The sequence below is a fragment of the Aplidium turbinatum genome, chromosome 2 (genome assembly GCF_918807975.1).
Source record: "Aplidium turbinatum chromosome 2, kaAplTurb1.1, whole genome shotgun sequence".
Classification (NCBI taxonomy): domain Eukaryota; kingdom Metazoa; phylum Chordata; class Ascidiacea; order Aplousobranchia; family Polyclinidae; genus Aplidium; species Aplidium turbinatum.
In genome coordinates this window covers 20,194,450-20,311,189 of record NC_137473.1, presented here as the reverse complement: position 1 = coordinate 20,311,189, position 116,740 = coordinate 20,194,450, and the positions used below count along the sequence as shown (strand labels likewise).

The 116,740-nt window shown below is 39.1% G+C and overlaps 4 protein-coding genes across 5 annotated transcripts; 2 read left to right on the top strand and 2 right to left on the bottom strand.

Annotated features, from left to right (window-relative positions):
* Positions 1 to 28,062: 28,062 nt before the first annotated feature.
* LOC145764977 (piercer of microtubule wall 1 protein-like) lies at positions 28,063 to 35,478 on the top strand. The gene is made up of 2 exons (XM_082576695.1): positions 28,063 to 28,236; positions 34,433 to 35,478. Exons 1-2 carry the CDS (start codon positions 28,121 to 28,123, stop codon positions 34,692 to 34,694), a joined length of 378 nt encoding a protein of 125 aa, XP_082432821.1. The 5' UTR covers positions 28,063 to 28,120; the 3' UTR covers positions 34,695 to 35,478.
* A 766-nt stretch (positions 35,479 to 36,244) lies between these two features.
* LOC145765365 (uncharacterized) lies at positions 36,245 to 60,294 on the bottom strand. Of its 2 annotated transcripts, XM_082577174.1 has the most exons (7): positions 60,027 to 60,294; positions 50,903 to 51,021; positions 47,937 to 48,052; positions 39,202 to 39,284; positions 38,240 to 38,385; positions 37,744 to 37,975; positions 36,245 to 36,926 (listed from the first exon to the last, which is right to left on the bottom strand). In XM_082577174.1, exons 1-7 carry the CDS (start codon positions 60,245 to 60,247, stop codon positions 36,575 to 36,577), a joined length of 1,269 nt encoding a protein of 422 aa, XP_082433300.1. In that variant the 5' UTR covers positions 60,248 to 60,294; the 3' UTR covers positions 36,245 to 36,574. The 2 variants fall into 2 exon arrangements, with proteins under 2 accessions (XP_082433300.1, XP_082433301.1); XM_082577175.1 differs by lacking the exon at positions 50,903 to 51,021.
* A 3,851-nt stretch (positions 60,295 to 64,145) lies between these two features.
* Positions 64,146 to 81,681, top strand: LOC145788415 (uncharacterized). The gene is made up of 4 exons (XM_082600183.1): positions 64,146 to 65,349; positions 67,038 to 67,213; positions 69,060 to 69,910; positions 70,273 to 81,681. The coding sequence occupies exons 1-4, from the start codon at positions 64,146 to 64,148 to the stop codon at positions 81,656 to 81,658; spliced, it is 13,617 nt and encodes a 4,538-aa protein (XP_082456309.1). The 3' UTR covers positions 81,659 to 81,681.
* A 23,327-nt stretch (positions 81,682 to 105,008) lies between these two features.
* Positions 105,009 to 115,796, bottom strand: LOC145788414 (uncharacterized). The gene is made up of 7 exons (XM_082600182.1): positions 115,202 to 115,796; positions 114,389 to 114,468; positions 111,017 to 111,165; positions 110,025 to 110,154; positions 107,957 to 108,062; positions 106,596 to 106,764; positions 105,009 to 105,884 (listed from the first exon to the last, which is right to left on the bottom strand). The coding sequence occupies exons 1-7, from the start codon at positions 115,794 to 115,796 to the stop codon at positions 105,749 to 105,751; spliced, it is 1,365 nt and encodes a 454-aa protein (XP_082456308.1). The 3' UTR covers positions 105,009 to 105,748.
* Positions 115,797 to 116,740: the final 944 nt, after the last annotated feature.

Sequence of the window (116,740 nt, the reverse complement as noted above, 5' to 3'; positions counted from 1 at the left end):
CAAACATTCGCTAACGCGACTGAGACAAATTTGTTAGGACTTGTGCATCAAATAGTAATGGTAATCTTTACCGCTTCAGGGTTTACTAAATGTTTAGGCCAAGGCTATGAAAAAAAATTTTTTTTTTCAAGGTAGACCTACAATGAACTCAGGAGCTCCGGACACTTCCTGAGAGTGGGGGGGTAATTTAAGCAGGGGCGGAAACGATGTTTTGACATCGACAGGGGCTTATTGGATTATCACATATAGCCAGTGACGATCGGTGAGGGAAAGCAAGGAAAGCAGTGCTTACCTGAGCGAAAACTATGCAAAGTAGATTATAATGACTGAATTCTAGGTTTAACTTCTTATTATTTTTATCATGTCTATTTTAACTTGAAAATTACTGTATTCGTGACTAGAATTACTCGTAACGCTTGTGAGTAGTCTAAATCCTCACCAAACCGCATGTCTTGCCTATAAATGCCAATTAACGCAAACGCTTCTGTCAGAAACAATCACTGAGGCTCTAGGTAAGCAACTATCAAAGTTGCTTAACCAGATTCAAAAATGTCAAAAAACGCCTTCGTTTTATCCAATCATCACTCGTTTTGCAAAACGTCACCAGCTGCTTAGCCAATCAGATGTGTTATGGTGAGACCAGGTGAGTCTTGCTTTCCCAGTGACGTCAATGCATACATTCGCTAGAGCGGCTAGACTAACTCGTCAGAATGGTGCTCGTCACGGTACACAGCACAAGCATCATAATGCCGAAATAATTGTTGCTGTTTTTTGATGTCTCCTCGCCATGTACTGTACTTTAGCCTACTAACTTTCATAGTCATGCCTTTGCCCTTTTTACAGCGTTGATATAACGTTACTTCGCCAATGAACGTTCAGGTGCGGCTGCAATATTTAGTTTGTTAAGCTTCTATACTCAGGAGGCAAACTTATCCAGCTTTTTGTACAAATTGCTTGCGGTTGTAATGTTTAGACCTAAGTGTTAGTTTTTGTAGTGTAGGCCTAACTGAATATCTGAGAATGAATGAACATTCATGACGAATTAAATATTTAGACAACTATTATTCCATGTTTAACACTGGATTTTGGTCCTGCAACGTTAAAATTAAGATTGTTCATGACTTCTAAACATTAAATGGATGTATGATCACGACATAGGCGAAGCACAATTTGACAGATTTTTATGTTTGATTTGTTTTAAAAATGCTCTCAGAGCGCATCAAATTGGAAGTGTTTTTCAAAAATTTCTGGGGGAGGCCCCCCAGACCCCCCGCTGGAAGTGTTGCCTTCGGCAACACGCCTTCGGGCTTCGCCCGACGGTTACGCCCTTCGTGCCTAGGCCTACTACCTTGCTGCAGCATATTTACAAGTTGCTTTCCCAACGGTTTAAGCCACCGAACGTCACTGCATATAGCCTACTTCTTGAAGGTCGCTCCCCAGACCCCATTCGCATTACTGAAAGCTTTAATTTCTTATACAGCGTCTTAAGCTGAATGTTTCGCGCCGAAGGCGCAAAAGTTTTGCCTTTCAGCACGATATAAAATCGAAAAATTCTTTTAACGAATCTGAAATCACGAGCAAAAGCTTTTTAACATTTGCCACATTTTTTTGAGGTTTTGAGACAATTTTTGACTGGAAGAGGGGACATGCACAAAATCCCTTTCTGTATTCTTCCTTGGCTCAAGTCCTCCAAATTTTGCACTTCGAACGCTAAAAGGTTAGATTTAAAAGGCCAAAAGCGTTAAGGTCAAAGCTATAATCTATAACTTAATTTACAATTAGGGAACGTTCAAATATTACGTAACGCCTTCGAGGGGGAGGGGGGGGGTTTATGCAAAGCGTTACGTTAGCGTCACATCGGGGGGGAGGGGGTTCAAGCAAAACGTTACGTAACGCTTTCGAGTACGGAATGGTAGTTTTTTGTGCTGAATTCGTAGTGAAAAAGCGTTACATGGGGGAGGGGGGGATTGAAAAATGCGTTACGTTGGCGTTACATGGGGGAGGGGGGGGGTCAAAAATTCGGAAAAAAAGCGTTACGTAATATTTGAACGTTCCCTTACATGAATAGGCTACAGCACGACAACCTGTGCCATAACATCCACAGTGAAATGAAACGTTTCAGCATCTAGGGTCTAGGCCTACATTCAATTGCCGTCAAATGACACCGTCAACGTACAACACTGATAGCAACCAACTTTTGTTTTATTGAGCTCGTAAGAAAGTTGATCAATAGGCTGTAACAGTGGTCAAAGCAGGGGCGCCGGAACGGTTTTTGACTGGAGGGGCAGGATTATGAAAAAAGGGCACCTTTGTTGCTGAAAGGCCAATTTTTTTTTTAAGTTTTAAGATATGTTTTGTAATAATGCTAATCCATCAGCTCATCATCGAGCAATGATGCAAGTGTCCGATATACAAAGAACAATGGCACGGGAGAGCATCACGCTATGTTATGATGATGTAGGCTAATTACCTAGGCCAGTGGTTCCCAACGCATGGGTCGCGACTGATTATTTTTTTGGGTCGCTGGTTTTTCAGGCATATTGTAACTTATCTTGGGCGAAAAAATGACAATAAAAAAATTTAAAACGTGAAGAGATAGATCACAAAACTGGAAAATAGAAACACAAGTCATGAAGCGTTTCATGTCGAGACATCGGAAAGCTTTGTAGCATGTTCGTAGTGCAAGAACTTTTAACAATTTTCGTTTTTATTATTGTTGTTATTATTATTAAATGTAAACCCTCCATTAAATGTAAACCCAACAAAAATTTCAGTCTCAAACATAAATTAACTTTTCAAAATTACGGGATATACATTGCAACGTGCACTATATGCCACGAACACTACGTAGGACCTGGACAAACCATGACAAAGTTTTTCACACGTTGGGCCACACATAGCCTGGTGTGGTAAAACGCATCAAAGACAAAGCCCCAAGTGCTGTATGGACTCATTGCGTTCTCCACAGAGAGGCCCTTGCTGCGAAAAAGCTGTCTCAAGAGCTGCACGAAGTGTTGAATGATGTTGTGAAGTGTGTAAGCTTCATCAAAGCAAGGCCACTAAATCGGCGTTTGTTTTCGTCTTTGTGCACTGACATGGATTCTGATTAGCCTATCAAGCATTGCTGCTGCACGCGGAAGTGCGATTGCTGTCACGAGGTCCTGAAGCGAGTTTGTGATTTTGGGGAGGAGATTGCTATCTTCCTGAGGGCTGAGGCAACAGAACTGTGTGAGATTAGCCGAGAAGTTTTTGCAAGAAGATTTCAATGCAAAAGTTGCTTACCTTGCCGATATATTTGACTCTCTGAATTCTTTAAATTTATCTATGCAAGGCAATGGTTTTACGTTGATTGATCACGCCGCCAAAGTTTCTGCTTACCACAAAAAACTCATACTCTGGAAAAGTTATGTCACCAGAGATGAGTACGATATGTTTCCTCAGCTAACACAATATATTTGTGGCAAGGAAGTTGATATTACACAAACCATAATTGGACATCTGGAACAGTTTGTGCACTACTGCGGAGAATCTCCAACACCTAATGGTCAAAATGATGGGATAATTGATCCATTTGTTGGAAAAGATCTGCCTCAACTTCCCATCCATATTGCAGAACAGTTTATGGACATAACGATAGAAGCAATTTTGCGTCCTTCAAAGACAAATATCCCAAAGATTTTGCAAACATCCACTTTTGAGCTTCCATGTACAAAGTGTATCCCACAGTTTCAAAATTAGTGATTCAAAAACTGATTCCATTTGCAACAACTTTGCTTTGTGACACTGGTTTAGCGCCATGTGTGCATTGAAAACTAAACAGCGAAACCGGTTGGAAGTTGAAGCCGACTTGCGGCTATGCCTAACCAAAATAACGCTTCGATTTCAAAAACTTACTGACAGCAAGCGAGCACAGCTATATCTCATTAGTGTAGTGATTTGATAACATTATTATTTTTGGAAAAAGGAATACTTTTGTAGTGCTGTTTGTTTGCAATGCAATCTTATATGGCTTTTAAAATACTATGACAATTTGCTTGGGTCGCAAAATTTTTCCGAACTGAATTTTTTTTTAATGGGCCGCCTAATAAACGTGTTGGGAACCACTGACCTAGGCTACTGTGATACAGAATTTTGTGTCGTGAATAACTGAATATTATTTTAAGGTAGAAATGAAAGATCATAATTAGGCTAAAAGCTAATAGCTGAAATTGTTATATCGTATTGCAAAATGTACAGTAGCTTACATGACCTTAAAAGGGCACCATTGCCCCCCCTGCCCCCCATCCACAGAAAAATTGAGAGCAGGGGGGCTTCCGTCCCCCTGCCCCCCGCTTCCGGCACCCCTGGGTCAAGGCCTATGAGAGGGGGGTACGGAGGGTACGGCGTACCCTTGAGGGCCCAGGCCTGTGTTTGTTGGGGGGGTCCGAAATTGTGATTTTATAGTTTACGCGCAAAAATGTTTGGTTAAAACCATCCTAAACGACTAAATTCAAGCATAAAAGTTAATTCTTTAGCCTTGGGGGCCCGTAATGTAGCAAAAGGGCCCGAAAAAGTAATTGAGTGCATTGCGAGCAAATTAGGGGCCCAAAGTGGTGATTTAATGTTTTACGTGCAAAAATGTTCTGTCAAAAGCACCCCAAATTAAGTCATAAAAGTTTGGTTATTCTCCTGTCCGGGGGGGGGGGCATAATGTAGCAAAAGCAGGTTTGAGAAAAAGCCGGGTGTTTTTTTTGTGTTTTTAAAACTATTTGAAAAAGGTAGTTTCACGCTTATTTCACTTCAAAATGAATTTAGGAGTTGGAGCAGGAGCCGGAGTTAATAGGCCTACTTTCGGAGCAATGGCGGAGCCTGAGCAAAAAAAGACTTTGTTCACCTCTGCTAGACATGTGGTGAATGCAAAAGTTAATGACGAAAGGTTATTGGTCAGATGATTAATTTGGTTATGTTTTAACAAGCTTGTACCAGATATATATAACACTCAGTAACGTTAACGGATTTAACATGTTTTATTAAACACACAAACAAAACAAGAAAAAAACTACTAAATCCAACGTTTTTGACACCACTTAGTGTCCTCATCAGGAATAATTGTCGTCGTCATTCTCCGTTTGCATTGCATTTCCCAATACCGTGATGGCCTATGACACCCTTCCACATACGATGGTCCCTGCCAACTCTGGCAGGAAATCCTAGATAGGCCAGCCCAGACACGGGTCTTGCTACTGGAACCCAATGTCACCGCAGTTCATTGGGAGACAATCATCATAGATCCGCCGCCAATGTGTGAAACCAGGCTGGGGGCTTCCAATTAACTCTATCAAGCCTGCCCCGTTACCCGTGATATCATCGCCATTGGGATTTGTTTGGTCCAGGTCCAAATTGAGACAAAGGCCATTCGCTTGTATGGTTGTTTAAGGTGGTCGTGACTACGCGAAGGCGACGCACACACTCTTGGCCAGCTCCATGTCTACTGCGGTCCAATAAGATCGAAACGTGCAACTTCAGGGGAACTGGCTGCAACGGGCTGCCGCGTGCTCTGTTCATCGAGGCCCGCCTTACAGGATGCCTGCCCATCAGACACTGCCCTCTTTCGCCAAAAAATGCCGTTGGGGACTTTTACGTGTGTCTATTAGCCCCAGGAGTTGCTAGAAATGAGCCTAGTTTTTAGCCTGGGTTCACCTCTAGTCTACACCGCGTTGAGGCATCTCCATAGAGATGGGGGCTGAACAAAGTCAGCTCCCTAGACACTCCAATTTCGTAGAGGCTACATCTAGGTAGAGGTTACACACTCCTATCCAATTGTAGGCTACATCTAAGAGAAATAAATAAATGAATTTGAAAATTTTTCATTAAAGCTGTAGGCTACAAGCGACACATCTCAACAGCACCATTAACAACAATACTGACACACGGATTCAATGCAAGATAGGCCTACACAAATTGGCTTGGGACAGATCACATGATATGCACAAAACACTAAGTAATAGTTTTATTGCAGCCTGATACTATTATTGCGCACAGGTGTCCAATTCTGCAGTAAAATGTTGTATGGTGTGCAATACGCACATCAGGCGTTTTGCCCATGACAAAGGGGCCAGGAGTGAGAGGGGGGCCCAGAAGGACTCTTCGTACCCCCAGTGAAAATTTCTCTCAAAAGCCCTGGCAGTGGTCCCCAACCTGGGGTCCGTGAGAAAGCAAGTCGGCTGCAGTGGCCGAGTGGTTAGCGCGTTGGGCTCGCAGTCGAGAGCCTGCATGTTCGACTCCAGCCACCCGCACTTGCTATTGTTTCTCTGGGCAAGAAACTTTACGATAATTGCCTCTACCCAGTGATCGATTTCGAGTAATGAGTAGTACCAAAATTAAGTCATAGGCTAAGTAGAGTAGACAACCGGAAACAGACATTGCTGTCGGCTGCAGCGTGGGTCAGGTGTACGCGTGGGTCAGACAACGTGGGTCAGCGTGGGTCAGACAACCGGAAACAGACATTGCTGTCGGCTGCAGCGTGGGTCAGGTGTACGTTTTTTGTTTTTTCAATTCTACGTTTATATAATACATGTCATTAAAACCAAAATGTAACTATTGCATGAAAACAATCAGAAAAAATCAAAAATTTATTAAATGTGTAACTTGTCCCATTGAAGCTCATGTCTAATGTTGTAAAAAAAGTGTAAACTATCATGACATACAAAATTGGACATGTACCATGTGCAGTGATTGGATTCCTCCTTTTGTCCATCTATCCAACACTGAATTAATTACACTGGTTGGAAGCCACAGTGTATCAAATCTTACCTTCAAGCCTGACTATCTGAATGATATGTTTGCTAGCACATCTTGCACAAACAACAATGACATAGATGACCTTTATATGCCTAATATATCTGAAACATATGTAGATTCAACAACTGTCAATAAACTAAAAATGGACTGCTCACTAGGGCCAGTCTTCTCTTCATTATGTATCAATGCTCGGTCTATTGTTAATGTAAAAAATTTCACCAAACTTGAGGCCCTGCTGATGTCTAGGGGAAGGTCGGGGCCTATGATCCCCCTTTTTGATTTAGTCTCATAACTCTTTTATTTCTGAATATTTTTACCTCATATTTCATGTTAGCATAACTTGTGATATAACCTGTTGAATCACCAAAGAAAAAATTCATATCTTGTCAGATTTTTAATGTGGAGCAAAAAATGTAAATTTGTTGAAGTGGCTCATAGGATCCAACGCGTGGGGTCCTATGAGCCACCAGTACAATCAAAAGAATAAACGTATTTACATGAATACATCGATGAATACATTTACATGAATACACAACAACACATTTGCAAGATAATGGGACGGGATAAGTTGAAAATAGAGGCTTAAGTGATCATGAAACTGGAAGATTTCCATAATTTTTAAATAAAAAGATAGTAATTTCTAATAATCACATTAGGCCTACATTTTTTTATAAGTGACAGATCATATAGGCCTAGAAGGCTAGAAAATATGAAACAAGTTAAGCATGCCACAACCGTGCCATCATTTTTATGATCACAAGCTTACAAAATCGATCCATCGAATAGCCTATAGGCTACTAACAGGCTATTCACACAAGATCAAAAGCAGAAAAGTCAATCACAACTTTTCTAATTCCCTTCACTCTTTTTGTTGACCTAGTAGTGACGGGCGAAGAAAGAACTATGACCACAGTCTCTGCTATGACTACAGAGGAAACTGGAACAGCGATTTACCACGATGAGTTTTTTTAGCAGTTTTTCGAGGCATTATGGTCAGTTTTGTGAACTAATTTTTGAAATTGCTTATGTACAGATATAGCCTACATTTGTATCTTAAACTGTTAAACAAAAATTGAAAAGTACACATAAACAATTTACTATAATCTTAACTAGCTTAAATATAAAAAATAAATAAACAACTTTCTAACAATAAACTAATTGTGATCTGAATTTCAACCAAGTAAGATCCTATGAGCCGGCCTCATAGGATCAGCACACAAGGTGGCTCATAGGTGCCGACTCTCCATATTAACAAATTCACATGTATTGACTCTAAACTATTAACTTTAATACTGCACTTCTTTCATTATTCCTTTAAGAAGGACACTACTTGTCACCAAATTAAACCATTTGAATATCTGTTGAAAAACTAGGAAGTTATAGTAAAATTTCCGAACCCCTCAAAATTTACTTTTTCAACATAAAAATAAAGAAACCCTGCTTTCGCTTCGAATTCTCACAGGAGATTGTCCTGGCAATTGTGGGAAATGCATTCAAGCATGAAGAAAAGATCTCGACTGAAACGGAGTGGCAAAACTTTTTATATAAAAAAATAGAGGGGTGGATCATAGGACCCAATATGCTCATAGGCCCCGACCTTCCCCTATAAATATCAGTCCTGATTTAATTTCTGTAGTCGAAACATGGATTCAGCCTAATTCAAAAGGTCCTTACTTAAACCTACCGGGCTATACATTCATATCAAATGCTCGAATAAACAGTCGCGGTGGAGGAGTAGGAATATACTTAAAAAGTGATATTATGTATACCAAGCGTGATGACCTAACCATTATGAAAGAACAAGTATTTGAGTCTATTTTTATTGATATTTTTGTTGATGGTAAACAAGTGACCTGTAGTAGCATTTATCGAGCACCTACATTGGATGCTAAGTCAAATTTGGAATTTCTTGATCTGCTTAGTGAGTGCAATAATAACATAGGTACATCAAAACAATGCTACATAATGGGAGATTTTAATTATAATTTATTGGATTATGAAAACATCAATGTAGGCAATTTTACAGACATGATGTTCTCAAATTCTTTTTACCCACTGATTAATAAACCTACTAGAATAACTGACACCAGTGCAACAGTCCTAGATCAAATATGGTCCAATGTGCAAACAGGTAATGAAAGTCGGTGTGGAATTCTAATTAATGCAATCTCAGACCACTTCCCAGTTATGCATTGTACAAATATTGGAAAACCCTCAGTTACATGTCATCAATATACCAGATCATTTAATCTCTCAAACATACAAAATTTCTCAAATGCTCTGGAAAATATGGACATCACGTGTTGCCTAAATCAAACTGATGCTGATGAAGCTTATGAGTCATTCATAGGAGAATATACTAGTCAATTTAATAAGCATTTTCCTTTACAAAAAACACCTTTAAAAAAGAATAATTTTTGGTTTGATAGAGAACTACTACATCTATTACGAAGAAAAGAACGTTTGTTTAAAAAGTACATAGCAAATAAAACTATTCACTCCAAAAAGAACTACACTTCTGCAAGAAACTTATACTTCCATACAGTTCAACAAAAAAAGAAAGAATTTTATAAATCTAAATTTGAAAAGCAAAAGTTTAATATGAAAGCTACTTGGCAAACAATCAACAATCTATTAGGTAAATCCCAGTCTAAAACTAACCATGGCATCAAAATAAATGATAGTACAGTCATTGACAGATTAACTATTGCAAATCACTTCAATGATCACTTTTCCTGTGCTGCCCATTCCCTTACAAAAAAATTCCCAAATCAAATACAATATTTTCAACATATCTTGATTCTCCATGCTCTGAGACAATTTATATTTATCAAACTACTTTGAATGAAATTAACAATATTATTCATGCTATGCCAGCAAAAACTAGCAGTGGCATCGATGAAATACCATCCATAGTTGTAAAGTCAACCCCAAACAATATACTGCATGCTTTTACTCATATATTTAACTTATCTTTAAGGAGTGGAAAATTCATAAATTCATTTAAGTTGGGGAAGGTGATACCTATCTTTAAAAAGGGTAGCTGCAAAGATTCAAACAACTACAGACCAGTCAGCCTACTCCTGTTTTTTCAAAGATATTAGAAAGAATCATGTACAACAGATTATACTCGGTTTTAATTAGACATAAATTTTTCTATAACAATCAATTTGGTTTCAGAAAAAATCATTCCACAAGCCATGCTGCTTCAATGCTAATAGAAAGTATCACCAGTATACTCAATGACAACCATCTTGCATTAGGAATCTTTCTTGATTTATCTAAAGCATTTGACACCATTGACCATAAAATATTGCTAGCTAAATTATATCATTTCGGAATAAGAGGCGTGGCCTATGACTGGTTCTTGAGTTACCTGAGTAATAGAAAACAAAGAGTGGTTTACAATGGCACACTATCTTCTAATGTTAACAACATATCTTTGGGTGTCCCACAAGGGTCTATCTTAGGCCCTCTTCTATTCCTGATTTATGTAAATGACTTTTCTAACTGCCTTCAACACGGAACTGCAATTATGTTTGCAGATGACACCACCATTATATATAAAAATAAAACCGTTTCTACTGTATATAATATGGCAAATCAAGAGCTTGTATGCATAGATCAATGGCTATCAACAAATCGATTGTCTCTAAATGTCACCAAAACCAAACATATGTTATTTTCAAGTCAAGGAAGCAAGACACTATCATGCAACCCACCCTTAAATATTCGAAAAAACAACATAGAACAAGTTGCCTCAATAAAGTTTCTGGGAATAATTGTAAACGAGCATTTGTCATGGAAATCTCATATGGAAATTTTGCTTCAAAAAATAAGATCAACACTCTGCGTGACAAAAAAAATTAAGCCTTTCCTAAACAAACAAGCACTTCTCTCCATTTACCATTCTCTAGTTGAGAGTCAAATATTATATTGTATCTCAACATGGTGTCATGAAAACAAAACTTCATTGCAAAAGCTGCAACGTACATGCAATAACTTTCTTCGTATTGTATTTGACATTGACCGCAGAGAAAGCATAAAAGGTGTAATGGAACTCAATAATTTAAAATCAATTAACCACATGAAAAATACAGAGATTGCAACTTTCATGTTTAAATATTCAAAAAACCTACTTCCCACAACATTCAATGATATAATTATGTGTAAACAATCAAGTAGCCTAACAACAAGAAGTAATTCTCCTTATATTCCGATATATTGCAGAATTAACACTTGCAAACAATCAATACGGTACATGGGGCCAACAGTTTGGAACAAGCTTCCCCCTACTATAAGAAATGAATGTAAAACTGTAAAAGGCTTTAAATCAAAAATGAACAAACTAAATCTTCCTTGAAATAATCCTATCTAAGTATAACATACACCAAACTTACTAATATTTTTTTTTGCCCAGAAATGATAGGCCAATGTGTGTAGATTTATTAGCAAAATAGTAAGGTTGTAAGTACTCCTACTGGCCTTCTGGTTCTTGTGTTTTTTTTGTCCACAGAAGTTCTACAGTCTGCAGAAGTTTTTCCATCCTCTTCGACCAATCACCATCTTTCGATGAAGCGGTGGCCATGTGCTCCAACCAGTTGTTTTTTTTTTTGTTTTTGTTTTTTTATATCAATATCTTGGACTGGATCATCTTGCTATTGTCTGATTGTTTATCTATTTTTCTAACATGCTGAATTAAATTTTTTTTTTTTTTTTGTTCACTTTTGTTATGGTTTAAGGTGTAAAACATACGGTAACCCAAATTTATCATATTACTGTGACATGCCACTACTACATCCCAGCTGGCAATGCCTGTCGTTTTTCCATTAATTCAATGTTTGCTAACGTTGGATCAGTGTAGAGGTGACGAGTTTAGCTGACTGGGGTCTAAAATTATCGCTTTATCAACGCAACTTTTATCAAAGCACGCTTGATATCTTCAAGATATAACTTCCCTGGGTATAATTGAATTCCATCAAGATGATGATGTTGCTTTTGCTAGTTTGTTTTATTTGTTTTTGCCATTGTTTTCATGTCGTCAAGTCATAGCCTATCTATTTTGTAAGTCGTGCAAAGCCTATGGTGCGTTGCGCTTGAATAGGCTACGTTTACACAATTTAAAGAAAGTTATAAAACTCAATTTAGAGAAAGTTATAAAACTCAGTGACCAATGGAAAACTTTCATATGAAATATTCTCTTGACAAATTTAGTGCCAGTGCTCCTAGATGAGTGCTAAGAAGATATCAGCAAAGTAGCAGAGCTTGTGATGTCCCACAACATGTGTAGGGTTTTGCTCAATCTTTGATTTTGCTGCTCCGGCAGTGTTTGCCTGACTGCTTGAATGTGTTTGTATTTTTATGTCGTGTGGATAGGTCTGTGATGGTTGTAGAGTATTTGCAAATGTAGCTTTCATTGCCGTCAACTGAATAATAATAATAATAACATGTTTTATTTTGCGCCCATTGCGACAACATAGCCTACAGTAGCCTACACTGCGACCTACATACGTAACACAACAGACGACTGGAATCCCAAAATATACTTTATACGTTGGCTGTCATTTGTAACAGTCGAAAATTTCTGTAACAAGTGCTGAAGCTTTTTAATATGATGGATGAAACCCCTGTCATTACATTCGATTTACATTTTGCAGGTGGCAAATTTAAGTCAAGTTGTTGGCAAAAATGCAAGCGATTGTATCAGTGGACTTATTCCAACTATTATTATCGAACACAACACAGTTCAAGTCATGTCGAGAAAAAAGAAAGAAAAAAAAAACGTCGTGAAGTCTAAGCACTCGTTTGATTGTTTAAAAAAGAATCTGAAAAAGGTTGTTCTTGGTGAGTACGGATAAATGTTTCTACTACGACTAAATGATTATGTCATAACTATGCCATTTTGTTCTTTTGATTAATGTATGATGTAATTGTGAAGAGTATTGATCGAGTAATGTATGAAAATGTTTTAGTGGTGTACTCGCATTGATGTGAACAACGAACATGGTGGTTAGTAGGCTATGTTGGTATTTATATACTGATTTAACACTTCTTTTTTTACTTTCATGATTAGACATAGTGATGGCGCACGACAAAGCTGCTGCCGTGCAGCAAATTGATGAAGAGTTTCAGAGTGATTTCGAAATTGGAAGGACAGGCAAGGTGGCCGAAAACGGCAAAAACTAACTTTTGGTGAGCTTATTGTTATATGTTTGAAAGACAACAGCGAATGTGTTGCTTTAGTTGTTGAATAACTACTGTACACGCAATTAGAACGTATTGGAATTTGATTATCGCTCTGCGTGGCGCAGAATCAAATGATAAGTTTTTTGTCACGCATGTTGGAGCATAGGCGTAGCCGGGGGGGGGGGACGAAAGAGGCCTTGCCCCCCCCCAAATTTTCAAAGTTTAGATTCCAAAGTTGATCCGTTTGTTGAAAATATAATAAAATTTGTAGAAACTTACAAAGTTTTCCAAAAGATCTGGCTATTAACACCCCCAAGGACTTGTTTTAGACACACAGAAAGACACCAATAAATTTTGCAAATCGTAAATCGCACAAAATTTACGCGATTTACGTTTCTTTTAACTAATTTGTGGAAGCAATTTTAGAATGGCTTACTCTGTTGGGTTTTTGTGTAGTTATTGAGTTTTTGTGTAGCTGAGTTTTTGGTGTTCTCAAAGTTTAGCCGTAGTTTTTGCCTGTTCGTGTGTAAGAGCTACCTTCAATAAGTTAATAGCTTTTTATCTGCTAATAAATTTCATACAAATATTACCTTAAAAGTGTTTCCAGAAAGCGCTATAATCCATTATTTGAGTGTAATTTTGCAAAAATTTTTCGGGGGGGCATGCCCCGGACCCCCCTAGAAAACGCGTGCCTTTGGCACGCTCTAACCCCCCATCAGCTTTATTGCTTCTCTTGCTCAACCCACCAGGATACGCCAGTGCACATCACATGGCAATGGCTCAAATCAAACACTTTGTCGTTCTCTTCAATTCATCAAATATTTGCCCCCCCCCAAACTTTTTTCCTGGTTACGCCACTGCTTTGGAGAGAGGGATATTACATTGATTTTGCAGATTGTCAATTAACTTCGTATTATCCTGGACGACAACTGATCAAAATCCTACACTGTTGCCAAACAGCCCTCTTGAATTAAATATTTTTGTTTCATTCGCAGGAATTCACAATGATAAAGATACACAAGAAAAAGCTGCTGATGTGCAATGAATCTCCATCTATCAATACGATTTGATGTGGCTTGTTTCTAATAAATATGAAAATATACGAAGCTCGGCTCTTACTTTGCTTTGTCACAAAGGGAGTAGTGTTGCTTATAAATCCGTGTTGCTGCTGTTCTTTCGCCCAAGGATTAGCTAGGTTCAACAATAAACTTTTGGTGATGAGCGAGGTTTAGGTACAGAGACGTTTGGCAAATGTAGATGCCAATGCTGTTCAGATGTTTTATGCACCAGCTTACTTCGCATGGCCAACCTTGGTCAAAGCGTGGGCATCACAATCACAATAGTCAATAGGTCAGATGAAGCAGCATCATGGTGCATAAAAGTCAACCAGAATTTAGGCGCCAGATGAAGCAAAATGGTGCACAAGCCATATTGCCAACGTTGGCCATATACAGATGCCAACGTTGGCAAGATGAAGCAAAATGGTGCATAAAACATTTTGCCAACGTTGGCAAGATACAGAAGCCAACGCTGGCCAGATGCATCCAAATGGTGCATAAAACATTTTGGCAACGTTGGCAAGATGCAGAAGCCAATGTTGGCAAGATGCATAAGCCAACGGTGGCAAGATGCAGAAGCCAGCATGGGCAAGATGCAGACGCCAACGCTGGCCAGATGCATCCAAATGGTGCATAAAACATTTTGCCAACGTTGGCAAGATGCAGAAGCCAACATTGGCAAGATGCAGAAGCCAGCGTTGGCAAGATGCATAATCCAATGTTGGCAAGATGCAGAAGCCAACGGTGGCAAGATGCAGACGCCAACGCTGGCCAGATGCATCCAAATGGTGCATAAAACCTCTTGCCAACGTTGGCGTCTGCATCTTGCCAATGTTGCGGCCAACTTCTTGCCAATGTTGCCCCAACAATCAATGTTTACTGGGATGGCTTTGCCCATGGTAGGATTTCTTTGTGGGGTTTTCTTTGCCTGCCTTGCTCTTCTTTGCTATGAGCTAAACGCATCAAGACGTGTTCCCCTCACGACCATCAGCACTCTTGATAACGCACCATGGCCGATCTTCATAGCAACTGTCCATTCTTCTTCTTCAACAGATTGATCATGTTTGATCAGCTGTGATCTCCCTTATGAACTGCCTCCATTTTGTTCTGTCTTTTGTTTTTATTAGTGCTTCCGGCATGCTTTTGCCTAAATATATGTTGTTTGTTTGTTTTTTTTTTGTTTTTTTTGTAACATTTTCTTTTTTTTATTTTCCCTTTATATCTTAAATTTTTCTGAAGGTGTTGCGACCGTGCCAAACTTCTTTCAAATCAATGACTTACTTCGGTCTCAAGCACGTTTTAACGTTCGCGTTTTGTTGCTTCTACCCTTTTCTCGACCTTTGCTATGTTGACGTGTATTGTTTTGTTTTGATATGATGGTCAGAAATAAAAACAACTGAACTGAACTGAACTGGAAGGCGTACACCGATGCATAGCGCTCAAGTCCGCTTTCTCGCAATGCAGGATAAAGATAAAACAAACAAACAAACATTTAGAGGTCCGTGATTACCTTGATGAATTTTGAAAAAAAAAACGAAAAGCGATCGTTTTACTTTCATTTCTCTCTTTAAATGCAAATGTGTCAAGCTCAAGGCCGCGAGAATAAACTGTACCGGTATGCATTAAAATAAATCTATGCTGCTGCCTACAGTGTGTACATCAGTGGTTCCCAACCTGGGGTCCACGGACCCCTTGGGAGTCCGTGAGAAAGCATTTGGGGGTCCGTGATTACCTTGATGAATTTTGAAAAAAAAAAACGAAAAGCGATCTTTTTACTTTCATTTCTCTCATTAAATTTGCTTACGTTGAAAAAGTTTCGGCATGGCACTTTGGGTCACCTTAAAATTCAAATACTGCTGACATTTCTTAAACAATTCATTCATTTTCTTATTTGAGCAACTGTTTAACCTGATATTTGCCGCAGGAGTCATAGCGGCAATGCAATATGACACAGTAGGCTGCAGTATTTGAGTAGCATAATTATTACAATAGTTAATAGTACCGGTATGTTAATTGAGTTCAGGGATATCTAGAACAACGGGATTGCTGACTTTGCAAATTTCGATAAAGCGATGGACACTAGAAGGGTCAGCGCTGTTAACGCCCGAAAATGAAAAAGACGAAAGCGCGTGTCAATTACGCTGTTGAGAAGTCGCCTTTTCTAGATATCCCTGCTGTGAAGCTAAAATAAGGTCTTGAAAGTGGGCACTCCTAGGCATCTTCCCTAGCAACGCTCATAGCAACAACTAATGACTGTCCTTGTCTATAACTTAAGATCATCATTTTAAAGTAAACTTTTGCTGTTAGTCATCCAAGACTATTGAGTATTGAACACAGCTTTAGTTTTCATATTTAATTGATTATTGCATCACTTTTGGGCAAGTTTTAGTCATCAATAATAGGAAATAAAAAAAAAACATGAAAAGAAGTAAGAAAATTCAATTTCGTGGTATTGCTAAACAAAGAAAGTCGGATAAGGTTGGTTGTAAGTCTAACAATGGTGGTAGACTTGATGAACTGTTACTGTAACACAAGTGTAACTTTTCCTGTAACACCAGAAAGCCATCCAACAACAAAAGATCAAAGCCCTTTTTGCCAACCTTCTACTTCAGCAAAAAAAAATTAGGAAAACAAGACAGTGGCAAAATCTCTGCATATTCAGAAATCTGCCAAATACTCGACAAGTGTTGACTTGACAAATCAAGAAAAAGAAGCTTTGACACATCCAAGGCCAGGAGAAAAACATTAAAAGCACTTAAGAAAAAATTACAAACCCAAGCAGAGGCAAAAAAAGGGTCTACTAATGATAAAGGAGGCTTTAAGGTGTTGAAAATGTTTATTGTTGTTTTTGGTAAAATGTGATTTTTGACCAAGTACCAAATTTTAATCCCAAACATCTCTTTCATTTATTTGCCAATCGCTTTCAAATTATCAGTTGAAAGCGATTGGCATAATCATTATAACACTATCAGACAGAGTAAACATGCAAAGCCTCTGGTCAAAGAATTTTGGAAATTTTGTCCATGATGCTGTCGGCACCCATTTGTTTCATGTCCGAGGATCAAAAATTTTTGAAAAAATGCAACAATTCGAATGACTTTTTATTTTCTCAAAATATCTTCATTTCCTTCAATAGAGCTTCAGTCTTGATACTTATAAACATTCTGTTAAAATTTGATTCAAATCCAGTAAGTGGTATTAAAAATATTTGTATTTAAAATTTGTGTACTTTTCACCCTTGGTGGCGGTTTGGGGAAAAACGGCCACATTTTCAAATTTTTTTTGCATTTTTTAAATTATTTCATCTTCAAGCATCATTTTAAAAACAAGAAATGGGTTGTATGTTGAGAAATCCACATTTTAGTTTGTGCAGTAATGATGCAGTAACCCTCCTATTGTCCACTTCAAAACAAAGTCAGCAATCCCGTTGTTCTAGATATCCCTGATTGAGTTTCAGGCAGAATTTAGGTAGGGGTCCGCAGAATTAATAATTTGTCTAAAAGGGTTCGTGACAACAAAAAGGTTGGGAAATGGGAACCACTGGGCTATAGCCTATACGACAAAAAGATAAGGGCTTAACACCCCACCTTGTCTGACTCCGTTGGAAACAGCAAATTATTGGGACAGGTGACCTCCCCACCTCACTTGCATGGTTTGTTTACTATACCAGTATTTCAATAAACGAACAAAATACATAGGCACGTTACGTTGGATAAGCGTTTTAAACAATAAATGATGATTGGCTTTGTCGAAGGCTTTTGAAGCATCCAAAAAGACAGAATATGCAGGAGTGTCAAGACTGATATAAGAGGACACTGCTTGTTTTAATAAAAAAGCACTCATGTCAGTAGGCTACCATGACCAGACTTAAACCCAAATTGATTGTCACTGGTATTTAAAAAAGGCAATAGATAATTCAAAATAAAACGTTCAAGCAGTTTTGAGATTACTGTGGCTATAGCCACAGCTGTATAGCCTACAGCAATAGGTCTATAGGCTATAGTTAGCCTACCTGAAGATCCTGAATCTTGAATGTCGTCATTCAAATTCTTTACAATTGGGACTAAGACAGTGTCCATGCAAGAATTTGGTAGGCTACCGTGCCATGACTAAGACACATAGCCTAACATTAAAAAGTAGGCTACGCTAATATAAAAACAAATAAAATAATCAATCTCAGCATAAACAAGATGTTCAGCTGAAATTTTATCAGCACCAGCAGTGCGATTTAGCCTTATGGCAGTTTGACAAGCAAGAAGCAAGGGACCAATTGTGTCCATGTTGCAACGAAATATTGAAAGATTATAATGTTTATCTCTAGATGAAATATACGAGTCCCTGATAGCCTACGAGTTAACATTTTCGCGCCAGCAATGAAAAATAAAATTGAAATGTGTATCGAGGTTTTCTTTTCACTAAACAAGCTCGCTCCAACAAATCTGTTTTGTCGGCTGCATAGCCGAGTGGTGAGAGCCTTGGAACGGCAATCGTAAGGGCGCCGGTTCGACACCGCTCAAGAGCATGCGGATGTGTCTGTGGCAGGACACTTAAAGGCATGCCTGAAGGTGGACACGAAGATTGGCTTCCTTGCCTTCCCGTCCACTTAATCTAAATCTTCAACCACTGGGTGTAAGCCTGGATACGACAAACAAAACAGTGCATCCTACGGATCCGTAATTGGGCCTCTCTCTTGCACCAGCTTGCTGGGCGTGCAGTTGTTCTCTTGCGTTATATTGCCTTTTTCATTATTTTTCCAACTTATCTTTCACTTTTTACTTCGTTGAAACTCCAATATCTTCACTTTCTTTTTCTAGGTCTTCTACAATCCTCAGCGCAGTATATTTTCTACTCACAGGGATTAAGTAATTTCGAAGATTTATTTTTAATTTTTAAGATTTCAATAGGCTGCTATTAGATGCGAATATGTTACCAATGCAATACGCCTTTAATTAGCCAAACTACGTATAATATACTTGTTCACAGAACCTTATAACTCTCTGTTACTTTGTTGTGTAGATTTGTTTGACAAGAGTACTTCAACAATGAAGCTGTATGACTCTCCAGAAGTTTGGTTGGAAATTCATTTCAAAAAACTCCAAAGAAACTCCATCCCGCTCCGATACCGAAGTCACCCGCATGCCATCTAGACCATTTTCATATCATCTTCACTACATTTTTCATCATTCATGATCATCAGTTTAATATCATGCTCAAATAATAAGTTAATTAATCTAAATTCCTGTAGGCTACCCATCAGTTATCAATTCCTATTCAACATCACACCACCGTCGTTGCTGCGAACACTCCATTTCACTTAAAACGATGCACTGTACATAGTATTTTGTGTATGTAATATGTAAATAATATGTAATATGTTTAATATGTAATAATATGCCGTATATGTTCATTGTTTATTCTTAAATGCTCGTGTTGTTGATTTTTCTTTTTTATATTGGTTGTAAGGTTCAGCCGTCCCCGCATGGTTTCATCAACTGGCACACCTCCAGTTGCTTTAGGTATGTGGAGCCAACTGGTTCTTCCAACTAATTCATCTACTTTAAACTGTTAGGTTTGGTGTGCTTAATTTACTTTCGTGTACGTAACCTTTAATTTGCATCGCATGCACGTTTTAAACTTTTGTAGTTTTGCCACCTTTTCCTTTTGTTGGTTTTGTTCCCGTTCACTATTTGTAACTTTATCATTGCTGTTGTTTTCCGACAAAGAAAAATAAATTGAAATTGAAAAAAGTTTGAGAATTTCTTATCGAATCAATAAAATCCTTCACGATCATTTTCGCTTCGCTGATTGTTGTTATGGTAACAAACGCGACATTCATAATTCTCTAGATGAGTTCGTGGTGTAAAGTGTCTAGGCCTGCTCGCTTCTACCAGGTGCTTCACACCTTCGCGCTTCTGTCAATAATGAGCAATTGAAAAAAAAACAATTTAATAGGCTATGTGTTTTGATAAAAATGTTTTTTTGCCTGTTGCCATGACTTAAAATGATTGCGGCAGAAGTGACAATCTTTGAAATACTAAGGTTAAGTGCCGCAGTCTAAATTATTGGTTGATTTGTCACTCAACTGAAAATTGATTGATTGAATCTTTATCCTCGGACTGAGAAAGCTGTAACTTGAGCTTATTCTTGGCAGTTTGCATATTTGTAGAGGCGTGCATATCTGGACCTCTGACACAGATCGGTCATCGAGATTGACAAGAGTGAAATTTCTGATTGTTGTTAAAGTGTTGTCTATAAATTATTCCATCCACTTAAAATTGCTGAATGGAGAGTAGTCTTTGGAATGTGTTGCGCAAGCGCACAACCTTAAGAGTTAAAACCAGTGCCGCTTCATCTCAAAGTTTCTTCGTTCATGAAATCAGGTGCTGAACCAATGGGGTAGACATAGCCTACAATAGTAGCCTATAGTATGAAACACCAAAACCTGTGTACAATTTTTTTCAAAACTTTATAGCCAGTTTATCATTTAGGGAAAGTTCTGGAGGTTAATAGTTAACACACTGGAAACCTTTTCTGACAGGCTTGTGTATAATACATTTAATTCAACCAGAGTTTTGCATCAAATGATCAATATCATCAAAATCAAATCATCAAAGCTCTAATAAGTAGGCTATGTATTTGTCTTTATTATTTTGTTTCTATTAGGTAGGCTATAGTAGGCTATGTTTCCAAAATTTTTAACGTTACCTTCTATTTATACTGTTGTTGCCAATATCTAATACTGCAGTGTACTATTTATTGTTGTGATTGTGTAGCCTACTGTTATTACTGTACCAACAGTAAACACTAGTGTTCAATTATACTGTTAGCATTAGGCATTCCAGTAGTCACTGCCTAATTGATGCATACCAATATTGCTTTAGTACAATAACAAAAATTTTGGTATTGTGTGTGTCTTTTTACCTTATATAGCTGTTTACTTTTGCGTGTGTATCACTGTTGATACCTCTGTTAATCTTAATATTGTTATTATCCTTATTAATTGTTTACTGTACGTGATTGAAAGATGAATAAGCACTCTGCTTTACAACATCTCATATATTATTATTATTATATATATTCCATAAACAAACCATAAAGTTTGTTTATGGTTCAAAAGAGTTACCTCTCTACCCAAATTGTACTATATATATTCAGTCACCATCTCCACTTTAAAGTAGATTGTTCATCAACATCTGTTATTTCTTTCCATGAGTCACGGTTTTGAACTAGCTGGCCCAGTGTCGCCAAATTGAGTTCGGTCCATGCCTAGATTTTGTCATGCTATCGTATTGGTGGTCTGCCTCGTTTTCTCTTTTTCGCCTCGTTATTGACTACCTTCTATGCAGATTTTACTGACACCATATTTTGATCTTTTAATATGGAATAGTTTTAGAACTTTTGATTTTACTGTTGCTGCTATTAGGTCAACAGGTCTTCCATTTCATGTGGTTAAGTACCGTAAAACAGCACAACTTTTCCAAATATTTGTGAGTTAAAGTCTGACTACAATATGATCTTCATGTTATATTATTTATCTAAAAGATAATACGGTACTGTTAATTTATCATCCATTAGACAAACCCAATAAAACATGAAGACCATATTATACAGTATATAGACAGACTTCGACTATATAGACTGAGGAAGTGTCTGCAGCAATTTCTTCCTTGAAAAACCGTCGTGCTGCTGGCCCTGATAATGTCAACAACGAACTCTTCAAATTCTCCAAAGACATAACTTCCGATTTAATATCACAGACTATTAATGAATCTCTCAAACAACACAAACCAGTAGACACCATCGGCGAAGGCATACTAATTGCTATACCAAAACCCAAGAAACCAAAAGGACCACCAGCTAATCTTCGACCCATTGTGCTCCTCAATAGCATCAGAAAAATCCTCTCCATCATCATTTTGCATCGGATTAGAGACTAAATTGACAGCTTCACTGGACCCTTCCAAAGCGGTTTCAAACGTGGCAGAAGCTGTGCTGACATTGTCTGGGCACAACGTATGCTCGTTTGAGTGGTAATGGCCAGAAAATGGGACTTCCACAAAATGGGAATAGATATGTCCAAAGCCTTTGACACCATCAAACGCAAAAAAATCCTTCAAATTTTAGACCAAGCTGGCTGTGATAAAGATGAACTGCGACTAACCCGCACCCTGCTAGCTGGCACGAAACTGTATGTGCGCATTAACAACGAAATGTCCGCAAACTTTGAGACAACCATCGGTTCCCCTCAAGGAGACAGCCTCTCCCCAATACTCTTCACCTGCTACCTATCTGCAGCATTGAGCTCAGTGCGAGAGCAGTCCTCCAGACCAAACCCCCCTATATCTGACACATGCATGCCTTTGGAAATGGAGTATGCAGACGATGTTGAGTTTCTGGATGAGGAAAGACAGCCACTTGATATGCTACAATCTATTGCTACAAAGAACCTGAAAAACTACAATCTTTTCATGAATGAGACTAAAACTGAATTCACCCACATATTTCTTGCAGACACAAATGAAACTGATGCTGATAGCCTACCGATTCGAGGAAACGAAAAATGGCGTACACACAAACTTTTGGGATCTTCATTGTGCAGCACTGCCGATGTCAAATCTCGCTGCAATTTAGGCAATGTCGCTTTCAGATCACACTGGAAACTATGGAGCAAGAGATCGAGAATCCCATTACAGTTGCGACTAAGATTGTACAACGCGTACTGCATCCCAATTATGATCTACAACTGTAATAGCTGGTCTGTTACCAAAGCAAGTCTTGAAAGATTGGATGCCTGTCATCGAAGACATTTGCGTGTCATAACTGGTCATACTTGGCCAAACAGTCTTATCTCGAACAAAAACCTCTACAAAATATGCAACAGTGAACCATTGTCTTGCAAGATCTCCACCATGAGATGGAACATGTTTGGACACATTCTGAGACTTCACCAGGACTCACCTCCCCAGAAAGCCTTTGAATTTGCGATAATTGGCAGCAAAAAGTACCAAGGCCGAACCGGACGTCACCGTACCAACTTATTACAAGTGCTGAGATCTGACATCAGAAAAGCTGGCCTGGGATCCCTGCTCAGCACACCACATCTCCATCGATTGCAAAACATCGCAAAGGACAAAACAGAATGGAGATCCTATCAACCTTGTTGAAAGACTGCTCGAAGCCAGCGGATGCCAAACGATTTGGCTACACTGGCGGCGGAGACAGTTACAATAATATAGACAGACTTCAACTCACAAATATTGGGCGAAGTTGTGCTGTTTTATGGTAGCCTTTTGTTGGTCATGCTTCTTATGATGTGATTTTGGAAAGTGGTGAGTTTTTTCATTGTTGTAGACATCTGGTTTACGCATTCTAGACAGTACAGCACGTCTTATAAAACGTAAGTAGAAAAAATATTTGATTGGGAGGCTATTGGAGGTTAATATCTTTTTATTCCTTTCAAATTCTGCCCAGCCTAAACCAATTCGGTGTTGTACTGCAGTTTCTCCATCATTGGTCAAGGATAGTTTGTGGTCAAGATATATGAATTCTGATACTTGTTGTATCATATTTGTTTTTCGTATACAGTGAGATTAAGTAAGTTGTCAATTGTATGGGTTGTCACACGTTTTGTCTTGGACACATATTATATATTTTTAAAGGCAGAATTTAGCAGCATTTTTTGACAGTAAGGTGTTCCTGTATTTTCTGTTCAGAGTTGGTGATGATGGGATGGCAATGTCGTCTGCAATCTGCATAGCTTAGGTTGGATAATACGTGACTGCCAATTGTGAATCCACTTGTACATATATCTTATGTTTTTGAGACTATTGCAGCAGCTACAATGCAAAAGAGAATAGTGGACAGAATTTTAAGGATATTGATTGATCTGTTTGTTTTGATAATTGCTTTTGAGTTGTCGTAGGTTACTTTTAAAGCCATATATACTCTCACTTACTATTTACAACTTTTTCCACTAAACTAAACAAATCTGGATTCAAAGTTGCAGAAAAGAGCATTATTATATTTAAGAGAAGGTTGTGCTAGAGTTCATCGATATTAAATCAAAATGAATCCACTAAACCTATTTTTTGATAGAATTGTCCTATTTTTAACATAAAATAAAAGCAATTCTATATCCACTTAGTTGATTGAATTTATCATCTGGTTGGTTGCGGCCCTGACTTAGGCCAAACTACCGTATTGAATATGGTATGAAGCTGGAAGCATGGACATCAGAAACAAGCTTTATCTTTAGGCTACATTTGTGCTACCATTATTATACATACAGCTTTTAAACAAGTGCAACATTCTCCAGTAACATTGTTGTGAGAATGAATCTTTTTAATAGAATGTAGTAATTGTTGGCTGTAGTACAGTGTACAATGTACATATAGTAGAATTTGACTAATACATGTTTGTTGAATTGGTCAAATTACTCCATTTGTCAGACTTTTGTAAATTGATCACAATCTTTTGTGTACATTTCAGTTTGTCTGATACGATGCCCTTAACATTTTTTTTAATTGCCCACATTGAAGCTCAACACACCTTAACAAAAATTGCTCTTTTTACATTGTTTTTCAATGACCATATGGATATTGAAACAATGTAAACATGACAATTTTTTCTAAGCTGGTCAAGATTTGGTATACTAACAAATATTTCTGCGGGTAAGCTCATCAACATGTAAATCAAGTTTTTTGAAGAAGTTTACTAATAAATAGTTGCTGACATCCCTCTTCTTATAAATTTGGTTGATACACCACAGAGCTGGGGGCACACAAGAAGATGGTCTGTTATTTGGGGTTTGGTGCCACAGATACACGTAACTGAGCCCATGTTGTAGCCCCACTTTACCATTGCAGATTTAGTATGGCCAACACCGGTTCGGAGTCGATTGAAGGTTGTCCACTTTGCCCAGGGTGTGTTTGCTCCTGGGGGAAGGGATTTTGATGGTGGAACCTTCAGTTCCACGTATGATGGGTCATTTTCAAATTGCTGTTTCCATTGCGTAAGCCTTGTTTCTTTTTTTGGTGACATTAGTGGCTGAGCATGTGTTAGGAAGCCTTTTCTTGATTTTAACCTGGTCTGTGCAGCAGTTTGTCCATAGAGAGGATGTCTTTCATCCAGGGATATCTAGAACAACGGGATTGCTGACTCTGTTTTGAAGTGGACAATAGGAGGGTTACTGCATCATTACTGCACAAACTAAAATGTGGATTTCTCAACATACAACCCATTTCTTGTTTTTAAAATGATGCTTGAAGATGAAATAATTTAAAAAATGCAAAAAAAATTTGAAAATGTGGCCGTTTTTCCCCAAACCGCCACCAAGGGTGAAAAGTACACAAATTTTAAATACAAATATTTTTAATACCACTTACTGGATTTGAATCAAATTTTAACAGAATGTTTATAAGTATCAAGACTGAAGCTCTATTGAAGGAAATGAAGATATTTTGAGAAAATAAAAAGTCATTCGAATTGTTGCATTTTTTCAAAAATTTTTGATCCTCGGACATGAAACAAATGGGTGCCGACAGCATCATGGACAAAATTTCCAAAATTCTTTGACCAGAGGCTTTGCATGTTTACTCTGTCTGATAGTGTTATAATGATTATGCCAATCGCTTTCAACTGATAATTTGAAAGCGATTGGCAAATAAATGAGAGATGTTTGGGATTAAAATTTGGTACTTGGTCAAAAATCACATTTTACCAAAAACAACAATAAACATTTTCAACACCTTAAAGCCTCCTTTATCATTAGTAGACCCTTTTTTTGCCTCTGCTTGGGTTTGTAATTTTTTCTTAAGTGCTTTTAATGTTTTTCTCCTGGCCTTGGATGTGTCAAAGCTTCTTTTTCTTGATTTGTCGAGTCAACACTTGTCGAGTATTTGGCAGATTTCTGAATATGCAGAGATTTTGCCACTGTCTTGTTTTCCTAATTTTTTTTTGCTGAAGTAGAAGGTTGGCAAAAAGGGCTTTGATCTTTTGTTGTTGGATGGCTTTCTGGTGTTACAGGAAAAGTTACACTTGTGTTACAGTAACAGTTCATCAAGTCTACCACCATTGTTAGACTTACAACCAACTTTATCCGACTTTCTTTGTTTAGCAATACCACGAAATTGAATTTTCTTACTTCTTTTCATGTTTTTTTTTTATTTCCTATTATTGATGACTAAAACTTGCCCAAAAGTGATGCAATAATCAATTAAATATGAAAACTAAAGCTGTGTTCAATACTCAATAGTCTTGGATGACTAACAGCAAAAGTTTACTTTAAAATGATGATCTTAAGTTATAGACAAGGACAGTCATTAGTTGTTGCTATGAGCGTTGCTAGGGAAGATGCCTAGGAGTGCCCACTTTCAAGACCTTATTTTAGCTTCACAGCAGGGATATCTAGAAAAGGCGACTTCTCAACAGCGTAATTGACACGCGCTTTCGTCTTTTTCATTTTCGGGCGTTAACAGCGCTGACCCTTCTAGTGTCCATCGCTTTATCGAAATTTGCAAAGTCAGCAATCCCGTTGTTCTAGATATCCCTGCTTTCATCACATGTTTGGTTTAGCTTTTCAGCTTCACTGTTAACATATCTTGTAATGTGTGGTGGTACAATACCAGCAAGTAGGTAAAGTTTGCTGGTATTTGTAAGGTTCAGACATCCAGTAATAAGGCGACATGAATGGTTGAGTGCAGAGTTGAGTTTCATTGAGTGATAGGACCTGTTCCAAACAGGGCATACATATTCTGCCGTGGAGTAGAACGGAGCCAATGCGGTCATTCTGAGGGTTTGTGGGTTAGTGCCCCACCCAGAGTTGGTAAGATATTGTTTTTAGTGTTAGCCTTTGTGTTTGCAATGTGCTTTTTGTAGCAATGTCCGGTTAGGGGTTAGGGAAATGTTCCAGGTCTGTTTCTAATCTGATCAGTCTGTTTAATAAGTCAGTCAGTCTAATAAGTCTGTTTCTAATCTAATCAGGATGTTTTGAGGGTCCTTGCAGCTTCTCTGTTTTTAAGGTGAAAACAACATACTTGTGTCTTTGAAGGGTTGGCTTTGAGGTGATTGTTTGTATAGTATTAATTGTGTGAGCAATATTGAGCTCCTTGAGGGACTTTGTGAGGTATTCTTCTACAATCTACAGCAACAAATGTTTTTTCTTGTGATGTTATGCAAAGATATAATCGTATATATATCGCTTAGTGTGTTGATGTATCGGCTGATCATTGGTATATACGTTATAAAGTAACGGTGCTAGAACACTTCCTTGAGGAAATCTACTTTTATGTAAATGATGCCAGCGACTTGTTTTAGAATTCAAAACAACTTGAAATCATCTATTGTGAAGTTAACGTTGCTGTTAGCTTTGTTACAGCAGCATCTTTGGACAGCCGCAAGATCTTCTTTAGCAAGAAACGATGGTTAACTGAATCATAGGCTGAAGTTAGATCAACAAAAGCAGCACCAGTAATCATCCCTTACATCAGTTAACTTGGTAGTCTGTTCCTAGTTAAAAGTTTAAATTAATAAAGATTGTTTGAATTAATCGTAAAATTGATAAACAAGTCGTTTTACCAAACTACAGCCCGCGGGCCGGAACCGCGAACTGATTTCATCCGGCCCGCCACGTGATGCGGAAATAACAGCTGCACTACAACTGTTGAGGAAAAAAGTTACCAAACTTTTGTAAAGGACTGACGTTGCTGTTGAGCTACACGCAACTGCTAATGATTTTTCCATATTGTTTCTTCTTATGACATCACAAACTTTGTTGTTCAAAACACCAATGTTTCATCAGTGCGATATCTCTGTTTAGGCAAATCATACCAGCCCGACTTGACATCATAAGCAGAAGGATTTGGACAATTCAAGTCAATGGAGATTCTAAATAGTTGTATATCTTTTCTCAATTTGCATCCAGCCCGCAGCTGTTAATCTCGCAGCGATCCGGCCCTCAGAGAAAAAAGTTTGGTGACCCCTGATTTAGATTGAGAATGAATACTTTGTAGAGTAAACACTTGAACACATTTCTGCAAAATAATCAAAAATATATTTTTAGCAGCTTTCTAACCAAGTTAAGATAAGTTGTAAATAGCATGGAGAAAGCCACTGAGAGCTCTCAAGCTCAGCCATCAAAGACATCAGATCATTACAAAACCGATGCAGACTTACCAGGAAGATTTGAACATCCTGAATGGGTGAAAGGATATCAGTAAGTTTGCTTTTTAATGACACCATTTAAAAGAATAAAACCAGTAAAGTTCAATCCTGATATACTTTTTTGTTGAAGCTTTTGCCTAAACGTTATTTGATCTTGTTGAAATAGAAAGTGTTTTTATTATTTTAAAATGATGAAAACAGTGACCACATGGCTTGATACATCCGACATAACAGAGCAAGGCAATCACATTGTGGTGACCGAGTTGCCCAATGTCCATATCAAGCACAGCAAAAAACACCAGAATCATGGCATATGAGAAGGAAATTATGACTAGAAAACAGTGAACACCGACTCACCGGACAATCTGCCTTGGCAAACATTGGGTTTCAAGTACATTCCGTTGACCAAGATCTCAAATACATTCTAGGCATCGGCCACTAGGCAACAAACTGAAACGACTAGCTGTCAGCGTAGATATCTTACATATAGATATGCAACTCAGTGGTGCGTAACGATGTTTGAAGGCTAACAGCGTAGCTATGGCTGTATGCATTGACTTCAAACTTGGCACAGCAAAACAACTTTGTTTTTAATATATTTTTTTGGATTTTGTTTAAATAAAACTTTTTTCGTTTTCAAGTTGACGTATGGATTGCTTGTGATGACGTCACATTCTCGTTCCGCATGGACTGCTTTATGGAGATTCTGGCGATTGAAAACAAATCACAGTCACAGAGGGTACCTCTAAATACCCATTGTCAGGCATTGTCGTGCATTGTCAGGCATTGTCGGGTTTTTGGGGGGTTGTGGAGCATTTTCAGGGGTTGTCGAACATTTTCAGGGGTTTCAGGTATTGTAGAGTAGGCTAACTACTTTCAGGCATTGTTGGGAATTTCTAGGCATTGTGTAGGATTTCCAGGCATTGTCGATCATTATCAGTGGTTGACAGGCTTGTGAGGCATTGTCGAACATTTTCAGGCATTATCGAACATATTCAGGGGTTGTCGAGCATTTTCAGGGGTTGTCAGGCATTGTAGAGTAGCTACTTTCAGGCATTGTTGGGAATTTCCAGGCATTGTCTAGGATTTCCAGGCATTGTCGACCAATATCAGTGTTTGACAGGTTTGGTAGTCATTATGGAACATTTTCAGGCATTGTCGAACATTTTCAGGGATTGTCGAGCATTTTCAGGGGTTGTCAGGCATTGTAGAATAGCTACTTTCAGGCATTGTTGGGAATTTCTAGGCATTATCTAGAATTTCCAGGCATTGTCGATCAATATCAGTGTTTGACAGGTTTGGTAGTCATTATGGAACATTTTCAGGGATTGTCGAGCATTTTCAGGGGTTGTCAGGCATTGTAGAGTAGCTACTTTCAGGCATTGTTGGGAATTTCCAGGCATTGTCTAGGATTTCCAGGCATTGTTGATCATTATTAGTGGTTGACGGGTTTGTCAGGCATTGTCGAACATTTTCAGGGGTTGTCTAGCATCGACAATGCCTGGAAATCCTAGACAATGCCTTGAAATTACCGACAATGCCTGACAACCCCTGAAAATGCTCGACAACCCCTGAAAATGTTCGACAATCCCTGAAAATGTTCGACAATCCCTGAAAATGTTCCATAATGACTACCAAACCTGCCAACCACTGATATTGATCGACAATGCCTGGAAATCCTAGACAATGCCTGGAAATTCCCAACAATGCCTGAAAATAGCTACTCTACAATGCCTGACAACCCTTGAAAATCCTCGACAACCCCTGAAAATGTTTGGCAATGCCTGAAAATGTTCGATAATGCCTAACAACCCCGTCAACCACTGATAATGATCGACAATGCCTGGAAATCCTAGACAATGCCTGAAAGTAGCTACTCTACAATGCCTGACAACCCCTGAAAATGTTTGAAAATTTCCGACAATGCCTAACAAGTCTGTCAACCATTGATAAGTAGGTAAAGACCTTTGTTGGAGCTGTAGTTCCAGGACAAGCTGAAGTTTTATTCAATTAATCTACTGAGTGTTACCAAAATGAAAGTTACTGCTGGCTACCGAAAGCTGTGCTATAGCATTTGGTAGCCTAGTTATGGTGTGTACCAAACATTAAAATTGTCTTGGTTTGGCGGTTGGATCCGTGATGCTAATGAAGCTGTCTCAGCAGGGGGGATGATGCCCCCAGCCCTCAAATTTTCTCTGGATGGGGGCAATGGTGCCCTTTTAAGGTCATGTAAGCTACTGCAAATTTTGCAATATAGGCTAACATCATCATCATATCATCATAATCCATCGTCGGTTTGTTCCCCACTAGTGGGGGTGGCCGATTGTTTCCGCGCAGCAATTGTCTTAATCCCTTTTCTCCATTTCACCCTGTCCCTTGCATCTTCCTCCTTCAGTCCGACTTTTTTAAACTCATCCTTCACTTGTTGTTTCCACGTTCTTCTTGGACGACCGCGTTTCCTCTTCCCATCTACCTTTAGATCTAGTGCCTTTCTAAGAAAACTTCCTTCCTCCCTCCTTATCACATGTCCATACCATCTTACTCCATTTGCCCTTGCCAGTTGGTCTATGGTCTCTCTCATCTCTAGCATATCCAACAATTCTTCAGTCCTTTTTTCCCTTCTCGTTTTCACCCCACACATTGCTCTCACCATTGACCTTTCCGTTCTTCTCAGCTTCTGCTATTCGCTTTTAGCCAAATTATAGGGCCTATAGCCTACAGTAGGCTCACACAAATTATCCCGTGGACACATTTTATACTTTGCAGCAGATTGTGATGCTATGAATGTGAAATTTACCTTTCGTTTCTTGTTCAAGCTATTGCAATTATTCATCTGTCTCACATTTCGACTTTCATGGCTAATAGCGGGAAAACGAACGAGTTGCCCAGCATTATCGCTATATCTCATCCTAAAACTCTCGTCCTAAAATTGTTCCGGCGCCCCTCTATCTCAGGTTTGTAAACTGCCTACAACAAGCTTTAATGAGTCACTGGAAATAAGCTTAAATGATAGTTCCAACGATCATGAAACAGAAGTTGCATAACCCACGTGAAGAAAGATTATTGTCTTGATTTTTCATAGTAGGCTATTCTGTGAAAACTTGAAATATACGCCAAACAAAATATTCCAAAGGAGCTCAAAAGCCACCACTCGCCAAGCCCAAACCGTACAATAATAGCCTATACCATAGATACGCTAGCCAAGCTGGCAACCTTGATTGTTGATTGTGTCCATAAAGTCAGTCGAGGGTGACGCTAATTCCACGATTGCTGAGTTGCATATCTATATGTAAGATATCTATGCTGTCAGGGTTGTAGTGGTTAGCTGCCCGGATGGGCTGGTTATAAAAAAATGTTTTTTAAAAAGGACATCTAGTGTTGCCAGATGGGGTGTTCTGCTTTAATCTTAAAAAAACGTTACATTTGTTCAAGAAAAGAACTTGTGACAACATCTCTGACGACACAAAGCTTTTTCTCAAAAGGTTTATTTTCAACAACTATCAAATAAATACAGTACTGCAAAGTGTAGGTGTTTATCGAAGTTATTATGTTTTATAGCATTAATTTTGTTGCAACTATTGCTGGAGAAGAAAAAAGAGCAATGTACTGTAATTGTATAGGTTTGAATCAAATTCTGTTACATTTAACAAGCTTAGCAACCAGCAAGTTGCCTAGGTCCTAGGTGCATGATTTTTCACAAGAATGCACATCCCATAAATAACACCGGCCAACAAAAAAATTTTGGTACATAATGTGAGAGTCATTTTAGGGTATTTCATGGCCCCTGATTCCGAAAGTGCACTTACTTTTCTCGAATTGGCTCTAGTTTTCGAGATCTTCGAGATTGAAAATATTTTTGAAATTATTTAAAAGTTTTTAATTAGCAAATCACTGATTTTCATTTCTCTTTACCATCATGATATCTAATTACGTTCGTCTAGCTCACGGGTCGGCAACCTTTAGCATTGAAAGAGCCATTTGGTCTCGTCTCCATTAAACTAAAACCTGCTCGGAGCCGCACCATCTAACTGACTGTTTCACAGCAAAAACCTAACGCTTACAGGAAAGCCTTTTGTTCCGAGTTATTCGGCAGCACCCTGTAGAACTGATTTGTAGTTACCATTCCAACAGCTGTCAACTTTTAACATGACTGGGAAACACAATTAATCGGTTCATGGTCAGATATAAACAATAAACATACACATATTCTTTTAATGATTTATTTCACGCAGTTAATGTGATTTCTGCTCCAGAACTTCATTGCATAGCGCATCCGCGTGAGCCAGAGCGCAGAGATGAAAGAGCCGCATGCGGTTCCGGAGCCGCAGGTTGCCGACCGCTGGTCTAGCAAGTCTCTAGTTCAATTGGTTGCTATTTTAGCAAGTTCAAAGCGAAAGCAAGGGTTGAAATGAGCTGTGATTAATGAAAGCGAGGCATGAATATTCAATGAAAATGGTTGTGAATCAATACACCACAAGAAAAATAGCCTGAAAACCACATGTTTATGAATGTAGCTTTGTATTGAAAAGGTAAGCCTAGTGAAATTGCTACTTGTAGCAGTTGTAGGCCTACAAATGACATTTTAAAAGTCATTTTGAGGATAAGAAGTTGTAATGAAAAGTATATGAAAGATCATTGTAGATTGTAGAGTTACCGATATTGAATAGATTGTAATAGAAGTATTGCCAATTCTAAAGTAGCTGTTGCAAGTAATAATGTATAGTTGTATTGTATAGCCTACTGTATTATTTTAAAATCGACGAAGACGTTTGCTGTTCTGTATTTGATTTGTTTATGTGTTGGAAGTGGTGAACTACTCGTCAGAACAAGGATTTCATCTATCATCTCACAAGTAGAACTATCCGACCAGTTATCTGACTGTTTGATGTCCTAATAAACTGCGTCATAAATCTTTCCAAGGTCTCTTTACGTCTAAGAACTATGCAGAATTGTGACACAAGGGGACCGTGATCTTTCATTGGAAAGTTTCATCTTCCTGTGAGTGTGGTGTTGAGGTGCAGACTACATGCCATATTATCAGATGGTTATTTTGAAATTTATTGAAAAAAAAATGTTTAGGCCTATTCAGGCTCTATTAACCATTTTGAAAATGATCTGGTCTTTGAATATCTGTGGTTAAATTTGTTGTTTCGAAAGAAGAACCACCACTAAACATCTTCAAAGGCTGCAATAGATTACAGGAAAGTCAGAAAGTGAGTAGCTAGGACAAAATGTGATGAAGAGCCTTCTGTGAGTGATCTGTGCAACAACCCAAGGAACTGTACACCATCTTCAATGGTTGATCCTTGAGACAGTGTTGGGGTAGAGGGACTGATTGGATAAAACTGCTAAATCATCATCGATGACATTGCACAATTTCTGGCAATAGGCTAAAGCTAAGCCATGGAAGTACTGCAAACATTGTGTAAGGGCTACACTTTGCAAAGGTTTGTGCGGTGGATTCCGAGAAAGTTTACAGATGCGCACAAACAAGCTTTAAAGCTTGTTCAGATCCGTAAAGGCATGTTCTTTTGACTGGACAACAATCAACCACCTTCCATACTCACTCGATCTGGCACCATCTGACCATCATCTTTTTGAACCTTTATAGGAAGGACAGGCATAATAATGAAAAAAGTTAAGAAAGCTCTTATAAACTGATAAAAAGGGCAGCCTGATGAGTTCTATGAGGCTTGCACACACGCCCTTATTCAGAGATAGAAAGTCGATGTTAAGGAAGTTGAAAAGAAAAGTTGCATCAAAATCCTGAGTTCAAGGGATTTCGATATGTATATCATGTTTCTTTGCAACAAATAAAACCGCACGAAACATGAGCACATTAGTTTTTAACTGACCCTTGTATCTTCAGCTATTAAACATTCGATTTTAGCAAAACTGATATCGGCTTCTCCACTCCATTGGAAAGGCGTATCTCCAGTTCTCCACCTATAATTACTCGCATCTGCTCGATCACTGAAGCTATGTGCACATCTTGAAAATCCTTGATTTTCCCTCCCCGGGTTAAAACGAATTTAGAGATTGTCATGAAAATACGGCTCGCTACTAATTTGCAGCCTCTGTAAGTCTGCTCACAGTGGAAGAAAAACGATTATAACTTTGGACTTGGAACAACAACTGTTCCATAATCCGATTGTTTTTGTGGGATTTGCAGACACAGAAAGGCTTCTGCAATCTGAGGATAAACGTTGTTATATTAATTAATACATTTTTCAACCTTATTTTTACAGGTCCCATGAGCCTCACCCAATCTTCCGCACTTCTAACATGGTATATGGCTCTCGAGCTCCCTCTATCCATACCGTGCCCACGACATTTCAGCCGAGATCTCAAAAGTTTTCCGACCACCTGGGCCCTTGCGGAATGTACCGGAACAACTCCTTGAACACCAACACGGAGAAGAGCATTGTGACCGGACCAGACAATTCTGCGCTGACGAAGCTTGATCGCTTGAATTTCCATAACAGCTTCACTGTAAGCCCGAATGTTTAATACACAACTCGTCGGTAGCAGTTCCACTGAGCCCGAGATGCAATGTGCGTCTGGTTGACGTATTGATAACTTTTCGCTTCATATCATTCACGCTTTCTTTGATCTCTAACAATTAGAGTGAATATCTGCTTGAAAGAAGGTATCATTTGTTTGTAATTTGTAAAAATAAAATTTCTCATTACTGGAAGTAGCAAATCGCTTGATCTTGCTGACAATGACGTTGCCTACATGACATTCTGCATCGTTCTCCAGTCAAGACCACATTGTGAGGACATTTCCTAGCAACACAAGCCGATTATGATGCAATTTGATGTGTCGAACGTGTTTGGTTAACTTATTTTTAATTTTATATACAGTACAAAGAAAACATTTGTGTTGTTTTTACTCATAGGCCTACGTAATTTAACCTTGCACACCGCACTGGTGAAGACAACTGCATTGCCGTATGTATTCTTATTTTTGCCGACTTCAGCTTCAAGCGCGCTTTGCCTCTTGGTTTCAGAGTTCTATACTCATTGTATGCGGCTTCTTCGTCGTGATTATTGATATTAAAGCAACATTGTTATCAACCTAATTTGATGAGACGTGGTCAGTATGCGACTGGTATAAGCAACGTTTAAGTTTCTTTTTCGATTTCTTAAATTCGGCATCAAATATAGAAAGCAATGGGAAAATAGTATATTTTACAGTAGATTCCGCTTAAAAACTTTACACTTTAGTGCAGAAGTGTTTTAGTTTAATCACGGCCCACTGTAGATGTGGGCTTTGGTTTAATAAACCAGTGTCTTAAAAGTGAAAGCACCAAAAAGAGTGCAGCATGCATGTTAGAAATGTGACTTCTAAGCGCAATAAGTTAACATCGCTTCATTTGAGCCTCATGCTCCGCATAAAAAACGTTGGAAACATCGACGATTGTTTCGGCGTAAACAAAATTTGGCTTTTTATTATTATGTAATTCTCACATCAAACGCTGGATGTCACATTATTTAGTTTAAAGTAAAGCACATTTGAACCAAACGCTCAGATCATAGTATGAAGCTTAATTTAGTTATTGCAACCGTTGCTTTATGATATCCGTAGACAAATTTGCTTTGATATTCGGCTGGATAGACCAGTAATAGATTTATCAAGCGGTATCTTTTGCGTTCGGGTTGTTGAAGTACCGTAAAAGCTTTTGGTTTGAAGTTCAGGGATGACTTGGAAATGTTTAGTTTTATAAAAAAACACATTTGATCAAGCATTAACCGTCCACTCCAGCCTCTCTCAAAAAATTACTTTTTTGCAAAATTTGTATCAAGTTGTATTTTACTATTGCATAGGAGACATTTTGGTGGGACAAAACCGAATTTGGATGATGATGATTAGAATTGCTATCAGGAAACGATCCATACACTCTTTCTATCTGGTGTCGAACGCAGATAGGAGTGTAGCTGTAAGCTTGTGTATTTATCGACATAATTGGCTTCTTTGTCTTTCCGTCAACTCAGTTTATGTTTTCGACTAGGCATCAGTCTGCAAATGCAACAACAGAAGAGAAGGCCAAGTTAAGCGAGTTTGGTTTTTAATTTAAGAGCGGTTCCGTACCTTCAAAAAACTTCAATCACGTTTATTCTTCATTAAGCAGACACAACGAAAACACAAGTCATGACGAAATTAATAACTAACAATTGCTAGTGAACTTCCATGGCATCAAGTAGTTTGAAAAGTATTGCAGCTTAAAAGCTATAGTGGATCAAGATTTAAAAATTGTGGAAAACATCCACCGGCAACGAAAATTATTAAAAGCTGCATTTTTACCACATCAATCCTCTTCTCTGTGCTGGTATCAGCGATCTGTTACAAATGTTGTGATCAATTTGCTCAAGACTGTTTCTCCTGACTTAAATTCGCATGTCGTCATCGTCGCTGTCATTTGTGTTATCATCATTCTCACTATCTGCACTCTCATTGGTGTCACGGTCCACGTCATTATCGTCATTGTTGTCATCGTCGAGATCACTATCTGATTGTTTGAGCATTTCAAATTCATGAGCTTGTTTTTTTATGTCACCAGCGCAGTTTTGCGCGGTGACGTAACAAAGCATGACAAAGAGGAACGCGGTGATTTGTACGGCAGTTGATATCCCGATCCAATACAAGTGATCCATGAATGTAACTTTTTCAACATCGGATGAGGGGCGCACATGGAGGTTGAACGCCACACGTCGTTTCCTTTCTTCTACGCAAGCCAACCTGCCGATTCGAGAAAGTGAAATAATTGGATGGCGCAATAACATTGTATTAATATGCACGTTTCAATGATTTTTTATTCCTCAGCTTCGTTTCATGTCAGAACCAAAGTGAACAGAAAGACGAATTTGTATTGAAACAATTTAATGACAAGGCAGAAACAACTATCCATCAATTAGCCTATATGATAAATGCTTGTTTTTATATATCGCTGTATCCATCACAGAATACTTTGCTCCACAGCGCTTTACAAAGCAGATAGTGTCAGGAATATGTCATATATACAATATATGTCGTCATATAAAAGGTACACTTGGACTAAATGTTTCTCTACGGCTGTCTATGCCTGATTTAGGCAGTAAGAAAATTGAAAAAGGCCTATGCATGTGAAAAAATCTGGATAACTGACTAGCATTGCACCAAGACAGAAAACGCTATAAAACAAATCAGAGAAACAATTCCGAGGAGGCTACAAAAAAGTAAACAGATAAATCATATATCATTCTTCTACTTACGAGATGCAAATTGTAGAAAAGAAGGTGGTTTATCATTTACGTCAACTTTGCTTCAATGTAATATCCTAAAACTGTCAATCACAGGAACGCATAAAATTTCAAGTTAGGTTAATTTGGTTGCACGAGAAAAAAGTGTTCTAAGAGCTCTCATCTACAGTGGACCAGGCCTACCGTACTCCACCACTTGGTCCATTGCAAATAAGTAAAAGGGTTGAGATCATGCGGTTACATGTGACAGAAGCAACTTTGCTGGGGTTTGAATCAATATCAAAGTAACGGTGTTTTCACAAACCAGAGTCAATCACCTGATGACACCACCCTGTGGTAACTCGATATTGTGTACTAGAAGCTTGTTGTCCTCTCCTATGTACAGCGGTTGTGTCAATCGGTAGCCGTGGCTTACATCACTACGTAGCAAAGTGTGGCCATCGAGCTCCCAACGGATAGGAGAACGCACACTTATGTTTTGGTGACACGTCAGTGTTACGTCAGCTCCGTTTATGACGTCAAGACGTTGGGTGTTGACCAAAAGCGGTTCTGAAAATTGCACGTGGCAAGGTTGTTTTCAAAAAGTTCCAAGAACAACATCAACCAACCGAAAATCTAGTTCACTTTGCTCTATGTCATTTAGCTACTGTGGTGCAATTTACTTCGCTCAGTTTAATGATCTCTAATCTTAACGAGCTCAGTTTAACTATCTCAATTATCCTGTAGGCTAGGTACTTGTGAAACGTGAGCTTCGGTCGTCAAGCTACACGGAAATCTCATTGAATGTTAATGTTATTTCGTTATCATCTTTACCGTCTTCTTCAACGCACTGGTCATAACAAACGTCGACAACAATTTCCTCTCGTCTACTCCTCGCTATTGCCTTCAATGGGAAGGGAACCAACGGAGAACGGCACTGCACCCGGCCATCAGACCACGTCACGTAACAAAACCCAAACCTGATCAAATATTCGTCAAAAATTGGTTAATCAAATTGTTGTAATATTTAATAAGATTTTTATTTAAACCTTTCGTATAAATTGTAATTATTTGAAACGTTCTGTACTCAACAAGTCAAAGGTATTTTTATGTAATTCTTTTTAATAATGCATCTCTATAAGGTATGCGCGACAAAGAAAGTTTCTGCGACGTTCGAAAGGACGGCGGTTCGACACCGCTCCATAGCCAATGTGAGTATGTGACTATGTTTCGGCAAGACACTGACTTGTCAAAACAATATAGCAGACAGCTGACTCAATGAATAAGTTATTCGAGATACGTCCTTTCGTTACTTTCAGTTGACATTATTGTATTACATCTGAAATCGCAGTCCAATGAATATTGTCGTAATGGGAGCAAAATAAAACATGATTATTATTCTTATTGTATCTCCTACCGTGCATGGAATTTTACAGTGGCTGTTGACAAAAGGAAGAAGAAATACGTCTCAATATGTTATTCAACTTCAAGCAAGAATTCATAATTATTCTTGATTCCTGACGCACGATTGCGCTGGACGGCCATGGGTTGTACTTGTACATGCAATGACAGTGAATGACATTCTAACCAAAGCACCATTGCTCTGACAGTGGAGAATAAGTGACCGACACTATGACTCTTTTCACAAAGTTTACTCAAATAGAATGCTGGAATTATTTAAAAAATGAACTTCATTTTGCAAGGGTTAATTAAAGTTTAGTTTCTGACCAGTTTCATATTTAGGTCTGAACTTCTTGATTCAACATCAGGTTACTCGGTTCCATCTGTTCACTCACTTTCTTCTTTCTCCTCTGCCAGAGCAACCATCACATTCCGTCCACTCCATCCATTCCAGACCGACTTGGTACTCGCTAACCACCTGCGTAACTCAAAGGTTTGTTCAATGACGCTTCAACGTTGTGACAAGATAAATATTTCATTCACACGACTCCATTACTACAAGCAACTTCCTCAAAAAGTGATCGGAGTTTCTGAGTGAAGCATTATATTTGGTTTCTGTGAACACAGGAGGCGAAATTTAACAGAAGATCAGCATAATGAGATGAAGAGGGAGTTATTCGCTGGTGATCGATCCAGTGAAACAGATGCGAAACTTTTGAAATGTGTTGACCAACAAATCTTAATCTAACGATAGCCGCAGTCGAAGACATCATTATTGGTTAACATCAAGATTTCTGTATTCTGAACTGTTCTCACTTTTTACTTACCCGTTGTAGTCCAGTCGTTGAAGCGAAAAAAAGGGCCGAATCTTGACTTAATTGGTGTAAAGCTGAAACTTTGCACATTGTTTTTGTTGATTATGTACATTGACCAAAAAAAAATCCCCGTGAAAATCTTTTGGTGAAAAAAAGTTATCCGCCTTTTTTGAAAATCCGCCATTTTTTTTTCTCAAATTGGAGGATAAACAAAATTTGAATATTTTTTCGAAGTATCGTCATACTATGGCTTCTTTAAAATATGATATTATCATTGTCACAATTAATAAGCAAGTAGGTACTCAATAACATTTATATTTGACTTTAAACGAAGTGACATTAACAAAATATTATATAATAGCCTGCCGGTACGATAATGTATAATTGTTCCAAAAACGATTATTTTGTTCACTTACAGTCAGGTAAATATATGGTTTGACCCCAAAAAATTGCTACAAAAGGTTTTCCAAAGTTTTTTTCTAGTATATTTCATCAAGAATAATATATTAAAAATCTAGGAGCATCAGAGCACCGGAAAGTTGTCATTTTCAAGATGGCCGCCAAAACAGTATAATGACAATAATTCACTTAATATTCATGCTAGAGCTCTAGTTCTGGCGTCTATCCCTAGGTTTAAGGTTTTGAATTCAATTCAATAAGACAATTCAAAGGTAAGGAATTCAATAAGACAATTCAAAATGAAATTAACTAATTAGTTTAATGGAAAGACTTATATGAAACAAAACCAATAGTGAAACACTGGCAGTACAAGAATCGCAGACCACTTATTAAGTTATTTACATTCAGTTGCTTAATAAGTCCTGGTCATCATCTTCATCCAGTAATGACTCATTGTACGTATTGTCACAGGCATCAAGTTGCACTGTCTACATGCTGAGGTACAGGGTAGATTATTCTGCCTACAGCTACACCTAGCAGTGCTACAGGCAGTTGCAGTGGATAATCTATAAGAGGGAATCTGGGGCCGCATTCATGTCCGACTCTGTTGTCACAAACTGACTGCCTTTCAGTTTCCAACCCCATCCGTAAGTTTCCATATCACTCTTCTGTCGTAGCCATACCATTATTTGGTAATAAACCCTTAGACGGTGAAATTTTGTCGATGACTCAGCAGGTGGTAGGCGTTCTGGTGTCACAAATGATTGGGAAGAGACTACTTTTTTTCTTAGTACTCTGTAGTGCTGACGAGAGGGAATCCGTCCGCGTGCCCCCAAAAATCACAGCCATCGCTTGACAATCTTTGTTCACAATGGATGCTGCTGCCTGCTTTGGAAGAAGGAAGTAATTGGCACAGTCTTTCAGAGTAGCATCCCCCTTTACCAGCTTGTGAAACACAGATTTTCTTACCCACACCAAAGATTCTTGATGTTGTGTCACATCCAGTGTAGGCATATAGAAAAAGTAATTGGGAACATAATTCTTCACCCATCACCATTTTTGATACACTTTGTCAGCATTTTCCTTGTCGAAACGGAAATATAGATCTTTGTTTGCTTGTTGCGCATAATGAAGAAGCAGGACCAACAGAACTGTGTCTTCTCCAATCAACGTTGTCGAGTGTGACACTGCATTAAGAACAGTAGCCTTCACAATCGGCACATCAGCATCCCCTGGGGCATTGATCACTTTGCAGCCTTTAGACTACCCCGAAATGTTTTACTGATCAAGTCGATCATTTTTTCGTTTGTTTATGTTCATGCACATTAACGTCATCCTCGGCCACACCATTCACAATATTGCTCAGGGTTTGATCCTAAGAAAAAGGTAGGCTACATAACCAGCCAGTGATGTCTTCTGCGCTTCATTGGCAAAGCGGAGTTGCATGATTTCAATCCTAGTCTTCTTTGTGATGTTGAGTTGTGATATGTTGTGCCTTGGAATCACACGGTTTGCTTTCTGACCCAGTGTCAAGGCAGCAATCATTCCCATCCCGTGGAAAGTCCCCTTCCCATCCAGGGTGATAATATTATGATCAACATTATCAGCTGCAAATAACATTGTACTTTCGAGTAGGTCTATGTTCTCTTGAACAATGGATTCTGACGCTACACAATCAGCTGCATTCTTTTCAAACCTCAAAACTTCTGCGTAAGAAGAACAATATCCCATACTGTGTAAACTGTAAAGTATCAACAAGAAATCTCGACCTGTACAAATGATGTCCTTGAACAGCAAGACCAATTTGCAATGGTGCAATCACCGCTCGTGGTCTGACAACTTGGCCAATAGGCCTACTTGCAACATTTTGCTTTGTGTCTTTTCCTACTAATAAGGAACTCAACAGTGTTCGTAAAGTTTCAGGCAAGTGGGCTACATTAGAGCAGGACCGAGATTGAGTGTCGGTTGCGTAGCCGAGTGGTGAAAACGTCTGCGCGACGTTCGAAAGGACGTGGGTTCGACACTGCTCCAGAGCACGCGGCTGTGTCTCGGCACAGACACTTAGGCCTAATGGCAAGCTAAAATAAGGGGAGCAGCTGACTCGAAGACTAGGCCTATATGTCACTTCGCTGCTTCCTGTCGTCTGTTGTAGGCTATCGCATCTGTGATCGCAGTGTTACTGTATGTTATTGTTATGTATCGCAATGGGGGCAAATAAAACACGATTATTATTATTATTATTGAGTGCGTCTGTGCTTGGATAATGATCATTAACAGATGGAGCACCATTTTTGATGAGCTTTGCCGCAGTTTTAATTATTTCTCTCCTTTGTGACTCTTCATCATCCTCATGCCTTGTTTTTAGGAAATGAGATCGGAAGATTTCGGATGTCTTCTCTCTCATAGTGACAATGCAATGAAGGCCCTGACCTTCATTTACATAAATAGATTCACCGCACTATTTCTATAATTGGGTCTTCAGATATTTTGATCCATAAGGAAGGCAATCATCATTTGCTAAAAACTCCTTCATTTTAGATTGAAGGAGTTTTTACAACATTACATTACAACAACAGTGTTAGTACAACAACAACAGTGTTACAACAACATTACAACAAAGTTACGTAGCAATACTGGGCCGGAATGTGTAAGCCACGTTGGTATGGATTTTCCTGAGCAAGAGCGTCTGTTAAATTGAAAGAATAATTCGTGTGGAGTCGCGTTAGTCGAGGTATTTAAAAGAGAGCGGGTAGCGTGAGGCGCATCTGGGAGCATTGCTTCCCAACAAGAGATAGGAAGGTCGTGAAGTGCTTGGAGTTATGCTTGGGTTAGTCGTGAAGTCTAGACGTTTTAATAATCAAGACCAAGAGTTCATAAATAAAGAAATTACTCGTCTTTGTACTGAAGGTATAATTCAACCAAGCATTTCCCCCTGGCGTGCACAAATAGTAGTTGTAAAAGATGTGGAAAATGATAAACGCCGTTTATGTGTTGACTATTCGCAAACTATCAACCTGTTTACGGAGCTCGATGCTTACCCTTTACCTAAAATCGATACTTTAATTAACGAAATGGCAAATTATCACGTATTTTCTACATTTGATCTCCGTAGCGCCTACCACCAAGTCCCAATTGCTACAAAAGATTACATTTTTACGGCATTTGAAGCATGTGGTAAATTGTGGGAGTTCACCAGAATCCCCTTCGGAGTAACCAATGGGGTACCGGGCTTTCAGAGAGAAATGGATAAGCTGGTCCAAGAAGAAGGTCTGGTCGATACATTCCCATACTTGGACAATATCACTGTTGCTGGTCGTGATCAGATAGAGCACGACAACAATGTCAAGCGTCTACTCCAAGCACTCACACTCCGGAATTGGACTCTAAACGAAAAGAAAACTATTTCATCGGTCCGTAGAGTTAATATTCTCGGTTATTTAGTAGGGAATGGTATAATAAAACCTGATCCAGAACGATTGCGACCCCTAAAAGAACTTCCACCCCCTGGAAATGCGAAGTCGTTAAAGAGGGTCCTAGGGTTATTTGCTTACTATGCTAAATGGATATACCAATTTTCTGATAAAATCTCCCGTTTGAAACAAGTGAAGTCGTTCCCGTTAAATGATATCGAGTTAGAAGATTTCGAGGATCTGAAGAGAGGCATCGAAAGAGCTTCCCTGCGTTCCACAGATGAAAATCTACCGTTCGTTGTGGAATGCGATGCGTCTGAGGTCGCAGTCTCAGCAACCTTAAATCAGGCCGGTCGACCTGTAGCGTTTATGTCTAGATCATTTCAAGGAGGTGAATTACATTATCCGGCTGTGGAGAAGGAGGCTACTGCCATTGTGGAAGCGGTGCGAAAATGGATTCTTTTTCTTTCCCGCCAACAATTCACTTTGGTTACTGATCAGAGGTCCGTAGCGTTCATGCTAGACAACCGTAAACGAACAAAGATTAAAAACAATAAAATCCAGTGCTGGCGGCTCGAATTATCGTCGTATAGTTACGCAATCAAATACAGGCCGGGGAAAAATAACGTCGCCCCTGATTCATTGACTCGGGCTTTCTGGACTTCGATATCGGCAGAGCTTGACCTCGCGAGCATACACTCAGCTCTCTGCCATCCCGGAGTGACACGATTGCTGCACTTCGTGCGTTCTAAAAACTTACCCTACTCTACAGAAGATGTTCGCAAAGTTTGTTCTGCGTGTCGGACATGCTCGGAGCTTAAACCATCATTTTACAAACCTGAAGAGAGCCAACTCATCAAAGCGACCCGTCCCCTAGACAGGATCAGTATTGACTTCAAAGGCCCCTTACCGTCTACGTCGAACAATAAATACTTGCTTGTTATAATTGACGAATATTCCAGATTTCCCTTCGCCTTTCCATGTCGCGATATGCATGCTTCCACTGTCATAAGTTGATTAAATTGTGATGAAACTTTACTTTATTGAAAGCTTTAATCAACTTAGAAGTAGAGCATCTAAAAACACAAAGAGTTACTGAAAATAAAACACATAACTGAGAATAGAATTAGGCATCTGACTGGCAACTAACACTTGTACAACTGATCGGGTTTGTAACGAACTGATTAGTCAACGCACAAGCAACACAGGCACAATACAGAGTAAGTGAAATAAACGTGTCAATCAACGAATACAAAATTGAACTCAGGCAAGTTTTAAGGCAATTCACAACAACCTTCATTTACATAAATAGATTCACCGCACTATTTCTATAATTGGGTCTTCAGATATTTTGATCCATAAGGAAGGCAATCATCATTTGCTAAAAACTCCTTCATTTTAGATCTGAGGTCTGATATCGTTAACTGTTCTTCATTATTCTGTTCAACATGGGAACACATCTTTAGAGATGCCTGGTCCTGTTCCTCATCCTTCGGTCGCCCAAATTTTCGACGTTTTGCCTCAGGTACTCCGCTGCATTGCAAGGGTACGTTAAATTCATATATAAAAGTAACACTACAAAAATGATGATATAAACAGTCTGCAGCATGCAAATCGCTACCGTAGTATTCAATACGACCTTTCACGGCGCATGACCAATCGTCAGAACGTCTCTCACAACACTCTAATATAGTCCTTGCAAAAACATCTGTTTTAACAAAACTAAAGCCAGGTCTATCCGTGAGAACTCGAGTCCCACAACACAAACAATGAGTCTTACTGTGAAAATTGCCATCAAGAATTCGAACACTTCGTTTCCTCGTGACGCAGGACCCACTTTCCTCTCTGTTCTTCTTAAGCTGTACATCGATTGGCTTAGTAGGCCTATAACGTTTACGACAGTCTATGTGTACTTTTCGACCAGCTGTCGCAACAGTGTTGTTCCTTCTATTAGTATTGGCAGCATTAATCCCATCAGCACCCTTTTGACGCAGTATACTGGAGGCTTCAGAAGCTTGAATTTTCTTGTCACAGATCGTAATTTCTTTGCAGGCATTTTCCCTGAACTCTTTTTCCGTGTATCCGTAAACTTCCTCCGGCAATCACGGCGGACCACAACTTTGCAAATGTGAAATACTTGCAGTATGAAATTTACTTTTAAATGAGCACCAACACTAACAATAATTTGACAAAAATTGAATAATTCAGTATTTGGACATCCGCCATTTTGAGAAAAATGGCGGAATTTCGAAAAAAGCGGATAACTTTTTTTCACCAAAAAATTTTCACGGGGATTTTTTTTTGGTCATTGTACACAATGAAAAGAACCAATGTACAAAATTTCAGCTTTACACCAATTACGTCAAGGTAAAACCCTTCAACGACTAGACTATTGTATTAGTTGAGATATAAGCAGTGTCATTTAACCAGGGCTGTGGAGTCGTAGGGATTTTGGCGCGTCCGGAGTCGGCCAGTTAGCCTATGAACCGAGGAGTCGGAGTCGTATATTTTTCGCCCGATTCCATAGCCCTGTAAAGACTGCGTGGAGTCGGATTCGTGGAGTGCAAAGGATGTTGGCGTGTCCGGGGTCGGCAAGTAGTAAACCGAGGAGTCGGAGTCGTATATTTTTCGCCCGACTCCACAACCCTGCATTTAACATGATGGCGGCGAAAAGTTAGCATTAAACAAGTAAAACGAAATTAGTCTCTTTTTTTTATTCTGCGTCATGTGTTGGCAGAAAATCTGTTAACGTTTCAACCAGTTTACGCAATTTACAGCAATTTTTCTTTCAATCGGAAAATGCTCATCTATTCTCATTTTCTCAATCAATCCCCCTCCCCGTTGGTTCAGAAGCTAATGATTTGATTTAAATAAAATTCGTTCATTTAATGCATTGTAGTTGAGCGATGAAAACTGAAACCTTTTTTTTTCAGATCACAAATTGCATTTCTTTCAAGTTATTTTTAAGACAGACGTGACGATATTTTCTACCCACAGACCCTGTAGGCCAGGGGTGTCCAAAGTCCGGCCCGCGCATGTTGTTGCACAATGTGTTATTGTTTGGCCCGCAGACACATAGAAATCATACCAATTCAAGTTGCATTTAGAAGAAAAGTAATTAAGATAGCATTTTCTTAGACAAGAAGCCCGGACAAGAGAAAACTAAAAGCATTATTGCGTCTACAATTGCGAAATCAATTATTTTTCTTTAGAGTATAGTAGGCTTAATGAGTGATACCGTGATACAGTTGAGCATTTATTCATTTCTTTGCTAGCGACTTTAACGACCGCTTTTCGTTTTTTTTTTTTTTCGCAATTGAAAAAGACAGTCAGATACTGCTATTCCCTGTCTGCGTAAACCCTGATGAAGCTCCAGCTCACGTGCAGCTATTTGAGCTTCACTGCAATGCTGAATGCCGAAGTAGTCAGTGCAATATTTTTCCTCGTACTTTTTTACCAGTAGCTGAATAAAAAAAATTAGAAATTTAAACGTTTTGCAAAGAAAACGTTGAGGATGTTTATCTGAGCAGATGTTCTCGGTCCATTTGAGATCAAAACTGAGCGACTCCCGCATACAATCAACCAATTCGATCAATCAATTGTTTATTTAAAACAAAAAAAAACACAAAGGTAACACAAAACAAAAATACATAACTTACAATGTTTAATTTTTTCTTGGTAGCGAGACAACGAAACGACCAGTAGCCTACGTATAGGCTACGGTCGGTCTAGGCTAGTAGTTATTTGCCACCATAGAAAGAATAATTTAAGTTACGGTATGAAGCTATTCAACACTACTGTACGTGATGTTTTACGCTTGTCTGCCACTAACCCCAAACCAGACTTGACCTGAGTATTGAAGTCAAGACGTCGGTTTTATCTTTCATACCAACTCAGCTGTGTTCTACAAAGTTTTTGAATGTTTCAATTTAGGCTATAATGGAAAAGCAGATACGCCTAACTTATATGGCCTGACTTATCACATTCCATGGTACGTAACTTATTACATAACAAAACACTTAAATCTGCATATTGCTTTGCTGTATAAAAACGGCATTGAATAACACAATATTACTATATAATGCACTTTTCTTCACACAAAATAAAATTGTAAGTTATTGTTGGCCCGCGGGCACTTCTGCATTGTCAAATTTGGCCCGCCTGGGGAAAACGTTGGACACCCCTGCTGTAGGCCACTGGTCTAACAATCTTGCATGCCTCCGAGCTTGTTAGATGCAGAATAAGTGGTCCGCATCACGCGTTCTGTCGATTAAATTTATTTTAGCCTTTTATGATTGTTTTAAAACTTTGTCATGGCACTGTCAGGAACAGCACTGGCGATCTGCATTAAAAGTCCTGCTTTGGCGATGGGACAACGAACGTAACATGCTTTCAAGTTCCATCTAGAAACTTGTTTGCTTGGAAACTAGTAAATGTTAGCCTACTGTATTATTATGATTTTAGACGTCCTAACAGAAAGAAGGGTTAATTACATATGCTCTTAACTGCATCTTCCCATGGCGTTTGGCCTTTAGCCTTCATGACATAGTCCATGCGGCTTGGATGATGGATTCCCACACTGAAGCTGCATACTCGCTTGTTGATGATGCAATCGTAACGACCTGCGTAACAGCACAAGTCGATAAATGTTTGATAGTTATTTATTTTCTTGAAAGTTTATCAGAACTTTATGTTACAAAACATAGTAGCAAAAACCAAGAAAGTAGAAACGCTTCTTCAACAGACTTAACCACAAGCTTCAAAAGCCGCTCACATCCAATAATAATAAAACAACTAATTAAACATTTTGGATGCAAATATAAGAACGGAATAACTGCTTGAAATTCGTCTAAATAACTTACAAGCATTTTGAATGTTGACATAATTTGTATCATTTTTAAAACTTACATTTATAGCACTGAAGATGAACACAGCTTAGTATTCGAAACGTTTGCTAAACATGAGTTTAATACTAATAATACCCTTTGGGCTCTATTTTTTATTAGATTATCATCAATTTCATATCAAAGCATATTCGTGGACAGAATTTACATTGCTCTTGTGCCCAAAGCTAGCAATCATTGTTGTAATGTTTTTTGTTATGAAGTTTGTAGCAATGTGACATAATAAACTTATTTCGTCAACTGGTGTACAGTAGGCTATAATTGCAAAAGTAGTGTTGGCTTCAATGATTTTTGCTTGATGAAAACGCTCCAGTGACGCAGCAAAGTATGGAACTTGTACAGAAAAGTTGTTTTATAATTTTGCTAGGAAAATGCCAGCCGGACAGATCATATTCGACTTTTGTAAAGCTCTCTTGCCATACTAGCGTTCTGGATTCCTCAATGACAGCCTATTCAAATAGAGTCGGTCTCACTCTAGTCTACACTGCAGTATAGCCTACTGCCGTATAATTTTGATTCTTTCCCTTTTTAGTTATTTGCTGTATTTTGACATCAAAATACTCTCATTCGAGAGAAGTTGTCCACAGCCACAGTTGTCGAGAGAAGTTGTCCTCAGACCATACTGTAAATAATCTACAACGTTAGTGTAAAACAAACAAATCTTGGCCTTGTGATTACAATTATTTCAAAAAAGTGAAAAATGCGTGGGAATCAAGGTATGGGACATTTTACCACCAAACATGAAACATAACGTGGAAAAAGGCTACAAACCATTCAGCAAAACCTGCAAAAAGCACTTAATTCTTCAATAAGCAAGAGGTGTAGAAGCAGGGCCGTGTGAGCACCATCTTTTCCCCCCAAAAAATCCACCGTGGGCCCCTATGTTTAGTGATGGCTCTTAAAAATAGGACGAGATAGCGTTAGATTATGGCCGCAAACTCTTTCAGTGTAGGGGGAAAAATTCACATTTATAATTCCAGCAAACCGTAAAAAATCTTACAAGTGGATTTCAATAATTTATTTCTTGAAAGTTTTTATAGCCCGATAAGGGCCGGCATGGCAGCTTTTCAGCAGGCTAACACTTCATCTATCTGAGGTGTCCTCAACTTGCTTTACTTTATGGAGTTTCACGGTAGGCTACATTTCACTGGTTTAACCTATCTCCATTAATACCGAAATTTATCAATTTAATTTTTAATCAACTAGGCTACCGGTATTTGAGTGAGCAGTGTTTACTTCGGAATATTAGGTCTATAATTATTTCGTTAGTTTCTGTGGGATACAAAAAACGTTTTACTCTTTTAATTCACTTTCTGAAACTATGCATGCCCAACATTGCTAGTTAGGTAAATAAAATGTGATCGAGCAAGCAAAGCGAGTAAGAAAATTTTGCAAAATTGGAAATAAAATTACATATCAAATGTTTAAAATTACAAGCCGAAACGCTGCACGAACTAAATACGCGTGGGCCCCAAGGTAGGCCCTCAGCCCACCTTGGGGGTTGGAAAGCAGTAAATACGGCTTTGCATGATTTAAGCTATTGATTATCGAACTTTTGTAGCAGATTTTTTCTTTTTTAAGCATTCAAAAAACATGAAGCAGAATAAAATCTGTGGGTCCCTAAACAGTCGTGGGCTCCTCGGCCGAGGGCGGCTAACACGGCCCTGAGTAGAAGCGACAACCACTATCTGGTTTTATCTCCAATGTCATTATTATTTATTTTTTGCACTACTTGCGTACGTATTCGTTGTTTTTTCTTTTTTTTTCTTTTCACTTCTTTCGTTTTTCTTCTTCATTGTGTTAATTTCCATTTTAAAAACTCAATAGGCCTACTTGCTTTCGTACATCTGTTTGAATGAGAGGGTACAAGCTCGACGATCTCCTATATGCCTTCATAGGGCTACGGTCTTTCGCACTATCTCATTGGATGCACACTGTATGCTTTTTTATTTTATGTACGTTTTTTCGCATCAAAACAAAAATAGATGACCATCCATCCAATGAAGCTTACATGTTTGGTGGTCATAAACCAGATGTGGTTGTTGGTAATGCATTCTGTTTTGCAGTCTGTTTCTAAGAGTTACATTTTCCAGAAGGGGGCTGCTACTCATATTCGTGCGTGATTTAATGGAATTTACTACACCAATGCAGTGAATAAACGATTTAGACGTAGGCTGGTACTCACGTTTGAATTTAACCCATCGATCCCGGTGGCGTCCAACCATAACAATCAAATGTTTAGACTTTGTTAAAAAAAAAAGTGTAGTCCAACTAATACAGAATATTTAGCAGTGCAAATGCCAATAACGTGTTTCCTTTCGAGGTTTTGTTTAAAAAAAAATCTTCCACTTTTCCTAATGGGCCTATATCCTTTGCAGAATTGTTTTTCTGCAAAAAGTTTTACAAAACAAGAATTCATAACCCTAATACAGAATATTTTCATTTTCTTCACAAATATTCATTCATGTGCTGTACTTCCAAAGTTATGTACTTCCCAAAAATATTTGTTGCATAAGTGCAACATTTGCAACAACACTAGCCATTGTAACTGAGCTGGTATGACATCACCTGAATCTGATGTGACCAAAGGGTATATGAGAAGTTGTGAAGAATCCTTGCGCGCAATTACGTCAACACGAATGTAGGTGAGGTTGGCAGGATAGTAGACCCGTTTTGCTTTGTCAAATCTGTGGTAACAAGAAAATTCAAAATGCAAAAAGAAGACATTTGCGCATTCTTGAGTGTGCTCAAATAACACTTTATTTTCTTGAGAAAAGAGGACAAAAACCTACAAAAAAGGATATATGGAGTCATAGCCGTAGGAGAATAAAGCATTTTATTTTGGAGGGGCGAACAAAATTTGCCCAAATTTTGTGTTTACAAATATACTTTCAAAAATGCAACATCACAATCTCTGAGGTGGTGTAGCCTATATTAGAAAGCCATCAAGCTTATTTTTGTAAATGTGATTGTATGAGAGCCATATAATGCTTTAACACTTAATACAACCAACCTGTAGTGGCAGGTAATGAGTTGTAAAAGTAAGGCGATGTGTTTACTGAATATGAGAAAAACAGCTGGTATTCTGGGGGGGCTCCCTCAGAAAAATTTGAAAAAATGCATTGAACTTGGTACTTTCTGAGTGTATTGTCAGGTTTAAATTATAATAAAACTTTCTTTGAGCCAGATGGCGTCACGAAGAACCATATATGTTATATGGCTCGCTAGCCATGGGTCCCCGACCCCTGGTCTAATAACTCCACAGAAATCAACTTGGCAACTGTATAATTCTTACGAAATGTTATTCTCGGTTATATACCTCTGATTGCGAAATCTTTATTATGTGACGTATTTCTAGAAGGTTCTGCATTACGTGAAAATCTAGAAGTTTCTCCATCAAGATCGAACAATTTGCCAGGTGGTAGGTTGTAATAACGTCTCAAAGATGTTTACGGGTAATTGATATATAGTAATATAGAGGTCGAGATTGTGGTTAGAAGATTGTTAACTGAGAGTTAAATTGAAGTTGAAGTTATTGAATACGATTGGATGAGAATTGGTGCTATTACAAGTTGCGATCGAGATTAGAATTGTATGAAAAGCTGTGAGTGAAGTACATTAAAATCGATTGTAAGAGTTACCGGTTTTGGAATCTATTGCTATTCCCTATTACTTTGATTACATTTATCATCTCACTAGAAGGACTATTCGACCATTTAATTGACTGCTTTTTGTTGATATCTCATTAAACTACGTCATTAATCCTTTCCAAGTCGCTTTCCTGGTAAGAGATAGAAAGATTCGTGACATTGCTATTAGACAAAGGTTCTTAAAAAATGCATATTTTGATCTCATGTGCTTGTAACGCCTTGTAATGCTAAGTGACAAGGATGAAACTATCCATGGTAGTCTAGCAGTGAATAAAATGCATTAGTCTTGTGTTACTCTGCAACAGGCAGTTGGACGACCATATGACCATAAAATGCATACATGGTCATTTAGAGCTCTAAACTTACGGGTCTTCTTACGAGTCTTCTAAATTTCATTGATACCCCAAAGATCGACACATTCTTGTGCGAACATGTTTTAGGAAGCTTTTTCTTGATTTCAACCGGGTCTGTGCAGCAGTTTGTCCATAGAGAGGGTGTCTTTTGTCACATATTTTCTTTAGCCTTTAAGCTTTACTGTTAACATCTCTTGTAATGTCTGGTGGTGCAATACCCGCAAGCAGGTAAAGTTTGTTTGTATTTGTAGGGTTCAGACATTCAGTAATCAGGCGACAAGGATGATTGACTGCAGTGTTGAGTTTTGTTGAGTGACAAGAACTGTTCCAAACAGGGCAAGCATATTCTGCCTTAGAGTAGCACAGAGCCAATGCGGTTATTCTGAGGGTTTGTGGGTTAGTGCCCCACCCAGAGTTGGTAAGCTTTCTCGATATTGTTTCTGGTGTTATCAGGGGTAAAAGGATCATTTCTGCCTGATAAGGTTTTCAGACCCTTATAAGATCTCTGTTACTTGCACCACAACTTTCAAACTTGATATGGTAGTTATAAGCAAAGTTGTCAATTATTGCAAATCACCATTTTTAGAGAAATATTCTATAATAACTATAAATACACCTTTAATAACACCTTTATGAGGCAAAATATTAAGATTTTAGTGACCCACCTACTACCCATACATCAAGAAATGTTGTTTTTTATTGTTAAATTGTTTAATGTAGTTTATAATGAGCTACCATAGCAAATTTTAGTTTTCCACTACATTTACAATGGAAGTCATGGGGCCCTAAATATGGCGTGTACTGCTATACGCTACCTCTAAAAGTCAAAAACGAGGGTGGTACTCTACCTTTGAGATATTGATATAAAACTTGTGAGTCTTTTGCTTGGTAGCCTAATGCATAGTATGACAACTTTTCAGCAAAATCTGAGAAGTATTTTTTCGAAATATTTTCCTAATTTGCTGAACTTCATGTGGAATGACGTTATTTTTCTTCTTTTCAAGCCTGATGTGGACCTGGTAGAGTTCATCCAAATTTGGTAATGTTTCACACAATTGATTGTTTCTAAGGATGTTACAACTTTAATATACTACCATGACAATTTTTTTTCATGAGGGGGTTTGGTGCACTCTAGTAGGGGTGTTACGTCGTATTTGTCCGCCTCCTTCTTTTATGCGTCACCAGCTAAATTTGAATTCCTTAAGTGGCAACCCGTACTATCTTACCTCGAGGTGTGATGATTATTTTTGTTCACTGATTTTTGTGCAGTGCACGCAAAGATCAATTTATCGTTTACACTTTACAGCAACTAGTTAGGGACTGATACTCAATTTGAGGTAATAACGGTGCTGCTGTTTTTTTAGTTGAATCAGAATAAGTTTGTTACTGTGTTAACATATTCAGTTCAGTTGTTTTTATTTCTGACCATCATATCAAAAAGTCTGTGCGGTTATTCATCTGTCGTCCGCCTGTGTGTAATCACCACAGTTTACGGTAAGCTTAATATCCTACTACAACCTTTACTGACAGGCTATGTGAATTTAGTGCCGATGGCTTAGTGTACAGGTAATGAGAACCTCATCTTCTCATCCCCCGATGTATGGATCAAGTATGGGACTCACCCATTTGAATTTAATAGCCTACAATTTTACTGTTTATATGTTCAGTTTCGATCTACAGCGATTGAATTCAATTGTTGCGTTTCTCCCTGTGCTGTTTCCGTGAGCCACAAAATAGACGGTGAGAAAATAGGAATCCACTATAATTCGTGATCTGTAATTCCGCATTAGGCCTAATTCGTAAGTTCTGTGTGTTAATAGTTTGTTGTTGCTGTGTTGTCACATAAACTTTCTTCTTTCTCGTCGCTGTCGTCTCGTCGACAGTTCAATACAATTACTGTTACTTTGTGTGCGTGTTCGTACGTTGCACTGACGTCTGCTGGGCGCTTTGGTTTAACTTTCATTAAACGACAAAAAATATCACTAGTACCAGTGTTGCCAAGTCCTTTTTGGTTTTTACCGGAGTGGAGCTGCTGCACGCCCCGACAGCATGGCACAACTGGTGTTAGTTGACCTCGTAACGTTATCTCATAAAATAGGAATCTTTACGACACAGTTGATGTGCTGTCACTAAGACTTATTAAAACTAGTCAACACAGTTTGGTTGTAGGGTCAAGGCCTATGAGAGGGGGGTACGGAGGGTACGGCGTACCCTTGAGGGCCCAGGCCTGTGTTTGTTGGAGGGCGCCGAAACTGTGATTTTATAGTTTACGTGCAAAAATGTTTGGTTAAAAGTTTAAAACCATCCTAAACGACTAAATTCAAGCATAAAAGTTGTTATTCTTTAGCTCTGGGGGCCCGTAATGTAGCAAAAGGGCCCGAAAAGGTAATTGAGTGCATTGCGAGAAAATTAGGGGCCCAAAGTGGTGATTTAATGTTTTATGTGCAAAAATGTTCTGTCAAAAACACTCCAAATTAAGTCATAAAAGTTGGTTATTCTCCTGTCCGGGGGGGAGGCATAGTGAAGCAAAAGCAGGTTTGAGAAAAAGCCGGGTGTTTTTTTTGTGTTTTTAAAAACTACTTGAAAAAGGTAGTTCCACGCTTATTTCACTTCAAAATAAATTTAGGAGTTGGAGCAGGAGCCGGAGTCAATACTTTCGGCGCAATGGCGGAGCCTGAGCAAAAAAAGACTTTGTTCACCTCTGCTAGACATGTGGTGAATGCAAAAGTTAATGACGAAAGGTTATTGGTCAGATGATTAATTTGGTTATGTTTTAACAAGCTTGTACCAGATATATATAACACTCAGTAACGTTAACGGATTTAACATGTTTTATTAAACACACAAACAAAACAAGAAAAAAACTACTAAATCCAACGTTTTTGACACCACATAGTGTCCTCAACCGGAATAATTGTGGTCGTCATTCTCCGTTTGCATTACATGTCCCAATACCGTGATGGCCTATGACACCCTTCCACATACGATGGTCCCTGCCAACTCTGGCAGGAAATCCTAGATAGGCAAGCCCAGACACGGGTCTTGCTACCGGAACCCAATGTCACCGCAGTTCATTGGAAGACAATTATCATAGATCCGCCGCCAATGTGTGAAACCGGGCTGGGGGCTTCCAACTCTATCAAGCCTGCCCCGTTACCCGTGATATCATCGCCATTGGGATTTGTTTGGTCCAGGTCCAAATTGAGACAAAGGCCATTCGCTCGTATGGTTGTTTAAGGTGGTCGTGACTACGCGAGGGCTACGCACACACTCTTGACCAGCTCCATGTCTACTGCGGTCCAATTAGATCGAAACGTGCAGCTTCAGGGGAACTGGTTGCAACGGGCTGCCGCGTGCTCTGTTCATCGAGGCCCGCCTTACAGGATGCCTGCCCATCAGACACTGCCCTCTTCCGCCGAAAAGAGATTGCCGTTGGGGACATTTACGTGTGTCTATTAGCCTCAGGTGTTGCTAGAAATGAGCCTAGTTTTTAGCCTGGGTTCACCTCTAGTCTATACCGCGTTGAGGCATTTCCATAGAGATGGGGGCTGAACAAAGTCAGCTCCCTACACTCCGATTTCGTAGAGGCTACATCTAAGTAGAGGCTACACACTCCTATCCAATTGTAGGCTACATCTAAGAGAAATAAATAAATGAATTTGAAAATTTTTCATTAAAGCTGTGAAAGCGACACATCTCAACAGCACCATCAACAACAATACTGACACACGAATTCAATGCAAGATAGGCCTACACAAATTGGCTTGGGACAGATCACATGATATGCACAAAACACTAAATCTTCTTCGTCGTATGAGCTGTCTTCTTCCGGACTATATGTTTGGGCATGAGGTCATCAGCCACTCAACAGTCTCATCATCCAGGGCCTTCAGTCCAAGCGTTCCATGTGGTGGTTGATGGATTGGGCACTGGGCAGTCATGGACGACATGGTCTACTGTCTGGTCTGTGGCACCACACTCGCATCCCGGTGAGGGAGCCAGGCCCCATCTGCACATGTCTGAACGAAAGCGACCGACGTCGGTTCGTAGGCGGTTAAGCCGGACCCACGCAAGTCTTGCGAGGGACATTCCCGGAGGGTGGAGATCGACGTCGGGTAGGAAATCACGGAGTCGGGAGGTGTTGTTTTGCCACTCCGTGTTCCATGTGTAGTTCGTCCAGTGTGCCGCACTTATTCCAAGATCTTCAACGTTGTTCAGAAGCTGTCGTGCGGCGGGCGCAAATGGGCGTCTTGATTTCAGTCGCTGCTGTTCTCCATGTAGGCGCTGGAATGTACTGTGGAGGAGGTGGTCGGGGTCCAGTGCGCGACGAGTAAGGGAAATCATGGCTCCTTTACGGCAAAGCTCAGCAGGTTGGATGCCTGCAAGGATGGGAAGACATTCCGTTGGAGTGGGACGCAGGCATCCAGTCACAGTGCGTAGTGCGTCGTTGATGGCGGTGTCAATGTGGCGGGTGAGAGCTGCGGCACCACACTGGTGCGCAGTACTCAGCGATAGAATGGACGAGGGCCAAGGTAGCTGTGCGAAGGGTTTTCGCGTCAGCTCCCCAGCCGGAACCTGCCAGCCGCCTCAAAAGTGTAACGCGCGCAGATAGTTTTTTGCGCAGTGACTCCAGGTGTCGTCGGTACGTGAGTGACCTGTCCAGGGTTACGTCGAGGTAGGTGGGTTCGGCGCAGTATGGCAGGCGTTCATCATCGGTGATAATGTTGATCTCACGTTTTGCTTCCTTGTTGTTTAGATGGAAGGCCGCCGACACTGTCTTTGCCTTGCTGAGCTGTAGCTTTCATTTCTGGAGATATGTTGATATAGTTGACATGTCCTGGCTTAGGTTCCTCTCCATTGACTGCTAATCTCCGGCTGAATGTAGGAGAGCCAAGTCGTCTGCGTAAGCATACTTCCTGGAGATGGTGTCAGGCAGATCATAGATGTAAGTGTTAAAGAGGAGGGGGGCCAGGACAGAGCCCTGTGGGACGCCGTTCCTGAGTCGACGTAGTCTACTTCGTCGGCCGCTACCGGTGGAAAGGGTAAAGCTGCGGTTTTGCACAAGTTCCATAATCATATGGACCATGTGCCTGTCAGGAAGGAGACGGAGTAGTTTGCAGGTAAGGCCGCTGTGCCATACAGTGTCGTAGGCAGCCGTGAGATCGACAAACACGGCGCCAGCCTTCTTTTTTGCCGAGAAGCTATCCTCGATGTGTTGGGTCATCAGAGTGACCTGGTCTACGGTTGATCTTCCGTGGCGAAAGCCGGCTTGTTCCCGAGGGAGCTGAGGGTCTATTATCGGTTCGGCACGGGCGTAGATAAGTCTTTCGAGTATCTTGAAGGGGATACAGAGCAGAGAGATGGGACGGTAGCTCTTCGGATCCCCTGGGGGCTTCTTCGGCTTCGGGACTGCAACCACTAAGGATCTTCTCCAGATTCTTGGGATGCGCAGGTGACGCAAGCAGCAGGAAAGGAAGTCTTTTAACCAGGACCTCATAGTGGGGGCAGCTTGGAGTATTAGTTCCGGGCATAGGTGGTCAAGGCCCGGGGATTTGCCTGGCTTTAGGTGCTGGAGGGCGGAGGCAAATTCCTCTGAGGTAAACTCACCAGAGATGTTGCCCTCGACAGGTGTTGGGACCTTCCAGAGGTCCGTCATTTCCTTGAGGGCGGACTTGTCTGATTCACGGCCTCTCGTTCTGTGCACTCCATTTTTCACAAGTTGTGAGGCGATGGCATTTGCTGAAATGGGGCATTGGCGACGAGAGGCACGTGATCTGCCAGTGAGGTTGTTGAGTGTACTCCATGCTGTGCGGCTGGAGTGCGTGAAGTCGGTTGAGTCGATGGCTTCTGTCCAGCGCTCCTTCCTCTTTGAATCCAATCCCGCCAGCAGGGTTGTTGCTGAGTTGGAGGTGGCGGTGCTCTGGGGGGAACGGAGGAAGTCGCGGTAGAGCCTGTCGCACTCCACATCCCAGCAAGGTATGTAGCTTTTTCGTCGACCTCGCGGGATGGAGTCTTTTGCCGCAGATATGATTGCATCACAGAAGTTCTGGTAGGCTTCGTCCACTTTGATGGTGTGTGGGGATGGGAGGTACTGCGTAGCTTCGTTTGTGAGGAAGCTGTAGTATTCCCAATCGGCCTTTCTGAAGTTCCATCGCTTGACAGGCTTGCTCGGAACAGGTGTGGCGAGCAAGGGGGACGTGATAAGCGAGGGTCGATGTTGAGACCTTGGGAACTTCTCTAGCACACGTCTGTCCGGCTGGCGATCATCGGGGTCATCACTTGCGAAAGCCAGGTCTGGGTTCATGCCAGTGTTCCAACGACCGGAGAGGAAGCTCGCTGCGCCCTTAGGATCGTATAAGAGGGCGAGGTTGTTGTTGGTTGCCCAAGCGGCCAGACTTTCTCCGTCGTTGTTGATGGAGTTGTAGCCCCAGTCCGTGTGGTGGCAGTTAAAGTCGCCAGCGTAGAGGCTGGGGTGGGGGATCACTGGGATGGCTGTTGATGTTATCCGCGAAGGTGGGGGCTTGTAAACATTGACGATGTTGTAGCCTACTACATCTATACAAAGCCACTCGATCTCCGATTGAGCTTGGGATTGATCAACCAAGGACCAGCTCAGCCGGTCATGGACAAACGTGGCGAGGCCGTGCTTCCTGCTGCAGGTTGCGCCTGCGAGTGTGAAGTTGGTTAGTACCGATTTATCCACAGATGTGCAGTGGGTCTCCTGGAGGAGGATGATGAGGGCTTGATGCTTGGCCAGGTGCTTGGCCAGGTGCTCGATGATGCTGAGCTTGCTGGCCGTGATGCCCTCAGTGTTCAGCTGCAGTACGGAGGGTCGTCGGTACTTTTCGACAGTGCGAGCACTGCTGTGCCCTGAAAAGGGCACTCCCCTATCCACCCTGCGCTGAACAGTCTCGTTAGCTCTTGTTTGACAAGCTTCGTTTGACAAGCCTATTATAATACACTAGCACTATTATTGCGCAAAGATGTCCAATTCTGCAGTAAAATGTTGTATGGTATGCAATACGCACATCAGGCGTTTTGCCCATGACAAAGGGGGCCCGGAAAGACTCTTCGTACCCCTGGTGAAAATTTCTCTCAGAGGCCCTGTGTAGGGTATACGCTTTAAAAACAGATCTATGAAAATTTTATGGTAATGGAGCCATAAACTCAGAGAATTTGAACCTAGAGGATTGCTTTTATTTCATCAAGTTTCGAGATATGAAAACATAAATTCTAGTTATTTTTGCTAAAATTTGCATAGGCTGCGAATGCTAAACGAATCACACATGTAGTGACGTATCAAATAGTTATTGCTAGGGTAAAAAAGTAGCTATAATGAGCAGGGTCGTTGAGTGGATATTTTGGGCCTGGTACCAATCAGATCTTTGCGTCCCAAATCAAGACACTTTTAAAAAAAAGCGCACTATATCCACAAAATACGCAGTTCCTTCATTAAGTTTCCGGTCCCCTTGAAAAGGTTCCAGGGCCCAAAAATCATCCCGGATCCAAAACTACCTCCTGGACCCCCCAGTCAAGGCTACTGATAATGAGCCCACATATCAATCTTATCAAATTGCCATCAACCTTTAGAAAATCCTGTTTCGGCCTTGTCACTGACTGTACTTTCACATGTGACCAGCCTAACTTATATTTAGCTTCAAACAAAGGAGAAAATAACTTTTTACTTACCCTTCGAACTTCCATTTGACGCGGTTTCTCCTGTTGAAACTTTTTTCATAATCGCATGATAAAATCATGGATTGATCAACAAGGAAATCATGAAGCTCCAATTTCGTCAGGTCTTCGTTGTCGTTTCTCAGAAAAGCGCAAATCATACAAGCCTTGAAACAAAAAGCAACAATAGAAAAAATCCATGAAATGCAGCTGCCGCAGGAATTTAACTTATTCATCTGGTTTTAAATGAGATAAAGCAACACGTTTGAAAAGAAACTGACTTTTCAACTTTAAACAAAGTCAAAGATGTGTTGTGTTCTATAGTTTTAAAAAAGTATGTTCAAAACGATTGATACGTCATGTATCATATTGTGAATAATAGTCTTTTTTACTGCGACATAGTTGGATTGATACGTCATAGTATGTTAAAATAAAAGGAGTAAAAAAAGTAAAAAATCTCAGTATATTTTGTCGGCTGGATAAAGCGATTTATTTCGATTGCGAAAGACAAAAACTGATGAGCTGTTTCTTACTTAGTAATGTATATTTCATAGAGAGTTAGCTCAGAAAAACTCTTTTATTTTAAAAGTAAGGTAAAAAATCTTTCTTTTTTGTGTTTAATTTGACAAAAAAAGAAGACAGAATGTCGTGGAAATGTTGTTTTCCCACGTAAGTAAACTTTTATTGCTGCTCTCCTATGAGTTCAAACGTCATGCCCCAACAGCGTCGGTCACCTCTTTATAAATAAAATTTAAAAAATGAAATCCAAATTCCTTAACAAAATTTCATCGTTTATTTCAGTTTTTGTGTTTAGGAATTATAAATTTATGTTGCTTATTGTATCATACAAAAAAAAGATTAGCCTGATCGTAATTCTGGTGCACTTATGCAGTTGATTTTCCCATTACATCATGCTTAATCGTGATAAAAAAAAAGTATTAAAAGAAAAGTTTCGAAATAATTTGAAAACATTTGTTTCTTGAACTTAAAATGGGCCATTCTGCCTTTGACTGTGAGTGCAGACGTCCAGGGGCGCCGGAACGATTTTTGACTGGGGGGGGCAAGATTACAAAAAAGGGCACTTTTGTTTACTAAAAGGCCAATTTTTTTTCAAGTTTTAAGATAAGATATAGCGATAATGCTAATTTATCAGCTCACTATGTATTGAGTAATGATAGCCTACAAGTGTTCGGTATACAAAGAAGGGCATCATACTATGTTATTATGATGTAACCTACTGTCAAGCCTTAAAGCAGTCTGCGGCCATGGCCGCTAAGTAGTGCTTGAATGACCGCCGGTGCTACCTCCTCAATCGGCCAAGTTTGGACGCTGGTCTTTTCTTCTAGCCAATTATTTAATTTCGCAATAGAATGATTGTGGATTAACTGTCGAAAATATGTAGTATCAAAGAGTGACGCAAAATTAGGTCAGCGCATCATAATCGCCACTGTTGCATTGTGCGGGAATGTTTGTTATTGATGGAATATATCCATTATCTGCGATCACCATCGCTGTAAGTCTTGTTTGTAATTCCCGACGTTTATTTTAACAAAGTCTTAATCCAAAGTGCTAACTTACATCGGCTGGCAATATTGTCGTTTTTATGTCGATTCGATGTTGTCGGACATTGAATCGTTGTTAAAAAGGAGAACTAGGTTAGTTGACATCCGAGGGGAAAACATTTTTTGATCTTATTTTGCAAAAATCATGCTTCTTTCAGTAATATCCTTTACATCATTGAAATACTTATTTTATTACCTTGCCGTCATCGTCAACACATGTCGAACGTTGTTTTTCGTTGCTAAAAAGAATTCTAGGGGAGTGGCAAACTGCTTTAAAATCAGCCACATTAGAGACACTCGTGCGAGTGTCGTTAGATGGTCCCGCAGTACTGGATTACAATCCCAATAAAGCAGTTGTTGCGTGGTGCAACGATTCTATTGTAGGACGTCGCCCAGGCAGGGCCTCTGAGAGAAATTTTCACTAGGGGTACGAACAGTCACTCCGGGCCCCCCTCTCACTCCGGGCCCCCTTTGTCTTGGGCAAAACGCGTGATGTTTGCTTAGGGCTAGGCTATTGCACACCATACAACATTTTACTGAAGAATTGGACATCTGTGCACAATAATAGTATCAGGCTGCAATAAAATTATTATTATTTAATGTTTGGTGTTGTGCATATCATGTTATCTGTCCCCCGCCAATTTGTGCATCCTGCATTGAACTCGTGTGTCAGTTTTTATGGTGCTTTTGGGAGGTGTCGCTTGTACAGCTTTAATGTAAAATTTTTAAATTCATTTTTTTATTTCTCTTGGATGTAGCGTATAATTATTCCTGATGAGGAGTGAGGACACTATGTGGTGTCGAAAGCGTTGGATTTAGTAGTTTTTTCTTGTTTTCTTTTTTGTGTGTTTAATGTTAAATCCGTTAACGTTATTGAGTGTTATATGACTGTATCTGGTACAAGCCAAGCTCTCTACCAAGGCTCAAACATAACATCTTGTTAAAACATAATCAAATTAATCATCTAACCAATAACCTTTCTTCATTAACTTTTGCATTCACCACATTAGCAGCACTAGCAGAGGTGAACGACAGAAGCCACTTTTTTTTACTCCGGCTCCGGTCCTGCTCCGAAAGTATTCTCCGGCTCCTGCTCTAACTCCGAAATTCATTCTAAAGTGAAATAAGCGTGAAACTACCTTTTTCAAATAGGCCTAGTTTTTAAAAAACACAAAAAAATCCAAAAACACCCGGACAGGAGAATAACTAACTTTTATGCTTTAATTTAGGGTGCTTTTAACAAAACATTTTTGCACGTAAAGCATTAAATTACCACTTTGGGCTCCTAATTTGCTCGCAAAGCACTCGATTACCTTTCTAGGCCCGTTTGTTAAATTACGGGCCCCCAGAACTAAAGAATAACAACTTTTATGCTTGAAATTAGTCGTTTAGGATAGTTTTTACCAAACATTTTTGCGCATAAACTATAAAATCACAATTTCGGGCCCCCCAACAAACACATACCTGGGCCCTCAAGGGTACGCCGTACCCTCCGTACCCCCCTCTCATAGGCCTTGCGCCCAGGCCCAGACTTCAACAACGCTAAGTGATCATTTTAGCATTGTTGCAAGTTTAATTCTATTTACTTGTGCTATTATTTTTATTTTGTATTTTGATATCGTTATTTTTATTTTGTATTTTGGCCTCCAAGCACGCAGATTTGGCCGCCGAGAAGAAGCTCCCGGTAGGCCGCGATGGCTGCCGAAATAAAAACGAGTTTTAAGGCCTGTACTGTGTTGCAAAATTTTGTGCCGTAAATATTATTTTGAGGCAAAAATGAAAGATTATAATTACGCTAAAAGCGAATAGCTGAAATTGTTATATTGCAAAATATGCAGTAGCTTACATGACTTTAAAAGGGCACCATTGCCCCCCTTGCCCCTCCATCTGCAGAAAAATTGAGGGCAGGGGGGCATTCGCCCCCCCTGCCCCCCCGCTTCCGGCGCCCCTGCAGACGTCCATAAAGATCAGATTCAAGTGCAAAGCTATGTTGTTACACGTAACAAAACAAATTACAAATTAAGATTGGTCGAGTTAGCTTCCTAGGGATAAGTATCATTTTTTGCTAAATATATCTGTAAATTGAAATAAAACAACGATTACCGGTATTTTCTTTGATCTCAGCCAAGGCATATATTTTGCGTTTTATGAGATTGCGGTCAAATCACATAAAATTGTCCTGCTTCATCAGTCAGCAGCATAGTGACACACCATCTTCCACTAGTAAGACTAGTGATAAAATAAAGTTTGTTTGAGAAAATGATTGATTCCTACTTTCTACTTTCTCGTGGAGTAGAAAACTTAAGTCATTATATCATTAATGTTAGTGTAATCTTTTCAATTATAATTTACACTAGGTCTATTATTTCAACTGAAAAGAATTCTTTGTTTACTTCAATGAGCAGACAATTTAACTCTACCATGTGGAGGCGGCGGCGAGTATTTTGTTAGCCAAATCTATTCAATTAAAGCTGAGTGCCAAGTACAAATGAAATTTTGTCTTTGGTATATCCGAACAGGGTATCGAAGTTACATCTACAAAATCAAAAAGTAGATATTTTAGCCCTACAGAATGGACATGTTATTAGTTAGTTACCTACTTTTACAACCTGCAACTTATTACAGGAAGCAGAAAAAAAGGTATGGCGAAGACGATGAACCACTTTGTGATAACCCCTGTCTTCAAAAGGAAGCTTCGCAAGATCAAACAGGGCTGGTACCAAGTCCATCCCAGGGCGTTGACGATAAAAAAAAATGGAAGAGCACAGAACGTACAATCAGTCTTCTTCCACCTAAACCCAAACCAAGGTTTGATACAGTGAAGCAACCCCGTCGTGCATCCAGCGATTTACCACCCTCTTGGCCAGGAAAATGGAACAATTGGAACACTGATATTGTCAAGAGTGACCCAAGAACAGCAGCTTCGGAACGGCGTCCTTTAATGGCAGGTTATCCTCAAGAAGATTTTCCAGATCAAGCTTCCTCTTCACAACTTGTTCCTGAAAGAGTGACAATTGAAGAGTCAATTAAAAGTGACCGCTCAACCAAAGGCTCTCGCAGGCCACTATCGGCTGACAGTAAATCAGGAGGAACGACTTCTGGTCCGGAGAGGAATGGACATCCGGCATCTGCGGAAGGAAGATCCGGTCAAGGTCAGTACAAAGACCAAACATTTCAAAAACGAGTGTCTCGCACTCACTCGTCTGGAAAGAAAAAAAGGAAAGGTTCGATTACAAAGTACCTTCCGACCGTGAAGCAGAGAAAGATTCCTGCAAGGAGGAGTGATCAGTCTATCCAAGCACATCGTCGACAGATTGAAGAAAGTGTCTTGCACGAGATGGACGATATTCCATTAGAATCTAAGAAGGATAAATATGCCAAGAAGCGTTCTTTTGTCGTTCACGGGATGACCGTTGTGAAGACATCAGCAAACAAGATTGAAGTGAGCTTTGACAGCAATGATCAGCACATCAAGAAACATCCTGATCTTATTGATGATGTGATGCTCACGCTGGTGAGTGCGCGTGAACGCTTTTCCCTCGATGCAGACGACATTGGAGGAATCATAAAAAATCTGGAACCTCTTTATCGCCGACGCATCTTCATTCAGCAGTTGAAGTCGCGATGGTATTTAGTTCTTGGTTTTCTTCTTCTTCTCCTCGGAACAGGCGGTGGCCTTTTTTATTTTTTAGGGCAAACACCACCTGAAATTCCCCCACCAAAGTTTCGTCCTCCTCCAGCAATGGACGGAAGGTTAAAAGTCCTTAGTGCAGAAGGTAAGTTGTCAACCTCAATGACAAACACGTTATTGCTAATTCACCCACTGTGACACTATTATGTAACGTTACACATCTCAAAACTTAACAATGATGGCAAGATGCTGCTGATCATGGTGGCAAGTCATTTGAACAAAACATTGCTTGTGATTAGGTGAAAAAGGTTTGCAATTTCCTCGACACATCTTGTTGGATGAGTTGAATTTTTGGCACTGCTGTTTTAGTTCTTGTTTTGTCACAAACCGTTGGTAATAGTACTAAGCCAGTTTAAAAGCGGTGATGCCCCCGTTACCGAGAGTGGCGGAATCCATCTCTACGTCTTCGCAATCGCCTTCATACCCTGCCTGCATATCGATTTGTCTAAGCGCTAAAGCGTTCTCTTTTGTCCAGACAACCTTGCTGCTTGCCTCCTCATTGCCTTTTTCACGTCTTCTTGGGTCTTCCTTGTTTTCTATGACCCGCCACTCACAACTCCAGTGCTCTTTTCGAAACATTATCTTCATCCCCTCTCAAACATGCCCATACCACATCACTCCACTCGTTTTCGCCAACTTATCAGAATTCTCATTCAACCCAATCAAGTTCATAAGTTCCTCAGTATTCCTTTTGTCCATCAAATTTACATCGCACATTACCTTCACTATCGCTCTCTTAGTTCTTCTTAAAATCGCTAATTCGTTTTCCCGAAAGCACCATGTCTCACTTCCGTACAGCATTGCAGGTCTTAGGCAACTTCTTTGTCTCATTACAGGTCTTAGGCAACTTCTTCCGCAAATTCTTCCTTTCATTTTCAACGAAAATCTTCTACCACATAACAGTTTTCGACACCCCCTGAATTTTCCCCAACCAAATCTTACTTTTGCAGTCACTGCCGCTTTACAACCACCACTGGCATTCAACCTATCTCTTAGAATCTAGATAGCAAAATGCATTCACCGATTATACTTCTTCATTTAGCTTTTCAGCAGGACCAACCATTCCTTCTTCAATCTTCTTACATCTTTAACAATCAAAACAATATCCGGATCTGCAATTTGCATGTCACCCTCTTCATCTTTGCACATCTTTCATGTACCCACGAGTGGGCCACGACACTTATTTGTGATTTATTTAAGTCCAGGCCATTTAATGATCTGTTAAATTTAGTAATTTTGAATTATTTTTTCGAAATATCAAAGAGGCAAAATTGTACACATAGTTCAAGCCAGGGGGGCCGAAACGATTTTTGACTGGGGGGGGGGGGGGCAGGATTATGAAAAAAGGGCACTTTTGTGGCTGAATAGCCAATTTTTTTTAAGATTGAAGATAAGATATAGCGATAATATTCATCTATCAGCTTATTATCGAGTATTGATACAAGTGTCCGGTATACAAAGAACAATGGCACGGAAGGGCATCTTGCTGTGTTATAATGATGTAATCTACTGTGATACAGAATTTTGTGTCGTGAATATTATTTTGAGGCAAAACTGCAAGATTATAATTAAGCTAAAAGCGAATAGCAGAAATTGTTATATTGAAAAATGTGCAGTAGCTTAAATGACCTTAAAAGGGCACCATTGCCCCTCTGCCTCCATCCACAGAAAAATTAAGGGCAGGGGGCTATCGCCCCCCTGACCCCTCGCTTCCGGCACCCCTGGTTCAAGCCTAATATGTATTGCGTCCGGCATCTTTGTTTTCACCTGCAGGACTCAACATGGATTACTACGCACGAGAATGGGGATCGAATAATTCAATGCAATGGTCAAAGGAGGTTTTATCTCCATTGTTGAAATCTTTCTTTGAAAACACGAAACTCCCGATTCAAGACATCATTGTTGAGAATGTAACTTTTTCTGAAGAACAAGAAAAACAAAAGCGGCAGGTAGGCTAAGTCTTAATCCATCCTGATTTTGTATTTTGTATGCTGAAAAAAATGCATACACAGTTGCACGCTTCTGACCAAAATGCTCAGGAGCAAAGTTAGTGTTGACATTATTATTTTTTCTAGTATAGACGGCAAACAGCTCTTTACTTGAGTAGTTGACTACAACGAAACAATATTGCAAAAGCTAAGGGTAAACTTTTAAAGATTTAACAGAAGATATAATCTGAAAAAATATTTACGCCTACTGTTGAACAAATAAATAGGCTACTATTAATACTACAAAAGTGCTCAATGCCAAGCAAAAAAGCCAAGCAGAGCAAAGTAAATTAAATATAACTTAGTTATTAATTTCTAAAACCTCTACAGCCTGTTTTACCCTAAAATCATCAGAAGATCTTTAATCAAATAGAATCTGTTTGAAAAGATTCTATTCAAGGACCTTTTGATGATCCCCCTTTTAGGGTGAAAAAAGCTGTAGAGGTTTTTGAAAGTAATAACTACATTTGATCAGTGCCGGTCTTAGGGTATTTTGGGCCCTGTGCGGAATATGCTTTGCGGGCCTCAATGACAATGATCCAATTCAGTAGCGTAGCTAGGTATTTTGAAAAGGGAGGGGGGTGGTTTGACGGTCGGTGGGAGAAGCCTGACGGCGTGATCGCCGAAGGCGACACCCAGCGGCGGGGAGTCTGGGGGCCTCCCCCAGAAAATTTTGAAAAATTACTTTGAATTTGGGGCATTCTGAGAGCATGTTCAACAAAAATTTGGGTATAAATATTACTGTAAAATGGTGCTGTCCGGTGGCATAGCAAAAGGATGAGATCATGCTTTCTTTGGCATTTTTCGGAAATAAAGCTATGTCTCTATGTTGAGTCTGGATGCAACCTATTTCGTCCCCTGAAAAATTCGTACCCCGATTTCGTACCCTGAAATCGTGTAACAAAATCAAATCTCGACCTATTTCGTCCCCTGAAAAGATCGAGAGAAATTTTGAAATGTTTGCCGCAACTCCGATCAGCGACTTCGGCTCTGTTGTTTTTTTTTTCTCGATCTTTTCAGGGTACGAAATTTTCAGTTGACAAAATAGGCTGCACCCGTTGAGTCTCTATGTTTTCTTGTTGCTAATTCCTTTGTTGAATTCACTTGTGGAATTTTTCCATTGGAAACGACAAAATTACTGCATTTTCTGAGTAAATTGCGGGCCCCCTAATTTGCGGGCCCTGTGCGATCGCACGGTTTGCACACCCCAAAGACCGGCACTGCATTTGATGTAGGCCTACTGTTGTGTTTTTAGGTTGTGTACAGCCATGTATATACAATATGTAAAATATATGGAAACATTTTGCTTATCTTTCTATTTCAGGGACCTTTGTGGTATTGTATTTTGAAACGGCACTGTTAAAGCGCAGTTGAGAACTATTGAGCTAAAGCTTCAAATTGAACAAATAAAAATGTTTTAGAAGAATATTTTGTTTCCTTTTAAATGAAATTTTGCAGTAAAAAGTTTTATCTTCACTCGACTAAGCGAAAATTCATTTCGAAAATCCTAATTGCAAATGATTAATTATTAGACGCTGACGCAAAATAGAGTAGGGTATCGAGGTTCAGAATGAAATTTCCCTTACTATGTGTATGAATTTGCCACGTATCAGATATTTTAAGCAGTGAGATGGAAAGTGCTGTCAGTTTTCTTTGTAACCACATAGGCCCATCATCGAATTACAATCGCATTATTATTATTTCTGTTGGTATTTATTCCACACGAGTGAAAAACTGAATCTATTTGATCAGTATCGAAGTGGTGTATATTCATCAACTTTGTCAAAGCAATGTCCATTTTTTTAAGGTTGGAGGGAGATTTCGAAACACCCCAAAACCAGTCGTCATTTCGTATGTCATCCAACCAAGTGAAAACGAAACTGAATATTACGGCAGTGAACTTCAGATCAACGCTCTCGTGCGTTCATTGAGAAAAACCGTTTTTCAGAAAAAAAGTTGGAAGGTTGACCCAAAGATATTTTCTCTTCGCCAAGGAAACACCTCCGTTAATGCTTCCACTGCGCAACAATTCCTTGCTCGTGGTGTTCCTCCACTGGATCTCTTTTCAGAAGAAGAAGAAGCTCGCTCAGGGTTTTCGAAGAAAAGTAAAGATTTTGATTGCGTAGAACTTCTCGTTCCCAACAATGGTGTGATAGAACCTCTTCGTTGCATGGTGGATAAGCAACACAAACCGGGAATAATTTGTACTTTTTCTTGCAAGGAAAACACAATTTTACGTGGAACCAAGACGAGAGTTTGCCTCAACAATGGCGTTTGGACTGGAAGTGACGTGGACTGCGTTAAACCATGCCAGGTTGTTACAGATATTCCGAATGGAGTTATCATTCCGCCTAAGTGCACCGATCCTGTTTACAATAACACCATCCCTCCTGACACTCGATGCTTATACACTTGCAACACAAACTACGCTTTAGTGGGAGCACTGCAGCGAGTTTGTCAAACTGATGGGACTTGGAGCTCGAGTCTTCCGGTTTGCAAACGAGAGTGTCCAATGCTGACCCCTCCCGCCTTCGGTCAGATGTCACCACCGAGCTGCTTCAAAGAGCTTTCTAAAGAGGGTGACGTATGCACCTTTGCTTGTGATGACGCATTGGTTCTCCAAGGAGAAAGTGCGACCTCTTGCGATAGCGACGGAAGGTAAGAATTAATGTAATTAATTTGCCTAACAAGAATTGCATATCTCTTCGGCAGTGAAAAGAAAGCTTGGCTGCTCAGTAGCCTACATTTCGGTTATAGTTTATCGATAATGATCTGGAATGTTGCAAGCGTAAACTCTTAATAAAAAAATATTAACAGAATTAAATGAAATGAAAACCAGAAAATTTGATTTCGATGTGAGATAAAAGCAATATTTTATTAAACCTTGCACATCCGCAACACATTCAGATATTTTTTGGGCATTATTTAAAAAATTGGAGACCATAAATTCAATTTGTTTTAAAGTTTCTCAAACTTATATTTAGATATTAAGGAGTTTTTATGCGATCGATTCTTTTTAGGTGGACTGAAGACGTACCCGTCTGCAGAAGAAAATGCATTTCGTCGGAGCCAATCCCGAATTCAGATGTCCACCCGGATGTTTGTTCCCTCTCCGTGCTTTATGAAGGGATGAGCTGTACGTATACATGCCACGAAGGCTATCGATTAGTGGGTAACAGCGTACGTTTTTGTACCACTGATGAAAGTTGGTCAGCATCAGCACCTCAATGTCTTAGGACATGCCCTACAATTAAAGAAGTGCCTCAAGGAAGCATAACACCTATTTCATGTGCCACTTCTGGCGCTGTTGCTTGGGAAAAATGCACGTTTTCTTGCGACGCTGGTTATGTCATAGAAGGACATGTCAATCTAACCTGCATTGACAACGGCCAGTGGGATTATGATGCTCCTAAATGTTTAGCAGAATGTCCTGGGCTTGCAACACCTACAAATGGAGTGGTATCATGCTCAGGTAAAACCGAAGGTTCCTCTTGTGTGCTACATTGCCTTTCTGGATATCGGATTCGTGGTTCAAGCTTTGTAGTTTGTCAGACCGATGGATCCTGGACTGAACCACTAGGTACATGCATTGGCACATGCAAGAAAATAAAACCTCCACTTCATGGATCTGTGGTGCCTCCAGAATGCGCCCTGATTGACAAAGCAGTTAACGATACATGCATTTTTTCTTGTGATTATTCATATGAATTCAGCGGTTCTACCGAGCGTACTTGTCTTGTCAATGAGAGCTGGTCCGGTGTGCCAACGTCTTGCAACGTCAAAAGGCAGTATTTATTTGTTCTTGACGTAGACCTCGTTGATGTTTGCCTGACCTCACCAGGTGCCAATAGTATTTCACCAGTAAAAAAAAATTTTCAAACTTGCGAACAAGATCCTTTCAATTTGTGGTCTTTGCACAATGGCCGACTTCTCAGAAACTCAGGAAATGGAAAATGCATAGGTTTCGAAAAACCTGTTTCTATGGCAGAGCTGACATTTTTAGAATGTAATGACTCGGATAGCCGTCAAATTTTACATTGGCCAACCACTACTAAAGAAAATTACACCGTTAAAATGCGAGACTTTGAATTATACTTGTGGTACGGTTATGGTACAGCCCCACAAGTCATTTCTACCGATGAATATTCACCATTGACTGGCTGGTTACTTTACGACCCTGACAGAAAAGCAAAAACAACATTTTTTGGGGCTTCAAACAATGGAAGATGCCCAAAACTTTCTGATATTGCCAATGGAGGGTGGTTTCCTTTGCTCTGTGGTCAAGGACCAGTGTCATCAGATGTTCGTTGTACATTTGTATGCACACCAGGATATGACATAATAAAAGGTGAACCAGTCGCTACGTGTACTTCAGGGTTATGGGTAGGAAATGTAGCGCCCCTGTGTGTACGTTCATGTGTTGCTTTCAGTCCCTACATCACCAGACATGGACATGCAACCCCTGATTATTGCACAAACACTGCATATGTGAAGCGAGGGTCAACATGTACTTTTTCTTGTGAAAACTCGTATGAGCTTATCGGAGAAACGAATTCAGCTTGTCTTGTTGATGGCCAATGGAGTGCACCTCAGCCTCGTTGTCAAAAGCGTTGCGCTCCAATTGCAATACCTCCTTTTGGGAAAGTAGGCTCTACATTGTTGTGTCCTGAACCACTTGGACTGCATGAAGTTGGCAATGAGTGCGCTTTAGACTGTATTGAAGGTTATGTTGTGAATGGTTCAAGGTCAATCGTCTGCAATGATACAGGAGCATGGAATGACACTTCTTACGAATGCATAAGGTCATGTGTGGCCTCCACAGCCCCGCTTATGGGAACTGTTTCATGTAATGAATCATTGGATTCTTATCCTCATGGCTCCGAATGTACATTCGTATGTAACGGCACATATTCGATGTGGCCTCTCAACGCTAATAAAACCAAATGCTTAGATACTGGAACATGGGATATAAAACCACCAGAATGCCAAAAATTTTGTCCTTTTCTAGCTCCATTGGCAAATGGCGATATTTTTCCTAGTGCATGCCTGGGTCCTGATAATCTACACAATGGAATGAAGTGCACTTACGTTTGCGACTTACAATATACCTTGTCCGGTGTTAAAGATGTTGTCTGTCTTACATCAGCGAGTTGGAGCGCATCTCCTCCAACTTGTGAACCTGATTTACATTTCAACTTTGTCAATTTGGACAATTCAAATAATGAGAATTGTGTTGTCGTGAAACAGTATCCTCACCACAATATTCACATCGTTACAACAAAGCCACGGGGGACATGCCTCAATAATGACGCCAAGGATATGTGGTCATTTACTACCTACAATCAAATTCGTAGTGCGTCAACAGGTTGGTGCCTTGGAGTAGCCGAAAAAAAAGAAGCTGAGGTTGTTAAACTTTTGGATTGTGATGGAAGCGACGAAAAGCAGCGATGGGATTGTGTTTTTGAGCTGGGGGAAAATCGTGTCAAGTTGAAAAATACCGACTTTGTTCTTCGAAGTAAGGATTCATTTCTTTATATAACTCAAATTGAAAAACTTGGAAGTTGGCTAACTTTAGACCAGGCTACCACAGTAGGACGAGTTTGTGGCATGCAATTAAATCAGACTGGGACATGCTCTAAGATAACACTACCACCTGGAGGAACTGTTACACTGTCTTGCCACAACGCAGTACCAATTACATCTAAGTGTTCCATTACCTGTGATGCAGATTATGTATTGCAATCTGGTTCAACCACTGCAATAGCAGCTTGTAACCAATATGGAATATACAACACAACTGATATTTACTGTAGAAAACGTCAATGCAAAGGCTTAACAACACCAGTGAATGGGCAAGTCAACTCAGGTTTCTGTAATTCAAAAGTACAAGCATGGAGTAATTTAGCTTGTACGGTCACTTGCACAAGTTCTGCTTTCTTAAGTTTAAAACGCGGAGCATCTGGAACCTTATTCTGTCTTGGAAATGGAATGTGGAGCGAACCAGTTCCTTCATGTTTATCTTTTTGTCCTGCACTGACCAAACCTGGCAACGGCGATGTGAGTCCTGAAACTGATTGCACTACTACTGACTCATCCAAACATGGAGACATCTGTACATTTACTTGCAAAGTCCATTACAAGTTGATTGGCTCTTCATATTTACGATGTGCCAATGGAGTGTGGAACGGAACTGAGCCTTTGTGTCAAATGCTTTCTGGAAATTCGTTGTGCTCACGATTGCAAGCTCCAAACTTTGGTTACGTCACACCAACTCGATGTCTATCTGGATCTATTCCGGTGAACGTGACTTGCACTGCGAGTTGTTTGCCAGGATTTTCTGCTGTTCCTTTGAAACATGACAAGTCAATTTGTCAACCCGACGGTACATGGAGTTCTCCTTTGTCAATTTGCAAGAAAGTTTGCAATATTTTAATTGCACCACGCCATAGCGTTTTGCAACCAGCACATTGTACATCTGGGGTCATGACAGAAGGTCACTCTTGCCTTATAGTGTGTGCAAATGGGTATGCACTCACACGTGACACTGGATCACTAACTTGCCGCAACGATGGTCAATGGGACCTTCCAATGCCAAGATGCGAAGCAATACCTCAGTTTTCACTACGTGTTGCTAGTAGGTGCGCTAGTGCTACTAATGAGCCGGATAGCTGGGTTTTTTCAGCTCCTTGCTCTGTTACTGATAACAGACAAAAGTGGGAATGGCACGGCTTTGGAAAAATTAGAAATGTTGCAACTCAGACGTGCATGACACCAGCAAGTATTAATTCATATTCTTCTATCAAGCTGGCTAATTGCAACAGGATAAATGGTTCTTGGGAATGCCCATATGCACCCAGTCCTGCTAATTACATGACATTTGCTGACCGCTATATATTAGCCTATGCTACCCAACTAGCGTCAAACATCTTGTTCGTTATTGACACAAGCCATGAAGATGCGAATTGGAAGTCTCGGCGATCAACTAATGTGGTAGCTAGAAATACAACTGTTTCAGGGAGACCTTGTGCATACAGGAAAAGAGGCATTTGTCCTCCTTTGCCTGTGATTCCATACGGTTTCGTACAAGCAGGCTGTGCTGCTCCAGGCCTTTCTATTATAGCTGGTACAAAATGTGTATACTCTTGTCAAAGTAATTACGCGCTGGTCGGTATACGTGAGCGAACGTGTTTAAAGGAAGGACGTTGGAGTGATATGTCAGCAGTGAAATGCAAACGCAAATGTTCCGTTCTACCGATGCCTGCTTTTTCAAAAGTTTCTCCTAAAACCTGTGCTACGGATAGGTTGCATGAAGGTTCAACTTGTACGTTTAGTTGTGATCAAGGTTATAATTCGGCTGGTGCTGAGGTAAGAATTTGCAGACCCGATGGAATCTGGTCCAATGTACCTGTAATATGCCACAAAACATGTCAACCATTAGTTTTACCAAAATTATTAGCAATTGAGCCAAACGAATGTAGGACCAATCAAATGCTCATGGGAACTTTGTGCACTGCTCATTGTCCGAACGGATACGAGCTCTTTGGATCGACAGTTAGAACGTGCAAAAGTGATGGAAGTTGGAATGGGGACGTCGCAGAGTGCCTGAGGTCTTGTCCTCCTATTACTCCAATTTCAAATGGAAGAGTTATGCCATTAGATTGCATTGGCGGTGGAAAAAAATCTGGAGATACTTGTGTATTTTCTTGTGAGTCCATCTACAGTTTAAAAGGTGTTCGAATTCATACATGCTCTCCTGATGGGCTTTGGTCGGGGAAACGTCCCACATGCTTAAGAACGTGTCCGAGTTTGAATCCTCCGACAAATGGGTTTGTAAAGTGTGATAGAACAATTCCTCTTGTCGGTGATGTATGTGAATATTCTTGTCGTCCTGATTACGTAATAGCCGATACCTATTCGGACAAGAGAATTTGCATGAATACTAGCTTATGGTCAGGTGGTCCACCAGTTTGTGTACGTGAACATCAATTTCTACTTCTGCAAACATCTCCACCCAGCACAAAACACTGCTTACATGTGACTGATAAACAAACTATAAGTATGAGACAAGATCCATATTGTGACTTCTTTAATGGATTTGACCGTTGGGCATGGTACAAAAACGATTTAATTCGGCATTCGACAACTCGACGCTGCTTGGCAGGATTCAGGGTTGTGTCATCTGGTAGCTATCTGGTCTTGAAAGATTGCAATGCAAGTGATACAGAGCAGATATGGGAATGTGGCGATCCGAACCTTATTTGGTTTATACGCTTAACTCATTCACAAAAACTTCCGTTGTACTCTATTCTTGCCGCTGATAAAGTTTTACTCTTCACAAGCAACGGTTTAACATTCGTGCAGAGTTCAAATTTTGGTATTACGACTCACACTCAATGGCATGCAAAAACGTCTCTTGCAGACCGAATACCTGTATGTTCTGCTAAAAAAATTGATTCTTGCCCTGGACTCTACGTGGATGCGGGTACTTTAGTAACTCCGAGTGATTGCCGTACAAAACCAATGATTGTTGGCACAGAATGCCATTTTACATGCACTCCACAATTTAAATTAAACATTCAAATTACTTTTACTGAGTGCTTAAAGTCAGGCCACTGGTCTCACGAAGTTCCAAAATGTATTCCAGCTTGTAAATCATTTAAAATATATTCTCTTAGCACTCTTCAAATAAGTCCTCCTTCATGCGCAGGAACGCTGAAGCACGCAGAGGGTTTTGCTTGCAAATTTTCTTGTCCAATTAACTATCGACTAATTGGTAATAGCGTACTAACTTGCCAGCGTAACAGTGCTTGGAACTTCATGCAACCTTACTGCAAAGCCACTTGTCCGGCGGTCAACCACCTTATTCACGGTAGTGTGATTCCAGAAATATGCACAGACTCTGGCACAAGAGTATTGGAAGGTACAATTTGTAGATATCAGTGTTTGCAGACTGAACATATTCTTAGTGGAGTCAGTCAACGAGTTTGTACCACATTTGGCCGATGGAGTAACATCGAGCCGAGATGTATCAAGCCGTGCCCAATCCATTTACCACCGGAAGGTGGAACGGTGATTCCATTGAGGTGTGCCAGTCAAATGTCGGTAGCAGACACCGTTTGTGCTTTTAGATGTGGAAAGGGTCTGATTCAACTTGGTTCTTCTTTTCGAATATGTCTTGCAAATGGAACCTGGTCGGAAAAAAAGCCTCAGTGTCAATCAACATGCTCAGCTTTAAAACCAAGTGGATATTCTGTATTGAAACCAAGCAGTTGTGGCCTTGAAAATACTGCTCCGGGGCATAGTTGTCATTTAAATTGTAACCCTGGATTTGAAAAGAAAGGTAATGAAGTGGTCACCTGCAACGAAAACGGAACATGGTCGGGGAATCTTGGAGAGTGCATTCAAAGATGTCCAAAAGTTGAAAAACCCAAGAATGGACAAGCACTTCCTCAATCTTGCTTAGGTGGAGAATTATTTGAAGGGCATGAGTGCACATTCTCTTGCGAGAATGGATATCTTTTAAGAGGTTCAGACGTTCGCGCTTGTAAAGACGATGGAACTTGGAGTGGAAACGAAACTTTCTGTGATCGTGCATGTCCTCCGCTTGGAACAGGATTAAACATACATTACGAACCAATTAACTGCGAGATTTTGTATAACCTTGAAAGTTCAACATGCAGAGCGATGTGCGAAGAAGGAACTGTGACGAGGGATGGTTTGTACTCATCACTTGCAAGATGTCGTCCTGATGGCGATTGGGACTCAGTGATGATCGAAGCATGTCATCCTGCTTGTCCGACACCAATTGTTTTTAATGGAGAAATAATTTGTACCAATCCAGAAAATAATTTAGTGACTACAATTCACGCTTCTGGAGTGACTTGCGTCACCACGTGTGACGAGGACTATATTGTGACTAGTCCACCGATCTCAAAATGCGTGATTTCTGCTGCAAATGTGAATGAAGGTTATTGGTTCCCTTATCGAGCACAGTGCACATATGAACCAGATCCAATGATTATCATCAACAGGCTGAACTTCACATCCGTCTGTCTTGGAGTGAAATATGGTCGGGTCGTGTTAGTAGAATGGCCAAACTGTATAAATAAGACTTATCTTACCCATTGGGTCTGGCAAGGAAAGCATTTAATAAGAAACGCAGTCACAGGGCTTTGCATGAGTGTACCAAAAGCACTTCCGCATCGCTATGTTGCTACTTCAATATGTAATAGCACTAATCCACTCCAGCAATGGGACTGCAGTAGAGATGATCCATTTGGTGTTATTTTAAGAGGAACCGAATTAAGTATAAGCACAGCCATCAAAGAAATTGATGGAGTGGTGATAACAATTGGCACCAAGCTGAGCAGCAGATTGTACACATACAACCCATACTCGGAGAACGAGGTGGGGACCCTCTGTTCCAGGCGAAGATTTTCTACTTGCTCGCTTCCTGATCTTCCCCGAAGAGCACAGTTCTCCCCAAGTTGTCTTCAAAACCTTCCAACAGAATCAGGATCGCAATGCATAATTTTATGTTCTGGTACTCCTAACAACGTTCTTACTTGCCAAGAAGATGGAACATGGCTTCCAGGAATAAAATCCATTTGCCAAAAACCATGTTCACAATATCCTCAACTTCAAAATGACGCAATATTCTTGGAAGAAGAATGTTATACTGAAAGCGTCCCTCAAAAAACTGTTTGCAATTTAGGTTGTCCACAAGGTTACGTGCTGCTTGGAGAAGGAAAACAAACACAGTGTACCAACCAAGGTATATGGAAAAGACTGGAACCTTATGAGTGCAAAGTTGCGTGCACCAAAATTTCAGAATTAAAAAATGGAGTTGTAACTCCAAAAGAATGTATCACTGGTACGTGTTCTATAAGCTGTAATCCAGGTTATCGAATCGAAGGCCCTAAAACACGAACCTGTGAACCGAGCGGACTCTGGTCTGATAGGGAGTTTGAATGTGTTGCCGAGGTTCAGTTTTCAATCATAAGTACAACCAAGTACAAGCAACTTGCCCTCTGCCTTGAAGTGTCTGAAGACTTATTGGTTTATAAGCAAGCATGCGTGTTCAGTAGGAAGTCACAAAGATGGAGATGGAATTCTCATTACTCGATTGAAAACGTCGTAGCAGAAAAATGTTTAGCAATTAACTTTAATGCTGCATCTCGACCTCAGGCGATAATCAACCCCATATCTTCTAGTAGCAGTACTGTTAAAATCTACACTACACTGACAAATCAAACAGGGAACACAAAAACCATTTTACAAAATCCTGTTATTACACCTATTTTACAGTTTGATGATGGTCTTGGAACTAAAGCGATAATGAAAGATTGCAGCTCTACCGATCGCTCCCAAAGATGGACTTGTGGATCAGAAGAAGACCTATTTCTTCAGCTGGTTGACCAAAACATATTTTTAGACTCGGGGCCAATTTTTCGTGCAAACTTGGACGTCAATGTAGTCATAACTTCCAAGTCAGTAAAATGGGTTGGAGTTGTTTTTACTGAAGAGCGAAATGTTTGTGCGTTTAGATATACTGGTACCTGTTCGCAATTGGAAGACATATTTGGAGGCACTGTGTCTCCTCCTGTATGCAAATCTAGTTTTGTTGTGAGTGGCACGCGCTGCGTATACAGTTGTAATGGAGACTTTACACTTGAAGGAGATGAAATCACCACATGTACCAATAATGGTAAGTGGTCTAGACCTCCTCCATTCTGTCTTGGAATGGGCGTATGCCCTCCGTTAGTGCCGACGAGACATCTTCTTATTTCTCCGATTCTTTGCACAAAAACTGTTGTCGCTGAAGGTCACCTGTGTCACATGAGGTGCGATGAAAACACGGTGATTCATGGAAAACGATCACTACTGTGTGGTCCAGGAGGTATTTGGAACGGATCTCTTCCACAATGTGATTCAGTTTGCCCAGCATTGCATCCTCCAGATAATGGGTCCATAACTCCACGAGAATGTGAAAAGCCAAACGTCAAACCATCTGTGTTTTGCACCTCTTCTTGTAATATAAATTTTACTATGGTTGGAAAGCCGGAACGAAGGTGTTTGGAAGATGGCACTTGGGATGGTCAACAGTTACTTTGCAAACAGTTTTGTCCAGTTCTACCCTTACTTCCCGGAGGCAGTGTGTCACCAGGTGCTTGTCTAACCAACCAGAGTGCTCATGGTGTGGTTTGCATGATGATCTGTGCTTTCAAATCGTTTTTGTCTGGTCAGTCAAAGCTTGTTTGTAATGAAGGAAGTTGGACTTCTGATATGCCTACTTGCATACCAGATTGGTGTCCTCGACTTCAGTTTTCACCTCGTGAGACCAATGCTATAGTATACGATGGCCTAATCAATGGTGCAGTGGTTCAAAACTCAGTCCTGCGAATTCGTTGTCTTTCTGGTTACGCCACTCAATTTCCTCCAAATCGTGTTTGCTTGAAAAACCACGATTGGTCCTCAGGCAATGGCACGTGTGAACAAATACGATGCCCATTTCTCAACAGACTATACCACGGTGAAGTGACGCCACAAAATTGTACCAATCGTTATCCCGGTGCGCCGGTTGGTCTTGTGTGTTTTTTTAAATGTTCAGCAACATATGTATTAATTGGTCCATCATCAAAAGAGTGCCTGCTTGGAGGACAGTGGTCAGACTCAGCTAGAGTGGAATGTCAAGATACTCACCAACAAGCTTACACAATTATGTTTTCGATGGTGCTAACTAAACAACTAAGTGATGGTAGGTTGGAATCTAAATGTCTTCAGGTAAAACGCAACACGAAATCAACGTCTTTGGCGACATGTCGTAGAAACAACCCCTATCAGTCATGGCGCTGGTTTGGTAGCTCTAGAATCCAAAACCTTGCCAGTCAGCTGTGCTTAACCATGACAGGTGGTCGGAGCCTTATTCTGGATATTTGTACTTTGAACAAAACTTCTCAAGATGCCGCATGTGGTGACATCTCGTCAATAGCAGGACATCTCAGGTTGAAAGTTGGAGGCGTGTTAGTAGGTGAAGGAGTTGGAACAACTACCAGCCGAATTCAAGGCTTAAAGTGGAGTGCGTCATGGATTAGTTTTACATCGAGAGTACAAGTTATATCAAAAGTATCTGACAATGAGTATGTTCCGATTTGCACTTATATGTGTGGAGGAAACTTTACGGCCGCCAAAGGAGATTTCTCCTCTCCTAATTATCCCAACCCATATCCTAGCGACGTGGAATGTATTTGGATTATTCAAACAAATACTCCCAAACAAGAGGTGCAAATAGATTTTTCATATATTTCTCTTGAAGATGAAAACATAACCACAAGAAGACAGCAAGAATGTGCTCAGGATGTTCTTATCGTCTCAGAAGGGAAGGGAAATGATGGAAATGAGCTAGTAAAGCGATGCTCCGCTAATAATTCGTTACGTGTCATGTCATTATTTGGTCCCATACGTATAAAGTTTTTTTCTAATAACCATAACAAACCAGGTGGAAATGGGTTCAGTGCTCACTGGAGGTCTATTCCTTGGCCAAAACCCCGCGAAGAATGTGGAGATCCATACAACTCAAATCCTGTAAGCTTCAGTATTGATGACACTCCCAGTGCTGGGCTATGGCAAACCTTTGTCGTATATATGCAAAAGGACCTTTGCAATGCGTTTATCATTAGTGATTATTTCGTTCTCACCAATGCTCACTGTGTTGAAAGCTTTCACAACAAAACTGGAATCTTGGACAAACAAAAAATCTTTGTTTTGTATGGCTTCTCCAACCAAGATGAACTAATTCGCAGGTTTCAGAAGAAAGACTTTAACGATGTTCGTAAGATATGGCTTTACCCTAGTTACTTTGAAAGTTCTCTTAAAAATGACCTTGCGCTTATTATGACTCACTTTAAAATAAATAAAGAATGGAACGTCGGACCAATTTGCATGCCTGATATTAAGTTAGGAAATGTGGCTGTTCCAGGTCACTCTTATTGTTGGGCAGTACAGTGGATTCGAAGCGCGTTTAGCGAAATCAAAGCCGAATGGGATTTTACACGGTACAGTTACGTCAGGTTGCTTACTAATGCAAGGTGCTTTGCACTTCTGAGAAGACTTAAGCAGATAGAGGAGCTACACAATTTGATTTGTGCAGAAGAAGTTGAAGAAAAAGTTGCGGTTAAACTTGCTTTTCAGCCCAAACCACTCATTTCACGCATTGAGAATGACGAGGGTAGTTTACTCCAGTGCCAGTGGAATAGCAACTGGTACTTGACCGCCGTTCACAGCTTTACCCTTGAAACACAATCAAACAGACTGTTTGTTTTCACAAACTTAAAGAAATTCCAGCCATGGATTGACGATATCACGTTTAATGCTTTTTATTATCTTCGTGAGAATGCCATAATATAATAGTTATTAATAAAAGTACTGTATTTATTACAAACACAGGTGTCTGTCGCTGTGAATTCATTGCTACAATCGGTTGCCAAGAAACATCACAACATTTGTTAAAACAATTTTAACAATGACGCATTTGACTCACCATTATTTTTTTTATGCTCATTGAAAGCTGGATTGATTGATTTGATTGGGGAATTTTTATCCACGGACTGGCAGTTTCGCATACTTGTAAAGGCTTTGAACCACTGACGTATACCCGGTCGCCAAGTTTGACAGAGTGAAGTTACCGATTGTTGAAGCATAGACTGGTTGAAGTGATGTTGTCGATGAATTATTCCATCCACTAGGTGCCGCTGAATGGAGAGCTGTTCTTCAAAATGCGTTGCTCAAGCACACACCAGTGGAGAGTCGAACCAGTGCCGCTTGATTCTGCAGTTTATTCGTCTGTAAAGTTGTGCGACTTAGGCTACTACTTACTGTCTTCTAAGTCAGATGTACATGCCGGATTCACTTTCGTTTATCACGTTTCACTGCCGTTGTGAATATTTGCATGATGTTCGTCACAGGATAGGTCAATTCTGAAGTTAAGTTTAGGTGTTTGTAAAAGTTATTAGCCAGGAATTTTTGAAAACAAGGAGAAATATAGTTCATGATGCTGTGTCAAATAAAAAGATATCGTGATGCAGCTAGTTTGCACTTCAGCAGAAATGTTTTTTCTAAGAAATTTGCTTTTCTATGCATTTACAGTACTGTACCAATTAAAAACCGTATAATATTTTATTAGAAAGACAATAGTTCTCTCTAGTTTGGAGCTTATTACAATGATACTACAAACGCTGTTGTAATTTTGACACTAAAAGACCAACCCACAAATCGCTGTATTTCTAAAACAAAAAAGTGCTTTCAAAATGAATTAGCTTGCGTGAAATTTATGAAAGCAAATCGAGTTACTGTAAAAAAAATTACGTTTGCCTATAAAGAAGTTTCATTGAACATTGGCAACAACAAAGCATTTGGATATCAGCAGGAAGCGCTTCAATGGGATTTGTGTCTTTCCACCACTCAAATCGCGCACATTGCCTTCAATTTGTTCATTGCAAGACCTGTGTAGTAGGGTGGATCGTTTTTCAACTTTTTTTCTTAATCGCTTATTAATAGTGCGGAAAAGTTGTGCACTGACATTGTAAGCACAACACAAAAAAAAATTCAAAAATTTTGATTATCTTGGGTTGCCCCAAAGAAGTTGAAATATTGGAAAAAGTGGAAAATTTCCAAAAATTTTATTTCTTGTTTTAGTGTTTAAGAGCACGGAAAAGTTGTGCACTGACATTGTAAGCACAACACAAAAAAAAAAATTCAAAAATTTTAATATCTTGGGGTGCCCCAAAGAAGTTGAAATATTAGAAAAAGTGGAAAATTTCCAAAAATTTTATTTTTGCTTTAATTTTTAATCGCGTATTAAAAGCGCGGAAAAGTTGTGTGCACTGACATTGTAAGCACAACGCAAAAATAAATTTCCAAAAAAATTAATATCTTGGGGTGCCCCAACAAAGTTTAAAATTCAAAAAAGAATTGCAAATTTTTAAAAATGCCATTTTTACACATTTGTAACTGCACTGCCTCCCGCGAATCATTGTAAATTACGCAGAAAATCAATATTTACAAGTACAATTATGGTACAAGTACATGTAAGATACGCAAACCTTTTAAGAGCATAACCTAAAATCTTGTTTTGTATTGAGACGGAGCATGTCTTTGCTGGACTGTAGCCGACTTCTGATGAATCCAGCGCGGTTAGCGGCACCATCTGCAACAGAGGCCTCCGTGACAACCTTGACACCTCGCTCGACTGCTTGCGTGTGGCAGGGGAAATTGAGAGAATGTTGGCTTGTGTTGATGTTTTTGAACGACCACAGTTCTCTGTTGTCATTTTCATAGTTATTGGAGGTTCGGTTTTGTCGTTATCGGTTTGCCAGCACATCATATCAACATAACTGACAGCATTAAAATTGAATTTTGGCAGTTTGAAGCGCCGGATTTCAGTGTAAATGGGAGTTTCTCGTGCAAGCAATACACGGCATATTCCCAGCTTACGCACATGTGATTCTTTGTCAAACAGCATTGATAAAAGTCTGTTTTCGCTGTGGCCAAAAATCCATTTCCTTGAATAACAGGGTCGACAATGGCCTTTAGTTTATCTGACAGGTAGCAAGATTTGCTGATAGTTTGCCATAGATGAAAAGCACCGCTGATACAGAGTAGATTGCACTTTATTTCTAACCACATAGGAGCATATACCTTCATGACAAAGGTAGTCAGCGTTTTTAAATTATCAGAGTGTTCTGTGGTCCCTACATACAACCGCAGAATGCGATACCCCGCAGTTAGCCAGCGTGAGTGATTAAGCTTACCTGGACTTCTTGTGGCGAGTGAACTGGGAATTTCTCCTGTACAAACGCAATGACAAATGTCCCGGAGGTATCTTTGGTCTGTGCTTAAATCGGTCACACTCATATGAGGAAAATTACTTGGTATTGATTCAAATCGTCGGATAGGCATTTTATCGCATGTAAGTAAAGCCTTTCCAATCTGTCCGGAATACCCACGAGGACCAGTTGTACTGCCATCCAAAAACTCAAAAAGATCCCGCAGGGGTAATTCGTTTGCATGGAGTTGACATACCAACCATTGCAGCGGTTTTCGAAACTCTAATTCCAACAGACGGATAACACCGCCTGCATGACCCGTATTTACTACAGTACCATAACACCCCACGGCTGTTATTAAGCTGGTGTCTGTTCCTCTATCATGAACTGCTGATATTATGGAGTCGGCAATGCTTCTGGCTGTTCCCGCGGTTGGACTTACCTGGCCAAAATACTGAGATCCAGGTTCGGCGATAATAATACACACATGCTCTTCAACAGCAGATCTTCTATATGAGACACCCCATGATCGTCTACTTCAATCTTTAGTGTCTTGTCTTTTCTGCCATCAAAATACAAACCGTGTAAAACGTCCGACCTGGACTCTTGCAATTCTTCTCGATTTCTACTTCTTGATCTCCGAACTTTGTTTCTATCAATAATACCAGTTATATCAGCACTAACCATTACCATACCTACGTCGTGCAATGCATCAGACGCTACAGCGGCCGCTGCTCGATCAGAGATGGCATAGCGATCCCACATAAATGCCATCGAACGCATCGCCACAGGTCTGGTGGTCTAGTATGGTGGGACGAAATTAGAGTCATGGTCGTCGTCATAAGATCGATTTGCGATCCGTGTAGCTACAGTACATGAGAGAGATGCAGCTTGAAACCTGCAGTAGCTGCGTGAGAGAGATACAGCTTGAAACCTGCAGTAAGTCAAGTGTGTGCTGTGTTGCCTACATATAACACGCAAAAGGCCCGCACTAAAGGGAAGGAAGCAAACGTTGGTGAATGTTCATGTTATTAACCAGAATACAGACAACCATGACATCAGCAATGCGAAGTAAATATCGATTTTTGGAAATTTTCTGAAGCGGTTAAAAACTAAAAACAAGAAATAAAATTTTTGGAAACTTTCCACTTTTTCTAATATTTCAACTTCTTTGGGGTACCCCAAGATATCAAAATTTTTGAATTTTTTTTTTGTGTTGTGCTTACAATGTCAGTACACAACTTTTCCGCACTCTTAATAAGCGATTAAGAAAAAAAGTTGAAAAACGATCCACCCTACTGTGTAGTTTTTTTCAATTATTTTTTTTTTGGTGATCAAGAACACATGCTCCATATCTTCTTTCGAGATCCCTGAGTTTTGAAAAGTCGTGGACCGGGAAAGAAAAGGAAACTTGTTTGACGTGTCATCTAAACTAGAGCCTATCAAAGGTAAATAATTTAGATTAAAAAATTGGAAGTGCTGTATCACACTTTTTTCCAAACAAATAAACAAGAAAGACATTGGCTGTCCTGTTTAGTTTTCACAACTGCGATTTCTAACTGACTGCATGTGCATTGTGCAAACACCTATTCTGTATAAATTTCAGCAGTATGACGTAGCTTAGAAGTAACATAGCTGCATAAATGCAAGGAATATCACATATCAGCCACAAAACAAATAAAGACGTATCTCTAACTCAAACCAATCAAACCAGAACCCTCTTGAAAAACATCATCAAGCGACAAACAAGTTTTTTTTGGTCATGTCATGAGGAAGGAACAGTTAGAACACATTGCTTTTTGTGGAAAGATCAAAGGAAAACGAGCTCGTGGGAGACAGCACCTCACTTTTCTCTATAACCTCAAGGATCATCTTCCAACCGCAACAATGTTTAATACAGTTAAGTACTAGGACAATTGGAAAGAACTATGCATGAACGTCTAAGCCTGGAACAGGCATGATATACAAAGAATAAAAATAAAGTGGAAATACGGCGATAGATTCCAACCGGATGGCAGGAAGGCAGGAGCCGTTGGAATACAGTCACCAACGGCTCATTTCCGTTCCTTGTACTCGGTTTGGACAAATAAAGTGCAGTTGACACTGAATTCTTTATGATAGGCCAAAGTGACTTCAAGCACACATAGAAGTGACAATTAAATCAAATATAGTTATTAGTCCCTTAAAAATTCTTAACAGCCTGCTTCACCCTAAAAGTAGGATCATCAGAAGGTCCTTATACAATTTGTGCGACTTACTAAAGCGCCTAAAGCTAATCCATAAACCGTATCATTGATTTACCAATGTCTTGCAACAGTACGATTGACCTTGTGATCTACAGTAAGTCAGCGTGGTCCAACTACTTTTGACTTACGGGCCACTTTACAAAAACGTGACAACTTGTAGGCCATTTCCAATAAAATGATAGTGAGTGCGTAATCGAAATTGTTAAACAATAGCAAATAGAAATTTATTGCAAATATCTATCAGTGAGATGCCTGTGGTCGAGGTTTCTCTGATAACTTACTATCGTTTCTACATCAATTTGAATGTTAGTGGTAGCAAGTCGGAGACTATCTTCCAGTGTTTCGTCTGTCATTCAATTTCTGTTTTTAGACTTGACTTGCTTCATTCAAGAAAATGTACTCTCACACATGTATATGCTTCCAAACATTGAGTGCATTTTAATGCAAAATTTTTCAGTTTGGGAAATCTATCATTGCTGACTAATTTCCAGAAGCACTCTGAGGTTTCATTTTTCCTTGACAGCAAGAATTGGTTGCACTGAAGCTCGCAGAGTTCAAGCTGAAGTTTTGGTAGCTGTGTTTCCACATTAACATCCATAGGATTGTTATACAAATGGAGATTAGGTTTTAATCTGTCAAAATGTTTAAATCCATTCTCAAATTCACAAGATAAATCCTTAATATCTTTCACAAAACGGGAGCATTCCACTTCATAATCATTTACCACAAGTGCATGCAAAGAATCAAAGTGTGAAAGATCGTTATTTTTCAAGCATATAGCAAAAAGGCGCAGTTTCCTCTGGAAAGCTTCAATGTGTCCAACTAAATGTGAAATAGTTTGCTTTCGCCCCTGCAAATGTAGGTTTAACACATTCAAGTTGGTCACAGCGGAAAACCATAATATCTTCGTGGGAAAGTTGTAACATAAATTCCCGAATCCTTTCGTCTGTATGCGATGACATCGAAAAAATACTCTTCTAAAACGTTTTTCACGAATTGTATTTCAAGAAAAAATAGTCACAGGCTGTCGAAAAGGAGCGCAACGCGGTACGCACTCAAACTTGTCACCACAATACAAATTACTAGGATAAACACGGAAATTTCGTCTAGTTGGTAAGCACAAGCAAAACAGTTTTAATATTCGACCAACCTTTCCAACAACGATTCTAAAATGACAAATTGATTGCGATATTTCAAATGCACGTAACCAGCTTCAGTGACGTAATGGTGATAAACATTGTGAAGCAATTCCCACAGGTGTTCAAAAGGTTTGTGCAATGTTTTACAGGTGTTACGAAGAGATGTTGCAATCTCTGCTCATTTTTTAGTGATATTTCATGACGTAAGACCCCAGGTTAAGTAGACCTTAACGGTTTTATGTGACGTTTGATTTGGGAACGATTGTTCGTAACACAAGTGCATTGTCATGTCTGTAAGGAAAGCAAGATTTCACAGGAAGTTTTTGATGCATAACTGAGTTTGGTACATTTGTGTTTTACCCAATTGTTCTGTTTGAAGAAATGATAGTATTTCCTTCCGAAGACCAATGAAATGTTGCGGTACTTTTCCAGCACTAAGCCACCTGATATTTGTATAAAGTGGTAGGCTAAATCACTGAATTCTGCGTTTAACTCTTCTACTCTTCTAGAAACGTAATGAAACACCTGTGTCTGTGCGCCTTGTTGCCGCCTCTAACTAAATTTACTATGTCGACAACACTGTCTTCATGACATCACTCGTTTGTAACATTTTTCCACAGAGTGCTTCCTGGTGGATGATACAATGTAGTGTTACCGATATACTGTACAATCCACACCATTTTTCTTAAGCAAACCAACTAATCCTTTGTTATGACCAGTCATAGCTTTCGCGCCATCAGTTACGATGCATGAACATTTTTCAAACCCTCCATAACAATGAATAACAGACTCGAGGGCAGCATAAATATTTGAACCTTTTGTACCTTCATTCAAGGAACACATTTTGACCAGTTCTTCTTGCACAGTAAAATTTTTATCAACATAACGTACAAATATAAGAAGCTGACTTGTGTCACTTATATCCGTACTCTCATTCAATGCCAATGAAAAATATATGCAGCTTTCTATTACACTCTTAACTTCTTATTACACTCTTAATCTTATTTAAAGGAAACAAAAACGTCCGGAACACTAGGTACATATCAGCCTTTAAGAAGCCCAGTTGTACTGACGAGACCTGATAGGTTGAAACAGTAGGCTATAGGCCCTGCTGTCGACAGCTTTGAATTACATTTTTGAAACTTTTTACCCAAATGCTATACTTGTTCAAATTGAAATTACTTTCTGTAACATAAACCTACAAAATAAATCAATACTGTGAAAGCTCGCGGGCCTGTAGTTGGACCACACTGATCTAAGTTATGGTGGTGGTCAAACGACCACAATGGTTCCCTGAGACTTTTTGTAAAAGCACTATAAGGGTCTGTGGCGTACGCAGGAATTTTTCATTGGGGAGAGGGTGGTTTGAAAAAAATTCATGATAGCATTCTAATCGTAACCAAAATTCAGTTCACGGCTGAAACGAAAGTGGACCTATGAGTGGTCACTAAACGTATACTTGTCATTGTGCTGATGATCAGAGCTACTACAAGATGGTCGAGAAAGCTTGACGAACATTAGCGTACGTTTTTTGTTTGTTAAACATTTGTTGGTTGATGCAAATATGCAATGTAAATCGTGAATGCAATCTACTTTCGATTCAGAATTTGGCCAGTGTTTCCTGTGGATTATGAAGACGTTTTTCATTTGAGTTACGTTAAGATTGCATTTTATAGCAAAAAAGAATTTAAAATAGCCTACTCGTTGCAGTGCTTTGCTTTTACTTTGTGACAGAAAAAGGTCGGTTACAGATGATAAAAATCTCTACAAACCCTGCGTGATGAATTGCTATTTATTTATCAAACTAAACAAAATTTCGAAATAGGTTGTGTCTTGTTTCAAACACCCCTGAGTGAAAACAGTCAGTTTATCTTCAAATAAACACTTTTTACGCAATCTTACGCATTTTTGTCTTGACACTTTCTACCTTGTAGCCTACGATTCTAGTGCATTGGCATTTCATAGCCTACTTCTTTTCAGCGCATTACGAAACCAAATTGCTGAGATCTCGAAATCAAAGAAGATAAAAGAATGTTTTATCAAAATGAAGCAAAACATTGTTTCAAAACGTTTCAACGTAACATTAAAGTTGCTCATGCCAGAACCTAGGAAATGTCCAATCGAACGGTGGAAACTGTTGCCTATTGTAAAATAGGCTAGCCATCAGCGAAAAACAGACCGGTTATTCAAGCTGATGGTGAGCCTGGGTCCACATTAGTCTACAGCTTATAGTGTCAACCAGCTGTAGTACACAACAAAAGCAAGTAAAAAAAACTTAGAAATTTCGATGCCTTTGCTCATTTTTCCACTTTTTGTTTCGTCGCGGATAGTTCCTTGGCTATAATTGCTGTATGCTGTATCACATCACAAATACGTGTTTAAAAAAATTGATTTATATAAAAACTAAGAAAAATAGAGGATTACGCATTTAAATAAAGACGTAAAACAATACAACAAAATTTAAATATTAAGCTCAATGGGGAAGTTTTAACCCCCAAACCCCCTTTCCTTACGTACGCCACTGCTAGTGCTAAGAGTATAGTAATAGCAGAGCCAGGTAATACTTCTAAAGAAACAGAATTCAAGAATTTTTTTCTGCAGTTATTAAACTGCTCGGTTAATTTTTTTAAATATTGCTTTGAAAAGGCGCATAATGTGCCTAATATTTTTAAATTCTTTTATAATCAATACAATTTTGAAGATGAAAAAACATCCAATATTCAAATCGTCAAGTATGATGTGTGTACGATATTTCATCATTTCCAATTGAAGCAATCTTCTATGCTATGGTCTGCATTTTAATGAAATAACCAGTGCTGTATTCGTAAACAAAGCACAGGGTATACTGTCAGATTTGCCAAAATGATAAATAATACACAACTTGCAAAATACTAATCTTTATTCTACCGTAACATGAATTTTCAACATCAAAATTAGACGAGAGGTAGGCTACAAAACTGTTTATTTTTCTATGAATACATTCCAAACAACCTGCCGAGAGGAATCTACATCTTTATCCTCTTTACAAATTCGGGATCTTGAAATAGAATCCTTAGCTGATCGGTGGTTTAGCAACTAGGATCTTACATATTTTTTAGCGGTAAATTGAGCCACAGGTGGTCCATTGCAATTAATAAACATCAAACAGCTCACATTATCAATGAGAAAAGATGCTCTTAAACCTGTGATAATATTGTTCATTAAACTGAAACCACGTTCACATTCTGCTGTCGAACAAAGTAAAGTTGAAATAGCTGTCAAGAGAGGCTTCAAGTTATGGGGCACACATTCAATTAATCCTTGGATTGACTGTATTTCATCAATGTCAAAGCGTCTACAAATTCTTCTCAACTATGCTTCTCCATGACGCAAATTTCCTTCTATCATTTTTTTTCAGATTGCAAGTTAGCAATATCAACCAGTACCTGACCATTGTCCAGTAGCGTAGCCAGGAATTTTGAAAGGGGGGAGGGGTTTGACGAGCCAGCGGCGAGGGGTCTGGGGGACCTCCCCCAGAAAATTTTGAAAAATTACTTTGAATTTAGTGCATTCTGAGAGCATTTTCAACAAAAATGTGGGTATGAATATTCCTGTAAAATGGTGCTGTCCGGTGGCACAGCAAAAGGATAAGATCATGTTTTCTTCGGCATTTTTCGGAAATAAAGCTAAGTCTCTATGTTTTCTTGTTGCTAATTCCTGGCTGAGATGTTTGAATGTTTGGTATTTGCAAAACTCGCTCTTTTAATGCAGTTTTGTTTAAAATCAGCAATTTTTTTTAGACTGAAAGCATCATTCTCAATATCGTGACGTCACACGCGTGCCAAAGGGGGGGTTTGTAACCCCCAACCCCCCCCCTCTTGGCTACGCCACTGCCATTGTCAGTATCGGCATTAGCGCAAAGTCTCGTTTGCATTCTGCTAACAATGCTCTGAATGAATTGATTCTTGTTAATTGGCACCATTTTAGGATTCTGTATCAGAGGAATATTTCTGAACATTAAATTAACCTTTGCTGCTAAAGCCAACTGTGTTTTTTCTCCCGGACTTTCCTTGCACCTCTCAATAAATCGTATTGTCCTTTTTAAACCAGAGGGTGTACTATTATGTGCTCGAAAAAGCAGAGTATACTGCGTATACCGCCGTATACCCTCGAATACAGCAATGGAAATAACGTCGAATTACTGAAAACAAGGTACAGTATAACCAAATTGGTTTTGTCAAGACAAAACTAGTTTCACCCCCAATTGATTTTAAGCTTGATGATATCACTCAACACACCACTGCAACCTTGCTCTAGACTTGATTTAAAATATCTTTTGTTTGTTTTCAAACTGCGAAATCTTTCCTCCGAAATACCAGATAATTATTCAAATAACGTAAGTTGATTGCAACGCTTCATAAATTCACAACACACTGCACTAACGTCCGCTAAAATGAAGATAAATGCAACATTCTAGGGTTAATGGCTAAATCAACTCTTTGCATACCCGCGGGCTACTAGCACGGTTGAAGTATGCACAACGTTGACACAGCCAAGCAAACCTCCAAGCAACGAGAGATAAGACTTTTATCGCAGAATGGTTTGAACTAAAACATTTCACAACATTCATGCAACCGCAACAGATGTCAAGCGGAGAAAGTAGATATAAACAAAGATGATTCCAATTGCACATTGATTTATTCGAAACAAACGTTTTAAACTGGGAGTCCATGCATCGCTTACGGCTTATTGTGACCTATCGAGAGGTCTACAATATTTTTCCTTGGGAGAGACTCTCCTCCTTGAATCAACTCTACTTGTCCGTTGAGTGTTTTGTTTAAAACAGCCAAATATTTTTATCGGGTGAACTTTGTACAAAACCCCATTCAAGACTTTACTAAATTCAGTCACAATAAGGTTTGTAGCCTATCCAACAAAAGAGCAATTTTTTCGAGTACCGAGTAGGCCTACTGGTCCGTAGTATTTGAACGCTACATCTGCTTCTGTCTGTTACAGCTGAATATTAAATGCCTGAGCAATTTATGTGCTTTTTAAAACGATTTTTGGCCTCTTGGAGTATACAGAATTTAAGGAATTGACCTAATGCTCATTTGGTTACACAAGTTGAAAAACCCTGATTTAGATGATTCAACTGACCTTAATCGCTTTAGCTTTTACATGTTGTAATGGTCTTTTACCAATGTTGCTAACACACCTGCTGATGTCAAGTAGCCTACCTGCCGATTACCAAAAAAACTATTTTTTTGTTGTTTCTTACATCACCGAAGATATTGGCTAGGCAACTACTGTATTGTAGGTTAACTTCTTTCATCATTTGTGGCGTCATTGCACCGCAGTGATGTCACTTCTCTTATTAGATTCAAGTTTCGAAAACCGCAAAGTCGAAGGAATGTGGGCTTGGAAACCTCTGTCACGCCTCAACTTGTCAGCCTATGATTATTATCAAGTCGCTGCTATAGACAATTTGTAAATCGTAGGTTGTTCTGAGTCGACAGATTTGGGAAAGACAAAAGGCAGAAAATTTTCACAAGATTGTGAAAATTCTTTTTATGATTTGGTATTACGTCACATTGGCCACCAAAATCTATTTCACTCTGAAGCCAGATAAGACTGGGAGTTCACATGTTGAATTGATCAAAATACGATTTTAAAGCAATTTCATCTCTTTAAACGGTATTGCCTAATTCAAACTAGGTGACTGAGTTCTTGTGGTTTTCTTTATCTAGACCCGGCTTCTATACGAACGACAATTATTGCATGTTTATTGTTTACATTATAATGAGGAGCAGGCGCGAATCTATGGGGGGGCCCCAAGGGGCCCGGCCCCCCCCCCCGAAATTTTGTGAGAAATTGTTGAATGGTTTGATATGCTTCTAAACAGCTGATATTAGTCCCACAGCGGACTTAACTTATCCCGGGGTGGGGGGGGGGAATTATTTTTTGTTATTATTAAGGTTGAAATTATCCATCGATTATACATCAATAGCAACATTTGTTGGAGCTGGCTCAGCTGAAACCAACGCTGAGCCAAATGACGTCAGTTGAAACAATCTGAAACCTGAATTGTTTTATAGTTTTTAGTCTTCATCATAATTTCAATCAATTACCGTAGGGCGTAGGCCATATGTCTGCAAACATACAAATATCCAATTGGTCATGGACACTTCATACAGGGTTTTAAACCAGATTTCAAGTTTACTTTGCATGCTTAGCGATTTTTATTCCAGCAAAATTTATTGGTGAACATGGCTGTTTTAATGTCTATTTTATATCGTATATGTCGTAGTATCATTGTTCACAGTGGCGTAGCCAAGGGGGAGGGGGGGGGGGTTGGGGGTTACAACCCCCCTTTGGCACGCGTGTGACGTCACGATATTGAGAATGATGCTTTCAGTCTCTATGTCTCTAAAACAACGTTTGCCTAATTTTAAGCGAAACTGCATTAAAAGAGCGAGTTTTGCAAATACCAAACATTCAAACATCTCAGCCAGGAATTAGCAACAAGTAAACATAGAGACTTAGCTTTATTACCGAAAAAAATGCCGAAGAAAACATGATCTTATCGTTTTGCTGTGCCACCGGACAGCACCATTTTACTGGAATATTTATACCCACATTTTTGTTGAAAACGCTCTCAGAATGCACCAAACTCAAAGTAATTTTTCAAAATTTTCTGGGGGAGGCCCCCAGACCCCCCGCCGCTGGGTGTCGCCTTTAGCAAACACGCCGTCGGGCTTCGCCCGCAGGCCGTCAAAACCCCCCAAATTCCTGGCTACGCCACTGATTCATCTGTTTTATCTTTTTCTTTCTTTTCAATTCATTTTCAAATTTTCTGGCCCCCCCCAAAAAAAAACTCCTAGATCCGCGCCTGATGAGGAGCTTGTAATATTTTCATAGAACTTTGAGAAAGGTTTGTCTAAAATAAATTTAAAACCAACAATTCCCTTGTTTACCATTGCTATGAAGCGATTTTGATTACAAAAATTCGGACTTTTTTACCTTCAAACCTTATTCAAAGGAAGAGTCATCTGCAGCCGAAATGCTTTGCCTTTTAGTGTATATTTGATTATGTCACCAAGTCCTTAATAATTCAAGTTTTTTTCGACATACTGCCCAATGTCATTACTGGTGACGTCATAGGATAATTTTATACTACAGATTTCTGTTGAATTTTTTCCTGAATTTATTATTTACAAAACGCTACTTGAACTAAAAATGAGTGCAAATGCTCAAAATATTAATCAAGTAGGCTACGGTAGCCTAGTGTATCAGGTTTATTCGGTATTTGACAAGGAATGCGAAAGATACAAATCAAAGATGTACAATTTACTATGAAACATGTGCTCACTCGCCATATTATTGAAGACAATACTATTCAAATAGTTTTGCGTGCGTTTATAAGCCGTATTATACTGTAGACTAGGCCTACTGTTAGCTTACAATTCTGAGGATTAATTAAGTCATAAAATGTTAGAAACCGCTAGTGTAAACTTGGATACTAAATTCAAAAACCCATGTAGCCTAGTTCTTTGTTCTCTTCTTTGGAAGGATCTGATTTACAGGAGTATCATGCTCTATACAGGCCTTAAAGCTCGTATTTTTTTCCGGCAGCCATCGTGGCCTACCGGGAGCTCCTTCTCGGCGGCCACATCTGCGTGCTTGAAGGCCAAAATACAAATAACGATAGCACAAGTAAATAGCATTAAACTTGCTACAATGCTTAAATGATCACTTAGCGTTGTTGAAGTCTGGGCGACGTCCTACAATAGAATCGTTGTACCACGCAATAACTCCTTTATCGGGATTGTAATCCGCCTTTCATAAAATCTGACCATTTATACCGTTATGATGTCATCATTGAGGGTGTGAAGTCACTAACCCACAGCGGGAACATTTCTCAACTATGAAGACACGTGTTTTCCCCTCGGATTTCAACTAACCTAGTTCTCCTTTTTAACAACAATTCAATGTCCGACAACATTGCATCGACATAAAAACGACAATATAGCCAGCCGCTGCAAATTAGCACTTCAGATTAACACTTTGTTAAAATAAACATCGGGAATTACAAACAAGACTTAGTCAAACAGGCAAATGCGCAAAAGTTTTTTGAAAACTTTATTCTAGATCAGGGGTTCCCAACTAGTGGTACGCGAAGGTTTTTCAGGTGGTACGCGGATAGCTTCTATTTTTTTCACAAAAACGTGAATTAACAACTTTATATTTCGTTTATCTGATTTTGTTTACAAACAGTTTTTCCCGAAGCCTATTCTTATTGTTAGGTAACTATTCTTGTTTTTTCGTATCATTACGATCTTCAAAATACAGGTCATGTCAATTGTCAACAAGGAGCACAGTTGCTTTGAAAAGTGGTAGGCCTACAACGCTGTGGGACAGTGGGCGCTAATTATGTCAAATGATTGCTCTTGATAGATATCATCTACTGTTTTATAGCTTAAGCTAGAAATAGCGTTGAGTAATACTAGTTGTAAGCTAAAAATAGATCGGAATAAAATGTTCAATAACAGTTACAAGGAATGTTCTCCAATAAACTTCTGGCTCAGTATGGCCTTTTCATATTCAACGCTAGCTTCCCATGCAGTTCCACAGCTACTGATTATCCCTTCCACGTGGGAATGCGAGCAGGGATTTTCAGTCATGATCAACATCAAGTCAAAAAATCGAAACCGACTAGATGCGCCCGGAACTGACTTTCGATGCGCTGTTAGCAAATTTACACCGGGTATCGACCAATTGGTGGACAGTAAACAAAAACCTCATTAAATTTAGTTGTGATGCTTTAGTGTTAATTTAGTACGGTACGCCAATATTATTCTCCTGAATACAATATGATTCGATCAAATTAGTTGTTCTGCAAGAAGTGGTACGCTTGGCAGTATAAAGCGTCCAAGTGGTACGAGATCGTAGAAAGGTTGGGAACCCTTGTTCTAGATCATTTAACTAGCGGAAAATTCGTCTTGTTTTTGTTCAGTTATGTTCGTCTAGTACTGCTCTATAATCATGCAAAAAATCACAAACCTGCGACTTGTGGTTTCGCGTCACGGTAATTAACGCTATTACTCGCGCATTCCGCACAATTGATGAATGCGCGGGTACAGCTGGTGATCGCAGCTGGATATATTCCATGTATACAATAGCAAATGTTCCCGCACAATACAACAGTGGTGATTACAACGCGCTGACCTAATTCTGCGTCACTCTTTGATACTACAATATTTTCGACATTTAATCCACGCTACTACATATTTTCGACAGTTAATCTACGCTCATTCTATTGCAAAATTAAATAATTGGCTAGAACAAACCGGCGGCCAAACTTGGCCGATTGAAAAGGTAGCACCGGCAGTCATTCAAACACTACTTAGCGGCCATGGCCGCGATGGCCGCCGACTGCTTTAAGGCTTGCTATACAAGTGTATGCCAAGAAAGCAAATACATAATATCAAATTTATACAACATTGTAAAGTAAAGTAATGAGCGAATGCCTGCCGACCTAGAATTTGTACATTCAGAAATCTGCTTTGGTGCAACCAAATAATGCTAACAACTTAACAAAATACAACATAGACAACAATTTGGTAGAAGCTTTCTTATTCAATAAAAAATGGCAGGGTATGGTGAGACACACTACGGTGAATATAAAATACAAAATGAACTTTATATACCGCTAGAGAGCAAGAGCATCGAACATTAAAACGTCACAATGCAAAAAATGCATAGCCTACTTTCTTCACTGACATCGGATTGGGAAAAACAGAATTTTCACTCCTTCAGTGAAAAGAGCCACCGAGAAGTGGTAGCTACTCAATCAAAGTGCTCCTATAGCCTTTATGACAACTATGTGCCACCAGCCTTTATTCAACAATAGACACTGTTGCAAACTGTTTTGCTTACAAACATATAATGTTGAGCCAAAATGGGTCTAAGAGTACAAATGCGGCCACTGGTCACATTTGTAATTACCTTGTTTCCATATTTATGTGTTGCTCCAAAACACATTGTTTTGGCATTCCTGCAACGTTGTTTACTCAAAAATTTAAAGCAACATTTATGCGACATTGCAAGAACGTTCTTTACCATCCCCCTGGTTTTCTCGGTAGCTACTTTAACATAACAACTTTTGTAAGAGCCAGTGAAGCTTCGAAGTAATCAACCAATCAGGAGTACAGAAAAAAATAGCGCTTCGACCAATTAGAAGGAGGTAGAACAGAGAAAAACGAAAAATAATTCTGATAGAAAGTAAATTCAGAGAACGTTCCGCCGTAACCAGCATAGCATCTATAGAGGGTTAGGGCTCAGGAATACATTTCGATGACATGGGTTTGATTCCTATACACATACAGATCAACTTTTTTCAACTCTCTGGCTGAGTGCTATAGGAATGTCACAATTAAATGGTAGCCACTTCATGTTCTGATTGGTTGACGGCGTCATTACGTCTTATCGAGAATAGTCATGTTAAAGTGGCTACCGTTTATTTTAAGTATATGCCTGATGGCATTAGTTAAATTAAGGACAGCACATCGTTTGTTCACATACTGCAGAATGCATTAAACTGCAGCAGATGTGTAGTTAGCGTAATGTGACGCTCCTGCGACGTTTCCAGCGCTTCCAAGTTGCAGTTATGTTACACTCATAACGTGCCACCTCGGCCAGCAAATCATTTTTTACATTGATTCCACGTCTGTTGAATTTAAAATTGATGTTGGCTGACATAAACGTGCAGCACGTGCTGTATTATTTAAATTGAAGATCGGGTGGGTTCGTTGAATTCAAAATTTATGCTTTTATTGGTTTACCAAACAATTGCCAAAACTTTGGATTGTCAAAACTCAATCAATAAAACTTCGTTGTATTTCCCAATTGTCGCAGTTTATACTGTTTTGTGTTATCGCATTTCCTTTTCTGTATTCTTACTTCATGGAATGCAAACCACAATTTTAATAGACCAGAGTATATTTGTTTTCTATCCAATCACTTTTTCAACCCTTCCTTATGTTACTTTGTTGTTGCCAGGCTTGTTGAGAGGATAATTCGGACCCTGTGCCAATGATTTTCTGGCCTCAATATGCGGTGGTATATTTAAGTTTACGGGCTCATTGGAACAGTTGAGGGCCCCTAAAGTTATCTCTAGTCCAAAAGTGCCCCTGGACCTCCCTGTCAACGATACTGGTTGTCGCATTGCCTACTACATAAGGAATATCAGGCATTATAGTTCTTTGCTCTGTCATCTCATGTTCCGTGGGTAGGTGTTCAGTGTCAGGAGTGATTAGTGTGGCTAGTAATCACATTGCATATAATTACCAGACATGTTAACTATTTCCGATCACATGCAACATAGAAATACAATGTATCGATTGACAGAAGCGTGCCTACTCTCGAAGTCAATTCGACACCTATCGAAGATACACAATGGTTCTCAGCAACGCACAAAATAATCGATAGCATGCTTCAGATTGGCTTACTTGTGTCGCCATTCACTTAACAGTTTGGCACAATTCCAGATACGATAAAACAAACGTGTAGTAAAAATATTTTGAACGTCCTTGTTGCTATAACAAGAAGAAGCTTCCACTGGTCACAAAACATACCATTGTTTCGCTTGTGATAATGCAAAAAGAAAACCTTGAGCAGAGTCTGTTTCGTGAACTGAATGAAAATAAGAGTGTTTTGACAATTTTTTATAAATCCTGCTATTACTTCATATCCAAACTTATCTTGGTATTGTTTTCTTCAGGTTTTTAGTTTTGCTTCCCGCGGCAATTAAGTTTTTGGGTTTCAAACATGTCATGACCTCTTAATGACCGCGTTATTGTATGCGATTGTTAGGCTGAGTTGGTTTTAGTTGTGTCGAGCCAAGGGATTTGTGTGGTTGCCTTGGCAAGGAAGACCGACGCCCCGCGAGCTGCTAATGGTTGAGGGCGAGGGTCAACCTGACGGGCTTTCTTAGATCTCTTGCGACGAGTTGATCGCTTAGCAATAGACATCCGACCGATGACTATACAGGGCACCGGCTTGCAATCCGCGCATTGGAAAGTTTGTCTGCTAGAAACATAGATATCGCGTTGCGTGACCATGACTCAACGCAGAGATGCCAAAACAGTAAAGCTTCGCTTCAGTTTAGACCCCAGGAGGCAGCGTGAGCTCACTTCAAATGCTCTTTCATTGAGTTCAATCATTCCAGGCATTATGAACCGCTGACCTCTTGTCTTTCTTCGCCTAGGTTTCAGTTTGTCAAACTTCACCACTGTATTCACATAAGTTGATGATTTATTCGATTTCCAAAACAACCGATTAATGGATCGGTGTGAGAGTTGAGGTGAGAATAGATTCAATCATCTAGTGCTGAAGATATCAATAAAATAATTTATTAGGTCAAAATCGACAAATTGAAATTAAGGATATCAATAACTTCTCAAATATAACAACTTCCCCCAGAGCCACATCAGGAAAGAATGAATTTAAAAAAAATATGCGTTCTCTCGCGTGGCATGATAAAATCAATGGGAAAAGAAATGAAAGAAAATAAATAAGACCTGATGAAGCGTTTTAATCAAAGTCAAATCATAAACAAACAACACTGTTACCACTTTCAATGCCAACTATTTTGATTAATCGTAGGTGATTTCCCTCCGCCTAAAAAACAGACGATAGTGTTGTTAAATTATATCCGTTATATTTTCCGGCGTATCCAATTAAGTTGTTGGAAATAATTGTTTGTTTTACACTACAAAATGTTAAAAATAACTGCCCAGCAACTTTTATAAATATGCAACTTGCGGTGTACTGAAAAAAATCTTTGGTCGAAACCTATTTTGAATAGCCTAAAACGGTTTTTACCATATTAGGCCAACTTTTTTTTGTAATTTGCTTGTGACTAAACTTGGGCTAATCAAACTTTGGACCAATTCCAACTGAATACAACACAAGCTTACTTTTTGCGCCGTCATCAATAGACTAACGCAGGCGCAACGAAATTCTTGTTTCGAAATAGTGCGCTTGTAAGCTAAGCTACTAGATTTTTCAGCTCTCTTTGACTAATTCTATTTTTGCTTGACCTGTAACAAACTTAAGGCTAGTCGCATTTCACAGGTAAAATTTTTGGCATGTTTTATTTGACATATAAACTTGAAAATCTGCAGTTGTCACGAAATAATTCTTTCTTGGTGGTACAGGTTGTTGTCATCATCCACAGCAACGTCATTGATGTTGATGTCATTTTCATCAGAATCACAGTTTCTGAGGTGACTGAGATCGCAGTCGTTATTGCTGACATGAGTCTATATCAGCATTCAAAACAAACAGAGCTGCTTCGTTCAGGGGCGCCGGAACGATTTTTGACTGGGGACAGGATTATAAAAAAAAGGCACTTTTGTGGCTCAAAGGCCAATTTCTTTTATAGTTTTAAGATAACATAGGATTATGTTCATCAGCTCATTATCGAGTAATGATACAAGTGTCCGGTATACAAAGAACAATGGCACGGAAAGGCATCATACTATGTTATAATAATGTAACTTACTGTGATACAGAATTTTGTGACGTGAAAATTATTTTGAGACAAAAATGAAAGATTATAATTAGGCTAAAAGCGAATAGAAGAAATTGTTATATTGCAAAATGTGCAGTAGCTTACATGACCTCAAAAGAGCACCATTGTCTCCCCCTGCCCCCCGCTTCCGTCACCCCCGGCTTCGTTTGCATTCTTTTTTTTACATAAACTGTACCGGTAGTTTCTACATCTGTAAAATTGAACAAAATTTATCAAATTACAGTAAAACAAATTGATATCTCAACAACTCAACTAAGACACCGCGCTTTTACAGAAAACCTCTTAGAAATAAAGGATGTCTGATTCTTTCAGGAAAACAAATCTAAGGTATCTGACTGACCATCATACTGTATATTAGGCTATACCTAATTCTTCCAAGAAAACAATTCGGTTATCTAGCTCTGACCATAATCCATTACGCTATCTAATTATTCCAAACAAAGTATTAGATAGACTACCAGGCTTTAACCAGAAAACAAATTAGGCTACGGCTACTGGTTTCTCGTTCAGGATTACTACTCTGAAAACTCAGTCAAATGCTTATTGAAAATGGCGTTGCTGAATATGACGCAAAAAAGTTATAATTAAATTTTGACTGAAACAGTTATGACCAAATTCTAAACGCCAAAAAATAACGGTCGTTTTTGGTGCAGAAGAAAAACAATTAGGACCTAAAAATCGCAATATTCTCGTCCAAAAGAGCCATTGTGACATCATGGGCTATCAAAAAGGACAAGAGTTTTTCGGTTTTGGCACTGAAAGTGTTCTTTATATACGTTTATCACAACTTTGGTCATTTGCCTGACGATTCTGATATTTCTAAAATTACACTAAACTTACAAAAGCTTAAAAAAAATGTTGTGAGGGAAATTTTATGTTTTGATAAAACAATTAGCCTAGGTTAACAAGTAAGTAAGGTTTCAATTCGGACAAAAGTTTACTGAGACAAAATTAAGTGCATTGCATACATACTTATGTAATCTATTTGTTAGTCCTGAACAAATTGTTTTTCTTCGTTTTCCACTTGTGGTAGCCTACAGCCACTCAAAAAGATATTAAGGGAGTTTCAAAACACAAATACAGAAGTTGGAGAGCTTCAGATGTTCACATGTTTTCTAAATTGGCGAGTGACCAGTCGAACAAAGGTTTCCTACCGTCGAGTCGAGGGTCGAGTAGAGCATGTGTTGAAAACATATTACTTTGATATTAATAATAATCGTTGCCCTTCATGAGAATTACATTGCTTTTTGTGTTTCGAAGAAAAATTAATTAAAAGTTGATTTAGAGATCAAATCCACCAAATATTAAACGTGATCCTGTAATAACTTGTAATACAATTATCAAATTGAATCAAACTCACGAGTGCGAGCCAACAATCGTAGGGAGAGACTACTGTCCTCTGCAATTGCCAAAACAATGTGATTATACGTTGCATTAATGTTAAACTCTTAGAATAGAAGGCCTTGAGTGTATTTCAATAGAAATGCAATATTGCGTGCGAGAAAAACGCTTTTAATAAACGTTTCTCCTCCTGTTGGTTATTAGCTTTAAATGCTTCAATTCTCAAGGCGATTGGTGGTCTTGTCTGTTACGTCAATCCAGCAGCGTTCATCATTGGTTTCCCTGAATCCGGACAAGTTACTTCAAAACGGCCACTTGTTGAAGAAATGGAACGCGTTGAAAATTTGAATACTATTTCTCGTTGAAAAAATCAAGGTAATAAAATTTCGCAAAGTCAGGTGCAATGTTAGACGGAACGGTTATCGATAGAAATGTGTCATTTGAATAAAAAGTAGGCTATATCTTTATAGCCTATTAGGTGTGCCGTGTGCCTGATAGTTGTCGAGGCTACCAAAAGATTCGGCCTGATTTGTTTCAATTTGTAAATGTCTGCTGACCGTTGCAATTATTTTTAATAATTTAATTGAAAATTTGCAAAAATTGCATTTTCTAACTTTTTACCACATGGCCTACTTAGAGTGAGATAAAAAAATACAGATTGTTAAAATTGTCCAAAACAAACGTTTGTGGCCGACTCCAAATAGGAAGCAAAGGCTGCGGAAACCATCTTGACCATTATTTTCTTATACAACGCTCTTGTTTAATGTGGCAGTACTCGCAGTGCCTTTCGACATTGCCATTAATAGCGGCTTTCACTTTGGGGCCAAATGTCAGTGGCTAACCCCTTTGGAAAATTTTCCTAATTTTGAAGGCATCTAATCCACTGAGCTTCGTTGCTAAAAGACAGGGCTTCTCGAGACGTTTTCTTCTGTATATTGGACCATCATGGCTATTCAGGTACCTCTGGTACCCAAACAATCAAAAGACACAAAAGTCAAGTTTCCACAAATGCAATGTATCAAAATTCTTTAGAAGTCAATTTAGCAACAGCGGTAAAACGTAGGCCTGTGATTGTGCTAATGATGAGGGTTACAAAATGGCCGAGAAGCCTTCACTGACGTTGCGTTTTATTATTAACAATTTGTTTGTTGATTGGGCAATGCAATGTATATTATTATAGATGTAATCCACTACCCACAAATATTGCACGTGGTATTTGACCGGTCTTTTCTGTAGCGCAGGTCAACGAAAACGTTTTTCCTGTAAGTTACGCTGAGATTGCATCTCGTAGCAAATGGATATTTTCAATACTCGTTATAGTGGCTTGCTTTTACTCTAAAACAGAAAAAAGTAGGTCAAAAATGTTAAAGTCTCTACAAACACTGTGATTATTAATAATTATCAAACGAAACAAACTTTTGACATACGCTGTTTCGTGTCTTAGGAACAAAATGGTTGGAACGCCTGATTACTCTAGAGCCCAAAATGCAGATACTAAACTCATGTACAGCAAACATATGTTTCAGCATAGCATATCTTCAGCAAACATTTTTTCTGAACATGAGTTTAGTATCTACATTTTGGGCTTTGTATTTTTTGATTAGACAAAGGTGGAAGGAAAGAAATGGTGGAAGGAAAGAGGTGCAAGGGAGACCAACTTGGGGAGATGATGTCAAATATTGGGCTGACTTGTCAAACATCTGAGAAGCAAAAACAGTAGCGAAAGAATGTGATGTGCGGAATAAATTCTGATGTTGAAATATCAAACTCACCTTTGCGTACGCCACTGTTTGTATCATGTTATGCCAGAGAAAATGTTCAATTAAATCGATTACAATATTTTTCAAATGCTGTTATTTCATATAAGATTCGGTCTTGAGAAAGTTAGGAGTCCGCATGTTTCATAGTTTTTTTCATTAAATGAATTAGAGATCACATGAAGGTTGGGAGCAATTAGTTTTTAATACCTTGCTAACTTTTAATTTACTTTACTTTACGTAAATACTTCGATTGCTATTTGGGACTTAAGAATTAAGGTTTTTCGAAGACAAAATTTAAGTCCAAGCAAACGCATGATGTTCTTCAAAATTTTAAAATTTGTTCTTCAAACACAAAAAAGGTGTAGCAGTTACATAATGTGTTTCCACTGATGTTCTTTATTTAATTTGTTCAGTCAGAGTCGTGCAAGTTGAACGCCGACATCCGCCTCATCGCCGTGACATCACAGACACAGGCGTGGGTGTGCCTCAACCGTCTTCGTACCGGGGTCGGACTTTTTCCGCTCAACCATGCACCAACTGGAAATGACCTCTTTCTCTTCTTGTGAATGTATTGCTGAGACACAGGCCGCAGACCACATCATCAACGATTGTACCATCTTCAAGCCACCGAATGAAGTGGAAGGTCTGCGTGCCTCCAATGATAAAACCAAAGACTGGCTGCTCTCTAGTAGCCTTCCAGTGTAGTCTGGGGACCTTGTAAATCTGAGGTAGTAAAAATATGAACCCTCGGTTCCAGAGGCTCACACAACGAGCACAAGCAAGCGCCGTAGTTAGGTTTCTCATTGTCTTCCCTAACACTCGATTCTGATAAAGCAAACTCCTATTAAACACCTTTCGTCCATGGAACGATGCGTAACGAGCAAAGGTTTTATTAAGAAATTGAACTCTGCATCACGTGATCACAAGCCAACAAAAACTATTCGATCACTATGCGCAACTACGGCATCACAAACACAGCATTAACTTAGGGAAGTCAGGTAAATGTCAAACAGGCGCCGCCTATATGCAATTGAATTAATTAATTTTGAAAGAAAAAGTAATGAGAAGAGAGTTGTAAAAACAGGCCAATTATAACCTACAGGGCCAACTATTTATTTCGACAAAGGGCGACCATGCAAGATTGAGCCATCTTGAAATCTGTTTCACAAATGAGAGAAGGCGCGCGGTGAATGCGTGATACGTCACAGCAAATTATACAACATAGCGAGAATATCGTCACAAGCACAAATTGAAAAGATTTCGATTGTGACGTAGGCCTACACAAATTGCAATGAAATAAACACAGTTAAAAACAACCAATGGAAACAAAAGCTCTAAAAAACTTTTAAAGATCTTCAGGCATCCACGATGAAAAAAAACATTTCGTGTTTTAATACAGCTGACTGTGCATTATATTTCTCTCTTGTTTTTTCCAGTCCCTCGCGTTTCAAGCGGTGTGCATTGCAATGAACACGACCTGAAAAATTGCGGTTACTCCTAACTTAATTGAGAGGTTTTAATTCAATTTCAAGTTCGCTTCTGCTGGGCTCTTTATCTGCGACCTCTTGACCTTCATCCCGTGTTGCTGATTTTGGCACACATCCTGCTGTTGCGTCACTGAAGAAATCCGCCCTGGAAAGCCATTCCTTGCATCTTGAGTTGAGAGAAAGTGTCTCCAACGTACGCGGGATGTTCAACGCCCATCGATGCACCGGTAGAGCAAGGAAATGGTTTCATCGCAGGCGGGGACCTGAGGCAACAAACCAGCAGTTTGAGGTTTGAGCAAGTGGTCAAGCATAAAATAAGCGTTGTCGCATGTTTGTACAATGCATGAAGATTTTTAGGCCGACACTGTTAATGAAAAGGGTGAAAAGCTTATGGTGGGAATTTTAAATGGTGGATATCTTCGCGATAAGGGTAAAAAGTGAATATAACGATAGATTGCTAAGTGGTAAAGCATAAAACAAATGTTGTTGTTGATTGATTGATTGATTGATTGAATTTTTATCCTCGGACTGGGAAAGCTTCTTGCAGAGCTTAATCCTGGCAGTTTCGCATACTTGTAGAGGCTTTGAATCACTGACGCAGGCCCGGTCACCGAGATTGACAGAGTGAAGTTTCCGATTGTTGAAGTCTTGTTGCCGGGGAACTATTCCATCCACTAGGTGCCGCTGAATGGAGAGCAGTCCTTAACGTACGTTGCTCAAGCGCACACCCCGAGAGTCGAACCAGCGCCGCTTGATCTTGAAGCTTCTTCGTTCCAGAAGTGACGCGCTAACCAATTGAGCTATCGATGTTAGCATGAACATTTGTGGGTGTCCAATATCGCTGAGGTATCAGACGTCAGAATTTGATTGCTTGCTAGATGTGGATCCTGCAGTTTAGATAAAATTACTTCCAGCCGTGTCATAATTTATGCCTTATCAAGTGCCGCTTTTTTTCTGCACAACTCGATGCTTACCACTGGAAGAAATGATTTGGAGGCACAATTGGGATTTGTCCGTCACAAAAACTGCTCGATCCGTGTGCGATCAAGGAGCTGTGACGTGTCAACATGTTGTCACTTATGGAGGGAAGAATAGGCTGACTCCTGCATCCGGATGACGTCAGACAGGATGGAGGAGGATTGTCTGTTAAAATAGAAATAGTGTGGAGTTCTTAAAACTGAATAGCTTTTGATAAAACTTTCCTTTTGCGATGTGTTGTAATGATCCTCAACATTTAAGATTCATTGGAAACAATTCCTGTTTGTTTTTAGTCCATTTTTTGTTGTCTGGAACTTTAAATTTACGCATTTTGTCTGAACCACTTTTCAAGTGAACTGACTTTTAGTCTTTTAGATATACATAGGCCTACGTTTTTACTAGAAGATGAAATAAAACTTTTCACTCTTAAAATTGATTTTAAATGGAACCTAGGCAAAGAAAACTTTTGAAAACTCATAAAACTTACAGTGATATAATCAATCAGTGAAATGCCATCAAGACGTGCAAACACCTCAGTTTAAGAAACTCTGGTTTATTGAAAAAATTGATAACTTAAAAAAAATTGTTTCTAAACACGACATTCATTTTTTTAACTTATTCCAGATTCACATTGTATCTAATAGTTTTTGTAAGTCCTTCCCCTCTTTGAAGATCCGAGGTAATGACACGTCACTGTTTTCTGCTTTAGGAATTTTCAAATGTGATTTTACAGCCAAGCCCTGTCCCGTTTTGAATATTGAAACTGAGTCACCAAGCAGGTGTGCAGTATATTCAGCAGCGATAAACCAGTCTTGCTGTGTCCTGGAGTACAGCGCCCCTTGTCCCAACTTGTGTTGCCGAATGCCTCCAGTAAAGCTGAGCCATTTGCGTAGCAACTGTGGATGGTGGAGTATGTGAGTGATCTGTCCAGTGTCCAGTGTTATTCCAAGGTGTATGAGCCCGAAGACAGCTTACGTTTCGCTTCTCTGTTGTTGAAAAACTGCCGCTTCAGTTCCATTGTTGGAAAATTTAAAGTACAAACATAGGTGCGCTATAAAGCCTTCATCTCTTGTAAGCCGTGTTACTTATAAATGGTCATGTATTTAAGTTACATACGCAATAGCCTATTGCAGTATTTGAAGCATAGTAGCTTCAAACGCAAAGGTGGAAAGTTGAAATTATCAACTTTTAAAAGTGGACGTACTACTGCCAAATACAAAATCAGTTACTGTGTTGCACCGCAACCGAACCATTTCGGAAAACAAGTCTATCGAAATGGTGACGTCATATTGCAATAAGCCTGTCATGATGATCGATAGTAAATTGATGGGTATTGTTGGGAATAAACGCGTCATACCTGCTGACGTCACATGATGATGCAATGGATGACGCATAGCCATGCGGGCGGTCAATAGGGAGCGCTCGGCTCGCCTGAATTTTGCACGACGATTCTGGAACCAAACCTGCCGAAAAAATAAGTAGATCGATAAAAATAAAAAAGTATGCTTAGATTTCCATAAAAGTTGGTGAGGGATTCGATATCGTGGATTATTGGTCGGGAAAGTGAATCCATGGTGCAGCCTAGAATAGAACTCTGAAACTTGTCATCATCAGTAGATACTATGAAGTTAAAAGCAGAAGAAAATTTTTAGTACGGAATTGTTGAAATATGAATTGTTGAAGAAAACATTAACTATTGCTGTCCCTATTAAGATAAGTTGTTTTATATTGAGCTATTTGTCGAAAAGACAATCATACTGATTTAATTTTTATCAAAATTTCAATACTATTGTTAAAATAATTTGTATCATATTAAACAACTAGTTTTGCGGTTTACGATTAACCAAAGGTATGGAATGAATGCGATGCGATGATGAAAAAAAGCGTCATTTTACGAGTATTTGCCGAAGTGGATTGAATCCATAATATTATGCAATTAAATTTACATTTCATCTACTTTTCTATCTTAGTTATGATCTCATCAAACTGTCAATAACAACTTTTCAAAACTTTTTTTGAAAGTTTTTACCAAACTTTTACTGTTGGAGCTCAGTGAAATAGATTAAAACCGACATGTTAGATTCAAGTGAAAACTAAGCAGAAACAAAATGCTGTAATAAACTGTCAAAATAAATGGCCTCACTGATAGCTTCAGGATCTGGCTCTTTGCTTGTCTACTACGCTGCGTTCTTAAAATAATTGCGAATTTTTCGCGTTACAAAAATTTTGACATTTTCTTAGAAAAAAAGCGAAACTTTATTTCGAGTCAAATTATTTCGCTTCCAGAAAAATAGTTTTGTTTTATTTCGAGCAGTCTTTCTCTGATACTTCGTTTCTACTAAAAAAATGTTTTTGCATAACAATCATGGATACAATCAGATACAATCATGGCCACCTGGAGATGCGGCCTGATTTGTCACATTTTGCAGATTTTGATTACAGCTACTACTAGTGCTTGACTGACATTTTTTGAGATGTTTTTACTTTTTGCGGTTTCCTAATGACATAAAACTTTTTTGTTGCCTTGGGAAAGCAGTAGCATATGAGAAAAAGTAAGTTGAAAAACGCAAAATCAGACTTTTATTGAAAATTAACAGTTGAAAATTAACTGTTATTGAAAATTAACAGTCTGACTAAAATCTTCGAAATCAAATTTTCTTTGTTTTTCAACATGTGAGAATATTAAAACCTATTGTGTCATCTGGGGAAAAGAATAAAGAAAGCGTAAAAATCTAATTTTTAGAAAAATTTATTTAAACGTTTGCCCAAAGTGAGAAAAACCAGGAAATTTATGCAAAATGTGACAAATCAGGCCGTATCTTTAGGTGGCCATGATACAATATATAAATTATAATAGTAAAAAAAGGTTTCTGTAGACTCTTAACCTCAGTTCTGGCTTTTCGGTGTTTTGGAATTTGCTAATCATAAATAATTGTAGGATTCATCTAAAAGGATTCAACCAAACGTATAATAATCAATAAAAAATCCACCCGGTTTGGTAACTACAAAAATTTATTGTAGTTACCAAACCTGGTTGATTTTTTATTGATTGTAAATTATAAGACGTACTAAGAGACCAAAAACTTTGAAATATGACAAGATAAGCATATCGTAGCCTTAGCTTATTACGAAATGAATTGTTTTTTGCAATAAGCATCAAGCGGAAAGTAAACAACTTGGCCCGTCAGAAGTTTTTGTATTTATGATATTTCGGGGACCACTCGCTATGACAAGTATGTGGATTGTGGAACCATGGCTTCTTCTCTGCAACAGACTACTTGACATCTACGTTGCGTTGTTTCCCGAACAATTTGTATTTTTCAAGCATCGATTGCGAATCAATAAAACAATTTGGTATAATTTTTGTTTTTGATATTTGTTTGATATAAAGCATGAAATTTATCTTTAATATATTATGATCTCACCTGCACTCTTGCTTCGCTGAGACCAACCCTTCTAGCAAGTTCTTCCCGGACAAACGCGTCTGGATAATGAGTGCGCTCAAAGACTCGTTCTAGCGCTGCCAACTGGCCACTGTTGAAAGTCGTCCGTGTTCTGCAAAGAAAGTCATCATTGTTTAAGACAATACAGAGTATATCGCAATGTTTGTTTATATTTTTGTAATTTTAATACTTTTGAATACAATTTCAGTTTTTCTTAGAAAGATAGCTATATATGCAAAACGCCCTTTACCCTTTCAAACTTCAAATGTCACAGACAAATGTCTCATCACTTGGCCGAGAAACCGGTTAACAACATTTAAACGAAAAAGGGGAAACATTGTTGATATCTGTATGGAACGGTGAACAGAAAACTTCAATTTAATACACCACAAAATGAAAGCATTATGGCAAACTAAAGATTTGTTTTTTTTATTTTTAGATGCAGTTCAGTGTCTTTCGTTGTTAAAAAAATCAAAAGGTTTGATTTTTGTATGCGTCGTTTTCAATATTTATTTTCATTCTAAAGTTTTGCTTCAGCCTTATTTTGAAGTCACCATACTGTTTTGAACACCGCTCAATTTATACTCATGACCGCAGGTTTAACATCCAGTAACTGTAGGCAATTAAGGTAAAGTAAGGCTTTCAAACTATCTTTGCGTATAAAATTTGTTGATTATATTATACTTCATGCTCGAAAGACATCGGTTAAGAGCACGTGACTGTGCCTTGTCAAGACACTTAATGGCACGCCAAAATAATGGAAGCAGCTAACTCACTACTACTACACGACCTTCCGCTGCTTTCAGTTGCTTGTTGATGCATCTGTGATCGCAGTGTACTTTATGTTGCCATAATGGGGCAAAATATAATATGATAGTTTTTATTGTTGATTAGTAGCCTATTAGTAGCCCATTCTGTCCCTTCGGTGAGTATCTTTAACCCAGAATCCAGGAAACTCATTCAACGCTTCTTACCTTCTTTGCTTCTTTCTGGGGGTCCCCAAGTGGCCAACGCTATCCTCCCCATTTTGACTCTGTGCAGACATAAACGAGTTGTAAATATCGTGCTGACTTTTTGTTCCATTGGTCATGCTTGGATAAGAAATGGCGTCGTATTCAGAGTTCTACAATGCAATATCATACAAAGTTAGTTTCAACGTCATAACCTTGCCAAATTTAAAACTGTAAAGTTTAGAAATTCAAATAAAAGTGTAATGAAATCTTTCTGGTTCTGCCAACCAAATTCAGGCAAACTATTTGATTGACATCGAAGCTGACGATGCTTGTAGGATAGAAACAGTTTTTTAACAGCAAAACTGAGGCTGGTGAACTGACGATGTTTAATTGATAATTTACCTGTTCAGACAAAATGTATTCTTTCTGGTTAACTGCAAGCATAATATGAATTGTTGAGCACAAATGTAGCCTATCCACTAAATTATAAATTGTAGCCAACAATGGTAGGCTATCGAGTATAAACAAACACAGAATAAATGATTGTGATATTTTTTTTTCCTTTTCAACTTTTGATTGACCAAGATTGTTAAGTATTGAAGTCCCTTCAAGGGTGGTCTGCTAGTTATAGAATTGCCATTTTATTTTCCATATTAAACTTTTCCTGGATTTTGTATAAGAGGCGTGCCACATACTGTCCGTGGGCCAGAATACGGCCCACAGTACGTATTCATGCATTGGCGTAGCCAGGGGGGGTGAAAAAGGCCATGGCACCCCCCAAATTTTCAAAGTTTGGATTTCGAAGTTGAGCTCTTTGTTGAAAATATAAAATTTGTAGAAATTTATATCGTTTTCCAAGACATCTGACTATTAACACCCCCCATAACTTGTTTTAGACACACGGAGGACACCAATAAATTTTGCAAATCGTAAATCGCGCAAATTTTACCCGATTTACGCTTCTTTTAACTAATCTGTGGAAGCAATTTCAGAATTGCTTACTCTGTTGGGTTTTTGTGTATTTTTTGGTGTTCTCTAATTTTAGCCGCAGTTTTTGCCCGTTCGTGTGTAACAGCTACCTTTAATAAGTTAATAGCTGTTTATATGCTAATAAATTTCATACAAATATTACCCTAAAAGTGTTTCCAGAAAGCGCTATAATCCATTATTAGAGTGTGATTTTGCAAAAATTTTCCGGGGAAACATGCCCCCGGACCTCCTAGAACACGCGTGCCCTCGGCACGCTCTTACCCCCCACCCTCCCACCACTTTTACTGCTTCCCTTGTTCAACCCACCAGGTTACGCCACTGTACATCACGTGGCGATGTCTTAAAATTTAAATCAATGTCCAAAATCATTCTCTTCAATTCATCAAATATTTGCCCCCCTCCCCCCCAATTTTTTTTCTAGCTACGCCACTGTATTCATGTGGCCCATCTTCCATTATAAAAAAACATAATTATGAAAATGTTCCGGTTGTCAATGTATTTAGAATTTTTGACGTCGTATTGCATCTCACTGCTGTTGAACTATAGACGAGCCTATAGGTTTTCGATAACTCTCATTATAACGAGTTGTTTGCATGCGATTAAAAAACATTCATTGTAATAAAATCGATTTGGCAAAGGTCAGAATAACTAAGTAAGAAAAAGAAGATTGGTTCCCAACATCAAAAGTTTAACATGAATTGTGCCAATAACTTTGTTTTTCGATTTTATGAATATGTTTGCACTTCCTTTAATTTATCAACATAGCCTGACAGAAAAAACAATGCGTCAACAGGTTTGTTAAACATTTAAGTTATAAAATTTCTATCTTTGTGAAATCTTTCACTCTCTTCTTCATTAATAGTATTTTTGGTAAAAAAGTTGGTTGAAAAATAAGTTAGTTATTTAATATAGATACAATGTTTTGTTTTGAAAATATTTTATAAAACGTTTAATTTCGAGACAGTTCTTGAGCGCTTAAGCTTTATAGAGATTAGTAACCGTCCAAGAAATATGGCGGAGATCCAAGCTGTTACAATATCACTGCACTTTCTACAATATTAATGTTCACCTTCTTTTACTTCAGGTTTATGATGGAATGAAAGTGTTTGTCTGTCAAAGCGAAGCAAAACTAAAACTGGAGAATTCTGGATAAAAACAAAAACAGTTTCGTATCAAACATCCTTGGCAGCAGACTAGGTTCTAAACAATAAACTTATGAGATATTTTCAGCGACTTTCGCATCGTTTTCGAGATTAAACCTTTTCATCATTTTGTGACCTATCTGAGTGGTGGCGCGCGCAAAATATTATCAAAGGGAAATTTCAGATTACTTTCGAAATAATATCAGAAATAGATCAGACTTAAATTATAACCTACCTATCCATGATAGTTTACAGCTCGACACTACGGAATTTTATTCTGTGGCAAAAGAAAAAGTTGACCCGGCCATTACGGGTACGAACAGCAACAGTTCCTATGAATATTGATTGACAGCTCCTCCCCCACAAGGCAGCAAAATACATATAAATAAAAATTAGTGATTTAAAAAATTAAAAAAAAGGATTTAATTGCCATATATTTCAAATTATTTATGAAGCTTCCTGAAAAGCTTCCTAAGTTAAAACCACCGACAAAGAATTTAAACCAATTTAAATAACAATGATTGCTTATATGCTTAATATTGGCTGACAAGATTGCAACTTTTATTTCATAAAATAATGGAAGTTGTATTGGCGTTGTGAAAACTACTGGACATCCGTAACCGTAAGACACAGCGCGAAAATCGACATTAGGAGAATAACTGTTTTATTTTTGCTTTTATCGCCATGTGTCTTTTCAAATATTTCGTTATCTACTCAGATTGAATTAAACAATTTGGGTCTGTTTTATTTACCCTTTTATTTTCTAAATCTAACGTAAAGTCTTCTTTCGCAGCAAAGCCTTCTTGCTTAGTTTCATAATTTACTGAGAAGGCCAGTCATTGATACCAAGATACCAGATAATGACATATCTGATTTTTCTGCCCATGACAATAGTCGTAGCTAAATAATTATTCAACATAATAGATGAACTGTGTCATTTCTATTTAGCAGTTTTCAAGTGAAATGCCATTTAAATGAGAACGGCTACATGCTAATCTTTCTGTTGAAGTCAGACATTGCATTGTTCTTAATGGACTTTCCCATTAAATTTTTTTTTTCAAGTAACTTCAATTGATTTAGAGTGAATTTTACTTAAAGTTACTTTTACCTCGACTGTATTTCATCTAAACATTGTTCGGGAAAAATGTGGAGCAATAAAAAGAAATGTAGCCATCAAAAAACGTAGATTACTTATACGAAAACAATGTTGAAAGTTCGATAACATATTCAACTACAAGGCAACAAAGCGACTATTTCTTACATTAGTTCCGGATGATTCCTGTGTGACGTCATCAATTGGACTCGAGCTGGGATTTGACGTGACCCCTTGTGGAGATGAACCTGAAAGTTTCCTATGATAAATTAACTCCATACCATGATAGTGGCTTAACCATTGTGTGTGTGATCTTTATGAAATATTTTATTATAATTTATGAACGCGATGCGAAGTGTATGTTCATCCACTTCATTATAGTACAAAAAAATTATCCCACAAAATGGCGGCACTGCTTGTTTTTTTTGTTTTTTTTTACAACAGGACACGTTAATCGGGTAAAGAATCGTATCGTGCAGGTCTGGTTCGATAACAAGTCTTGCGGGTTTGATACGTCTACCTTTTTAATGGCGCTCGAATGTGAAAAAAGGTTTGAGCAAATAGTTTGCGGTTTGACGTTTTGGGAGTGAGAATTTATTTTCTTTCACCAATTGTGATGTTTTGAATTAATAAATTGGTGAAGAAACCAAACTGAAACTGAAATAGTATTATTTAAACCTTTTTGGATGTCCGTCTCGTTATTTACAGAATATCTCTTAATATTCATATTACATAATATCTCTATTCATGTATTCTCCAAGAACTTGTTTTGTATTTTCTGCTTTTCTTCTATCCAAAAGTTTTATCTTACTTTACGCTATCGCTATCAGAATAACTGCATCTGATCTCTGATATCTCTGATCAATCACAAGTCAGGTTTTGTTGTGCAAACTTTTGCTTTCGTTTAATTGTTTGCTTTTTTTATGTTTGGGCCATTTTAACATATTGCTGAAAATTTCATTTCTGCTCTTTAAATCTCACCTCTGTCACTGGGGGCACCCCATGAACCAGGCTTTTGGGGGACTTCTGCAGATCGCGATTGTTCTACATCTTCAACGTGCTTGGTTCTAGAATAAACAGCCTCGTTTTCTGAAACACATTCTTTAGCGCACGTACTGCCCTCCAAATGATGCTTGTATGCGCAAGAAGGAAAAGCTGGATTCCAGTTGGGTCTTTCGTGCGAGACGGGGACTTTTTCGCACCTGGTAGGCCACTGTGGAGCACTATTGCTGGGCTCATGGATCTTAGGAGATTGCAGGGTCATATGCTGACTAGATGTGTTGTACATAGACACAGGAGGAGGATACTGCACACTCGGATCCGGAAAATTCTGAGCTTGTTCGTTCATTACTTGGTCCCTTTCCACTAAAGAAGATTTCGTGCTTTGCACATTCATCGTTAAAGCAACAAATATAGTGTCTGTAGGTTGTACTGATGGTTTTCTGAAAGGATTGGTCAAAGCTAAATTTTCTGCGGACCACTGACGTTCCAATTGTGGCAAGGAAACTATATGTTCTTTCGGTGTGTTCAGCAAGCCATCTACGGAAAAATCTCTTGTCGCTTGGGTATCTTTCATGCCAAGAAAAACCTGTATATTAGAGGGCCATGTGAGATCTTCATGTCTACTGTATTTCTCGAATATCTGTTAGAAAAGGTACAAAATATTATTTTGACTCCAATGACCTGGCGACATTGTTAATTCTAATATGAAATTACAAAGACAAGTTATTAAGTAATTATGGTTATATTCAATAAGTTAATGCTTTTGCAAGGCGTTTTTCAAAACTTGCAAGTCGTGGCAGATGCTAAAAGAAAATTAGTTCTATATTATTTTGTTTCCAACAAATTTTCTTTGAAATATCTCGAATAATTTTTCAGTAATTTTATTTGCAACTTCGTTACACAAGATTAATGAGTTTGATGACTTGTTGTGACGTCATAACAAAGCGCACCCCCATATCTATTGTTTTGATTTAACTCTAAATGATAAAACATGTTCTATACATTCCATTTGTACTCTTAAAAATAATTTTCAAAATGTAGCCAATGTAAGTTAAAAAGAGTGCGGTTTTTGAGAAACCACGTTGGGTGATGGCTTTTAGGCTATTATTGTATGCTTTTAAATAACAAGATGCGTTTTTATGGTGCAAACGAACGTTCATTTAACTAAATGCCTGGTGAACAACCTCATTCTATCTTATGCTATTGTTACGTTACACATTTAACATTTTGCGTTAAATTAAAACGCCAAATATTCGAAGAAAGCCGTTCATTTCAGAACACTCATAACATCTTAATTTCACTGAAAAATATTGATAAAAAAATTCCTATTCAACCAATAATCCTCATCTTTTATTATTTTCTCAATAACTAGCCTACAATTTGATCGTTTTTTAAATTTCCGTTTTTAATTCTTATTTTATTTTAATAATCTATCAGGGATAACTTGAATTATCGACTAATTTAATGAGCGCCATTTCTACCTTCGTTGCCGGCTATAATCGAATCAAGCTAACTTCA

What these genes read in the sequence shown, in the direction of transcription:
- LOC145764977 (XM_082576695.1), top strand. Translation starts at nt 28,121, where the DNA reads ATGGAGAAAGCCACTGAGAGCTCTCAAGCTCAGCCATCAAAGACATCA. An exon ending in GAATGGGTGAAAGGATATCA is followed by an intron (nt 28,237 to 34,432) that starts GTAAGTTTGCTT and finishes TTATTTTTACAG; the next exon opens with GTCCCATGAGCCTCACCCAA.
- LOC145765365 (XM_082577174.1), bottom strand. Translation starts at nt 60,247, where the DNA reads ATGAATAAGTTAAATTCCTGCGGCAGCTGCATTTCATGGATTTTTTCT. An exon ending in GTCAAATGGAAGTTCGAAGG is followed by an intron (nt 51,022 to 60,026) that starts GTAAGTAAAAAG and finishes TTGTTACCACAG; the next exon opens with ATTTGACAAAGCAAAACGGG. An exon ending in CCACAGGGTGGTGTCATCAG is followed by an intron (nt 36,927 to 37,743) that starts GTGATTGACTCT and finishes TCGAATCGGCAG; the next exon opens with GTTGGCTTGCGTAGAAGAAA.
- LOC145788415 (XM_082600183.1), top strand. Translation starts at nt 64,146, where the DNA reads ATGGACATGTTATTAGTTAGTTACCTACTTTTACAACCTGCAACTTAT. An exon ending in AAAAGTCCTTAGTGCAGAAG is followed by an intron (nt 65,350 to 67,037) that starts GTAAGTTGTCAA and finishes TTTCACCTGCAG; the next exon opens with GACTCAACATGGATTACTAC. An exon ending in TCTTGCGATAGCGACGGAAG is followed by an intron (nt 69,911 to 70,272) that starts GTAAGAATTAAT and finishes GATTCTTTTTAG; the next exon opens with GTGGACTGAAGACGTACCCG.
- LOC145788414 (XM_082600182.1), bottom strand. Translation starts at nt 115,796, where the DNA reads ATGAAAGATACCCAAGCGACAAGAGATTTTTCCGTAGATGGCTTGCTG. An exon ending in GGGTGCCCCCAGTGACAGAG is followed by an intron (nt 114,469 to 115,201) that starts GTGAGATTTAAA and finishes GGAAACTTTCAG; the next exon opens with GTTCATCTCCACAAGGGGTC. An exon ending in TCAGCGAAGCAAGAGTGCAG is followed by an intron (nt 108,063 to 110,024) that starts GTGAGATCATAA and finishes TTTTTTCGGCAG; the next exon opens with GTTTGGTTCCAGAATCGTCG.